Below are 144,179 nucleotides of genomic sequence, written 5' to 3' on the forward strand. Positions count from 1 at the left end.
TATTTTTTTCAAATTATGTCATCATCGTTTGCAAGAGCTTTCTCGAGAACACCTGTAACCTTGCCAGATTGCGTAATCTTACAGGAAATTGGTATTTGTTGTATGGAACCTTACACATTTTCTTTTGATAAAACACCCTTTTTCCCTTTTTAAACAGACCTGTTCTATCAAATTGCAGAAAAATTCCTGTTTTATTATGAATTTACAGAATGATTCTGTTATTGCTTTCTACAAGATCTTCCTTTTTCTGTAAGATCAGGTTTTTTAACGGTGTGACTGCTGACTTCATCTTTCCTCGTCAATTTTTCAATAGCAGTGAAATATAATTGGCCGTGTGGACAGACCGGGCATTGTGAACAGTCAAACATACATGTATACGATTGGGAAGACTTTCTTTAGCATCGCATTGTCTATATATTTACACACATATTTCCCTTTTGAAAATAATCCATACACAATCTATATATCTCAGTCACAACTGATCTTTCAAACATCATTCTCATAAATTTTAACACTTGTGTATAGTCACCAACCATTTATCAATGACATCATTATCCTCATCCTCCTCCTCATCATCATCCTCCTCATCATCAACATCATCATCATCATCTTCATCATCATCGTCACTATCACCATCATCATCATCATCTTCATCATCATCGTCACTATCACCATCATTATCATCATCATCACCATCATCATTATCGTCGTCATCATCACCATCATCATCATCATTATCAACATCATCATCATCATTATCAGCATCATCATTATCATCACCATCGCTTTATCACAATATTACTTTCTTCTTTGCTGGTTTATATTTTTGATAATAAAATAAAATTGAAAATCACCAGTGTCATATCAATTAGACCTCAAAAAATCATTTGTAAGGTCCGTCATGGTCATTGCCCATTCATTACTGTAAAAAAAAACGCAAAAAGGAGAGCAATTTGGATATAAGTCTAGAAGTGCATGAACATGACCATCTCTCCCCTTGCCTCGTCTTTAGTGGCTCTATGAATTGAAGGACGGGCGAGCGTTGGTGGCGGTTGTGACGTCAGCCCTGCGATAGCAAATCAAATAATTCATATTTTAAACCTTCGAAATATAGATGCATGTCGAGCGCAAGAGTTTTGAATCCCAAAACAGACATAAAACTAAGCCTAAATCTCCTTTTTCATTTCATGGTGTCATTCTTGAAGCTTCTAAAACAAAATGAACCTCAACATTGTTTCTAGATAAAAAGGCATTTATTCAATCTTCATAAAGGTTATGAAAGATATACAGAATCAAAAGGGTAATAAAAAGTTTCATATTCTGAATACACAATACATGTACTTGACATAGAATTTACGTCACATCTAAGTAGATTGATTTGAAATGCACGTCGAATTAAAACATATAGAGTTTCTATTAATTGCATAAAAAATTTAGTGAGGTATATGAACATTTGTAGATAAACGTGTGGAATGATAACCCGAATACATGATATGCACGAATTCAAATAGGAAACAGTAAGTGACATGGATAATGCTGATGAGATGCTCTAGACTAAAATTAAATATAAATTGATTCTAAATATATTTTATAAGAATGACGAATAAGCGATACATTTTAGTCTCACCTTGTCCCTCTATTTCAAATTGATCTTTTCCCATTTCTTCTCTCCCTATATAATTTCATATCAACTGGAAATTTAATAATAATAAGGATAATAATTGGATTTTTATAGCGCTTTTTCCAGAGGCTACAAAGCGCTTCAAAGAGAATATAGAATACCTTCTCTTGGAAAGCCATCGCCATCGAGTCAAGCAGCCTCGTTTTTTAATTAGTAGTACTGATTATTGACATTGTATGACTGTACGATCATATTACAGATCTATCTCACATAGTGAATAATAATATACACAGATATCACGAGTTGAGAAAGTATAAATAACCAATGTGCTAATCAGATACAAGTATTCCAATATAATACTAAAATGCTTAAGGTACACCAACGGAACCGAGTACGAATTGATCGATGCTACAACTTTTTGAAATAACGTTATAATAATAATAATAAAGGATTTGTATAGCGCACGTATCCACCTTGCTAGGTGCGCAAGGCGCTCCTATAGACCAATTTCACAACGTGAGAGGGCAGCAGACTGGTCGCCATGCTGCGGTGGGCGAATCAACTTTTATAGTACACAAGTCAATAGGGTATTTGGTACATTCGTTCGATTTTTTTTTTATTTTGGACCAATTGAGCAGATTTCTTGTAAGATTCACAATGAGCATTAATCGGAGAAGTTCAGGTCGCAGCTGTGCTGTGTTCAATTGCCACAACAATTGGAGAAAGCTTCAGGATTGGAAGCAAAGTGAATGTGAAATTCACTCGCCTTGGACTCATGAAGCCTGTTTGTGTGTGAAGCCGTACTCCCTGCATAAGTTATTATGATAGCAACTCCTGCTGGAATGGTAACTACCATGGCAAAAGTGAGAATTCTGCTTCCTGATTGGCTTTTATAATAAAAGTTGCCATTCCAGCAAGAGTTGCTATCATAACTTTTTTATGAAATGGGCATTCTCACTGTTACCATGGTAGTTAACATTCCGACAGGAGTTGCTATCATAACAACTTTTTATGAAACAGGGCCCTGGCCCTCTCTTCCCCTTCCTCCCTGTTTTATTCTCTTGCCTTGCCCCCTCCTTTTGGATACTTATAGGCCTGCATAAAATGTGGTGGTGGTGGTTTTTTTGTGGGGGGAGGACGGGGGGATTTATTTGATCATGCTTAGATGGAAATATCAGTCCCTCTCCCTCTCTGTATTACACTATCCCTCTCTCTCTCTCCCTCTCACTATCCCCTTCTCTGTATTACACTACACCTCTCTCTCCCTCTCTCACACACTCTCTCGCTAGCCCCCCCCCCCCCTCTCTCACTACCCCCCCTTTCTCACTATTCCCCTCTCCCCTCTCACTATCCCCCTCCTCTCACACATACTCTCTCCCCCCTCTCCCAACTCTCATCCTCTCTCTCTCCCTCTATGTATCGTTCACTCTCCTGCTACTCTAACACAATTTACTAGCAACAAGAAGTGAGCTCCCTGATGAAAACCAACAGCGATTCTTGGTCATCATCAACTCACTTTTACTGACAAAACTAAGGGGAAAAAATAGCCAAAGTGCAAAAAATCATCATACCTTCATCGGTCAGATATGGCCATTGTCTTACATCGTCTACCCAGGTGTCCATGCTTTATTTTATTGATTTATGATGAAGTTAATGACACAATATCAGAGCTTATCTGTAATCTTTCATTGAATTTGTACACAGAGCCAATCGCGGTCAGCGCACTTGCCCACCGCAGCAATGGCGTCGCCGATAGAGGGCCAAATACATAAACCGGCCGTGAAATTGGTCTATATTACCCCGGCTAAGCTCCAGAAGTCTTCCGATTCTGGTGCGCAAAGCTTTTTGAGGAATTACTTCCTGCCGGTACCCATTTACTTCACCTGGGTCGAGTGCAGCACAGTGTGGATAAATTTCTTGCTGAAGGAAAACAGGCCATGGCTAGGATTCGAACCCAGGACCCTCTGTTTGAAAGGCGAGTCAGAACCACTAGACCACGACGTGCCTACGATGCCTTTGATCGGTCTTGATAAGGATTTGCTAGTGTGACCGTAACATGAGGACAAAGATATATCATAAAAGAATAGTAAAAAAAAACCTACCAAAACTTTGTTAGTTAAAATTGGTAATGGACAGAGGAGGTGATGAGTGCGAATTTCGGGGTTTCAGCTAATAAATGGGACCAAATTATCAAATATCTGGAAAAAGTAGTTGAAATGAGGTGTTTTATTACAGTAATTGAAGGAAACGCTGTATGATTGAAAAAAATTATATAGTCAAATTTTTTTTGACGTTCTGATGGAACGAGCGAGGGCAAATATCTAATTAGTGTCCATCCCGACCCCAATGGCGATTAAGTATGACAATGAACGAGTTATACTCCGACTTCTTCAGTGTCGGGCTTAAACCTACATGTCCTTAAATTCATTTTAAGTAAAATTGTCCTAGATTCCAAAAAAGTTCATAATCATCTTACTAAATACACTTTAAATAAAATCGCAAACAAATTTGAAAAGATAAATAAATCGATAGTTCATAATTATTTATGTGGTAAAGGTTCGTCTCGGTCATCAAGCCCGCCCTCTAGGTTTGACCTTGAAGAAGAAGCCGATCGAGAGCCGACACCCTGTGTCATGGGGGCTCGACTCGCTTCGGACAACCCGGAAGTACTTCTTGATTGCCTCATCCCGTATCCATGACGTCCGGGTTGTGGCAGATCTAACCCCGTGTCTTTGGTTGTCTTCGGGGTCTCGTAGTGCCTGATGAGGGATGGGACAAGTCTGGAGCTGGATTTGGGGGCAGGGGAGGGAGCCGAGTCGGTCTGGGTGCTCGCAGACGCTGTAGACTTTAGTAGGTCTGTTGACGTGCTTACTGACGCTGTAGAACTTATTGATGCGGTTGAGGTGCTTGCATATGCTGTAAAATGTCTGATGTCAGTGAATGTGCCTGCGGACGCTGTGATATTTGTCGCATCAGTCGATGTGCCTGTTGATGTTGTAGGATTTACTGGGTTTGTCGACGTGCTCGCTGTCGCTGTAATCTTGATTGTCGCTTCAAGGGCACGCACTAGTTCTTCCATTAGGGGATCAAGTTGTCCGAAAGCTGGAACGAATTCCTGGGCATTATCAAGTTAAAGAAAAGGGGGCGAATAGAAAATGTTGAGCGTGGGGGCGTTTGAGAATAAAAGCCTAGTCTGAGGATGATTTTTGTTGTAAACTATTATGCATGTATATTCATCGCGAAGACCAGTTTGGCAGTAGGATCTTGACCTGGCCGTTAAAACTTATTCAATCTGGATTGGTAAGCTTGATTGATTATAGTTGATCAGAGTTGATCTTAGTTAGAAAATTGACAACAGGCAACACAATAAGGCGAGTATATTTCAAACCTACATGTAGGCACACTTTACACGACTTGTTGCCAACAAAATTTTAGTCTATTCTAAGCCTCCCGCTAGGAATGAAATGCGATTCAAATCCAAATCGTTATTACGTCAGCATCGGCTGAGACTTGAAACACGATTCGAATTTGACTACAATCACAAGGCTTGCAGCAAAAATAAAAATAGTATTCCTAACATGTCGCCAATTACAAATGTACTTATTAGAATTGTCATATTCAATGCATCATGTGATTTGGTAAAATATCGTGTCAAATTCTGATCATGTATTGTTTTACGTGCCTCAAACATTTTATTGAAACCAACTCTAAAACAACCAAATTGCTTACATTTCTAAAAAAAACAACATCATACATCGGTCGGTATAGAGTCGCTTCCACTGGTATCTTAATTGGTAGGCCAACGACTAAAATTTTGTGGATACGAACCTTGTATTTTTTGACAAAATTACATCTCTCGTTGACGCCGAATCTATATTTGGAAACCATCCCATCAATCTCCAATGTTTTATCAAAAACTTTGTGTGCCTCTTCACTCTGTCCATAAATCATTACACTCTGGTCCTTTCCCCTGTCGATGGATTCTTCCATTTGCAATAGCTTGGCTGTTACATCAAATCTAGAGAAAGAAAAATAGTGACCTTATACCTTGGTTACATTTGCTCTACGGCGGCCGTACGGCGAGTTGAAAACAGCCCTTTTAACATTTGTTTGTACAAGCTGCATATAGGTGGTCTGAATAAAAATTAATAAAACGGCTGTTTTTGACTCGCCGTACGGCCGCCTCGGCGCGCCGTAGAGCAAATGTGACCAAGGTCTTACTAAGTATTGTATCTATCAAAAACCTATGTACCATGAGACCATATATATGTATATTATGTTGTTGAAATACAACGTTACACCCTAATCTATCAAAAATGTTATTTCTTAAAGAGAATACAGAAGTAATTGTTTCATGTTTCAGTTTGAAATACAAAATATCTGTGTAATGAAATTTAGTAAATTTGGTCATCTTTTAAAGACACCCCTGCTGAGGACTCTACGCGCAGGAGAATATCAAGTGTGTGAGCCTTACAGGGGTTTTCAAACCCCTTTACAAGAGCGTGAACCTTCCAACTTTCGGCTTTCAAAACCTCTCCGCGGCCCTGCCTTAAAGAAGAAGTTCACCCTGACGGAAAGTTTGTTGTAAATACAGCAGAAAAGTGATAACAAATCTTGGTGAAGGTTTGAGAAAAATCCTAGAAAGATTAACAAAGTTGACATAATTCTCAATTTCTTATTTGTGACGTTATATACGAGAAAATGCCCCATATGTTATGTGATATAAAATTCATATATTTATTTACTGGTTCGTGGTATTTTTTTTCTTTTTAGGAGCAGGTGTAAAATTATATTTCTATTGATATACTGAAGGTACAATAAAAACATTTTCAATTTTCTGAGAAATTTTGACTTGTTTTACCATACGATATTTTAAGAAAGCTACTCGCATAATTATGACGTCACAAGTCAAATAATTACAATTATGATATCTTTTTTCTTTTTTATGTTCTGCAAACCTTCTGCCATATCTTTGTCTTTTTTCTTTTGTCAAAAAGAACATTTTGTCAGGGTGAACTCCCCCTTTAAAGGGGTATTATGCTGACCTGAGTGCAGCTACGTCATTCCTAAGGTCCCGGATGTCCATAGGTCCTATTCCACCTGTGGCGCTCTGTTCGTCGGTAAGTCTCCTGGCAACATACCGTTCCATCAATTGTTTGATCACCCTCTGAAAATTTTGAAGCCATCAAAATAATTAGATCAAGCTGACTGGCATTTCTTTGTCAAATTATTACATGTCTCATATCATTTCTTTTAAGAATATATATGTATGGTTTGTACATCTATTTTCGTACTGAGCAAAAATATTAGCAGATGCCTATGATGTTGTTATGTATAAATTAAAATCAATTCTCATCTTCAAGAAAAGAAATCAGCTCAAATTCACGAAAAATCACATTCTTTCGCATAGTCCCCGTGGCCAAAAATGTCAGAACATAGAACTGAAAAGGATTCATTTGTTTTGAAAGCGCTATCCGGCCTTTTCCTTTTATAGACCAATTTCACTGCCGGTTTATGTATTTGGCCCTCTATCGGCGACGCCATTGCTGCGGTGGGCAAGTGCGCTGACCGCGATTGGCTCTGTGTACAAATTCAATGAAAGATTACAGACAAGCTCTGATATTGTGTCATTAACTTCATCATAAATCAATAAAATAAAGCATGGACACCTGGGTAGACGATGTAAGACAATGGCCATATCTGACCGATGAAGGTATGATGAATTTTTGCACTTTGGCTACTTTTTCCCCTTAGTTTTGTCAGTAAAAGTGAGTTGTGTTAGAGTAGCGGGAGAGTGAACGAGAGAGAGAGGATGAGAGGGGGGAGAGAGTATGTGTGAGAGGGGAATAGTGAGAAAGGGGGGTAGTGAGAGAGAGAGAGGGGGGGGGGGGGGGGGCTAGCGAGAGAGTGTGTGAGAGAGGGAGAGAGAGGGATAGTGTAATACAGAGGAGGGGATAGTGAGAGGGAAAGAGAGGGAGGGATAGTGTGAGAGGGAGAGAGAGAGAGAGAGGGACTGATATTTCCATCTAAGCATGATCAAATAAATCCCCCCTCCCTCCCCCCACAAAAAACCACCACCACCATATTTTATGCAGGCCTATAAGTATCCAAAAGGAGGGGGCAAGGCAAGAGAATAAAACAGAGAGGAAGGAGAAAGGAGGAAGGGGAAGAGAGGGCCAGGGCCCTGTTTCATAAAAAGTTGTTATGATAGCAACTCCTGCTGGAATGTTAACTACCATGGTAACAGTGAGAATGCCCATTTCATAAAAAAAGTTATGATAGCAACTCTTGCTGGAATGGCAACTTTTATTATAAAAGCCAATCAGGAAGCAGAATTCTCACTTTTGCCATGGTAGTTACCATTCCAGCAGGAGTTGCTATCATAGCAACTCTTTATGAAACAGGGCCTTGAATGGCTTTTTTGGGTGAAAGTTGTCATTCCAGCAAGAGTTATTGTAACAGCTCTTTATGAAATGGGGTCCAGATCCAACAACATAATGCTTTTTTCATCTAAGTAAATCTACCTATGGGCCATCCACCCCCCACTCTCTCTCTCTCTCTCACACACACACACACACCTATGCAGGGAGTACGGCTTCACACACAAACAGGCTTCATGAGTCCAAGGCGAGTGAATTTCACATTCACTTTGCTTCCAATCCTGAAGCTTTCTCCAATTGTTGTGGCAATTGAACACAGCACAGCTGCGACCTGAACTTCTCCGATTAATGCTCATTGTGAATCTTACAAGAAATCTGCTCAATTGGTCCAAAAAAAAAAAAAATCGAACGAATGTACCAAAAACCCTATTGACTTGTGTACTATAAAAGTTGATTCGCCCACCGCAGCATGGCGACCAGTCTGCTGCCCTCTCACGTTGTGAAATTGGTCTATAAGACTGGAGGTGGTGAAATCCAAAGAATGTACGCCCCTTAAAATTATATTATACATTATTGGCACTTTCGCCACTTTAAGGATATTTAAATATCACCGTAAAATATTCTTCTTTGAATGAGTTTGTTTGCTTCCATGCTTCTCTAAAATAAAGTTAATTTACCAATTACATCAGACAGTTTATTCTTTCTCCCCCACATATCATTCTTATACAAAAGGCCCTTATTCTGGAGTCGGGTTTAACTTAAACTCAGGTTTAACGTTGTGGTTTAAGTATGGGAGGCCAAAAGTATCAAAATTTTTATTAAGTTGTATGTTTTTTTTATGTTTACTGTGCTCTTTCCTGATTCATCGATGGTGAAGAGAATCATCTATTTATACTTCCTACACAATTATGAATGAATCGAAAGCCGAATGAGCTGAAGCATGATATCTCTACCGTTAGTGATTATGTAACAATCGGCTGTCCATACTTAAACCATAACTTTAAACCTGAGTTACCCGACTTCAGAATACGGGCCAAAGTCTCCGCTCATCATCCGATGTACTCTTGCTCCAAAACACTGATGGGGAACAGGGGCGGATCCAGGATTTTGAAATAGGGGGGGCGCCAGCGGCGAGGGAGCGAAGCGACCGAGCGGGGGAGGGTGTATACCCCCCTCCCACGGCAAGGACTTTTTCAAAAATCATGTCCAAAAGTCGTATTTTGAGAGCACCTTTAGAAGAAAAATGCACACTTAAAATCACTGTAACTTCATGAATAAAAGACACATACTGACTCATTTAGGAGCTGGTTTCCAGTCACACACCGTATAAGCGGTCATTCAAAACATACATTTGGCTAAGGCTCTTCACTTGCTTGCATCGTGTGACTGAAACGTCAAATTTAAATGATACGAAACTGAGACTTGTAATCGATAAGTTCCGAATAATCCATTCTGTTTATTGTCATTTGTGTATTTACATTGTGTGTTTCAAACGAGAATTGTTTAGTCGTATGGCAACATGCGTAAAATTTGGTTTTTTTTCCCCCAAAATGCACAGTAAATTGTTATATTTCGGGGGAGGTCGTCCCCCCCTAGATTTTTAAAACTATTTTTTTTTTCGATTTTGCTGGCAATTTTTTTTAAAGATATATTGTAATCAGCAAACCTATAGATTATCAAACATTAAAAATGGGGTAAGGGGGGGGGGGTTAATGTCACAATTTCTACTTTTTAACAATACACAATGTGTCCTCGGGACGTTTTTCCCCAGCACGAAAGTATTTTTATTCTCCCCCCCAACCCCCACCCCCCCGTCACATAAAATCTTCGCTCCTTACGCTGACATATAGCTGCCTATACACAGCAAACGCGGAGTGGGGTCGACTGGTGATTGAGAATATACAATTTTGCTCCTTGATAATTCGTTGGAATGATTGCTTCGGCGAAACTTAGTTGGGGCGCCCTGGATAATATGCCTCTGAATCTACCAGAAAGTGTAAAAGTTAGTTTACATTAAATACAAATATGTCTGACCTATACATTTCAGTGAAAACGCGTACATGACCAAGGCAGAATGATAATGCTGCGCACGTGGCGCCCGATATAGGGCTTCATTTTTTAGTGAAGAATAATCTCGGGGATATACATTATCATTCGCATCGTTGACACTTTCTCTCGCATTCTGTTACTTACAATTTACATGTATTTGCCATAAAGACGGACAAACGCATGTTACAAAAAACACAAAATTTCGGGAAAAAATGATGTCAAATCCAACATCTTCACACTGGTCACTGCACTGCAACTCCCGATTACAAGTGGTGCAACTTTCCAACCAATCGACTTGCGCGCCCTGGAATTCCGGAATTTACATATTGCAATACAGTATGACAGAGGTGCATTTGTGCGAACACAAAGGCCATGAGCGTAAGTTAAAATATAGTTTTGACTAGATCTAGCCCTTGAAATTGACTACATTGTACCAATCCAGTAAATATAACCATCAAAAAAAAAAAAAAAAAAATCCGGCGAAAATAGGGGGGGGGGGGGGGGCGCGCCCGGGGCGCCCCCCTCTGGATCCGCCACTGGGGAATATTGCCTTCTATGTTAAAAAGGACCAAAAATATAGAAACAACTGCCTATACAATTTAGCCGAATCTCATCGACAGAAACATTCGCAAAAGTATATATTTATTTTCTTCCTCTCCTATTAAAAAATAACAATACAAAATAATAGTGTGTTGTTCTCAGGGAAATTCAAATCTCAATAATTTGTCTGTTTCTATTTAATTTCAATCATTGTCCATGTGAATTTTTTCTTGAAGCGCCATAAGCGTCGATCGAAAAGTTAACCTGTTGGTTATGTAAGCAGGCACCAATATTATTATTATTATTTCTTTTATTAGCACTATCATTATCATTTTCATCATTATTATCAGTATCATCATGATTATCATTGTTATTATTTTCATCATTATCATTGCTATTGTTATCACTATAATTATCATAATTATTATTATCATTATATTACCATTATTATTATTATCATCATACTTATCATTATTATTGAGGTTATTAAGATATTGAAAGTCAACTTATCTCACCTGGTAGTCATCATGTTGTACTGAACGATATACTTGTTCATCCTAGAATTTAAATTAAGAAATAATTAATTGAATGTGTTGTCATGGAATTGAATTTAATTTCTTTGAGGAAAACAAATCAAAGCCAGTCGAATTAAATATCATTTGCACAGAAGAATTATAGGCTTGGATAAACAGTCATATGGTTTTTTGAAAAGTAAACATTTTGAAGCCCTATCCTGCCTCTACCCCCCCCCCAAAAAAGAGAAAAAATCACCCCATTGCATGAACATACAAGGTTTTCCTTGTTAATTTATCAATAATGCATGATCATTTAAAGTTCCATTCAGAAGTTGGAGGGGGGGGATATTATCTCTCTCCCTCTCTCTAAATTATCATTTAAAGTTCGATTCAGAAGTTGGAGGGGGGGAATTATCTCCCCCCCTCTCTAAATTAGCAATGTAGGACAAAATGTCATCTAAAAGTATAATACTTAAAGTAAACTTTCAGTTTTGGGGATTTTTCTTTTTTTAATGATGCTGAGAAAAGAGTAGGCCCACTTCATAGGCCACGCAATTTCATTAGCATCACCATATAAAATGCAGTTTCCTCAAAGATATCATGGATTCATTCTTGGATGTGCATAAATATGTTACATATCAAAGAATATCCTTATTACGTCTTCTGTATGCTGAATCTCCGTATCATTGCCATTCTTGGAGGAACAACACAAGGTGCAGTGGTGAAAGAAATCTCCCATATCCGGTATAAGATTGAAGGGAGGAGGGACAGTAAACATATCATCCATAAAAGACATCCATAATGCAGTGCGCGAGTACTTCCACTCTACGTCCGCGTTTTCCTGCAAAATTAAACAAAAACTGAATATTGGCATGGATAACTGTGAGCACAGCTATGAAAATTGAAAACAAGAATTCCCGAGGCCTGGGAACGATTTATAAAATTGATACTTCCAAGGGGGAAAAAGTAAAAATAGAAAATACAAAACGTTTGAAAAGCAAGAAGAAAGGGTTTGTTTACTAAAAATATAATGCGATCCTTTTGCTGGAAGAATCTTGCGAGCAAAAAAAGAAAACACTTCTCTCTAAGGAGATATATGCGTTTCTCGGAGCAGACACAAAATCTACATACAAACAGTGGTTTTGTATGTGGACGCTACACCTACCGAACCATCTACTAGATGCTATATATATATTTTTTTAAACAAGTGCACACCTAGCTACCAATAATGCATATAGCATTTACATTTATTGGAAGCAGGATAAAAGAGCATTGTAGATAAACTGCCTTGCTCACGGGTATAGGTGCCGCGGCCGGGGATCGAACCCCGGACTTTCCATGAATAGTCAGGCGCCTTAGACCACTCGGCCACGGCACCACTGTTGGAGGATAGGCGATTGCATTAAGCTTTGAATAAAAGTCATTGAGGCACTGTAGGACACCCAGTTTAAGGCTTGTTAGTATAGCTTTGGTAAAGGGTCAATAATGTGATCGATAATCGAATATCATCTAATATGACAGTCTTACTGAAGCGTAGAGACTGTTAGATATTTTTTCCAACTGCACTTCTCTGAGAAAATTTCAAATATTCAAATCTTGGATATATAGCGCCCTCTCTCGGCGATGCTTGTTTTAAATTTAAACAATGGTGAAAAGTAAGATCCACTTCTTTTCTGCATGCAAAGATTGACGAGTCAGACTCCGTCCATATCTCAAGTAGATCGTGGATTTTAAAAACTAAACAACACGGACTTTGCATTTTGACAATGGACAGTGGGATCCACTATAATGATAATAATATACATAGACAAGGCTATATATTAAAAAACGGATCGTTTTGACTTGTTTTTGAATGACTTCCCGATCCAGACTCTGTCCACATTTTGAGTAGATCGTGGCTAAACATGGAATTTGTTAGGAAATGGACAACTAGGACACACTAGCGTACCTAGCAAAGGGAGGGGAGGGGGCGTATCCCTGCCACCCCCCTGACGAGTCACTACTGATCCCTGGCCCTGCTCCTTTCAACTTGAAGACCATTTGTTGTCATTTTTTGGGCAGAGGCAATCACCCCCCCCCCGTGGAAAATCCTAGGTGCGCCACTGCTAGGACATATCATATCCCTACTGTAGGGTGGTTAGTCTTGTATTTCCGGTTGCATGAAATTGGTTCCGGCGACAATTGATCCCTGCACATTCCACACCCCAACGGAATGGCCAACTTCAACCCTGGATTTAACACTGTACCTTATCCTAAACCTAAAATAAAACCCATTTTGCAACACTATAACCCCATATCTAGAGGAGATAAAACCAGGTGGGTGTTTAATAAAGCTGTTCGTAAGTTAAAGGTCAAGTCCACCCCCCAAAAAAACTTGAATTGAATAAAAAGAGAAAAATTCAACAAGCAAAACACTGAAAATTTCATCAAAATCGGATGTAAAATAAGAAAGTTATGGCATTTTAAACTTTCGCTTCATTTCACAAAACAATTATATGCACATCTCGGTCTGTATGCAAATGAGGAACTGATGACATCACTCACTATTTCTTTTGTATTTTATTTTATGAAATATGAAATATTTTTATTTTCTCTTCATTGTCATGTGAAATGAACTTCATTCCTCCATGAACACGTGGAATTCCATTATTCTAACATTTTGTGCTTCAGGCAAAGAGGTCCTAATCGTCAAATTCGTAAAAATTGAAATATTATATAATTCAAACAATAAAAAACAAAAGAAAAAGTGAGTGAGTGACATCATCGACTCAGTCATTTGGATGTAACTGGGTCGTTCACATTACTATTTTGTTAAAAATAAGCAAAACTTCGAAATGTCATAACTTTCTTATTTTATATCTGATTTTGATGAAATTTTCAGCAATGTCCTTGTCTGATTTTTCTCTTTTGATTCAAATCAACATTTTTCTGAGGTGGACTTGACCTTTAAGAGCGACTTTAAGAACGACTGGTGATCCTTTCCTACGCTCTGAATAATCACCAATGTACATCTAATGGTCAATGTCATTTACCACAAGGATCACCAGTCGTTCATAAAGTCGCTCTTAACTTACGAACAGCTTTATGAAACGGTCCCAAGGACCAAATGTCGTGTCACCCTTTTTACCAACGTTGCTTACCTCGATAGCGTTATAGACGTTACTCATAACAGCAATCAGTGCATTGAGCAGTACGAGCACGGCTAAGAGATGGAATAAAACATACATGACGACACCGGCGATCTGTTGAACCTGTTGATTGGCTGGTAGGTTGAGAATGTCAATGCCAATAAGACCAAACAATGACCAAAAGAGTGTGATGGTTGCATCAATAATGCTGTAAATAAAATAGAGGGGGCGTTGGCCATCAATAAAGAAGGAACATCATTATAGCTCGATTAAATGAATTGTGTAAGTGCACATAAATGAAGTACAACTGTAGAATTATCATCCTTTTTATTTCTTCTTCTGCTTTCATAGACAGATTTTATGCAAAATCAAAATCTTTTTTTTTTCATCATCATCATTACTTGAATATTGACGATATGAACCATACAAATATTAGCGATTTTCTTGAACGCGGTCACACTTTTGTAAAAATGAAATTTGAAAAAATCATATTGGGATCGTCAAATCGCCATACCCCCCGTCCTGGTGGCAGCGCCCCTGAAGGTTGTGTAATGTAATATCGTGAAAATAATAGCTCCCATCATCAACCAACCTGTTAAAATGGACTTTGAGATCGGAGCAATCACCACGCCGGAATTCGCAGCTGAGTTCCCGCGACCCCTGGACCGTGTTGCTATAGATGAATGTCATCCCGCTGGAGAACGCGACGAAGACGCCGACGAGGATGACGTAGAAATGGGAGGTGTTGACGATCATGTCTCCGAGCGAGATCTGGAACGCGCCAACGAGGTCGTTGGCGGTCAGGTAAGGCAAGACGCGGAGGAAAGCGAGGACGCTCACCAGAGCTAAGATGGGTTTCGAAAGGACAGTCACTTCATTCTGCTCCCGTTCGACAAACGGTTTTATATCAGCTTCCATTTGAATCTGTTGGTGACGTAAAAGCAACAAATACAATTTGATAATGACGGCAATGGCAATGATAAATATGATTTGTATTTTTCATTATTATTAATATCATATTCATCATCAATATTATTACCATTATTATTGTTGTTATTGTTATATCTTTACCATGGCTATCAATACTATTATTACCATCATTACAAATCTATTATAAAAAAAATCATTAACGCAGCAAATTATTGTGAACCTGATAGAGCAGTACAGTCTAATCTATTCCTGTCAAGATTCATATCAATCAAATATTGACCCAGTAATGATTTCAGCAAATCAAACCCCTGTATTTGAGTGACCTAAGACCTGATGACCAATGACCCATAACCTAATTGAACATACCTCATAGACCTGGAGAGCTTCGAGTATACACTGGAACATGAGGAGAGAGACGATCAGGAGATCGCGGTAGTGGGTGAAGTTGAAGAAGAACTTGTGTCCATCCACAACCAGGTATGACAGAGTCTTATATGCGATACCTGCAGGCGAGAGTTTCACAGAGATCTGAGTGTGACGTAAGCGTCGTACTGAAATTCCCAATTGCGTACGGTGCAGAAGACATGACTTTATTGGTCAGACCATGCATGCCAGGAGGACGCACTCTACTGCGGAACCATCAATTAGATTGCCTGTTACATAATCGTGTTCGCGTCGGCATTATAAGTGCGATTCTAAGTCAAACGTCTTTGTGAAGCACCCTCAGATGTAACAGACAACTATGATAGTCAGTAGCGATAGAGATAATTCCAATTATGAAGTCATGAAATTAAATGTATTTAATTATATTACAACATTAGGTTGTTCATTAAAACAGGGGTGATGAGATTTTTTGTGTTGCGGAGGGTCATCCAACTCGTTTGCTGTCCTCTCAGGCCCCTTATTCCATAAGCAACGTTAAAGATCGGTCCAGACGCAAATAATCATTTCTGATTGATACACGTCTGACAAAACTCAAACACACACACACACTTAGTTCTGAAGGGTATGAACTAAGATTCTGGTTCAAAACACCGAATTTTTTTTTAAACCATTTTTATTTTAAATCCAAAAGGAGCCGCGGGGGAGGCGGGTCTGGGGCTAGTCTTGACTGATACTACTCACCCAACGCAAATGCAACAAGTAAACCGATTTCAAATATTTCGACTGAGATATCTTGAGGCCCACCAAAGAAGGTTTTGGCTGTGATAATGGCTAGTAGAGTAATGTCAGATCCTAGCTGCATCATAAACTTGACATACCTGTGGTATAAACGATTATAAGGAGGGAATTAAATATAACAACAATACAGTAACAATTAACTGCTACACTACTATTATGCTACTACTACTACTACTACTACTACTGCTGCTGCTGCTGCTGCTGCTGCTGCTACTACTACTACTACTACTACTACTACTACTACTACTACTACTACTACTACTACTACTACTACTACTACTACTACTACTACTATATACTACTACTACTACTACTACTACTACTACTACTACTACTACTACTACTACTACTACTACTACTAGTATACTACTACTACTAATAATAATAATACTATTACTACTACTTCTAATAATACACTGCTGCTACTACTACTGCTAGTAATATTAATACAATCACTGCTGTTGCTACAACTAGTACTACTACTACTAATACTAATACTACTAATAGTGATATAATCACTGCTGCTACTACTATTACTACTACTGCTGGTGCTGCCGCTGTTACTGTTGTTGCTACTACTACTACTACTAATGCTACTACTACTACTACTACTACTACTATTACTACTGTACTACTACTACTGCTGCTGCTGCTGTTACTACTACTACTACTACTACGACTGTTACTACATAACATTTTTTTTTATTTTGCTTAATTTTACAACAGTTGTATGCACATCCTGGTCTGTATGCAAACGAGGTGACTGATGACGTCACCCACTCACTATTCTTTTCGTATTTGATTGCATGAAATGACATTATTTTCGACTCATTGCCATGTGAAAGAAAATTATATTCCTCTCTGAACATATGGCAGCGTATGGAATTACCATCCTTTAACCCGTTAGGGTTTAGTAAAGTTAATCCTTAATGGCACATTTGTAAAACTTGAAAAATTGTATAACTCAAACAATAAAAAAAAATGGTGAGCGAGGGATATCATCGACTCTCATTTGCAATTATTTGACTTGCTCATATTTTTGTGAAAAATAAGCGAAACTTGATCCGATATTCTTTTGAAAATTTAAACTTTATGCCTGTCGGATTTTTCTCTACTAGTACAAATCAACAATTTTTGTGGTGAACTTGACCTTTAGTCACAATAATGAAGCAACCAAAACTGAGGTGTAAATGATTAATACTTCAAAGTAATTGAATTACTTTGGTGATAAAAAATATGATGGAAAAATAACAAATAACTAAAAGACCGTACATGGATACAGAGAAAGCTTGAAAACAAGCATCTTGTCAGGGGAGAGGGGGATGGGGTTCAAAGAAACTTACGGTGTACGAATAAACTTCCTGAGTCTGCCTTTCACCCCCACCTTGTACAATATGCTCAGGAGAGGATAACATAATATAACTCCCAGAAGGAGAAGTAGCTGCATGACTGACGACCAGTCTCCTATGCCAACCAACTGACGACGGAATTGAGTTGATGTCGCCTGTTGGCAGTTGGGCTCTGCAACGAACTGGTGTGGCAAAGAGGGGAGAAAGGAACAGGTTCATTAAGACAATGATAACTCACACCTATATGGGTACTACACTGTAAAGACTGTGGTGTTAAAACTTACAACAATTGGTGTTAATAGAGGACCACACCCTGAGGTGTTAAAATTACACCTTAGAGATTAAACATAACACCAAAGAGTGTAAATGTAACAACAAAAGGTGTTGTAATAACACCTATAGGTGTAAAACTAACACCACCAATTTAACACCGGTGTAAAATAACTAGTGTGGTCCTCCATGTACACCGGTTAACACCACAGTTTTGCTGTGTATTAATTCTGTTGTCTGAATTTCAAATAATTATGTTTGGTGGGAAGTTCAAGTTCAAGCTTTACCAGGATTGAGCTGAATTTGAAGTAATCTTAAAAAGTAAAATGATACTTTGATCTCCAAAGTAAATTTACGCTATTTATATACATATATTTAAAAAAAATCTTGTTTCAATTTTGCTTGAATTGTAATTGCTTCTAGCAGTCGAGATGCTGACGTGGCACAAGAACTTAAGGGATAAGACCTAACACAATGTCCAAAAAATCACACACAGACAGGTTCAATAAGACAATGATAACTCACACCTCTATGTGTACTAGTCATTCTGTTGTCTGAATTTCAGATAATTCTGTTTTGTTGGAAGGTTGACTTCAATCATTACCAGAATTAAGTTAAATTTGAAGTAATTACCCGGTATACAAAGAAAAATGATACGCTGATCTCCAACTTAATTTAAGGCCTGGTCACACCGCCCGAGCGTCGTTGGAGCGGTCGTGGAGCGGTAGGGAAAGAGGGTCGAATTTCGCTCACAAAATTGGGGGGAAAAAAAATCGAAAAAAAAAAAAAAAAAAATCAAAATCGAAAATGGTGAACGGTAGCGAGTGGTGATGATTTTTTCTGTCCACTCCAACAACGCTCGGGCGGTGTGACCAGGCCTTTAGGCTATTTAGTTAATCATAACTGGACAATATGCTTCCCGCATTGAGTAAAATACTGCCCCAAATTGGTTGGACACATAACTACCCTGGTGTTGTGTAAAGTTTTACCCAATATTCTTTTAAGCGTTCTTCTTAGTTAAAAAAAAAAAAAACAATAACCCAATTTTTCTTGATCTCAAATCCAATATCTTGAAACCGCAAATTTTTGCATGAGAGTCACCAGGGTTTTCTCGAAATTAGCCGAAACATCGCTGTTAGTGTCATACCTACCGAGTGGGTGTTTCATTAAGCTGTTTGTTAGTAACACGAGCGACTTTACGAACGACTAGCAATCTTCTCATGGGCGCCAAATGAACATCAATTAATATTCGATATATGATTTACCACGAGAATCGGTCACTAATACTTCGTAAATTCGCTCGTAACATATAAACAACCCGTTTCATATAGATAATAGCTACATGAAAACCCTGCAGGTCGGTGTGACCTCCACTCCATTTTACCGAAAACAAATTAAAAAAAAAACACGACAGGGAAACAAAAATAGGCAGGCATTCTCTGATTCAACTTACCCTTTTTTGTTTATATTTGATTGCACGGGAAATCTTAGGTAGGACAGTGGTACTAGCAGTTTTCTTTTTCGCCCTGTCTGGAGCCTTCTCAGAATATTTCAATATAGTGAGGATCTAGATTATAAAAATGACAAGTGCTGTTAATATAGAATGAGAATACAAATTTTATCGATTGATATTTTCTTTGAAATCATCAATGTCGCAAGGATCCGATTGTGTCGCGTTGCAATATACGTAATGTATCGTGTTAGCAAACCGTAATAATCTCCACTCTCCACTCCTCTATGTTGTTTGTCATCTAAATTTCAAATAAATCCGTTTGTGAAAGATTAATGATGATCATTACCATAATTCAGTATTGAATACTTTGGATAATTTATGTCAAAGGTCAAAGTATCGCGTATGAAATGCGATCGAAACATAAGACATAATATCAAAATATGACTTCTGTTTTGCTTTCAGAAAAACCGCATAAAAGACGAATTCCGTAATTATAAAATATAAACATCCATAATATTTTTCATAATCATCAATTATCTCCTCGTCGCTATTATGCAGTTTATAAAAATGAAAAAACACCCTTGTCCTTCTTTATCCAAGTACTAACTTTTCAATTAAACGACTTCGAAGACAAATTTTCAAAAGAAACGTCGATTAATATCCATGACATACAGGGTAACAAGGTGTTTTTTTTTACACAGGAGTAAGTTAATTGATGATGAAATAATTTGCCTTATCATCCTGCTTGAACACTTTTCCCTGAGGAGTTACTTTATTTTGAGTGGATGCGTCTTGGTCTATTGGTTCTGACTCTTGCCTATCAAACAGAGGGTCGTGTGTTCGAATCCTAGCCATGGCGTGATTTCCTTCAGCAAGGAATGTATCCACACTGTGCTGCACTCGACCCAGGTGAATGGGTACCCGGCAGGAATAATTCCTTGAATGATCGAGCGCCTAGGCAGCCCAGCTAAAGCAGAGGTAGTAAGGCAGGGCCCACTGGAAGAACAGTTTTCGGAGCTGAAGTGGCTATGCGTAAATATACCGCTATTATCATTATTACCTCGATCTTTTCAATACAGTATGTGTATTATCATGATAATATATCAAGCTAGTTTTTTGTTTCATTTGTACCTCGTCTGTATTCCTTGCCTCTGCAATGAGATCGGCGGCGAGTTGTTCCATTTTTCTTCCCATCTCTTGAAAGACTAATTTATGTTCCACCTTGTTTGTTATTGAGTAAACAAAAAATAAAAGCAAGAACGACATTATTTCCATATAAAACAATACACATAATCATACGTTAGCATTGTTATTTTTTTTATTAGAAACTAACAGAATTTGGTTGTTACCGATTGCACGTCCTTTTCGCCTGATTTTTTTTATTTATCATTCTTGCTCCAAAATTACCACACAAACACAAACCCCCATACCCCACATCCGCGCGCGCACACACCCACCTCGACGTAACTGATTTTCTCGAGCGTCTTCGCCAGCTGGAAAGCTTTGTCGATGGGGTCGTTGTAGGCCTGAGTCACATACGCAGGGGTGGCAAGGGCGCTGTACTTTTCAACCAGACCAATCGACTGAAGAAGGCTGTCGATCGTCCCTGCGCCAGAACCACCGCCGTCATCGAACTTGGACTCAGGGATACGAGCACCGACATCGAGAAGTCTCTGTATAGTCATGGAAAAATAATGATTTCAGTAACAGTAAGCCTAGATAGTTTACAGACTACATTAATGTTAAAATCCAGCATCTTGCTTCAATAAGAAATATGTTCGGAAATCATTCATGATTTGAGAAACTTGCTCTTGCGCCTTGCTATGTCATAGCCTTCAACTTTCACATGTAAATGATATTTGATAATGACTTAAATACTAGCTCGATCTATATCACCAAAAAGTTGTAGAACAAGTTTATGTATGTATGATCACTAAGTTTGCCTCAAGCTCATGTAGGCGAGGAAAAAGGATTGCATTCAACAGGCATTGATCTGCGATCAATAATAGGGGGAAAAATATGATTTAAACAATACAGTTACATGTATAGTTATTATGTAAGAAGTATTAAGGATATATCAATGTCTAGTTAAAAAGAATAATAGAGGTACACGCAATAGACGCGATTTTACTTACTTTCACTATGGCGTAATTATTCTTTTGAGCAGCTCTCATGATGGGAGTTAGGAGTGGATGAAAGTCACTGCCCTCACAGTGGCAATTAATGATGCGATCCCTGTCCTCTTCCGGCTGTCATGGCAACATGATGATGTAAAGATGTAAGAAGAGAAATTATGAAAAAAAAAATAATTAAAAGGAACGACTACCTTGGCTGTGCAAATAGCATATTTCATGAAAGGGATTTGGATATGAAGCCTGAATTACGGGCCATTGGCTTGTGTACTCATACTGCTATTTTTTTTCTGGTAGTCTTGTCTTAAGACCCGCTTGTTGATAAAAAGGGTTTCAGTCCGGGTCTGTGCCCGCAGACTAGATACGACCTTAGCTCAACGCTAATAATTACAGTTGTCACTTGCCACAGATGCGGATCAAAAGGGGGCAAAGGAGGCTACCCCTATCTCTCCATTTGGGGATTAACGGCGGTTTTACTCTTACCTGTCTTTTACGGAAAAAAATAGAGAGTAGTTACTTTAATTTTGTCCTTCCTTGTAGCTTCTAAGTTCAGACCACTCCCCTCAAGTATCGTATTGAGTTCAATAAGGTGGCAATGCCGCATTAAATGTCAAGTCCACCCCAGAAAAAATGTTGATTTGAATAGGAAATAATAGAAAAAAATCACACTTCCATAAAGCTGAAAATTTCATCAAACTTGGATGTAAAATAAGAAAGTTATGACACTTTCAAGTTTCGCTTATTGTTTTCACAAAATAGTTACATGTACAAATGAAGGATATGCAAATGAGACAGTTGCTTTGTTCCTCACTCACTGTTTCCCTTTTTATTGCTTGATTTATACAATATTTCATTTTTTATTTTTTACAAGTTTGACAACAAGGACCAATTTCCTTGAATCCATGTAGAATTAAACAATGTTGATTCCACGTGTTCAGGAAGGAATCAATCAATGTTTCACCTGACAATGAAGAGAAAATTAAATATTTCGTATTTCATATAATAAAATACAAAACAAATAGTGAATGGATGATGTCATCAGTCTCTTCATTTGCATATCGACCAGGATGTGCATAATTAAGCAAATCTTTAAAGGTCAAGTCCACCTCAGAAAAATGTTGATTTGAATCAATAGAGAAAAATCAGACAAGCACAATGCTGAAAAGTACATCAAAATCGGATGTAAAATAAGAAAGTTATTACATTTCAAAGTTCCGCTTATTTTCAACAAAATAGTTATATGAACGAGCCAGTTACATCCAAATGAGAGAGTCGATGATGTCACTCACTCACTATTTCTTTTGTTTTTTATTGTTTCTATTATACAATATTTCAATTTTTACGAATTTGACAATTAGGACCTCCTTGCCTGAAGCACAAAATGTTAAAATAATGGAATTCCACGTGTTCGGGGAAGTGAAGATTCATTTTACATGACAATGACGAGAAAATCAAAATATTTTATATTTCATATAATAAAATACAAAAGAAATAGTGAGTGAGTGATGTCATCAACTCTCTCATTTGGATGTAACTTGCTTGTTCATATAACTATTTTGTTGAAAATAAGCGAAACTTTAAAATACCATAACTTTCTTATTTTACATCCGAGTTTGATGAAATTTTGAGTGTTGTGCTTGTTGATTTTTTCTCTTTTTATTCAAATCAAGTTTTTGTTGGGGTGGACTTGTCCTTTAAAATGTCATTTTGTCATTTTGGGTGGACGAAACAAATTCGTCCACCCGCAAAATTTGACAAGCAAAAAAAAAGTCTTCAACCACAAATATAGGATTTCGTTCCAGAAAAAGAAATGACAAGCAAAAAAAAAGGTTTCAACCACAAGTACAGGATTTCGTTCCAGAAAAAAATGACAAGCAACAAGAAAAAAAGGTCTTCAAGCTCGTCAGGGGGGGGGGGGGTAGGAATGCGTCCTTTGCATGGGTTGTGACTCGTGGGGGAGGGCACACTGCCCCCTGTCCCCCCCCCCCTTCGTAGGTACGCCAGTGATAATGTTTTAAAATTTTGATGATTAACCGATATGGTGAGGAGGTTGGAAGGAAGAGGGCATCCATACTGGCTGCATGAATTTTCCGTCATTGCTAGAGTTGAGATTGCAATCATAACACATGCCTTATTGATGGTTATTTCCTGAATTTAAAAGTGATTGACATATCGATGTTTCTGAAGAAAATGACCTTGAAATGATTTACCCATTGCTAACGATTCATCAATCATGTCACATCTTCTCGCTACTTTAAAAAGGGAAAATTTTATTATGTTTTGGGGTGAAATCCGGAGGTTTCGTAAACATAATAACATTTATGCTACATGTTCAACCTACAGAACTAACATGATTATTCGACTTCAAATCCATGATATTTCTCTTTGAAGGCAAAGGACACAGACAATGATATTCAATACATGTGACCTTGGAGAATCACCACAAACCACAAAAATAAGTGTTTTTTTTTTACATTTTTAAATAATCAACTTTTATTCAGCGTTCGACGCACGACGTGACTTGAGCAAATAAAAACTTTCCAGGAGTAATCTGAAATCGGTTCTGGGAGGTGATGTATTAAATAATACCATTGTCTCTTTAAAGCATGAATAATGTGGTGTTTTGCAATTAGTAGAGCCGTGCAGAATAAAACCAAGGTGTTAAGGGAGTCATGAGGATTAGCTCATCGATAAGTATGGTCAACCATGCCAACTGTCAACGACCGCTTGTAAAGGTATTTGGAGAAGTATTAACAACAAAAAGAGCAATACTTGATTGATGATCGGCATTTAAACTATATTTGTTGTTTAGAAGAGAAATTATGATTCATATAGGTAAGGAAAATAAAGTTAAAATGTATAGGAAAGGGGAAGAGAAGGAGTGATTCGAGGACTTCTTCAACCGTAAGCACAAAAAAAAACTCATTTAGAACATTTTTAAGCTATTGGTACACTCTAAGTTACAGGGATTTAAAATAAATCCACATGGACTGTAGTTATAGGGACCAATCGAATTCCGGATTTAGTTTGAATCCTTAATATTAATTTCCAAATCTCGAAAGATTTAAATTAAAATCATTTGAGACTTAGATTTAAGTCTTTAGGATTAAAACTAAATCCAGAAATCGATTGGTCTCTAACTACAGTCCATCTGGACTTATTTTAAATCCCTGTAATTTAGAGTGTATTTTTTTACATGGTCAGCCTTGACACACACTATCGGCTCAGTCCCCGTTTCCACTTTCAAAACCGTTCCCCTACCCTGAGAGGGGGGGGGGGGGGGGAGAGGGGGGAAATGTGTTGCAAAAGACTTACCTTTTTCGTCGCATAATCGAGGATGCACTTGACTGCGTGTTCGAACTCTGTCTCTGCCGCCCGCAAAAGGGCGTCACCAACGTGTGCATCAATACGTAATAATTCAGTGAGGATAACTGCAGAAAATACAAGTACATCATACAGTTTATTAATTTGAAATATAAATAAAAACAATAATGAACGAAAGACAACTCCCGCGAATGGCTTGCGAAAATTGCGAACCTTTGAGCGTATATTTTACACTTTTTTGGTGCACAATTGGCGCATGAAATGCGAAAACGTACTTTAACATTTTGACATTCGTGTCCTTTGAAAACAATTATCCCTTGGAGATTGATCTACAGTTGTTTAACGATGGGTAGCAAAGTGTGACACAAACCTGTAACTGTGGCGATGCAATTGATCAACACACATGACATTCAAAATATCGATGACAGTCTCGAAACATGCTTAAAAAATTCTTATTTACTTGCCGTGAATATAATGCAAAGGAAAACCATTACATACAGTACTTCAGAAGAAGGGCATGAAGGGTATTACTGCATTGTTTGAAGAACAGGTCTATCATCAATAGTAATAATAATAATCATGATAATTGTGATGGATGAAGATTGTGATGAGGATGATAATGATAATTACAATATTAATAAGGAAAAGAAAAAAAAATAGTAAACAAGCAAATAAATAAATAGATAGATATATAGAAAGATGAATAAAAATAATAATACATAAATAAATAATTAAATATATAAACAAATTAATAAATGAATAAATAAAAATGGCTGTTACATTAAATATGACATGTACGAGTGCTTAAGCCATCTAGGCATATAACGTCCGATTTAGTTAGAATCCTATTCAAGTGCACGCATTGATGGGATTCATTGCTTATAATGATCATTCACATTAAAATATATAAAGGCCTGGTCACACCGCCCGAGCGTTGTCGGAGCGGTCGTGGAGCGGTAGGAAAAGAGGGTCGAATTTCGCTCACAAAATTGGGGAAAAATCGAAAAAAACAAAAATGGAAAAAAAAATCGAAATCGAAAATGGTGAACGGTAGAGAGCAGTGATGATTTTTTTTCTCTCCGCTCCACGACCGCTCCAACAACGCTTGGGCGGTGTGACCATGCCTTTAGCATTCTGTCTCTGTTTAATGACTTCTGTTATGCAATCTCCCATCAGTCTTTCAATTATATTTTTTTTCTAATTTGATTTATTGCTGTTATGTGCGCTATTTCGCATGACTTTGTAAACTAACTTCTCAATACCGCCCTTTCACACGGTAAAAAAAAAATCGTAATTTCAATGATGATTTCAGTGAAAAATAAGGCTAATGAATGATATTTAGCACGTGTAAAACCAAACTAGAACATAGGAATCACGAACGAAATGTACGAGTCATCAGTATAGATATGAAACTTATGGAAGTATAATTTCTATCGGATGCCACACCTATAAACCGTGATTAATGAGATAGACGTTAAATTGACAAAAAACATGTTTTAAGGGGGGGGGGGGGGTTCATGATATAGGTCATCAGTATACATAAACGGAAGGTAACAGTTGTATAGTAACGGGTACAACGTTTCTCGCATTAATTCCACCTTATAATTCGGGATTTACGAGATAGAAGTAAAAATGAAAGAAAGGGGAACAAAATTACCATCATTATTAAATGGGGACAGGTTAGTCGTCAGTACGTGTAAATGAAGCGTGATGATTGTACACAACGGGTGCTGTTTTCAACCTAATAAAGATAATGACGAACAGATATTACCTATATAAATTGCTTTAATCACGCAAAGTGGGAAGAGTTCCTGCTACGTATCCATCTCTACTGATTTTCGGTTCAATTCGCATCGGAGAACACGCGTTAGCCTTTCTCTAAACACTCCGCTTTTCTGAATGGATCCTGGAAAACCATGCCACCCACCCCCCCCCCCCCGAAAAACGGGAAAATTTGTGTCTTTCATTTCCCAGCTTGGTCCGTATAATTGAACTGAATATAATGGTTATAACGTTGAAAGGCAGTGCGTTTTATTTTGGTTATTATTAGCTCGAAATATGCAAAGTATTAAGTGCAAAGGTGTGACGGGATCTAGCGGGATACGAGTTAAACTGAATTTATTATCAATTCCCACTAACATGCATTCGTTTGTTCTCGCTTTAACAGTATATATTGTTTGGCAATAATAAAGCTGACAGAACAGCGACATGAAAATAGTTTGCGAATAATTCTATATGGAATATGATATTTCATATAAAATTATTTATAAACTGATAGCATCCTTTGTCAACTTTCATGTCTACACAAGCATGACAATTAGTTTTCATGTACTTTTGATTGTTTATGTTCGATTGATGCATAACTAATAATATTTCTTATTTAGTTTGCACTTTTGTTCATTACTCATCATACCTGAGATATCAAGCACTTCAGCCTTCGATACTTTACCATTCTCTTTCTAGTAGAAAGATGTGCAGAAGATGTCATTAAGGTCCTCTTCACACGTGAATCTTGATTCATAATCGTAATGGTGATTGCTATATTGTAATCGTGACTGTGATTAGCGTTCATGATTCTAACTATGTTTTAGTTTGGTTTCACACGTTCTAACAATTCGCCATTAGCCTTATTACTCACCGGAATCATCATTCAAAATACTTTTTACCGTGTGAAAGGACGGGTTAGTTCTTCAATTTGACGTGTTATTGCCGATCACAGCATTTGTAAAAATTAAACGCCATAAGATTTCAAAGTTTGCCAAGTAGATTGTGCAACATGCTATAATAGGCATTCAAAGTAGAAACGCTATAGAAATACCTTCATAAAGTATTCATTGAAGTGCTATTCTAGTTACCTGGTCTATTCAATTTATTCATCCTGTTATGTATGGCAGTAATGTCTACGTAATATTTGCTTTGAATTCTGCCTATCATGATGAAATAAATGAAAGGTAATTTGACCAAAATTGTCCACCAAATAACTTACGAACTGGTCTATTATGGAGAGAGTGTCATTTAATTTAGGAAGTCTTGCGTTGGATTGCAATAAAACCATTATGTTATTATGAAAGAGTCTTCATCATCTGTCCCTAAACCTGTGCTACGTAGACAAATTACAACAATGGTTTTTAGACATCAGTAACTTTAATGAAGTGCCTGCTAGCAAGGTAAGGTATCTTGAACAACAAATAAGAGATCCCCATTCTGCATTTAAAGATAAATTCCAGTTCTGGTAACGATCTCAAAATGACTTTTTACAGAATCTAATATAATGACCACCTAAGTGTCTGTTTGTATGAATAAAAAATGTGTGCCAAAGGATTCTGGAAGAAATTGTGTAATTGCTGAGAAATAAGCAAAATAAGCGCGGATTCAGTCACTTCCGTCGGGTCTTTATTCCCGCAATAATAATATGCTGTCCCACGCATGCCACGTGTGCCTATCTGTGTTCGATCTTCAGTGTGATCATTTTTCAGCGTAGATTTCAAGATTTCACAAAGTTCAGTTTATGAAACTGTACCAGATCTCGGTCCTCGATGATATACTGACAATTAGGCCTGGTTTTACAGACTTTCTCATGAAATCAGTGTTTACTGCAACTACTGGCATCTCTCTTTAAAGAAATGTCAGTACAAACTAGAATTCAATAGTGAAGAGTTTTTCCTTATACTTAATCAATATTTTGATAGATAACCAGCGAGAATATGAATGTGTAATTTATATTCAGAAGATTATAATGAAGATATATTGCAATGATATCGAATCAGAAAATAAAATCTATCCAAAGATTTAGTTATGGTGGAAAAAATGAGAAAGTAATAATTCGTAATGCATATATAATCATCATTGGAAACCTTTACAATTAAATCTGGCAAAGTTAACATGCACAACTGTAAAATAAATATTCGATGCGATCCGCGCGCTGAAAATATTGGAGATTTTTTTCTCTCTCTCTTTTGCCTCCCTCCCTTTTGGGATCGAAACCCCTGATATTGTAATTTCATATGGTGGTATTTTGATAAGGAATTTCAGTAGGTCCTACATGATAGTACAGGGGAATTAATCTCATTATCACACTAACATCGGAATGGTTTCTAACGTCTGGGAATGGGGAACGTGGTTAAAATGAGGGAAAACTGGTGAAAAGTACAATTTACGTTCTCATGACTATTGTATACAATCATCGTCATAAGTATCATGAAAGGCAGCTGGGCAAGATATATCGGCCTCAACGTAGCTCTCCTTGTCATGTTTTTTTTTCGACAAAAGCGATGAATATAGTATAACATGCACAATCCGACTTGCATGATAACGTATTTCGCCATGTCGACATTCAACTTTTAACAAGTCAACTTTGACAAATAAAACAAAATCCCACCAAGTCGATGTATGATGGGGAGTAATTCGACATGAAAGAATATCTCTCCATCACCATCGACATTGATCAAGTACATGACACGTTAAAACATCTGTTTAGAAAGGGCAATTTTTACATTTTTTAAAAAAACCCATTTCATGTTACGCAAGATTCAAATAACGCTCAGTATTCACCCATCGACTAGCCTTGCTCCATAATGGTACGAGGACAGGGCTCTTTCGTAAGAATCCATACCTTTCAATTTGTGTCCTTCCCTTCAACTTTCAATTGATTTCAATGCAATAGGCCCTGTATCCTCAAATATAAAAAAAACATAACAAAATCTCGATCTGATGCTTAATCCTTGAATAGAGCGTTTGTTTGCTAGACTCCCGCTCAAATATATTACCACAGACCTGTAAAAAGTGTAACACCTTAACTCCGAAAACCATCGTATTAAGGGAGGAATGGATGTCGACGACGACGGCGGCGGCGAATCGTAGCTCTTTATCATATATATATATATATATATATATATATATATATATATCTATATAAAACGAATTACGAAAAAACATGTTAACTTAATTGAATTGAAATTAACCAAAGTGGCTACAGGATCCCCCACAAAAAAGAAAAAATAATAATAACACAACTAAAAAACTGACAAATATTATGGTAACCAAGAAGAAGAGTTCTAAATACCGTAATGCACACCCATAGGGTGATCGGTGGGACATTTTTTGTCTGTACATCAAATTTATTATATAGAAGGGAAAATATGTTTGCAGACAGTGCCATTATTAAAAAAAAGCGCTTGAAGCTTTTGGGAAAAGGGTAGAAAATATCTCAAATTATACCTATGTGGTTTCTTTTGTGATTTGCTTTGCTCGATTCACCTAAACGAACTTTAAAAGCCTTAAGAATTTTTTCAATGATACTTTGGATGCATATAACAAATGCAAACATATCAATAATAGAAAGATCTGTAACGCATGCCTTACATCTTAGTACATCATTGCCACCGTCTGATAGTTGAACGGCGAATCACACACATAGAAATAATGGAAGCCAGTGGACCATCGAAAATGTGTATTATTGTGTTCTATATAAGCATTATAGCACAGTATAAAAGAGGTGTTTTTTAATAAAAAGGGGAAATATTACAAAGTGGTATACAAGAAGCACTAAAATCATAAACAGACATCACTGCCTCTGTAATGTGCTGTAAGATACAATATTGAAAATAAGCAAAGCGCTCATCGCCCACCTCTCCCCCCCTCTCTCACACAGTTCACAGTTTTTACCAGAGTCTTCTCAGGTAAAAAGTTTTATGACACAGGCCCCAGGGGAAGTAATCACACTATCGCACAAATATCCGAGTGGTTTCTAATGTCTGGGAATGGGGAAAGTTGTTAAAATGAAGGAAACCTGGTGAAAAGTACAATTTAGGTTCTCGTGACTAATGTATACAATCATCATCATAAGAATCATGACAGACAGCTGGGCAAGATACATCGGCCTCAGCGTAGCTCTCCTTGTCATGTTTTTTTTTCGACCAAAGTGATATTATAGTATAACATCATAACATGCACAATCCGACTTGCATGATAGCGTATCTCGCCATGACGACATTCAACTTTGACAAATAAAACAAAATCCCACCAAGTCGATGTATGATGGGGAATAATTCGAAATGAAAGAATATCTTTCCATCACCATCGACATTGATCAAGTAAATGACACGTTAAAACATCTGTTTAGAAAGGGCTATTTTTAACATCTTTTTTTAAAACCAATTTCATGTTACGCAAGATTCAATTAACGCACAGTATTACCCATCGACTAGCCTTGCTCCATAATGGTACGAGGACAGTCTGAACTCTTTCGCACGAATACACACCTTTCATTTTTTCCCTTCCATTCTACTTTCAATTGATTTCAATGCAATAGGCCCTGTATCCTCAAATATTAAAAAAAGAAAACATATAACAAATTCCAGATCCGCAGCTAGATCCTTGAATAGAGTGTTTGTTTGCTACACTTCTGCTCAAATATACATTAATCTAAAGTGATAAACCACAGACCCGTAAAAAGTGTATCACCTTAAATCCGAAAACCATCGTATTTAGGGGGAATGGATGTCGTCGACGACGACGGCGGCGGCGAATCGTAGCTCTTTATCATATAAAAAAATTAACAGAAACGAATTTTCAAAAAACATGTTAATTTAATTGAATTAAAATTAACCAAAGTGGCTACAGAATCCCCCACAAAAACATAAAAAATAATAATAACACCACTTAAAAACTGACAAATATAATGGTAACCAAGAAGAACGTGAGTTGTAAATACCGTAATGCGCACCCATAGGGTGATCGGTGAGACATTTTTGTCTGTACTTCAAATTTATTATATAGAAGGGAAAATATGTTTGCAGATAGTGCCATTATTAAAAAAGCGCTTGAAGCTTTTGGGAAAAGGGTAGAAGATAACTTAAATAATACCTATGTGGTTTCTTTTGTGATTTGCTTTGCTCGATTCACCTAAACGAACTTTAAAAGCCTTAAGAATTTTTTTCAATGATACTTTGGATGCACATAACAAATGCAAACATATCAATAATAGAAAAATCTATAAGCATGCCTTACATGATAGTACATCATTGCCATCGTCTGATAGTTGAACGGCGAGGTACACACATATAAAGAATGGAAGGCAGTGGACCATCAAAAATTTGTATTATTGTGTTCTATATAAGCATTATAGCACAGTATAAAAAAGGTGTTTTTTTAATAAAAAGGGGAAATATTACTTAGTGGTATACAGGAAGCATTAAAATCATAAACAGACATCACTGCCTCTGTAATGTGCTGGAAGATACAATATTGAAAATAAACACAGCGATCATCCCCCTCTCTCTCTCTCTCACACACACACACACACAAATGTGCATTTGCGTATAATAATATGCACATATCACTTTCTCTCGCTCTTTCTCCCTGTCCTCTCTCGTTCACTCTTTCTATGTTTGCATCTCCCTCCATCTCCCTGGTTTGTTTTTATGACCTCACTCATGAGCAGGAGTATTCAAAAAATCCAGGTGAGAAAATCATACAGATTTATCATAGAGCATGCCCAAGGACTTAGCGATGATAGCAACTCCAATTAAGTATCAGAGTAGATGAAACTAACGTGTGAAAAGGTCCTTGCATTCAAAGTCCAACTTAATTCCTATTGCTAAATGTAATATACCGTTTGTAGCCTCATATCATATTATATATGTATATATATATATATATATATATATATATATATATATATATATATATATATATATATATACATATATACATATAAAACGTGATGAAAAGGTGATGAGCCTGACCCCACCACTTTCAACACCTTTGTCTGTTAGGAGTTAGTAATTGATATAATGAAACGTTTAGGATGATCAAATAAGAGAAGAGGATTCCACCCCCTCCCCAGAGCAATGCCAGGGCAATTTAAAGTTAGAGTTATTTACTAGTCATGGCGCGCATCATGGTAGTGTTTGACCAAAAGCTGAAGGCAATACAAAACCTATACCTCTGATCTCCAAACTCCTTGTTACCAATAATTATGGTGATTATAAAGCAAAATAGTTAATCTACAGAGTGATGGTTATATCTATGGTAATATCAACAACAAAAAATTCATCAAGTTATGCATTTGTGGTATTTTACAGGGTGGCATATATCACCAACTTAGTGGTCTTCCATGTGGCTCTGTTAACAAAAGAAAGAATAACAAACAGTATCATTGATAATAATAGGCAAGTGAAAACAAGATATAATACATAATAGAAATACACAATTTGTATAGGCACAAACATGTTATAAGAAAAATCAGTGGTATCCTTGGGCCTTTTGTTCATTTATAATAAACTTTGACAATTTGACTCAAATAAACTAACAAAAATAAATTAGAACGAAAAGAAAATCACCAAGTATCAAAAGTGGGAGAATGGTTACCTGTCAACACCGATACCAACAATTCCTATATAATATTTACATTTTTCACCACATTTTGATTGCTCACAAGACCGCTGAGAAATGATATATTGACATGTACCATAACTAAAAAAAGAGGCCTAGTAGTTTTCTTTAAATTTACATATGCTATATATCCTAGGAATTTATTTACACCTCATCTGCAGATACCATAGATTTCAGCTCGTATTTACAACTTTGCAAAATAGATGACATTTTAATACAACTTTCAAGTTGGTTTTATACTGGCATGACTGTAGTTTCTAAAAAGGAAGGACTATGCTTGTACGAATCTGTCCTGAATGTGGGTTTTCGCAATGTATCCTTTACAGCATGTCTTGTCACAGTCATCAGTAGCGAGGTGACATGTTGTAAACACTTCTTTCAGTTTGTTAGGGCCATGTCATGCATTGATTTATACAACATCACTGCATGTTATGGTCATATTAGAAACTAATATAGACGAAAATCATGATAGCAGCGATAGGGATTGGTGATAATTGAGAAAATGGGGAAAGGAATCCATAGTAAAGTGGTAAAGAAAAAAAAATACCTTGGTTGATTTCAATACTCGGCGGTACCGAACGAAAACAATACCGTTTAATAAAATAATGCAATTTTTATTTACAAATCACTGGCCAGTTGAGAAATGAAAGGAGCGGACTGAAAAGACGGTGGCCTCTATCCTCACTCGGAAATATCTTCACAAAACCAGACAATTGAGAAAATGGGGAAAGGAATCCATAGTAAAGTGGTAAAGAAAAAAAAATACCTTGGTTGATTTCAATACTCGGCGGTACCGAACGAAAACAATACCGTTTAATAAAATAATGCAATTTTTATTTACAAATCACTGGCCAGTTGAGAAATGAAAGGAGCGGACTGAAAAGACGGTGGCCTCTATCCTCACTCGGAAATATCTTCACAAAACCAGACAATTGAGAAAATGGGGAAAGGAATCCATAGTAAAGTGGTAAAGAAAAAAAAATACCTTGGTTGATTTCAATACTCGGCGGTACCGAACGAAAACAATACCGTTTAATAAAATAATGCAATTTTTATTTACAAATCACTGGCCAGTTGAGAAATGAAAGGAGCGGACTGAAAAGACGGTGGCCTCTATCCTCACTCGGAAATATCTTCACAAAACCAGACATCGACCTTGTCCCCGTGGTACTCTTCGCAAATAGGTAACAAAGGAAAAACAGGTTTTCGGGGCGTTCACAAGAGACGTGTTTGTTCTGATATTATATAAAGGTGTACAATACTTGAATATTAAACGCATCAAGGTATTATACGCAGAGACGATTAGGTGTGAGAAAGATTTTGATTTCAGTCGGTCTTCATGATACTACACTGTCAAAACTCTTCTTGGAATGAATTTGCTTCTTTGAAATCAAATTATTTTACTATTAACATCCGTCGGTTTATTCTTTCTTCCCCACATATCATTCTGATACACAAAGTCTCCGCTCATCATCTGATGTACTCTTGCTCCAAAACACTGATGGGGAATCATGCTTTCTACACTGTAAAACTGTGGTGTTTAAACTGACACCAATTGGTGTTAATAGAGGACCACACCCTGATGTGTTAAAATTACACCCTAGAGATTAAACATAACACCAAAGAGTGTAAATGTAACAATAAAAAGGTGTTGTAATAACACCTTTAGGTGTAAAACTAACACCACCAATTTAACACCAGTGTAAATAACTGGTGTGGTCATCTATGTACACCGCTTAACACCACAGTTTTTGCTGTGTAGCATACCCAATTTTATTTACTTCCAAAGAAATATGTATATACTGTATAATAAGTAAACAAGCATATGACTAAACGAATAAACAAATAATCAATCTGAAAAATAAAAACTCTCCAATTATTTACCTTTACGGTAAGAGTATCCAAAGTCATTGTACATGGGATTATTTCTGTTTAATAACTTGCCGATATCTTTTTCATTGTTAATACCTAATTATTGTATGCCCTTCTGCGCACTTAAATGCATTCACTTTTATGCATTCATAACTGTGCTGGTGGTTGCAAAGATTATGCATAATAATGAATCCCTCATAAACATTAATGGAGGAAATATCTAAACAATGAATGAGTTAATGATCTAGCAAAGTGACAGGATTATGTAATAACAACGGGTCACGCTTGGCAATGGGATTTCAGCAACAAAACGGTTTGTCCATGCTACGCTCTAAGAAAATGAAATAATGAAAAGTTGGAGGAGTGCCAGCCTTTTTTAAATGTTCCACTTACTTCTTAAAATGGTTTGACCAACACTTAAATCATTGGATTCATCTTAAAGTTTATGTCTGGTCGAATATAATATTGTTAATAGGTTGTCTCTCCCCCAGCCTTTCAATTGTTGACTTAAGATTTCACTTTGTAAAGTGTAGAGGCTGGATATCGCTCAAATTTATCAATATCTGTGAAAAGGGGTTTGATAAAAATGTTAGTAAAAAATGATTGAATCAATTCAATGTGTTATGTCAAAGAAGTGGTGGTTACCTTTACGCCTATATCGTGCTCAAAAACACATAACTTCAATTCATTCCACCGTGATCTATGCAATCAGGCATTCATAATTTTATTTTTGTTATTATTCTCGCTTTTTTATCTACAAAGCAAAGACGAATGATAAACAACCAAGTCTGAGAGAAGAGAAGTATTTCGAAATTGAGAGCTGTAATTTTTGTTAATTTTACCAGTATTAGAACCTTCATATCATAATTGATTAAGAATAGGCATCACAAGTACTTTTTTCATTTCGAAAAATTGACACCAAAGAGGAACGGTAAATAGACGAGTTCGTAGTTACTTCATGGACAATTTTGGTCAAATGACCTTTAATTTCTTCCATCATGACAGGCAGATTTCAAAGCAAGATATTACGTAAGCTTGCCTTACATAGCAGGATGAAGACAATGAATAGACCAGGTGACTAGAATAGCATAAAAATGAATTCCTACTTTGAATGCATATCTTAGCATGTTGCACAATATACTTTGCAAACTGTGAAATACCCGTCGTTCGTGGAAGCATTGTTGTTTTTTTTTAATGTAAATGAAAACAATTTAAAAGAATATATGAATAATCAAGACATCAAAGTTGGTGCTTATCTCATTAGGTTTTAAATCACCATGTCACTTTATTACAAATGACCTTCTTCTGATCATGCGTAGAATCTTTTGATCATGCGCAGAAAGGAACTACGAACTGGCTTATTGCCAATTCGTCCACTGCCAACTCGTCTACTCACCACTATTATTCTACCTTTATTAAAGGTCTACCTTTATTTCGTTTAATGCCATTCCGTCCATCAACATTTCGTTTAACAACCATTTGGTCCGATCATGACTTCATCTAATCACCAGTTGATCTACGACCATTTCGTCTCATAACCAGTTGGTCTAAAACTCGTTTTACTTTAATTAATTTTACCAAAATAATCAAGACGTACATTCTATTTGAATGAAAAAAAATAAATTTTCCGCGATATTTATGTAATTATTTGCTTTATTATGTGGCTCCTTTTTTCGCTCGAAATTAATTTGCGCTTGAATAATCAATTTTGTCCTTATTCCCATACGCCCTTAAATGACGAGTCACCGATGCCCCGGATGCGTCGTGTTTGAAGCCGCTTCCAACGTTCAGCAGGAGCCGCCTTCACGAGTGCGAATTTGAAGCCGAATTGAGATCATTATTCCCCCTGATACATATGGCCCAAGGCCTGCAATTGTGTGTACACTCAAGTCGGCTTCAATTATTTGAAAATTCACCATTTTTAGCCCCCACTGAGGCAGTATTTATTCCTGCTGTATAAAACGCCAAATTTCCTTTTCTTGAAACCCCTTTCAGAGGAAAGACTAGGCTTTCCTCTTTCAGCTACATGTAATGAATTGTTACCACCTTAAGGGGACTGTAGAAGAAACACCTCTTACAAATTCATCGAATTTATTGGAAAATTTGCCATTTTGTAGCTCCCGTTGGGACAAAAAGGGCGTTTCTGGTAGTTAGTAGAGCCACGTCTTCATATCAAGCTGATAGAGGAAAGCCTACTATTTCCTCTCCAAGTGGTTTTAAGGCAGTAAAAGTGGCAGACCTACAGTATATGTATTAGAAACGTCTTTTTGCCTCAATCTTGTCAATGGGTGCTCCAAAATGATTAGTATTCCAATGAATAGGCAATAATGCCAAAAAAAAATGGTTGGGGTGATTTCGACTGCCAATGAAAGGGGGTATACTTTCATTTGCCAGCACTTCTTATGTAGTTGATAGAGCAAAACATATTCTTTCCTCCCCAAATAGTTTAAGGCAGTAAAAGTGGCAGAAACGCATTGCTGCTTCAATGGGGTTCAAAATGGTGAATTTTCCAGTAAAAAGGTAATAAAGCTAAAGGGGTGGGGCGATTCCGACAGTTCACCCCCCCCCCCCCCGGAGCGGATAGGCTCTTATTTGCAAGCACTTCTTTACATGTAAAAAAAAAATATTTCCTTTCCAAGTAGTTTCAAGGCTGTAAAATTAGTAGAACTATATATTATAAATGACATTTTTTCTTGATGGGGGCGACAAAATGGTGAATTGTCCAACAAATAGGCAATAATGCAAAAGGGGTGGAGTGATTTCAACACCCCCTGAAGGGGGTAGGCTTTTATTTTTCAGCACTCCTCTATGAAGCTGATAGTGCAAAACCTGAAGTATTTAAGGCAGTAAAGGTAGCATAACTCTATATCACAACGCTTTTGTGCCTCAACAGAGGCTCCAAAACGAAGAATTTTCCAATAGATATATGCAAAGGTGGGTGATTTCGACAGTCCCTTGAAGGGGGTAGGCTCCGATGGGTTAGCTCTTTTTTATATGAAGCTGATAGAGCAAAGCTTACTATTTCCTTTTCAATTGGTTTTAAGAAAAACAATTCTTTACCCTAATTAAGAAGCACCTTTTTGCCTCAATCGGGGGTCCAAAATGGTGAATTTTCGAATAAAAAGGCAATATACGTAAATAAAGGGGGGGGGGGCGACTTCGACAGCTCCGAGAGGGAAAGGGTCTGATGTATCAGTGCTTCTTTATTTTTAGCTGGTAGAACGAACTCTACTCTTAAAGTGGTTTCAAATCACTCAAATGGGGTGTACCATAAAGCACAAATGCTTTTTTTTGCCTCAATGTGGGGTCCAAAATGGTGAATTTTAAAATAAATTGGCAATATGATGATATAAGCAAAATGAGTTGGTGACTTCAACCCCCCCCCCCTTCAGTAAGAGGTACGCTTCGATGTGTCGCTTCTTTTAAAATCTGGTCGAACAAACTCTACTCTTTCATCTCCAAGTGGTTCAAAGCAATTAATGTGGATGTATACCCGGTTGCTCCAAAATAGTAATGTCCAATAATTAGGCAATATACAACATATGGCAAAAGGGTGTGACTTCAACAGCATCCCCCCCCCCGAGAGGGATGTGTCTCGACGTGCCAGCATTTGTTTTACGTAGCTGATAGAGAAAAGCCTATTTTCAAATTTCAAAGTGCTCAAAGCATACTAATCCTTAAAAATTATCTGGGTGTTTCACAAAGATTTAGATATGACTTATGTGGTGTTGCAAGAAACTTGCCATCAATTGCAAGTCAATTTTTGGTCCCTAAATCAATCATATTTCTTGCAGATAATTGCAAATTAGTGATTGATTGCTAATCTGCTCCTTGAAACAAGAAGTTTAATCTGATTTGCTACAGTTAACGTTGAGCTATCAGTTGTAAAATTGCGACATAATATTTTCAATTGATCGCAAATATTTTCTAGCAACAACCCCTTAGAGACGCACTTAAATGCCGTCGCGCACATGATATGCAACGCGCATTCTCATTTATCAATGCGCAGTAGTGCGCGTCCTCTTGGCATAATCCGACCAATGAAGTTATTCTTTTTAGATCGCAGGCAACTAGGAATTTAAGTGCGACTCTGATCCATGCTTAAATCTCTGTGAAACATACCCCTGATACTTACCTACATAACCTTCCATAATAGCAATCTGCATTGCTGTATATCCGGATTCATTCCGATCGTTGACGTCAAATCCAAGTTCATTACGATTCGCCAACAGCACCTTCAGAGTTGCCACATCACCGTTCTCCGCTGCCTGGAAAAACGCATCCTTACCGCCGAGTTCTTCGGTGCCGCCAGCCGGTTGTTCAACAAGTTCGGTTCCTTCTTTCATGTCATCCATAGTCTATCACCCTTCTAAGGACTAGGTGTCGAGTCAACAACTACACATTAATCGTTTATTACAGGATCACCCGAATGATTAGAGCAACAAAACCACACTGTCTAACATGGGAAATTACCAAAATAGTATGAATGTGGAAAATTATATAGAGATGTTGCCAGTTTCAGGAACAATGGGAGCATTCCGACTCTTATAGGTTCACCGACGATCCGATCGAATAGATGAATAGGAAGGACTGTCTGATCTTATGTTGGGCTCGTGGGTGAATGCACTCAAGCGCTGCAACAAACCAGCAAACCTCATCGATGCAGCGAATGCCAAAGCGGTACTTTGAACATCGAGCTCGGGAGAGAGATGGCGTTCTACCGTATTAGAGTATGCACCTAAGCTTAAGTCATCGCCTTTTCCAGTACGATTCTTGTAGCGATTACTTCAACAATACTTGTAGGAATCAAGTTTCGGGGCGTGTAAACTCCTTTTGATGTAGGTTAGATATATCGGGGTTTTGGAGACGCTTGATCCTGAAAATGTCAAAACCAAAGAAAAATAGTAAAAGGGTGCAATACGAAATTATCTTCTAATTGATATTTCAAAGTCCCTCAAAATTTTATCTCAAAATTGCAATTTCGTTTGGAAAATGTCAGAATGTCCACTCTCTCTCTCAGCTCTTCAGATTTTTTTTGCCTTAGGCATGTTTTGACACTTGAAAAATTATTAGCTCATGATTTGAAAAGCCAATAAATTGGGCTTTTCAAATTGATGATTGATTGCTAGCCTTTGTGATATGAGGGCCTTGGACTAGTACAATGCGATCAACATCATGCTAATAATAAAGTGGCATGTTGCAAATATCCATGCGTGAAGCGTTTTTTGGGGTAGCTCAAATCATTGTGTTTGTCCTTTTGTTGAAAACCATTTTTTTTCCTCCATGTCTGGTGGCATTTCAATCCTGACGAGATTTAATAGATAAATTAAAACTCTCGAATGTGACAAAATAATAAATATTCACAGACATGTTAGAAATGCTAAAGTATAATCTAAAACGCTTCAAGTTGTACATTAACAGTACATAAGAATTGCAAGTAATTATCATTTGCTTTCTTTAAGCGCTTAGGACGCAATTTGTCATAAGTGCTTAACAAATGATCATTTCGATTATTATCTTAAAAGCAATACAATCGAGTTTTTTCATGCACCTTTCCCAAAAGCGCAAAGTAGGTAGTCAGGGTTAATTGTCAATTCGACTATTTCCAGCTCGTCCACTCATCAAATGGTCTACCCTCATTTAGTATGAGCTATTTCGTCCATCAACGTTTCGTCTATCAACCATTTGGTCTAATCATCAATTCGTTTAATCACCAGTTCGTCTATTGCCATTTTGTATCATAGATAATACCTATTTGGGTACCTACAATGGATGTAATAATACCCATTTTATTTTTATTCATTTTGCACAATCATGATTCAATTTTCCAAAGGCGCTCGATCACACAAAACATACAAACTCACACACATACACACACATATGCCTATATAAATGTGTACGAATACAAGTATACACACACACACACACATATATATATATATGTGTGTGTGTGTGTAAAGTTATACATGTACAACAGCTTTTGGCAACTCTTTTTTATTTAAATATTGTAAAGAAATGGATGAAGAGAACAATGGTAGGCGTAGCTTAAATCAAGGTTCCCCAGAGCTATCTACCCTTTGGAAAAATTGGTGATGCCGAAAAAATGTCTCTGCCGGGAATCGAACCCGGGCCCCCAGCTTTGAACGCCGGTGCCTTAACCACAAGACCACAGAGACGGTTAGCAGCTAATGCGAGCCCGATCCGATTGACTGTCAGATAGACAGATTTTCGACACTATACCAATTATATATTCCTTTGTCGGGTGAAGGTGAGTTTTGAACAATGACAAGCCGCCATGCCTCAGCTGGATCAAAGCTATTGCTTCGATACAGTACACATATGGGAGAAGAAATACAAATGTGTAAAGTTATACATGTACAACAGCTTTTGGCAACTCTTTTTTATTTAAATATTGTAAAGAAATGGATGAAGAGAACAATGGTAGGCGTGGCTTAAATCAAGGTTCCCCAGAGCTATCTACCCTTTGGAAAAATTGGTGATGCCGAAAAAATGTCTCTGCCGGGAATCGAACCCGGGCCCCCAGCTTTGAACGCCGGTGCCTTAACCACTAGACCACAGAGACGGTTAGCAGCTAGGGCGAGCCCGATCCGATTGACCGTCAGATAGACAGATTTTCGACACTATACCAATTATATATTCCTTTGTCGGGTGAAGGTGAGTTTTGAACAATGACAAGCCGCCATGCCTCAGCTGGATCAAAGCTATTGCTTCGATACAGTACACATATGGGAGAAGAAATACAAATGTGTAAAGTTATACATGTACAACAGCTTTTGGCAACTCTTTTTTATTTAAATATTGTAAAGAAATGGATGAAGAGAACAATGGTAGGCGTGGCTTAAATCAAGGTTCCCCAGAGCTATCTACCCTTTGGAAAAATTGGTGATGCCGAAAAATGTCTCTGCCGGGAATCGAACCCGGGCCCCCAGCTTTGAACGCCGGTGCCTTAACCACTAGACCACAGAGACGGTTGGTAGCTAGGGCGAGCCCGATCCGATTGACGGTCAGATAGACAGATTTTCGACACTATACCAATTATATATTCCTTTGTCGAGTGAAGGTGAGTTTTGAACAATGACATATATATACATATCTCACCAGCAGATTAATATGAGCGCGAAGCGCGAGCTGAAAATTTTGATATTTCGATCTGAAAAAAATTGAGTTTAATGGACGTTTTTAATAAAGAACAAGATATATATATATCCAACAAAAGATTATTTCAAATCGAAGTGGGAGTTCTTTTGAGGTTTAGAACTGAGAATGGGAACATATTTACCTTGGTAATCATGGAAAGTATGGGTTTTTTTATACAGAAATTATGCGAGCGCGAAGCGCGAGCTGAAATTTTTTGATATTCCAATCTCAAAAGTGGACATTTTGAGCACGATTTTAGACGAAGAGCGAGTTGTGTATCTCAATCTCGCTTGCTGATTTCTGTGTAACATTACAATCTTATTGTATTTTTAGCACATGCGGAATTATTGGTGGGGGGTGCAAAATTATATGTTTGTATGTTTATATGTATTGAGCCAACTGGTTATCAGACGAAATGACGAAATGTCAATTAGATCATGTGGATAGTGGACGAACTGACGGTAGACTAAATGATAGTAAACTAGTTGGTAATTAGACAAATTGGCATTAGACCAAGTGAATACAAACCGTAGTGAGCGTCAATTAATACGTTACGGACCAGTGATGGAAGAGCGAGAGAGAGCCAACAATGTAAAGAACGGACCCCGTCTTACAAAGAGTTGCGATTTATCCGATCAACCTCAACTGAAATCCATAAAGTTTTTTTTTCTTTCTATGCTAATTGTGCACAATATCCTTTGTAAAGAAATAAAAATAAGCACTCTGAGTTGTCACGAAAATGATAAGTGTATGAATATACATCATATCTAGAATATGTTAAAAAGACATGCATAACAGATTTTGAAGTTGCTGGCTTGCCGGAGTTGTGTTTGATCGGATCAATCCTAACTCTTTGTAAGACGGGCCCAAGAACATCAAATCAGGGTGACCAGACGTCCCGTATTTCCCGGGATTGACCCGTATTTTGCTCCTTTGTCCCGGCGTCCCGACAAACCCTTCCCGGGACGCCTATTTGTCCCGTATTTCATTTAGTGAAATCTGGTCACCCTGCATCAAACTCATCACATAAGTTCTGATCAGTATCACAAAACGTGTTATTGAGGGGGTATCAAGGGGTGGATGATGCCTCATTTCACATTTCTCCTATGTATTTGTTCATACTGGCCCGTATTCTGAAGTCAGGTTAAACTTAGACCACGGTCTAACTCTGTGCTAAAGTTATGGGAAGCCAAAACTTTAATAAACATGGTTAAGTTGTATTTGTCCTATGTTTACCGTGCTCTTTTCTTATTCATCGATGGTGAAGACAATCATCTATTTATACTCCCTAGAGAATTGTGAATGATTTGAAAGGCAAATGAGCTGAAATATGATATCTCTACTGTTAGTGATTTATGTGATAACCGGCTATCCATACTTAAACCACACCTTTAAACCCGAGTTCAAGTTGAACCCGACTTTAGAATACGGGTAATTATGTTTGTTTACAATAAGTACAGAATATAGCAATAATATTCAGGGATTTAACAGATGACTCAATTACTTGTTATTCATGTAAAATTGCCACTGGGGCCATTCACTTTTTCAAGGAACTTTATTCCTAGTATCTATACATGTATATCTAAAGTCCTACATGTTGGTTTAAAAAAAAACCAATATTTATCAAGGACTATTTAACGAAATACAAATGAAGATCAAGCCAAAATTAACAATATACAAAATTAATAATTGAAGCAGAATAACAAGTTGTTGGGGTTCTTTGCTATCAAATTAACACAAATTCAGATATTTGATGTTTACACGAACCGCAAGCAAACCAACCAAAAACCGTTGGTCAACCGATTCACTATAATATTCAAGGCCTAATGAAAAAAGACGAATTCGTCGGCGTTTTGCATGAAATGGCATTGACAAAAAGCATCGATTCACGGACTATTAAATACAACAGCAAAATAGAACTGAAAATTACGTGATAAACAAATAATATTAATAATGATAATAATAAGCACACCAAGTCAGCATTTATTTTGCGCCTTCCATTAAACTATTCCGAGGCGAAGACGGATACTTTTACGGGGGAAAAAGATGTCTGCTTGTGTGGATGCATGGTCAGATCCAATTCCAAAAGAATACCCCCCTCCAAAAATGAATAGATAGAAATAAATGATAAAATGAATATAAGAAGAATAAAAAATCAAAACATAAATAAAAGGAAATAGTCATTTAATAATAATGATATATATTAGCGTGAAGGGTTATAACTTGTTATGATAATAATATAATAAATGTCTATATTAATACATAAAAGAACACCCGTTGCAGTCAAAGGCAGAATTGCAAATACAAGGTAAAAGAAGACATATAAATTGACAAAAAACGCAAATATACAAACAAGGGATATACTATATATGAATAAAAATACATATGAAACAGCCAGTCAATACACAATAAAGAGTCAATACACAGAGCCTGTCAGTACACAATAAACGCAAAAATGTTGGGGCCCAGTGGATTAGTCTTCGGAGTTTGAAACAGAGGGTCGTGGGTTCTAATCCCAGCCATGGCGTAATTTCCTTCAGCAATAAACTGATCCTCAATGTGCTGCACTCAACCCAGGTGAGGTAAATGGGAAGTAATTCCTTAAAAAAGCTGTGTGCGCTATGAACGCCTAGCTTAGCCAGGTAATATAGGAGCGCCTTGAGCACCTAACAAGGGATATGTGCGCAATATAAATACCCTATATTAGAGAGTGACCTCCATTCGACCTTGCAAAGGCAACAAGAAAAATAAATGAGTTGCGATATTGAATTAGGGTGATCAAAAAACAGTAAGAACAACAGGGGAAAAGAAATGCAGAACAACAAATCGGCATAATCATTGGGTAGCATTGCAGATTATTAGATAATAAAGAAAAGAAAAGTAGAGATTGCATGACTTTAGTTTGATTTTATTTTACCATATATTAACCCACATCATTCAATTTCATTTTAAACCTGTGCAATATCAATATACAAACAAACAATTTCAAAATAAAGCATTCTTGTATAATAATATTCAATTTTAATAACTTTCAAGTAATATCATACTTCCTAGATTGCATTGTTATTCCCAGTGAATACACTTTTATTTCTCATTAATAATCCTTTCAAACAGTACTACATTATTCATGCATGTAACTATTTTATTTACTATTTATTTCTCGAACAAAGTGTTTAATTTATTAGTTATTTTATCTTGTACATATATTGTAACCATTGCAATTCAGTCTTTGGACTGCGGGAATGGATAATTTTAATAAAATCCTTCAATAATGATAATAAAAGCGACAAATTGGTGTGATCGAACAAAGGTCACTTAACAAGGTCAAATGGAGCAGTAAAACATACAATAGATTGTTGGACATGCATGAAAGTTTTAACAAAAGTACAAGTCTGTCCAAGCAACAAGCCGACCCGAACGAAAATAGAACCGAAATAAGCATATCACTTTACAATTTGATTCTCCATCTATTCAAATCAACCACAGACGGCAAAATGAAACTGTTAAGAGTTTACCTCCATTTTTCGACCGATTCTTGGACGTGATTTACCGTACAGAGACTGTGGCTATCACTTATATCAGATTGACTTGAGATAGGTTGCAGTACCCTTTGAAGATTACAGCAGATGATGATGATGATTGACAATCTTACAATTGTCGTTTAAAAGGCCAGGAAAAATCAAAGATTTTAAACCTTCTCAGTGTGTGTGCGTGAAATGAGTACCATGTTTAGGAAACAGTGAGGATCCATTGACCTTGAAGTCTTGTTGTTTATAAAATCCGAAGGAGAACTTCTAGTTTATCGCACTTTCCTACATTTGAATTTGAATACTGAACATAATATCCATTATTCACTATTTTTTTGTACTAAACAATATTAGCTGAGAAAAAATGCCTACTTAACCGCATTCCAACATCTTGTTAAGCTTAGACTTTGTTATTTTTAACAATGGTTGGACCACTCCCTTCTTCAGGCTCGATGAACACTAGACAAACGGTAGCTGTAACATGCCAAGTGATCAAAGAACTCCTACAGGATGAGGAATTCCTTAAAGACCCGGTCCCACTGCACTAACGGATGAAGTGAGGATGTGGATCAGAAAAATGTCATGCCATCCGTTGGAAAACGCAATGCGTCCGTCGTGTACATGTACACATTGTATACGTGCTTCATACGCTCTATCCATCGAGTATCCCTCCACTGTGATTTCACCCGCGCCGTGTGCGATGTAAATCCGCAACGCACACGACCAACAAACGTTCCATGTCCGTTCTCTTCCGTTAAACGTCCGCTATATATTCTCTGCGTCCCCTTGGCTTTCTCGCAACTCACATCCAATGCAGCTGACAGCTGAAAGAGGCAGGAAAGGTAAGGTACATGGAACGCATAATGAGTTGCACGGAACTATAGAAAGGATGTGAGCGTATCTCGCAAATAAAGTATTCAAAACCACCGGTAACCCCTTCGTAGCTGTCGTCCACTTCTATCCATTTTCATCGGGTAGGTTTCCGATGAACATCAATTTAACATCTACGATAAAAACATAATCATTTCCCACGTCCGCTCTTTTCTGTTATGTTTTCGCATTTTTGGGGGCTACTTTTGTCCATTTCTGGAGCGGATGAAAACGGATGGAGCCACACCGAAATTTCACTCGTCCACTGTGTCCTTAACGAATACCTTTTGTGTCCGTTGGCCAGAGCGGGACCAGACCTTAAAGGCATGGTCACACCGCCCGAGCGTTGTTGGAGCGGTCGTGGAGCGGAGAGAAAAAAAATCATCACCGCTCGCTACCGTTTACCATTTTCAATTTCGATTGGTGTTTTCGATTTCTTATTTTTTCCCCAATTTTGAGAGCGAAATTCGACCCTCCTTCCCTACCGCTCCACGACCGCTCCAACAACGCTCTGGCGGTGTGACCAGGCCTTAAGATTCTTGATTCCGCTGTCAGAAGAGCTGTTGCAAAAAAATAATAATTGAGCGCTTGGACGAAATTCAGAGCTCCATCTACGATTTGCAAAATAAAAATGGATTCCGGGCCAAGAAAAAAGAGATTCGGTATCTAAACAAAACATTAACGCATCACGAAATCGAAATGCTTGATCGCAGGGGGTAACAATGGCACAATATTTCCGTATTCCAGAGGAAAATGAAATAAATAGTGAAAATACCGATAACTTTAGTGTCTGACATTTGCCTGTCTAAATAAGGAGTACCGATTGACATAATGAAGGACATCGATCATTAACGATAGACCACATCGACCAGGGTCCAAGTCAACGAATAATCCATTGCAACCAAGCCCAATTATCGTCAAATTATCAGGAAAAGGGGAAAAATTCTGAAAAAACAAAGAAAACTTCTGAAGGGATCGAGTACCACCATCGTTGAAGATCTTACTGCAAGAAATAAGATACGGTTTAAGAAAACGAGAAGACGGAACAGATGTAGAGAGTTGGTCATCCGATGGTCGCATCATCGTCCTGTAACCAGCCCAAGAAGGGAAGACCATGACTATGCAGATTACCTTCGGAGAAGACCTGGCTAAACTATAAATAAAACAAACAGAATGTATACAAATTAAAATAAGATACATGTATGAAGCACATCATTCATATTCAATTTCAAGTGAATCATAGACATGGATAACGAACTTGTTTTTTTTTTCAGATGAGATCCATTGCATGCTCATTTGTCGCAAGAGGGAGACATTTCTCGTATGCAGTCTTGATCATTAAAGGTCAAGTCCACCTCAGAAAAATGTAGATTTGAACCAATAGAGAAAAATCAGACAAGCACAATGGCGAAAATTTAATCAAAATCGGATGTAAAATAAGAAAGTTATGACTTTTCAAAGTTTTGGTTATTTTTAACAAAATATTTATACGAAAAAGCCTGTTACATCCAAATGAGAGAGTCGATGATGCCACTCACTCACTTTTCTTTTGTTTTTTTAGTGTTTGAATTATTCAATATTTCATTTTTTACGAATTTGACGATTGGGACCTCCTTGCCTAGCACAAAATGTTAAAATAATGGATGTTCAGGGAGGATTGAAACTTCATTTCACATGACAATGACGAGAAAATGAAAATATTTCATATTTTATATAATAAAATACAAAAGAAATAGTGAGTGAGTGATGTCATCAGTTCCTCACTTGCATACCAACCGAGATGTGCATGTAACTGTTTTGTGAAATGAAGCGAAACTTTAAAATACCATAACTTTCTTATTTTACATCCGATTTTGATGAAATTTTCAGTGATATGCTTATTAAATTTTTCTCTTTTTATTCAAATCGAGTTTTTGTTGGGGTGGACTTGTCCTTTAAGTGTTTTTTTTTCATTGTAAAACATAGCTAACATCAAGATGGATTGTTTGCCCACGAAATGTATACACATATTGTATTTCCTAACTCCATGCACAGCTTTATCTGAATATAACGCCATCGAAATGGAAAGACCAAGAACATTATTAAAGCACACTGTAAAAAAATATTGGGTAGAATTTTAACCAGCACGAGGGTATTTATGTGTCTAACGATTTTGGGGGCGGTATTTTACCCAATGGGAAAGCATATTGTCCAGTAAGGTTAGAGAATACGCAGCAATTGCTTTAGAATGGGCAAAAATTTCATCACAATCGATAAATAAAAATGCCCAATGTTGGTTGGACATATGATCACCCTCATGGCGCATTTTTACCCAATATTTTTAGAGCGCATGCAAGGAAGGATACTTAATTTGGTTCATCAATTTGGTCGTCATGAAGCCTTTTGTAGTATTTCGCTTTCTCATCGGGGGTGCGTTTCATCAACATTTTCGTCCGATATTTGGTCAGATCTGGCAACTTATCTCGACTTTGATTGGCTGAGAAGCACTGTAGCCATGGTAATTGTGTAATAAAACGCCCAACAGGTTCCTTTCATGAAACGATCCCCAGTATATCTGCGTCCTATAAACAGTGTGAGATTTTTAATGACTTTTTAAAGGTCCATCCTAAGCTTGATAATATGTAACTTCTCAAAATTGATCAACAATGAATAACCCAATTAATGAAGAAGAAACTTAGCGAGAGCTTAAGAGGTAAGGAGAAATACAAATGAACACGATTTGAGTCGCAGGAGAGGTGCACGCTATACGATCTTTGTGAAACTCCAAGTGGTTCTCCCCCCCCAAAAAATGTGACAAAGAAACTATTCTATTTTGTTTTATAGTCAACTTTACAACTTCAAAATTTTGACAGTAATATGGACAAAGAGAATTACTTCTTCTAGAGGCGGCAGACAATCGGGCTCGGACAAAGATTGCGGAGGAGCACCTTTTGTCTGCCAAATAATAGGTGCTCCTCCAATTTCAGTGTATGAGCCGGACGTTCCGCCGCCTCTGACTTCTTCTGAAAAGCTAATTTTCTCAATTTCGCTTTTTATATATATAAAAAACGTTTTTCCCCTTTTTTTCCAGCGAACCTTCCTTGGCGATAAGATGGTTTCGGTATGGCTGATCACTGTGCGACAGACCAAGGAGGTGAAAGGTGATCATTCTAATCAATCGAAGGAATCGCTACACTCTAAAAAAAGGGTTTACCCAATATTGGCATAAAAGGGAACATGCATGTTGGTTGGGTAAACGGATACCGAATGTTTTGTGAATATTACGCAAAATTGCGTTGAAATAGCCCAGTATGGGGTAAAAAAAGAAAGAATACCCAGCAAACAAGCATCAGCAAGTTCCCTTTCTGCCCAATATTGGGTAAAACGTTTTATTAACTGTTCTTAGAGTGTAACCTTTATGGTGACGATGTATATATAGTGATGAATAATTAGCCAATCATTAAGTTGTTATTGTCATCACTTTTTGTCATAAATGACAGGCATCGTCAATGAGTTAGCAGCTTAGCAAGTGATTTTCACTCAGAATTCCTAGCAAAGTGAGTTTCCTTCAGAAGTGTTTCATGAAATTCATTGACAAATTATGCGTAGAATAGGTTAAAAGATGCCATTTTCTGCCAAAAAGGGTCAACGCGTTCTCTTGACTGACCAGGGGCCCGTTGCAGAAAGAGTTGCGTTTAAACGCAAGTCAAAAAAATCAATCGCAAGTCCCAAATGCGCGCTGTTGATTGGTTGAAAATCAAGTTGCGCATGATTTTTGGAGTTGCGATTGATTGCAACTCTTTCTGCAACGGGCCCCTGGGATAGATTAACATGTAGAGTAAGCTCAAATCCACGAGGATTAGACCTGTCCCAGACCAAGTGTAAAAGTGGTATATCCCTGACAAGTCTCATCAAAATGTTAATTGGGGTTGCACAGAAAAGGGCGACATCGCGGTCGAAGCTTATATAAAATCATTCCGGTTGTAATCTGCTGAGTATCCAATTAAATTTCCTTCAAAATATTAAACCGACACAAGGTAAGCCCCTATCAGGTTTGCATCCAGGATTTTCCAAAGGTTGGTCACATTTTTTTGAGAAAAAATTGACAAACCCCCCCCCCCCCTCCTCTTAAACAAAAGAAGGAAGTTTTTTATTCAATAATGAAGGATATTTCGTCCACGAGAAAAAAAAATGACAAGGGAACAAAGTCTTCATTTTCAAAAGGGGGGCACACTTCTGTTTTACCGGTATTTTCACATTATAAATTCTAGTTTTGCTTCTCAAGGGGTGGAGGGGGGCACGGGTCAGCTGCCCCCCCCCCCTCCCCCGGATCCGCCAGTGGCCCCTACGACCATGCTAAATACAAGAAGTTACAATTTAGAACAGATTAAGAGCCACACACCTTTGAAAAACATGTCAATAAATGAGCATAAATTTGTCAAAGTGCTTTTAAAGTGCCTGAGTAAGTTGTAAGTGCATCTAGTCTAATTCAGTTCAAATCATGACTTGAAAAAAAAAATGGACACATAAGCACATTGCTTTATGTTTCAACGTCCAATTGAATCCAAGTAAAGAGTCATAATTGATTGATATAAAGAAGGCAATCAACAAAATCAGACTATAAAATATTTTTACTATCTCTCCCGATTTTTTTTGAGGAGAAGGTAATTAAATTTTTTGTCATTTTGACAGTCTATTCATTCAATATTCCATCGTTGGATATTCCGTGTATAATCTACAAATCAGATGTACTATGCTAATTTCGCCCATTAGTGTTCAATCGCCAAAAATAAAAAATGAAAACCACACACACAATATGGATCTGGTTATGACTTTGACGTACCGAGCTGAAACTGGATATAAAGTGAGTGGAAAAAATTCTGCAAGCACATTTCGGTATCAATTCGATAATGAAATTACGAGCTATTCTGTCACTATAATTTGAATGTCTGAACTTAGTTTGCAATGGAACCTTGGCACTTCCGCATCTATGAAGGCTATCACGTGGCACTTCTGGTTTGCCTTCTTGTTTCATCTGCATCCTCGTCGGCTTGGATAAACCACTCCTTGTGCCTGGAGACCTGTAGCTGTGTCGGGCAAACCAGAGTCGAATGCAGCAACCGTTATCTCAAGTCCGTTCCCGCTGGTATTCCTTTGACAACAGAATATCTCATCCTGTCTCGTAACCTGATCACCACTATACAAGATGACGATTTCTTTCCATTACCAGTCCTTACTGTCCTGCGCCTAACGGCGAATTTCATCTCGGCTATCCAGCCTCAAGCTTTCACTAGACTTCCTAAATTGTCGACTCTCCACGTTGATGAGAATGGTCTGATCGACATGTTCTCTATACCCCCAATCCGTATCATCAACCTTGCATTCAATTTTATTCAGAGGGTGAATTGCTACAGTCAACAGACATTCGACTTTGCTGGCGACCGTGAATCCCTGATAAACCTTTCAAACAACTTCATAGTAGGATTCTTGAACCTGTCACTTCCGGTTAACATCATTGCCGCCGTATCATCAAATATTCGGGTTTTTGACATTCACCAAATACAGTCGGTACATCTGATCACTTTAATTGACTTCCGTGACAATGGTATCAGGACCCTTCCTGATCTGCGGAACGTGACAAAGCTTCAGAAACTCTTTCTAGCAGGTAACCCAATACACGTTGTGCAGATTTCACACTGGCCCCAGGGCACCACACTATTGCAGATACATCTGGAGAAAGGGACACATTTCAACCAAAGCTCTTCCAGCAGAATAACTGATCTATACATAAGTGGTATGGGAATTAGCCATTTACAGGATATTATAGGCTTCGGAGTGCACTTCATTGAGGTTATAGTCATTTCAAAGTCTTTGGTAAGCAGTATCAGTAACCTCCCAACACTTCCAAAATTGAGGAGCCTTACTGTCAAACACTCTGAACTGATTGGAGTCATAACCTTCAGCACCTGTTCGTATCCAAAGCTTAGTGTCATAGACTTTCGAAACAACAGTATCACCGAATTCGTTCTTCAAGGGAACGTGAGTGACGATTGGTGCGATTCTGTTAGGAAGTTGTACCTAGATGAGAATCAGATCGATAACGCAAGATTTCTTAAGAACATTTCAAGTCTACATTACCTAAGCCTATCCGAAAACAATATTTTTGCTGTCAATTGGACCGCGATAAATGAAAATAAAGAATTAGCTATACTCTACATGTCTGGAAATCGCATTAGTACTGTTGATGACGTGATCAAGTTGGATTATCTCACGATCCTTGATATATCTGATAATCAAGTAGCATTCATTGTGCCTGGCGCCTTTGTCGGTTGTCCGAATCTCTCTATCCTCAAACTGAATCACAACAAACTCACAACAATCCCTGACGTCACCTTCTGGTATAAACTACGGCGTCTTGAGCTACAGTTCAACGAAATTGAAATAGTGGAGTTTATACACACAGACTTTCAAAATAGACCTTTGTTTTTCAACATCAGTTCGAATGTAATAGGACATCGAGCAGATGAAGCAATTAGGATTCATAATGTAGCTGAAATCGTTTTACAGAACAACCAAATAATATCTCTGGATCAGTTAAACATTAGTTCTGTTCGGCGGTTGATTAAACTGGACCTCAGTCATAATCTATTAACAAACATTGCTTCTCCGGATTGGATTGGGATCAAATTGGATCAGTTTTTAGTCAACTATAACCGACTGCGTAATATATCTCTTCCTACAAGAACCCAAGTATTCAGATGTTCCCACAATTCCATCATGCAATTTCATGGAAATTCAAATTGCGGAAGTGACGTCACGTTTTGTCAGACAGAGTGTGAGTTAAGAGAGGTAGACGCTGGGTGGAATATGATCCTTTCTATAGACGAGAATGCTTTTCAGAACTGCAATCGCTTAGTGAAAGTAAACCTTGAAGGAAACCCCTTGAAACACCTTTCCTCAAGAATTATAGGTAGTCTCGACACAATCTCACTCTCGCATACTACGATAGGAAGGGAGTATATACAAATACCAAACTGCAGCAATGTGTCTGGGGCTTTTGAAATGAACAATGTGACAATGTTTCAACAGCTGCCTGGCGTGCCTTGGCATTTTGAATTCAAATCCCTCAAATTCTCGCTTCGACTTTGCTGCAATGCACTAGCGATTCTGCCTAACATTGACGCCCCTTTACTCAGGAACCTTGACCTAAGCCATAACCGAATCTCCACACTTTCCGGAAACCCTTTTGGGAAATTGCCACGGATGAAGATCATTGATCTGCAGGGTAATTCTATTGACATCGTGCCTCGGCATACATTTACTTCATGTTATGTTGCAGATGAAATCAATCTTCAGGACAACCAGATAAGCTTCATAGGACAATCAGCTTTCATCAATCGCAGTAGCCTGACAATCCGGCTTGGTGGGAATCGCCTGGTGTACTTGGATTCATCAGCGCTTCCTCTACTGTCCAAAAGGATCCACCTAGATCCAAACCCCTGGGACTGCAACTGCAATTTGAGAAACCTTCAGAGATGGCTTTTGCGGTCTGGTGTCGACGGAGTACATTGTATGTCTCCTTCTAGTTACAATGGAAGGATGCTCGTTGGTTTGTTCAACATGGAACACGACTTATGTGAAAACTGGTCCCCCGCCTCAGGTGTAACTAACCCCCCAAATGAATTCGAAATTACATCTAAACCGTACGCCAGTCAGTCATCACCTACAAGCCCGAAGTCTTGTTTCATCACATTAATAGCATGGGGCAACACTCAAATGTTTTCTTTTCTGTTTTACTTCATCCTTTATTAATGAATAATGAATGAATGTAACACAAATACGCAAATACACAAATCTTCGTTTACATGTACCATCTTCATAGATATCTGGAGCAGCCTTGATTTACTACAGAAACGTTCAATGTGTAAATTATGTATTATAACAGCAATCCCGTTTTCTTCGTCATTTTTGTTACTCTTATTTGAAGGATGTCCAATAACCAATCTGTACAGAAATGTCGTACTTCTAACTCTAATAAACCTATGATGGGCTTACATTTGGAATATCGTTTCTTTGAAATGAAATCCGTCCTAGATCTGTCGGAATTTAAAAGATTTATTAATAAATGGCTGTTAACACCATTGCCATATCATTTAATCCGTTGGAATTCAATGTTGTTGATCTTGTATTTTTCATGGATTTATATTTACCAAATGTTCTACATTACACTTGTAAGAGGTTTTTGCTTTGCAGCTATACCTTTCACGCTTTTATTTCTGGTATCTGTATTTTTTTGTTTTTTATATATTTTATTTCTGCATATGGCCATTTATTAAGGTATTGCAATATTTATTGAGCGTCATTATCAATACATAGTTTAATAGCAAAACGCTGCAAATGGTCGCATAGCAACCACATGTAAAGGCTTATCCCAAATGTGACACAATAATACTAAAACATATTGGTGTGTGTGTGTGTGTGTGGGTGGGTGTGGGCGTATCTGCGTATTATGAATAGACCTTATACATTTGCGTCATCGTGCCATTTCAAAGGTTATTTTCACTGCTGTTGCCTTGCGTGCCTTGGTGATGTGCAGCTGGCACATCTCTGACAACTACATTCACGCTATTCCCATATCCTCTGAAGGAGGGCGCTTTGAGATCATGACGTCACATGCATAAGGTCCTTGTGAAAAAATGAATAAAGAGACACATAAACCATCATGAAATAAACAAAAGAGGTCAAAATTAATGAATAAAGAACGTGAATTTATAGTCATGTTAAAGAAATGGATAACTGGCTCATAAAAATTCTTGTAAATCAACAATATAGTTTGAAACTTTTAACCAATCGGTATTCCTTGCTTCTCTCTGAGTGTTTGTAGATACTTAAAAGCAGGTCTAATCATTCTAATGCACTGAACATTGTCCTTCATACTTTCTCTTAGAACATAGTGAGTGACCTTCTTAAAAAATGTGGTCCCATCCAGACATTTGTCTTTCAGTGCTTTGATCATTTTTTCTAACGTCCTGACGTCTTTGTCCATTCTTTCCTGACCGTACGCCTTTATTTTTGTCCACAGGGTTCGGTTAAAATGTTCATAAAGAAGGGCATCGCCATGGTTCCATTCGGAAAGTCGTTCAAACGTTCTCTTGGACATTTTTTCCTCTTCTGAATTCGTTCTTACTCTGGATGAGAAGTAGGTCATATCGCTCAAATCCCAACACATTAACTCTCTCAAGAGGACTAAGGATTCCAAAAGATACTCTGCAATTAGGACTAAATCGAAGTCATCCTCCAAAGTAGCAATTTTATTCCGAATGACGCACTCATCGGCCATTTCCGGTTTTTGCATTCCTAGGTCATACAGCGTCGGGTTGAGTGCAGTGTGGTGAGGTTTAGCTATCTCTCTTCGATAATATGTCTGTGGATTGTCCGCAAACTCTTTCAAGGTAACATTGAAGTTGCGTTGGAATCCATAGTAGGCATACATACTTTCAAACTGGGTAGAGGGATGCCGGATGATGGTCACATATGCTGCGTTCTTGTACATGATCTCGGCCATTTCTATGGTGAAAGAACAAACGAAAATGTATTTCATGAAATATTTCATTTGCTAATAGATATCTGTCCGCAGGCGCCTTGCCTCTGTTTTATTTTATTTCATGCATTAGATCAAAATAGGTACACTCAACTGATAAAAAATATAAAACAGGCAGCTTTTTTTTCAAAATCTAATGCTCGGTATTAGCTTTACCTTCTTCTAAAGTTTCAGTTGGAAAAGAGAGGATTTTAAACATGATATCCTTTCGGATATCATGTTTAAAAACCTGATTTATTAGATGAAAATGAAAACTACGATGAAGAAATTTTGGTTTTTGGCTAGAAATATGTACAATTATTTACCATTTATTCGAAAGCAATATTTTCATTTTTTTCATAATTACCTTTCATAATTTTTTTTAAATTATTGAATTAGAAGGATAAAGGCAAAGATGTCAAAACGCATAGTACATATCGAGCTGTAGAATATGAATGTACCATAATTGTGTGCATTAATGACAAACAGAAACGTAGAGAGTCGTATATATAGTTTACATATTTTAAAAGATCTGAAAATATGGAATTGTAATGGTGACATAGACGGTAATTAGCAAGAGATAAGGCAAAAAAATAATAATAATAATAATACATTTTTATAGCGCCCTTTCTAATACAAGATACAAAGCGCATTAAAATTAGTATGAGGACAGTGGGTGAGCAAAGCAAGATGGCCGGAATCATAAAAGGGATTTTGAATCCGCCCGAGTAATTCAGCGTGTATATTAAAGTGACTGGTTAACATTGGTTTGACTTTTAAAAAATCTGAGCTAAAAGGTCACACTTATCACCTGTGTCTGTGATATGTTGTAAAAAGGAAGCCCAGAAAAAAATTGCGTTCGAAAATAATTTTTTAGTGCTTCAAAAATTGAAATATTAAGTGACCGGAAACACCATCTTAATTTTATCCCATACACTTTTGTGTAGTATTTAGGCGTCTATAAGACACCTATTTACAAAATCGGGGTTTGCCTTGTAGTTTTAGCTTTTCATTCTCAATAATGGTTGTTGTCAGGCTTAATTAGTTCTAATACATGCAATTGTACACATGTTTCATCTTGGTTCGAAATTTTTTAAATCGGCTGCTCACAAAGTTAAACAATACCTTTAAGGACATGATGGGAAAAAAGTGTCCAGTATAAATGCGAGATTTCGCCACCTTGACAGAGCGCTATCAGAATTGACGTTTTTATATAAGTTGCCGCAATTCAATCATCCTTCAGTTTATGTAAATATGAAAACAGAAATAGTTGATTTGTTATATTTCAAACAATGGGATGATGATGTAACCTAATAGCAAGAAACGTCCATTTAGCGCACTTGTGATAGGAGCAAGTATTTATTATTGGACGCATTCTCAACATACGCGATGAAATAGCATACTCAAAGCAGAGGCATCTACCTAACCAAGGTTTCAAAGCACGAATTTCCAACACCAACTTTGCGAAATCGGACCAATAGCTTCGACACTGTTTCCGTTATAAGAAATACGTTTTTTATGATGTACTTTTGTTGCGTCTTTTTCATAAAACCAATAGACGAAGACATTTAATTTTGGTTGATTGCATATGATTGTAGGGATAAAATAATTTGTTTCATAATCTACCATCTCTCATGACAGATCATGAAGCCTTGGTGTACCATTGTTGATTCATTCTCGGATGCATTCGATTTGTATTGTGTCGTAGCGTTGAAAGAAAGTGATTGTAGTCAGTGTATTCCTCTGGACTTTTCGCATTCATTACGGGGGAAAGTCCGGGAAACTTTTGACGACGCACCAATGCCTTTGAAAGTGCAAGTTCAGCATTGTCATAGCATGACTATGGCTGACATATTTGCAATTGTTCGTCCGCGGCAAATATTCGGATGATCTGCTCTCCCATTCCACCAACTATCGACAAGAGCCTTATAGCTCTCTATTGTGATTTTAATTGCATTTCCAAAGGAATCGATGCGTTATAGAGAGTTTCCCCGTAGTAAATGCGAGAACTCTTTAGTATCTACTCACCGGGACGGTTGTATCTTGCATGATTGGCAAGCACGTTGTATTTTCCTGACGGCGACTTGACAGGATGCGTCCGGTTGAACAATGAGGGAGTCCCAAGATGTACACCTCTTTTTGGTAGGGCAAACGTCAGCCCATGAGCATCACCATAGCGATAATTGATATTCTGTAATGTAGAGCTCCCGGTCTTGTGGGTTTTAAGGTACATTATATTTTCTCGAGGGACGCATCTACTTTCATCACGCTTCTCCTGTTCAAAAGGGCTCATGGTTTCTGCGTTCGCCATCCCACCTAGTTTTCCTCTTTCAAATTCACCGACGCTGCTAGGTAGGGGGCTCGTATTGGTACTGAAGAAGAACTCATAACTGGTTCTTGTTCGGTTAGAAGCTCCTGCAACTACATGTTCAGCTGAATAGGCCAGACTCACTGTGATGTTGTCAAGGTATCGAAGAGAACCTCGTGCGGTCTGACTGTAAAGAAAATTAATAAGGCGTTAAAACCCGCATTTTGCTATCTAATCAAAAGGTGTGTACCTCAAAATTTGAAATTCATTGTAAGCTGAAATGGAAGATACATCTAAAGACAGTACTTGTTGGAAAACTATGATCGACTCAAACATTCGCAGCCAGAACTTCAAATTTAAGAATTGTTGGTCCCTGACTTAATTCAGTTCGTTTTTCTTTTCGATGGGGAGGGTGGAGGTCTTGTCTTCCACTTTTCATGTATAAAAGGGAGACCAACGGGTTTTAAAAGATGCTTAGAAAACGTAACATGGCCGTGCGGTCACGGATTGTTTTACTTTTATTTTATTCATTTGTTTTGTTTTTTGGACGGTGGCGGGGTCGGTTACCCCTCCCCCATACGTTTTAGGTTGAAGAAAAAAGTCATATGTCCAACAATATCGCTGAAGTACAAACCACTTACCCTTGATTTGCTGAATATGCTGTGAATCTTGCTTCGCCATTGTCATCACTATGTCTTAGAAGAATAAACTTTGTCGGTATGTTTGAAGCGAGGAACAGCATCATCGATACGACTCCTCCTAATACACTAATACTCGCAAACCTCCTGACTGCGTTCATCGCATCAAACCTGAATACAAATGACCACGAATAAGCGAAAATGAAGAGAATTTTTAGCATGGTCAATAAAAATTGCGTGTATATTTATCTTTCTAGAAGCGCCACGAGCAGCGAAAGTGTCCTTAGCGCTATATAAGTAGCCATTACTACTACTACTACTACTACTACTACTACTACTACTACTACTACTACTACTACTACTACTACTACTCCTACTCCTACTCCTACTACTACTACTACTACTACTACTACTACTTCTACTATTATTATTACTACTACTATACTACTACAACAACAAAAACGAAAAATAATGATCATGATTCCATTTAAAAAAATGATATGATAGCAGATCTTGATAAAATACCAACTACTATTGGAATTAGAGCCAATCAGGAAACAAAACATTCACAGTTGTCATGGTAGTTGACATTCTAGTGAGGGTCGCTATCATATCAACTTATTGTGACATGGAGCCAAGATCATACAATTAATACATGATACATATGAACGTTTCCAGGGCCCTTTAAGAAGCAAAACTTGGGGGTATGCCCGTACTACACATGGTATTCAAATAAAGCTGCCGAGTCATAAAGACTTATAAAAAATAGGACCTTCTGCCTTCTTGCTTGGCGCTCAGCATTTAGACCGAAGAAGGGTAATAATAACATATTATGTTATGCAGGGCCCGCTTGTAGAGCAGTCTTATGATTGAAGTGGCTACGCTGGGTAAATAAAACGTTATTATTATCATTATTATTATAAAGCTAATCAAATGTACACACACGCATACACACACCCTTACAGACACACACACACCACAAACACATTATATTGAACTTACCTATTAAATTATGCAATGATAACGTCTCGTGTCAGATATAATGTTAAACACATAATAATCTCCATACTACCATGAGAGTACGTCTGCCGAGACCTGCTACAGAGCTATTCTACACATGGAAGACACGATTACTGTGTTAATCGGTATTGATCTTGCATCAAGGTGCGATATAGTCCAGGATAGGCCCCATAGGAAATTGACCAAACCTTGTTTTTTTATATATACAATATTTTTTGATGGTTTCTTGTCAATTCGAGGGTGCTGATTACGAATCTGAATGATGCCATTCGTGTAACCTTGAGCATTTTCCGCAAATTGGCAAAATCCAATATGGCCGCCAAAATATGCAAATTACTCATGAAATTCATAAAATTGTCCGCACATTGGCTGTGAAATGCATGAAATTGTGTGGCAGGAGTGAAATACAATCTTAAAAAATAATTTTTGACAAAATATTTATCTTCCTGATATTCAAAATGGCCGCCATAGGCCATTGTATACACTATTATGTACAATATGAATAGGGAAAACTAATTTTTACAAAAATGAGCACTAAATTGCAAAAATCGCGATGTATGAACGAAGTAATATATGCAAATCATCATTACTAATGAGATATATTACTTATTATGTCAAATATGGGAATATTGCTGTATTTCGATATCTAAAATAGCCGCCACTGGCCCAAAGAGTATTATGTACAATGGCAATGGCCGGGGCAAAAAAATGAGAAGATTGAGCATTAAAATGCATATTATTAAGATAAACGAGTGGAATACTGACTAAAAACATAGTTGTAAATATGCCATTTATGTGGTAAATGCTGTATTTTGAAATTCAAAATGGCCGCCATAGCCCCTATCTTCATCATGTACAATGCGAATAGAGAAACATAAAATGCATGTAATTGTGATCTATGAGTAAAATATTGTCTGACAACATGTTTTATAGCAAGACATATCATTTCTTTTGTCATGCATGAGATAAATACTGTATTATGAAATTCAAAATGGCCCCTATAGGCCCTAACAGTATTATCTACAATGTGAATTGGGACATATAATTTTGTACGAATTTGGATTTGCTTGACTATGACATCCATATAATCCTGTTGTATGAGTAAAACGTTGTTTGAAAACATTTTTTTTAATCATCGCATTTCTTCTTTCATATAAGTGATAAATACTGTATTTTGACATTCAAAATAACCTCTACAAGCCCTAACTAAATTATGTAACATGCGAACAGGGAAACTAATTTTCACAAGAGTGAGAATCATAAAATGCATATAACTGTGATGTATGGGTAAAGATATTGTCTTAAACATTATTTCTAACTAAATACATCACATATGGGTCGTGGACATGGTGGAGGTAATAAATGGTGTACTTTGAAATCCAAAATGGCTGCCATAGGTCCTAAAAGTATTGTGTACATTGTAACATGGGACATATAATTTTGACAGAATTTGGCTTTGCTTGACTCTAAATATTGCATATAATTGTGAATTGTGATGTAAAGGTAAATAATTGTCTAAAACCATGGTTTCTAACTAGATATATCATAATGTTGTGTAATTAAGGTGATAAATGCTGCATTTTTAAATTGAAAATGGCCACCATAGGCACTTATCGTATAATATACATTTTGGGTGGAGACAAATCATGTTCACAAAAAGGGCATATGGCAGCCATTTTGAATGTTGAAATACAGTATTTATCACCTAAAGTACATAAGATATGATATATTTTGTTATAAATAATGTTTTCAGACAACGTTCCACTCATACATCACCATTTGACCAAGCAAAGCCAAATTCTGTTCAAATGATTTGTTCCCATTCATATTGTGTATAATACCGTAATGGACTGTAGCGGCCATTTTAACTTAAAAATAACCGTATTTATCACCTAACTGGCAGAATAGATGATATATTTTAATAGAAATTATGCTTTCAGACAATATTTTACTCATAGATCACTATTACGTGCATTTATGGTGCTCACTCCTGTGAATATTGGTTTCCCACTTTGCATTGCACATAATACGGTTAATGTCGATGGCGGCCATTTTGAAAGTCGAAATACAATATTTAACACAAACTTAAAACCTGAATGATATATTTCGTAAGAAAATAAGTTTTTAGACAGTATCCAATTAATTTATCACATATATATGCATTTTAGCGCTCACTCTTGTGATTTCTTTTCTCCCATTTCTCATTTCTGTATAATACTTTTAGGGCCTTTGGCAGCCATTTTGAATATCAGAATACAAAATTCACCACGTACATGGCATATTAGTAATATATTCCGTTAATAATTATGTTTATAGTCAGTATTCCAACTGTTTAATCTTCATAATAAGCATTTTAGTGATCACCCTTGAGAATTTTTTGGCCCCCATTGCCATTGTACGCAATACTGTTTGGGCCAGTGGCGGCTATTTTAGATATCAAAATACTGCAATTTTCCCATATATGACATTACAAATGCTATATCTCGTTAGTAATGGTGATTTGCATATATTACTTCATTCATACATCGCGATTTTTTGCAGTTTAGTGCTCATTTTTGTGAAAATTAGTTTTCCCTATTCATATTGTACATGATAGTGTATACAATGGCCTATGGCGGCCATTTTGAATATCAGGAAAATATTTTTTTGTCAAAAATTATTTTTTAAGATTGTATTTCACTCCTGCCACACAATTTCACGCATTTCACAGCCAATGTGCGGACAATTTTATGATTTTCATGGGTAATTTGCATATTTTGGCGGCCATATTGGATTTTGCCAATTTGCGGAAAATGCTCAAGGTTACACGAGTGGCATCATTCAGATTCGTAATCAGCACCCTCGAATTGACAAGAAACCATCAAAAAATATTGTATATATAAAAAAACAAGGTTATGCCTCTTCTATCCTGGACTAATATCGATCTTTTCCGGGGTTCGAGTCGAGCCGCCGTGGCCTGATAAAACATTTTGAAAATCCGGGGTTCGATCCCGGGCCACGGTACCTACACCATGTGACCAACGTATTTAATCGATTGTGTTCTTTTATCTTACATGTATATCAAAATAAAATAATGAAAATGCTATGAGCATTCTTGCTTTTTTTTGTGATATATGCATTCTTGATTTTAACAAGGCGTCATGCATTATTGAAAAACTGAAAAAGGGGTCATACATGTATCTTGCATCATAATGAAAATGCGGATTTTCCAAAAGGGAGGGGGCAATTTACCGACGAAAATTTGTCGAGCACATCGAAGCTCATTTCGTTTGCGGATAATTAGACAAGCAAAAAATGTCACTTTCAAGGGGGACATACTTTGTTAAATCGCTATTTCTCAAATTACAAAGTTTGATTATGGTTTAAAGGGAGGGGGGGGGGCACCGGCGGATCAGCCATTATGCATGAATTAAGTGTAAGAGTCATGCTCAGTGCTGACTCGCATCTAATATGTGTAACGCACAAGCTTATCGATTTACACCGTACAGATGTATTGACACTATTGACCCTGTTGAAATGTAATCAATTCTCATATTGTTCCTAATGTTGCCTTTAAGTATTACAAATTGATTGCAGTGCAAATTTATGGCAATTCAAAAAAAATCTTGCTTGCATTTACCCTCCATGCCTGTGACCCATATATTTGTTAGGGAGGTAAAAATAACATTTATGTGAAGAGAAAGAGGTATTTTACACACAATTATGCTTTTCCCTTATTATTTTTCGAAGATTTTCCCCTCAACGACAATACGCTCATTTTGTATTAATTTTACACTTCTCGTTTTCCCCTTATTTTTGAAGTTCAGTTCATCTCATTTAAAGGTCATGTCCATCCCAGAAAAATGATGATTTGAATAAATAGAGGAAAAAAAACAAACATAACAGTGAAAAATTCATCAATATCGGACGTGAAATAAAAATATTGTGACTTTTGAAGTTTCGCCTATTTTTTCACAAAACAGTAATATACACAACTCAATGACATGCAAATGGGTCAGTCGATGTTGTCCATCACCAACTCTTTTTTTTTGTTTGAATTATACAATATTTCATTTTTTACATATTCGACAATAAGAACCAACTTGACTGAACCATATAGTATTAAACAATGCTAATTCCACATGTTTAGGGAGGAATTGATTGTTGTTTCCCTTGACAACGAGGAGAAACTAAAAGATTCAATATTTCATATTATAAAATACAAATGAATTAGTGAGTGAGTGATATCATCGGTCCCCTCATTTGCATAACAACCATGATGTGCATATAACTGTTTTGTGAAATTAAGCGAAACTTTAAAATGTGGTAACTTTCTTATTTTACACCCGAATTCGATGAAATTTTCAGTGTTATGCTAGTTGGATTTTTCTCTTTTTATCGAAATCAACTTTTTGATTGGGTGGACTTGTCCTTTAAGAAACTGTGTGTATAGATATATAACATACCTTGAAATACTCGACCTTGTGATTTTCACGCTGCATATAGGATTGAATTGAAAAGAAATCTGATAGTCATTTGTTATAAATCTGCGTATTTTTTTCTTCATTTGCCCTCTTTAAAGGGGAAGTTCACCCTGACAAATAGTTTATTGTAAAAATAGCAGAAAAAATAATTAAAAAATATTGCCGAAGGTTTGAGAAAAAAATCATTAAATAATTAAAAAGTTATTAGAATTTCAATTATTTGATTTGTGACGTCATATGCGAGCACATGGTAAAAATCAAATAAATGTCATTTTCTCAGAAAATTGAAAATGGTTTTTACTGTATCTTTTGTATATCTATAGACAAATAATTTCACACCCGATCATGAGTAGAAAACAAAATTAAGTCATCATGAAATTCACGCATTTTATATTACATAACACATGGGGCAGCTGCTCGTCTATGACGTCACAAATCCAAAACTTTGAACTTTCTTACTTCTTAACGGATTTTCCTGATACAGGTAATATTTGAGAGATTGACATAAAAAGTACATTGTCTTGCACATGGAGATATATACGTAGGATAAATATGGATGTTTGAGCGGTAAGCAACATGATAAACATAAAGAGCAAAATAAACATACGGCAATAAGGGGCAAAGAAATCCTAATAATCAATCAAATATAGTCAAGTGATCAGGATACTAAGCATATACTGAACTGTATGGGGGTAAAAAGACGTAGCTATAAAACTATATAAAGTGGCTTGTTGGGGCGGGTGAGACTGCAAGAAATGAGTCGAAAAGGTATGTACAGGGTTCAATAATTGTCAAAGATATTTATGCATATGTATGTATATATTCAAGATGTATATATAATTATTACACAGGATCAGATAATGATAAAAGAAGTGGTTACCTATCATTCCAGTGTCTGGGAGTGTGTCGGCTAGGTGTGCAGGTAAGAGGAAAAGTGAAGTGAAGTGCATGTGTGTGCGTGCGTGTGTGTGCGTGTGTAGGGGGCATGTAATGGGTCAATGGATCTAATTATCAACATTGATTCCGTTTGGGGCGAGGGTACGTAGAGTGGTGATCCAATATGATTCTCGGTGCAAGATGATTTAACGGTATTTATTGTCTATGTGTTCTATGGCCATGATTGAAACATCGTTTATAGAGTGATCAGGGAGGTTAAAGTGGAGGACATAGGGGATGATTTTAGTGTTGTGATTGGTGGTTGGGTTGTAGATCACTCTATAAACGATGTTCCAACAAAGTTTATTTCCACGTGTTCTCCAAAATTTCGACGTAAACCTCACGTCTCTGTCAGGGATACAAAGCTTTGTATCCCTGACGAGGACCAGTGACGTAACAGGCGGGGAAGGGGGCAAGCTGCCCCCCTAGCGGATTTCACCGGGGAAAAGAGCGGGAAAAGGAGAAAAGGGAGGGAGAAAGAAATGGAAAGGGAAGGAAAGCGGGAAAAGGAAGGAAAGCGGGAAAAGGAACGAAAGAGAACATCTGAGAAAGAACAAATCATTTCAAAATAAGCCTATGTAATGCAATAGCATGATGAGAAATAAATTAAGAAATGACAAAGAGGCAAACAATAGCGGAAAACGAAGATAGAATGAGTCAAAAGCTAAATTGGAAAACAAAGAAAAGGGACAACTAAAAAAAAAACACGCTTAATAACACGACCGGGTTGCCGAGGATTGAAAATAAACTACCGGCCCCAGACCCCACGCAGTAGGGATTCTTCATCTATAACCTTAAAATTGGTCTATAACGCCCCCCCCCTGTAGGGACCCTTCCTACATTAAGCTTTACATTCACTCACTGGCGTACAGGCGCGGGGGGGGGGATCTTGGTTCCACACACAAGAGGAAATAAAAGAAATTATAGGAGACAACGTATGATAATAATAATAATATAGGATATTTATATTGCGCACATATCAACCTTGTTAGGTGCTCAAGGCGCTCCTATATTACCCGGCTAAGCTAGGCGTTCATAGCGCACACAGTTTCTCAAGGAATTACTTCCTACCGGTACCCATTTAGTGCAGCACATTGTGGATCAGTTTCTTGCTGAAGGAAATTACGCCATGGGATTCGAACCCACGACCCTCTGTTTCAAAGTCCGAAGACTAATCCACTGGGCCACAATGCTCCACGAATGAAATGACTGGAAAGAAGTAACTGCGTTATTTGCTGAATAAAATAAAAAATCTGTCAAATAATTAGAATTTGATTTCAATAGGCAATTTTTTTCCAGCTTGCTTTGCTCATCGGCAATATTTGTTATAACTTTTCCACATTGCAATGTTTTACCCCCTCAAAATTTTTAATTCATTACGCAAGTGGGTTATATAAATGTGTTGTGAAAAAGCTATATTCTGCATACACCTGCGATTTGATTAAGAATAGCGGAAATCTGCAAGGTGTAAATGGCTTTGATATTAAAAAGTTCCGGGGCTCCGCCGGGGACCCCAACCGCATAGCACTTCCTGTATATGTATGTGGAAGGATTGGGCCATGGCCCAAAAAGTTCTACAATCAAGAACCCCCCCCAAAAAAAAAAAGAGGAAAGAAAAGCAAAGGAAAGGTGTAGGGTATGATTTTATTTACTGAATATAATGTCGAAAAAACAATATCTCAAAGTTAGATTCTAATGAAAAGGTGATTTTGATTCTCGCTCTCTTCGTTCGCTCGGGAGTTACATTAAGCAGCTTTTTAGCACATGCGCCCCTCTTTTTTTGGTACTCTTCACGATACCGCCGCAAAGAATCCTCTTGACAGACCACAAAAACAGAACGGAAAAAGAGAAGAGTGAAATACATTGTTCTTTGGATATCATGTCAAAATCTATCACAAAATTGGATTTCTGTATTAAAAATTGTCAAAAATTTTGCTCGACCGCTTCGCTCGCATTTTTTTAAACAGATAAATTGTGCCCGATACGCAATATCTGGCCCTCTCAAAATCGTCGCCTCATTACACCATTACACCTGTTCATACCATGATATGACCGGGAAACTTTTTGTTCTTGCACACCGGCCACCGACCCCTGTTCACGTCCGCTGACGAGGACGTGAGGTTTGCGTCAAAAATTTTGAGATAACCTGGAAACTAAATTTGTTGGAACTGCAATACATTACATCTTTGTCTCTTTTATCTCATTGTCAACTATCATTTAAAAAGATAAATTACCCCCAAAATGAATGATCTATTGAGACACATGAAATATTAGAAAACACAAATAATTCTATATCTGAAAATTGATAATTTATTTTCGTATGGAGGACAAGTAATAAAAATGGCGCATTTGGACAATATCTGACCAGCCACCCAACGAAGCAACAATAAGTCGCCAGGGAAGGTTTTCTCTCAATAGCCAAAACAGTAATTAGTTCGCTCTTCAGGATGCAATTATTAAAATGATCAAAAAGTAAGCTGAAGAAATGATAAATTCCTCTTCTTTAGTTGAAGCTGTGAATGTAAGACAGGATCAAAGAGTTGCTTTGACACAGTTTTTTTATTACAGGTTGGAAGTGTCTACTCAGTGTGCAAAACTCATGCGTGTCACCTAAAAATTAAAACCTCGCTTATTTTAAGACCATGTTGGATTTCTTGTGCAAACTCGTTGGGATATTACTGATCAATCAACATAAGTTATATATCTTTTTTAAAGCTTGTGAGGTGCATCTTCAAGCTCATTAAGAATCTTAGATTAATTTAGGACGACTCATTGGTTGTTTTGGGGTTGCTGGTCATATACAATTTCAGACGTCTCATCCGACCGGTATCCTTTGTTTCTTTTTTAGTGATTCTAGATACTGAATGGCCGGTCGGATCATTTTAACGCACTCGATATTGTCCCTCATACTTTGGCGTAAAACATAACGGCTAACCAATGCAGAGACACTCATTTCAGCTTTGGTCCCATCCAGGCATTTTTCTGTTAGTGCTTTGTTCATTTTATCTAACGTCCTGACGTCTCTGTCCATTTTTTCCTGACCGTACGCCTTTATCTTCGTCCACAGGGTTTGGTTAAAGTGTTCATAGAGGAGGGCATCCCCGTGGTTCCACTTGTAAAGTTGGTCAAACGTCCTCTTGGACATTTTATCCACTTGTGATTTCGTTCGTGCATTGGCTGAGAAAAACGTCACATCGCTCAAATCCCAGCACATTAACTCCTTCAAGAGAACCAACGATTCTAAAAGATGCTCTGCAACGAGGACTAAATCGAAATCATTCTCCAAGGTAGCAATTTTATTCCGAATGGCGCCATCATTGTTCATCTGCAGTTTGGACATTCCTAGGTCATAAAGCGTTGGGTTAAGGGCACTATGTGATGGAGTAGTACTCTGTCTTGGAAAATAATTCAGTGGTTTGTCCGCAAATCCTTCAAGGTCCACCTTGAAGGTACCTTTGAATCCATAGTAGGCATACATACTTTCAAACTGGGTGGAGGGATGTCTGATGATGGTCACATACGCCGCGTTCTTGTACATGATCTCGGCCATTTCTACGGTGAAAGAGGGTAATAATAAAAAATTAAGCAATGCTTTGTTTATGTTCTAAAATGCATATTTCTATCATTTTTTCCGTCATTCTTTATTCAATGCTATGAGTCGAAGTTTTAATTTTATTATTGACGTCAGAAACTTCAGCAGCAGCAGGAGTTGTAGAAGCAGTTCAGAAAATATTCATGTAGGTACGATTTAAAATAGGAGCAACTAAGCACTAGTGGAGGTAAAATTAGCATGGCATTGTCAAAGAAATTGGAAATAAATTAAAATGAATTAATCACAGAGCAAGCACAAAGATTTTTTAAACGTTGTTTAAACGTTTTATGAACGTTTATTTAGTTATATGACGTCTTAACATTTTTTTTGTTTGCTGGAATAGCGGATTTGTTCAATCTTGGTAAGTGATCTGACGAAAAATCGCAAATAATTATATCGCTTGTCTAGGGTTCAGAACAAAGCTATTTTGATTACCCTGTACTCGACAAAGACTTCTTGGTTGTTGATGACGTGTTTTCTATGTTCTTAAATTTGTTCTTCGTCGCTGTTACAATATCTCCTTACCATGCTTACGGTATACTCACCGTGGCGATTATATCTTGCATGATTCGCAAGCATGTTGTATTTTCCTGTTGGTGACGGGATGGGAAACGTCCTTTTGAACAATGAGGGCGTCCCAAGGTATACACCTGCTTTTGGTAGGGCAAACGTCAGCCCATGAGCATCGCCATAGCGATAAATAATATTCTGTAGTGTAGAGCTCCCGGTCTTGTGGGTTTTAAGGTACATCATGTTCTTTCGAGGGATGCAGTTAGTTTCATCATGCATCTCAGGTCCGCTTGAGTTGTCCCCATGTCTACCCAAAGAGGGATTCGGTGTGTCCAAGATCGTCATCCCACCATGTGGGTCTTCTCCAATGAACTGTTTGCTTTTTCCGAATCTATCGACGATCCCATGTTGGTTGCTCGTGTTCGTACTAGATGGGGAGTCGGAATGTGTTATTTTTGCAGTAGATGTTCCAGTTTCATCTTCACCTGAATGGCCCTGGCTCGCTGTTGTGTTGGCAAGGTGTCCAAGAGAGCCTTGTGTGATCCGACTGTAGGGAGAAAGAAAATCAAACCCCATTATATCTTTGGTAAATCTACAGATAGTTCATGTTTGATATTTGTCACCATTGTTCCCCCGACCGGGGGGGGGGGGGGGCAATCGGTAAGGAACTAATTAAATCAATCAGTAGAAGGGTGATATTTTTTTGTCACCGTATAAAATCAAGGCCCAAAGTTAGTGTAAGAATGAGGGATAGACTAAATTGAGGATTAGACACCATTCTGAAAAAAAGGAGAGCGTATAAACCAAGAAAGAAAATTGATATGTTTTACGTGAAAAATGAAAGGCCGAGACGATTGACTGGAAAAAGACTAAGGGCCGTTTTCACACGTGAATCTTGAATCATCATTGTAATGATGAATAATATTGTAATCGTGACTTTGATTAGCGTTCGTGATTCTAATTATCTAATTTGGTTCCACACGTGCTAGATATTCAACATTAGCCTTATTTTTCACTGTAATCATTCAAATTACGATTTTTTCCGTGTGAAAGGATGGAAAGTCGACATTACCCTAAATCTAAGTTGAAGTAGATTTTATGCTGTTCTGTAGTTTTGGTACTGTCTTAAAGTAACTGATTGTCTACATGTATTCAAAGCACCTTTTTCAAGCAAAAAATGAAATAAGATAAAAATAAAATTGAATTACCGAAAGAGGAAGCTAAACATAAACGCCAATTGGGTATAATTTTATCGATCTGAAAATCAGTTTGAACAAAATCAAGTTATATATAAACAACAAAGTGTTTACATGTATAACTTGTTTCCTTTTAATGTGGTAATTGGTCCTGGTAAAGTTTTGTAATAGCTCAGAAATGTACAAAACATTCATGTCGGATATTTATATATTGTTTGAATGACAATGGTATAGCCTAAATCTCAAATTAAATAGAAGGTTCTAACCGGGAAGTCAAGGCTGGTACTTCCGACTCACAAGGCCGCTTGAGAAAGCATTATTCCATAGACTATGAACACTTTACTCATACAGAGGCTAATGACGGCACAATATCGCCTTGAGACCGGCCTCGACTAGTATCATAGTCTAGTAAAGACGTTGTTTAAGATTTTCAAAACGCTGATCACTGTTGAGCCTTACAATAGTTGTTTCACAATCTAAACAACTACGTTTAATTAATTGACAATTATATACTACTATTACTACAAATAGTCAAAGGCCCATATAGTAAGCAGCGTTCTATTAAAATTCAAAGGACAAGTCCACCCCAACATAAAGTTGATTTGAATAAAAAGAGAGAAATCCAACAAGCACAACACTGAAAATTCATCAAAATCGGATATAAAATAAGAAAGTTATGACATTTTAACGGTTCGCTTAATTTCACAACAGGCTATGCACATCCTGGCTGGTATGCAAATGAGGAGACTATGACGTCATCCACTCACTATTTCTTTTGTATTTTATTATGTGAAGTATGAAATATTCTAATATTATCTTCATTGTCAAGTGATACACTAATCAATTCCTCCCTGAACATGTGCAATTAGCATTGTTTCATACTACATAGTTCAGTCAAGTTGGTCCTTATTGTCAAATCTATAAAAAAAAAATGAAATATTGTATAATTCAAGCAATAAAAAGGAATAGTGGGTGATGGACATCATCGACTGAGTCACCTCCTTATGCAAATCACTGTTTTTTGAAAAATAAGCGAAACCAACTTTCTTATTGTACATCCGGTTTTGATGAAATTTTCAGCACTATGCTAGTTTGATTTTTCTGTATTTATTCAAGTCAGCATTTTCCTGGGGTGGACTTGACCTTCGTATAGCTTTTTGCTACGTAACTTCTTGGTTCTTACGCGTGTCATCCTCATGATATCCACTGTGATGGTGATTCCTAAAGATACTTACAATGTGTGTGCTGAAGGTATTATAATTTTCCCGCTATTATCCTCCGTTATAGGCTTGAATGTTGTCGGACTTTTTAAGACCAGAAGTAACAACATAGATGCTATTCCTCCCAATGTGACAAGGCCTGCGAATCGTCTGACTGATTTCATCGTAGAAAACCTGGGTAAGTATGACGAGAAATTTAAATACATGAAAGACATGAAGTCGAATGGTTCATTTGTCTTCAATATTTATGGCAATAGCATTATGATTACCGGGCCCGTCGTACATGCCGTAAAAGTTGTACATGTATTTGTAATGTACTTTATTTAAACACGGCTTAAAACACTGCTTTCAGCTAAAAGCTGTTAAACAACGCAACATAAAAATGGACATGAGTACACAAATAAAACCACAAAAATATAATACAAACAAACATGGAAATAATGCAGAAATTAACAATAGCAAAATTGAAGTGTACAAAAACAGTGAAAAGTAAAGAAATTAATTGTATACAAAGTACTTTTAGTTCAAAATTAATAAAGAAAAGAGTGAGGGTGAGTAAATAAATACATCTTTGGGGTTGATCAGAGGGAGAAGGGATAATAAATTTAAGAAAGTGATATGAGACGTGCAAGAAAAGAAAATGAAGAGCTTGATTCCAGAAAGTGACTAAATCTAATTTGACAAAATTTTACATAAGGAATAAATTCCGGCCAGGTACCTATTTACCTCACCTGTGTCGAGTGCAGCACAATGTGGATACATTTATTGCCGAAGGAAATTACGTCATGGCGGGATTTCGAACCCACGACCCTCTGTTTCAAAGTCCGAAGACGAGTCCACTGGGCCACAATGCTCCACACATGGATAAAGTACACTGAAGTAAAAGTGAGCAAAGCATAACTGACTGAGGTAAATAGAAAATACTGAAAATAATAGATCAATTCGATTAACAGCTTCTTGTGTGCAAAAAGCACCTAAATCTGTCTGATGTGAACAAATTCAATTGAACATTAAAACAGCCCAAGTCCAATCTATGGCGAAATTTGAGTTAAATATGGTCAATTGTTCCTTATACAATAACTCATCTTAATATGTGTAAATGATAATCCAAAATCATCTCAGAAAAATCTGGTATGAGTGTCAGACAGCCCAAGTCCAAGCCTAGTGCTTTTCTTACATTCATATCAATGCACCCTCTCATCCATCAATTCTATTATTTACTATAGAATGTACACTTAAATTTGTTCTATGACGCTCTCTGAAGACTTTTGGCCAAATACAATTTATATTCCCAAATCTAAAAAAATATTCTCTTTTTTCGATTTACTCGAAATGACATCCTATGGACTTGGGTCTTTTTTCATATGCAAATTCTCAATAGTACCTAGAAAATTCTCTAAAGTGCGACAATACATCAGACGGTGGGCTGTACTGTTTCCAGACGAAGAAGGAGTAATCAAGTTTATAAGAAATTAATGCAAACGATAAATTTGAAACCAATATTCGTCAGATGTTTATGTCGTATCGGGTTGCTATTCGTGTAACGTCAGTCCGTGATCGATGTTCAGTATATATTTTAAGCTCATTATCGAGTATATTGATGTAAGACCTGTAATAAGAAACAAATCAAATAGCAAAAGCTTTGGAAAAAACGTGACGATTAAAAAAAAGTATATATATATATATATATATATATATATATATATATATATAAATATTTATTTATAACATCTTAAAATTAAAAAGTGTAAAAACTCACCAATTGGTCGTTGTTTTCTTTCCTTCTGGGCCTTTTACACACCCTATAACATTCTCCTCAAGTAATACTTGGTGTTGGAAGGTCAAAGTTAAAGATCTGCGAAGTAATTTTTTTATGGCATGCTATAGGCGGATAAAGACTGGTGGATGAGACCAATTTAATGTTGCATGCAGGGGAAATGCGAGTTAAAAAGTTTGTATTTCCTTAACCACTTGATAGTACACTAAATATAACAACACAGGTCCCGTTGGCAATACAGCTAAGACAGTACTCATGCATAGGCAGTGAATGACTACTTAATTATGCACCCGTAGATTATTGGTACGTCTTATGGGAAAGGCCGGAGGGACAATCGATATTTACTTTAGGTAGTGTCTCGCACGCATTGTCAATACATTACTTATTGATTAATGCCAATGATCTTTGGATGCCTACTTCGAGTACTTACGTAAGGGCATACTGGACCTGGAAGAGTTGAAGTTTAGTCTGCAAATACAGACTCCTAATTGACACTTATAATGAATTATGTCAGCGCTCGTATTGATGTAGCCAGCATTTGCATTATTCATTTCATTTATTGTAAATAAATTTACCGATTGGGCCCAAAATATTGGGGGAATAGATAAGTCAACGCAAATGGTTAACGCTAATTTCTTTAATTGCCCGCCCCCCCCCCAGCTCCCTTTCAACGAAGTCCTAGATCAGTGTCTGTGACTAGGGTATATTTCACTATTAAAGGTCAAGTCCACCCCAGAAAAATGTTGATTTACATCAATAGATAAAAATCAAACAAGAATAACGTTTTAAATCTTATTAAAATTGGATGTAAAATAAGAAAGTTATGACATTTTAAAATTTCGCTTATATTTCACAAAACAGTTAAATGCACAACTCAGCAACACGCAAATGAGAGAGTCGATGATGTCCTCCACTCACTATTTCTTTTGTTTTTTATTGTTTGAATTATAAAATATTTCCATTTTTACAGATTTGACAATAAGGACCAGTTTTACTGAACCATAAAATGTTAGAATAATTGTAATTCCCCATGTTCATGGAGGAAGAAAAATCACCTTCCAATGAGGAGAAAATTAAGATATTTCATACTTCATATAATAGAATACAAAAGAAATAGTGAGTGACGTCATCAGTCCCATCGTTCGCAAACCGATCAGGATGTGCATTTAGCAGTTTTGTGAAATTTAACAAAATATTTAATTTCATAACTTTACTATTTTACATCCGATTTTATTGAAATTTTCAGTGTTATGCTTGTTGGATTTTTCTCTATTTGTTCAAATCAACTTTTTTGGGGGTGGACTTGTCCTTTAAACACAAAAGTGTTTAGAAGTGGCCGCGCTTGTAGAATGAGTGAGCATTGTCCGTTTTAAGCTCGCAGAAATCGGTTTGCGCAGAAACGCCAATTTTTGCGCTGTGTCAAGGAAAAAAGAGCGAAAACTAACTGACCTTGCGGAATGCTTATCATTTTGCATTTTTGACTAATTGAAATAAACAGATAAATTCAAACAATGCTACCCAAATTAACACTTCAACCCTAGTTAAGCACAAACTTTAACAATTTTTTTGTGCAAGCCTGATCTGAGGACATAACTGAATGTAAATTAAAGTTTATTTCTGACATTTTCAGCATTTTCTCACCACGTTTTTATTTTTAAGTGGGTTTACATTTCAAATTTTATTTAATACTTATTTTTTCACACTTTTCTTAAGCTTGACATTGCAACCTGCAACAAAACAAAACAGAGTAATAATGCGCCCACTCTCGTAAGCCTTGAGTTACCTTCCTGGTCGAGGACTTCAGGGAATGGAACTACTAGGTACAAGGTACTAGCAAAACAAAAATCAAGCCTGAGCAAATTCATGGAAACCACAGCACCGTGTACAACAGATATCATCACGATGACCTCGGTGTGTGGGGAGGGGGAGGAGGGAGGGATGCAACGGCACTTTATGACGTATTTCGGACAAGGAATGAACTTAATAAGTAAAAAGATATCTTGAAATCAATCTTTCTATAGCTAAAGTCCACGTGTTTTTCATTACTATCGTATACTTTTATTCATATACCTATTTCCAAGTTACGCGCAAATAATTTTTTCACGAACTTTTGAAAGTAAGTGGTGCTCACTCAAGCGGAAAGATTTTTCGACAATTTTAACGCCATTTCCTTTAATATATCTGTACCAATGTTTAAATGTGGAAAAAAGCTTCAGAAAATCAAATATATAATTCTATAGGATTATTTCCAAGTGTATACTTTTTATATGTATTGTAGTGTATAATCATTTTGATTATAGTCCTCTTGTTCGCTTGGTTTCTCAAAGCACTAAAGGATGAGTTTCTAGATGAATGGAGCGATCACGTCACTAAAAACTCTTTCTTTGTATTAGAGGCTATCGGAATTATTTCCTAAGCTTTCAAAATTACTACAAAAAACAACAGCTCTTGAAGCTAGGTAACCATTCGTTAAATATTAATCGTTAATATATTTTTTTATTCATATTCCTGAACAAATACAGCATCAATGCATTTCGCTGTGGGGGGGGGGGGGTCAACTCACAGGTTCATTTAGCAAAAATGACACTTTTTCACTCTTTAGAAAGATCCCATTGACAACAAGTGTAGGGGAATAGGCGGGGTAAGTTGTGACAGTTTTTTGCTTTTTGCATGTTAGAATTGATATGATTAATAATCCTGTCGAAATAACTACCTTGCCTTGAAATTTAATTCTTCTGAAATATTTTCCACCTATATATAACTTTCTATCCCCACACTGAAAGTCATCGTGACCTTTGAAAAAAAACGATGTCAAATGGCTCAACTTGCCCCATATATGGGGTAAGTTTGAGCCACCTTCTGGGGTAAGTTGAGCCACAAAAACTATGTACTAATTGTATGGGGGAAGAACCAGCATGTCAATTTTTTGTTTAAAGACTTTTCACTTGCTAATTCTCTATATATACTAACATCCTGTAAAAGGAAAAGAGCAGTCATGTAAATTTGCTCCTTTCAGCCTGCATTTCAATCGATTTTTATGGTTTGTTTGTTTTTAAGATACATTACCATAGGAATTACCATGGCTCAACTTGCCCCATGCTGTTTGGCTCAACTTACCCCAGTCCGAACTTAGTGCGATAATTTTATATCCACACATTTATTATGCATCCATCATATAAAAGACTATGACAAGAATGAAGATCCATACCTGGACTAATAATGTTGTTATCATGTCTTTATTATATTGAAAGACGTGTGTGTTTATAAAGCACTTATCTATTTCACACTCTTTTTTACTTTTTTGGCTGAAATTCATATTTTTCCCTCTAAAAAAATACTTTTTGTTTCAAAGTTGGAAACAATGTGGTGGGGTTAGGGGTTATGCTATGGGTCATCAATACATGACACCACCACAATGTCTGACTCATTCATTATTGGCCTGGGGCTGGTGGCTCAACTTGCCCCTATGCTCAACTTACCCCGCCTTCCCCTACATATTCTCATATTGCCTATATACGCTACACACATTGTAACAGTATTCCAATGTACGATTGCGCGTTGTGTGTGGATGCTTGAGGGTATGTGTGTGTGCTACCACTTACAATATGACTACAGGCCTATGCTGCAGACACACACATGATGATAAATATTTCGTTATTGAATTGACTTAATTATTTTGATCAAACTGTGTTTTTTAGATTTGTATTTTGTTGGATATGAAATGAAATAAATGAAATGAAAATGAAATTGAAATGTCTTCTTAAGCATGTTAAGCCGGTAGGCATGTCATTAAAAATAAACTTAAAACATTATTTTGGTGGTCTGGGGTCCATAACACAAAGCTTTATAGCAATGACTATGGAATATTTGTTAACGATTGATTGCATTGACTACAATGTACAATCAATCGTACCAGTCCATCGTACGTATGTCAAGCCGTTTTACAATGTCATCATATTTCTTCGATTTCTTTATATAAAACATTCGCTTTTTGATATAAAGAATTACCATCGCTTTACTACACAATGCCATTTCTTGAATATTGTCATATCAGGGACAGGAGCTCAAAGTTGAATTAAGAAGGGGTGAGTTTCCATAAATATGGGTTCCACACACAATATATAGTATATATCAGTTGTTCAATCAGATAGCATGTCACAAAAATCTTCTGCCTTCTCGATATTTTGCTTTGAAAGTCTATGAAATTAGCCACCTGTCAGAGCCCGAGAGACGAGTCCACAGAAAAATCACTCTGAGTGTGACGTCACCGGAGGGAACTTAGTGTAAGAAGTGCCGCACGGGTGTAATACAGAAATGCTATGCAGGGAGAGAAAGATGATTTTACATTTTTTTTTCAAACCAACTCAAATCACACAAATAGGAATCATATGTACAAATCTTTACTTTACCTGTATAAAGAACAGTATGAATAACTATCATGAACTCTTAAATCATGATAAAAGATTGCAAACAGTGAGTTATTGAATGATATTTTCATTATTTCTCTTTTATTTTATCACGATGTTCCATCAAGTGAGTAGCTGGAAAGTAATTCCGGCGGCTAGCTAGCTCAGCTCTGCGCGCGCTGCATGCCTATAATTATGCTATAACAATACACACAACACACAGGGCCCATGCACTGAGTGTACTGCACTGTAGTGGGGTAGTGGTCTGGTATGTCGGCCCCAGTCCGTTCCCATATATGTTTAGTATATATCTCAATGGTCGACCCGCAGTTCACGACCATGCAGCAATCCCCTGACGTATTTTTCTTCTTTCCTTTTGTCTTTGACTCCATTTTTATATCCTCTGGATGATTTCCACTCATGGCTCATTTCATAGAACAATCTTGAATCAAACGTACTATTCTTCTCGACCTTCCGAGTTTTTTTTTTATATTTAATTACGCTAGAGGTCACCGTCACACATACAAATGCAATTCGCAAGTGAGTTTAAGAAAGCAAGAAAGGTATGCGGTCCGGCAGCTCGACAGCTAGCTGCACCGGAGCGGGTGGCCGGTCGGCACAAAGCAATTCCGCAACCAACTGTGTTTTTTTGCAAGAGCCGCGTCACACGCGGATAAATATCTCATGATAACACGTCTGCTACGTTATCGACTGGTGAGAAGATCTTGGTCAAATTTCATATTATTCGCCTTGAAATTATTCCTTTAGGGTCTATGGTATCATTCTGAGGGAATTTACATATTTGGAATAATAGTATGGCCATGAATATACTTTTAATAATTTCCTCTTAGCAAGTTCTCCGGCTCGCAGATACAACTTAAACTGCAGTTTATTCAATTGTTTCGCCACGGACACAGTCCGGAACGAAAAGAAGGCATTAAAATCGTCTAAAATTGCTACAAAGAAGAACAGTTTTAACAATGTAGGGACATATTATTGACTATATGTCTTATGATAATTATTACTTCCTTTTAATACCGTTCACATAAAATCAATAGCGATAAAATGAAGTTTTGACACAAAAGTAAATATGAAAGCGTACGTGCATAGTACACAAAACAGCACTGCCTTGTTTACTACGATACCCCCGGTTACGTCACAGTCAAAGAACACCCGTCTCGGTAGGCATTGCAGGAGCGAACTCAGGGAAAATGGGGAGGGATAAATCGTTCAAATTAAATATTTGGAAAAAAGAAAATGGGGGTCGAATCACCTCTTAGTGTTTGGTTGGTTGTAATGTTGCTATTAATGTAACTATCTCAATATTTTGAATCGTCTTCTTAATTCAACTTTAAGAAAATACCCTTCCTGATATGACAATCACAGCAACTTCATCAACAATACAGAACAGAAAACACGGAAATTGAGACAATAATTCATAGAATTACATTGAGACTCCTTTTATTACACAAAAGCGCCCTCATGCGCTGACAAGAATCGCACATGTACATGACAATGTCGAGAAATAGGATTAAATGTTAAAACGACTTGACATACGTACGATTAATTGTTAACCTTTGTGTGACGAGAGCCAGGAGTCGGTTATGCCAGTGAGACAGTAAAATTAGCAGAATACCACTTTTCTTTTACTAATTTTACAGCAATTACACAACTTCTTTCATAAATATTCGGCACATATCCCGGGGGGGGGGGGGCACTCGACCAAAAAAGTGGTAGGGGTGTGCCGCGGGCGAGACAAAAAACGGGGGCCTTGGAGCGGGCTTATTGTAAAAAGGAGGGTCCTCGGAAAGGGCTTCAGAACTACAATTTTGCGAAAACGGGGGTCCTTGGAACGGATCGCCAGCGTGTGAGTACGTGCGTATGCACCCCTATGGAACGGGCATGCGTGCATGATGCAGCTAGCGCGGCCTCCGCCGGGTGCGCTCGCACAGAGAAGATGGTCGGACAGCGCTCGGCGCCCGCTTTTCACCAAAATTGCAGCAGTTCAATGCGACCGGAACGGCGCGCCGTGTCAATTGTGTTCTTTTATCTTATATTCAAATAAATGAGAAAGCTACAAGTATTCTTGTTGTTGTTTTTTATGCTATATGCATTCTTGAAAAAAGGGGCTTTATGCATTCTCGAAAACATGAAAAAGGGGCATTTTTTATACATTGCTCATTTATCTTGCATTATAGTACATGCACATGCATTAAGAGGATTTTCCAAAAGGGAGGGGGCACATTTTACCGAGGAAAATTTGACGAGCAAAAAAAAGAAGAAAAAAGATTTCACCTAAAATTGAAGGTCATTTCGTTCGCAAGAATTAGACAAGCGAAAAAAAAAAGTTTTCACTTTCAAGGGGGACACACTTTGGTAAAATCGGTATTTCTCAAATTACACATTTTGATTATGGTTCTCAAAGGGATCCGTCATTGTGCATAATGGATGCTTGCGTGTACACCTGTCTGAATTAAAAAAATAATAAATCCTGTTCGTTTTGACAAAGGTGTTTCACAAAGTCTTAAGTGTGAGTTACAGTCATGCTCAGTGCTGACGCGCACATATTACATGTATATGTAACGCACAAGCTTATTGATTTACGCCATACAGATGCGTTGTATTGACACTATTGACCCTGTTAAAATGCCATCAATTCTCATATTGTTCCTAATGTTGTCTTAAAGCATCAGGGCCTCTTTGTAAATCAGTTCTATAACTGAAGAGGCTACCCTGCGTAAATAAAACTGAAATAAATAAATAGATATGAATTGTAATGCGAATTGATGGCAAATTCAAAAATAATCTTGCTTGCAATTGACCCATATTTGTTTGGATGGTAAACATAACATTGAGGTAAAGAGAAAGAGGTATTTTACACACAATTATGCTTTTCCCTAATATAATCATTTTTAGAATATTTTACCGTCATAGACAGTATGCTCATATTAGATCCATTTACACTTCTCCCCCCCCCCTGTAATTTTGGAGGTTCAGTCCATCTCATTTAAGAAACTGGACGCATAGTTTTTTTTTTTTTTTTTTTTTTTTTTTTTTTTATTTGTATGTTCTCATTTACATCGTCACTGTACATAGAACAAAAATAAAAAATCAACATCATGATATACATTAGAATTCAACATAAAAAAAACATTTTATAAATATAGCAAGAAAGAATTTTAAATACATGTTCAATAGTAAGCAAACATAATGCCTAAATTGACTATTCAATTTTTGTTTTGCATTTTTTCCAAAAAATACTTCTTTTTATATTTGCTCTCCATTTTATTTCTTCTATGAATATTTCAAATATTTCTTTAAAATTTGATTTTCTTTTTTGTTGAAAAATTGTATAAGAAGCTAAATTGAGTAATACATTAAAGAAAGATATAACGTTTTGTCCATTACCACCATGTCTACCAATCACAATGTCTTTATAACTTATATCCACATTTTTAATATTCAGATTGATGGTAACACAAAAGTTACTGAATTTTAACCAAAAGAGTCTAGAATAATGGCAATCATAAAATAAGTGATAATAGTTGTCAATAGTTTTACATTTAAGACAAAGTGGAGATTCTGCCAATTTAAATCGAAACAAATATTCATTTGACATCAAAAGTTTATACAAAAATTTAAAGTTGAATTCAGCTAAACGAAATTCTTCAATGAAAGTAACTTTTTCTTTCCAGATATTGTTCCAAATCAGATTTTCTTTGAAATAAAGTGACCAATATTGCTCAACATTTGGGGTTATAAACTTTTTATCCACAAGATAATTGTATAATAATTTAGAAAGTTTAAAAGATAAATGTTTACTTTGTTTTATATGTATGACAGGATCATGATCCTTCAATTGAAAGTAGCTAACAATTGAATGATTTAAGCAATGTTTTTCTTTAACCAAAATGTTTTTCCATTTTTCTGGTATACAACTCCAAATTAATTTCGATTCACATAAATAATTTCCTTTTTTCTTTAATTTTGCATGAATACGCAATATATCCAATAGTCCATCGCTGTTAATAATATCTCCAATAACAAGAATGTCTGAGCATACCCAATGCTTCCAAAACAAACATTTATTCTTATACAAAATGTTTTTATTACCCCATAACAATTGTTGCCTAATATCTTCACCTGTATTTTCAAAAGAGGGTTTATTATTACACATTTTCCAAGCAATTATACATTGACGATAAAATAATGGAAGTTGTTTCATTTCAGGCATTTGACATTCTTTTTCAAAAGACATTTTAAGAACAAGTGAATTCGGTCCAAAGTAATTGAGGTGTAGTTCAGGAAGGAACTTCCATCTAAAATTGTGATCCTTGTTTTCAAATAGATTGTTTAGCCAAACTGTTTTTAGGGCGTTACATTGTGAGACAAAATCAGGCATATTTATTCCTCCTTTTTCAGTTCTACCAATCATTGTTTTTCTTTTTATTTTATCTCGCCCTTTCCAAATAAACTTAAATATAATTTGTTCAACTTTTTTATTAATGTGATCAAGCATGGGAAATACAGTCATTAAATAGGTTATATTTGAAAGAATTAAAGATTTTAATACAGTAACTTTTCCGAAAAATGTTAAATACCGGCATTTCCACAATAATACTTGGTTTTCAATTTTTGTAACTTTTTCTTTCCAAGTTTTTTCATAAGCATCAAACATATTTTTACTAAAATACACCCCTAGAGTTTTTATAAACACACTTTTCCAATCAATATTTTGAAAAAAATTGCAATTAAAATTTCCAAAGCTAAAACCTGAGCTTTTCGAAACATTTAACGATGGTCCAGCAACTTTGCAAAAGGTTTGGACTCTTTCCATTACTTTTTTTAAAGACAGTTCATCCGCTACAAATACTGTGGTGTCATCAGCAAATTGACTTATCTTGATCTCAACTGAATTATTTACATTATTCGTCAAAGTAATACCTTTAATGTTATTATTCTTATTCAAATCAATTGACAAAAATTCTACAACTACTAAAAATAACAGGGCAGACACTGGACAACCTTGTCTCACTCCTCTAGTTAGAGGGAAATAAACTGACTGCCAATTTAAATTCATTATACAACTTTCTGCATCAGCATATAAGGCTTTTATATAACTTATGAATTTATTACCGAAATTAAATTTTTCAAGGGCTCTATAAAGAAAATTCCTATCAACTTTATCAAAGGCCTTTTCTAGGTCCAAAAATAAAATAGCCCCCGATTTTTCATGTTTTGTCATATAATTTATCACATCATCAATAAGTCTTATACTGTTTCCAATAAAACGGCCTTTTAAGTAGGCATTTTGATCGAACGAAATACATGATCTTAATACTGGTTTCAATCTCTCTGCCAAAACTGATGCCAATATTTTGTAATCAGTGTTTAAAAGACTGATAGGCCTCCAGTTGGATAGTAAATCTTTTCGTCCCTTTTTATGCAAAAGTGTAATAACAGCTCTATTTTGACTAACTGATAAATTCCCAACTGATAACGAATGGTTAAATAAATTTAACAAAATAGTTTTTAAATGATCCCAAAAGCATTTGTAAAATTCAAACGTTAAACCATCTGGACCTGGACTTTTACCAAGTTTTGAATTTTGGATAGCTTTATTACATTCATGAATTGTCAGTGTGCTATCACACATTAATTTTTGTTTTTCGTTTAATGAATTTTCTATGTGAATATTTTCAAAATAATCATTAATATCCTTACTATCTATATTTTCCGATTTTGAAAAAAGTTCTGAGAAATATTCCACCTCAGCAGTCAAGATATCGTTTTGACTTGTGAAAACTTTACCATTGTGTTCCACTTTAAACAAATTCTTCTGTTGATAATTTCTTTTTTCAAGACCTAGAAAAAATTTGTTATTACGTTCCCCCTCTTCATACCACTTGATTTTGGATCTTACTAAAGCTCCATGAACTTTATAATCATAAAGATTATTTAGTTCTCTTCGTATTTCTTTAATTTCTTGATTCTGTTTCGTAGATATAATTTTCTGCTTGGTAAGATAATCAAGTCTTTGTTGTAAATATACTTGTTTACATTTTATATTGTTAGATTTATCTATACAAAAATATATTGATTTTTGTTTGACATCTTTTTTGAATAAATCCCAAAGTAATCTTATATCAGCTACTTGATTATTAATATTTTCCCCAAAGTCTTTTATTAAAGCAATAATTATTTTTTTGTATTCAGAGTCTTGTAACAAAGAGTTATTGAGTTTCCATAGACCTTTGCCCTTTCTAAATTTGTTGAATTCAATTTTTATAAGAACTGGATTATGATCTGATAAAAATCTCCCTATTATATTGCAGCTGATAGTATTATTCTTAAGTCTATCAGAAACTAAGAAAAAATCTATTCTAGTCTCAATAGGAGACTGTCGTATTAGTTGATGAGTAAATTCAATAGAGTTGGGATGTTTGAGTCTCCAGATATCAACGAAATCTCTTAACTCAGACTGTTCTCGTAGGTACTTTGCATCTGAAAAATCTTTCAAAATCCCTCCTCTTTTGTCAGATGTATAGTTTAAAACAGTATTGAAATCGCCACCAAAAATTACACAATCACTAGGAAGGATATTGTCATCTAAGAAGGCAAAACAAGACTTGAAAAAAATCCTTCTACTTGTCAAAATATTCGGAGCATAAATATTAAGTAGCCATAGCGACTCACCACCATATAATATGTTAACAGCATTTGATCGACCTTCATGGAAGGATATATGATTAAGAACTTCAACTGAGTGACAATTTATTAGAATACTAGTACCACAACTGTTAGAAGTTCCAACAGAGTGGTAGGACTGACCTTTCCAATCAAATTTATCATGAACCTGAATGATTTCTTTTGTAAAATGAGTTTCTTGAAGAAAAAGAATTTGAATTTTATTATCTTTTGCCCATTTATAAAGTTTTAGTCTCTTTTTCCTTTCTCTTAATCCTTGACAATTAATTGTCAAGATACTTAATTCCATCGTTTTAATGTTTCTTAAGCTGTGTTATATGCATCTTCATATTCTTCTTCGGAACTTAGTCGAATAGATTCTTCTTTCTCTGGCGTGTTTTTAGAATGCCTTCTTTTTCTCTTTTTCTTCTGTTTTACTCGATGTTGATTCTCGTTACTGCGGGCCCGCGCTTGTTTGATGACTTCGTCAAGCGTTATTTGTTTGACAGTGCCTGACCTTTCACCAACGAGACTACTGGTGCGTGTGTATGGTAATTCTTCTGTCGATCTTTGCGGAGTTGCTACCTGTACATCACAAATATCTTCGCTGGCATATTTGGAAGCGGGAGCCATCTGCGCATTGCGTGCATTCACGACCACATGATCACTGTCGTCTGGTTGGGAAGAACCTTCCGTAAAGGCAGCACACCGGGGGTCGCCTCTCTTATGCCCTGGAAGGGAGCAATCGTAACATGTAATCTGATTCTCTCGACACTCGCGAGCGTAATGACCCTCTTTCAAACATTTGTTACATCTGATGTTTTCTTTCATGTTGTTTCTGTCACTCGATTCCTTTTGCTCTTTATGGTAGATTTTTGCACGAAATCCTACGATTTCAACCATATTGGGTAACGGAGCCAACGGTAATTCCATGAAGATAAACCTCCTCCCCGTTTTGAAACGAGTAAGCTTTCCGTCAGAATCTCTCGCACACTCATATTTCACTTCAGTTACTGGTTTTAGTCCTCTTTTTATGAAAGTAGACTTTGTGTCACTGTTGGCAACAGACAGTGGTACATCACTAAGGAATACTTTAGTGTTAGGCTTCTCACTAGTGTGAAGGTATGGGTTAGTGTATATAAGATCTATCTGCTGACTTCTGATGGATAAACCAGTGACAAGTATTTATTGTCTAGACTTCTTATCAAGTGGATAGATACGCCATAGATTCCTGATTCTCTGAGCTCCATCAATAGTGGAATCACCACAAACTCTCTCTGCAGCAAGACACACTTCATAAACATAAACTTCATTCACACCATCTAATAAGTCACTGTTTTTAAAGAAAACAGGCAAAACTCTAGGTGTAGTACCCCCGGTTTTTGGTTGGGCGTTCACATTAGCCATAATAAGCCGGGTAACTAGATACAGTGTCCAAAGAGTATCGCAGCCGTGAACTCCCGGGTGTATCAATCAAGAGAACCCGTTTAATTTAAAACTCACAGCAATCTCACCACTAAGTGTCTTTTCTAACGTAGAAATGGTCTAAAAAATCTGCTAAAGGCTGATATCCAGACAATCAGGATTTAAAGTTCCATATAGTTCGAAAAAAGTATCACTGATGTAAGAAAACTCACCAAACTCCAAGAAGAAATAAGACGGCTATTCGGAACCGTGGCGTCCGTCACAGTCGGCCATCTTAAAAAAATTAACATACCTTGAATTACTCGGGCTTGTGATTTTCACGCTGCATATAGCATTGAATTGAAAATATATATTGCAAAACAGTGAAAAATTTGATGTTATCACGAAAAGTCATGTGTTATTGATCAACGTGTTTTCTTTTTCATTTGCCCTCTTTAAGATGGAGGCTGTGCGTTTCATATCGTCATCAGTGCATTTGGAAGGAGTACATCCTCTCGTAAAATATATCTCTATGATATACCCGCAGTAGCGCGTCCTCTTTGTATGATTTGACCGATGTGGTGAGGCCTTTTATGCAGCAGGAAACTGGACATTTAAAGAACAAGTCCACCCCGACAAAAACTTGATTTGAATAAAAAGAGAAAAATTCAACAAGCATAACACTTACACTGAAAATTTCATCAAAATCGAACGTAAAATAAGAAAGTTATGGCATTTTAAAGTTTCGCTTCATTTCACAAAACAGTTATATGCACATCTCGGTCTGTATGCAAATGAGGAACTGATGACATCACTCACTGACTATTTCTTTTGTATTTTATTATATGAAATATGAAATGTTAATATTTTCCCTTCATTGTCATTTGAAATGAAGTTTCATTCCTCCCTGAACACGTGGAATTCCATTATTTTTACATTTTGTGCTTCAGGCAAGGAGGTCCTAATCGTCAAATTCGTAAAAATTGAATTATTGTATAATTCAAACAATAAAAAACAAAAGAAATAGTGAGTGAGTTACATCATTGACTCTCTCATTTAGATGTAACTGGCTCGTTCATATAACTATTTTGTTGAAAATAAGCGAAACTTTGAAATGTCATAACTTTCTGATTTTACATCCGGTTTTGATGAAATTTTCAGCATTGTGCTTGTCTGATTTTTCTCTATTGATTCAAATCAACATTTTTTCTGAGGTGGACTGGACATTTAAGTTCTACTCTTAGTCCTACTTAGAGATTGAACATAACACCAAAGAGTGTACATGTTACAACCAAGGGTGTTGTAATAACACCTATAGGTGTAAAAATAACACCACCAATTCAAAACCGGTGTAAAATAACTAGTGTGGTCCTCTATGCACACCGGTTAACACCACAGTTTTTGCTGTTTTTTGTGGCAACCAGTCAGTATGCACATGTATTTAAAATAATTAATAGTTTGTTAGCTTTTTTATTTCTTCTTCCTTTATTCTTTTCTTTTATCCCTTTCTTTATTTTTTATTATGTTTATATGAGCTGCTTTTACACAGTTTCATCCGCGGTCTGTGGGAACAACAACCGCTGCATAGTTAATTGTTAGTTAATTGTTAGTGTTTAGCACTAACAATTACAACCGCTGCATAGTTAATTGTTAGTTAATTGTTAGTGTTTAGCACTAACAATTACAGTTATATAAAATACTTTCACTTCTGCACCACATATACTCAATCATCTACTTTTGCCGTTTGGATGTTCTCTCCTATTTTTGTCTACACTTTTCTGCACACATTTGTCTATGCACATTATTCCTCTCACTTCCCTGCTTACACTAGGACTATTAACATTCCTTTATCTTGATGACCTCGTCGATATTGTTTTATTTCTCTCGCTCTGTCTCTCTACACATGTGTGTTCATGGACCTACTACTCTAGTCCATGGTGTGTCCTAGAAGCTGTAGTCTTCCGCATCAGGCGTATTTCTTGTGTTTTTGAAGAGCATCAGATTGAATTGTATATGCACTTGCTTATATAGCGCTTTATATCAGAAGTCTCTAAACTCTTCAGTAATGCAGCAGAACTACCCTGGCTTTAGCAGAGCAGCTGTTACGTGTTCAGCGTTCCAAGGAATAAATTCCTGCCAGCTTGGTTACCCATTTACCTCACCTGGGTTGAGTGCAGCACACTGAATGTGGATAAATTTCTTGCTAATACAAAAAATGCATTTATACCAGCTACAATTCTCACTTTTGGACATGGAAGATGCAGGCGTATACTATACAAGTGCTTCATGGACCCTCCAGGACATTATTTACTTTTGTTGAGTCAATGAATAAGATGTAGGCCTAGACTCGTTTGTGTGAGTGGGGAGTGGGGAGGGTTGTAAGGGGGTGTGTGTGTGGGTGGCTCATATTTATGTCATGAATTTTGTTTTCTATTATTTGTTAATTTCATTTTTATGTTCTTTCCATGTCTCATCTGGTTTTGAATATGTTACTATCAAATCGTTTAAGCGCGTAAAATACTTTCGCTCTCGGATTTTATATTATCATAATTCCGTGGCCACCTTTCAAACAGCAATATATCAGGAACATAATCAAGCCTTTTTTCGTGTTTTATTGTCTGGCGACGTTGAAACAAATACTGGTCCAAACAATAAATTCCCTTGTGGTCATTGCGAGAAACCCGTTAAAAATAACCAAAATGGACTGTTGTGTACCACTTGTCAAAATTGGTATCACACTAAATGTCTCGAGATCTCTTTAAATGAATATACTAGGCTGTATCAAAACCCAAATGAGAATTGGATATGTTTAACCTGTTCATTGCCGCCATTTTGTGACTCAATTTTTACACAATCCTTGATTGATGTTCAACCCACCTCAACAGTTAATGCACCTCCTATCCCTGAATTTAACACACCTACTGGAATTGATAAGGCTATTTTATACAAATCATTTAATGATATATTTAAAGCAAAAGGGTTGCATTTCGTTCATTTAAATATCAGATCCATTTTACATAAAATTCCTGAACTACGCGTCCTTCTCTATGAAAGTAGAATTTCTGTAATTGCAATTACAGAAACATGGTTGAATTCGTCCATAAATAATGAAGAAATTATATTGATGGTTATTCTATATTAAGACGAGATCGTGCAGGCGACCATGGTGGTGGGGTCTGCCTTTATATTAAAAATGATATTGCATTTAATCTAAGAGAAGATCTTACACCTGATGGTATTGAATCATTGTGGATCGACATTCTATTACCACATACAAAGCCTATTACTTTAGGTGTAGTCTACAGACCCCCCAGAGACAATCACTTTATTGATTCTCTCCATGATATATTGGACATATTAACAAAAGATGATGAGGTTATTCTTTTAGGGGACATGAATATTTGTCTATTACAACAATCAGCACTGACCAAAAGATACAAGAATATTTTGAATTTATATGGTTTGAGCCAACTTATAACAAAACCCACCCGAACTACACCTACCACTTCTTCATTAATAGACCATGTAATTTGTAGTAAAGAAGAAAATATTTGTCAAAGTGGTGTCTTTGAAATTGGCTTAAGTGATCACTTTTTAACGTATTGTTCAAGGAAACTTATCAGGCCTGTATTTGGGCAGCATAGAACTATAAGCATTCGATGTATGAAAAACTATTGTGAAAATGATTTTAATTTCGTTTTATCTCAAATCAATTGGTCTGTTATATTTGAATGTAATGAAGTGAATATTGCTTGGTCACACTTCCAAAAGTATTTTCATGTCAGTAGTTGATAAGTGTGCACCTTTAAAACAAGTAAGAATTAAGCAAAGAACAGAAAGATGGATGACCAGTGAAATTATTGGTTTGATAAGACAACGAAATATAGCTTTCAGGAAAATGAAAAAAGATATTGGTAATTTAGAACTCGAAAGGAAATTTAAACTATTGCGAAATGTGGTACAAAGGAAAGTGAGGAAAGCTAAAGACGAATTTTTCCAAAATCAAATTGAAGACAATAAACATGATTCTAGGAAATTATGGAAAAATCTCAAAGAGTTAGGTGTAAAAAACAAACAAAAAAATATTCAGAAAAGTGTTATTAATATTAAAGGGGAACTATGTCATGATAATCTAAAGATAGCCAACGAATTTAACAATTATTTCACAACAGTGGCCGATAAATTAGCTTGTGAGCTCCCCATTACGGACAGAAGTGAGTTTGGGGCCGACAGTCCTAATTTAAAAAAACTTTACGACAATAAAGGTATACAAAAAGGCTGTTTTAATTTTTCTCCTGTCACAGAAAAGTTTGTATTAAATGAATTATCCAAGTTGAAAATATCAAAAAGTACCGGACTTGACTTGGTTCCTGCTAGATTTTTAAAGGATGGTGCAAAAAACGTCTTTATTCCTTTAACTTACATTATTAACCTATCTATTTCAACTTGTACCTTCCCTGATGAAATGAAAATCGCTAAAGTCACACCATTACACAAAAAGAAAGACAAAACTCATGTTGGGAATTATAGACCTATTAGTGTGTTAAGCATAGTGTCGAAAATTTTGGAGAAATGCGTGTATTCTCAAATTGAGAAATACTTTAAAGAATACAAAATCATTTATGAATTTCAGTCTGGTTTTAGGAATGGTTATTCTACTGAAACATGTTCAATTCACCTGTTGGATTTTGTTAGGAATGAAATTTCCGAAGGCCGTAATGTTGGAATGGTTCTTCTTGACTTACAAAAAGCATTCGATACGGTTAATCATGAAATACTCTTAAAGAAATTAGAAGTGATGGGTTTGAATTTAGCATGTTTAAATTGGTTTAGGTCTTACTTGACAAATCGCCGCCAAGTGGTATCCATGCAAAATGTACTCTCATATTCTATGCATATAAAGTGTGGAGTTCCTCAGGGGAGCATATTAGGTCCCATTCTTTTTATGTGCTATATCAATGATATGTGTATTTGTGTTAATGAAAGTAAATTACTTTTATATGCAGACGACAGTGTTTTACTCTATTCTGATACAAGTCCTAAGCTGATCGGTGAAAAACTTAGCTTAGAATTATCAAATTGTGTTAAATGGATGACAGATAATAAGCTTAGCTTACATGTTGGTAAGACCGAAAGTATTTTGTTTTGTTCGCGGGCTAGGTCTAAGCATACAGATGATTTCAATATATACTATAACAATCAATTAATTAAGAGACAGAATTCCGTGAAGTATTTAGGCCTGATATTAAATAGTGATCTCTCATGTACATCTATGGTTGACTCTATTGTCAAAAAAGCAAATGCTCGCTTGAAATTTCTATACCGGTATCAAAATTGCATGAATACGAAATCCAGACGCATTTTAAGCTTTTCATTAATACAGTGTTTATTTGATTATGCAAATGCAGCATGGTACTGCAGTCTTGGAAAGGTTGATCAAAAAAAGTTTAGAATTATTCAAAATAAGATTATTAGATTTATTACTTGCTTACACCCAAGAACACATGTTGGGAAGAATGAAATCGAAAAAGCTGGCCTTCTTCGCATAGACTTGAGGTCGCAACAACTTATACTTCACCATGTTCATAAAATTTTCTATTCAAACGAATATCATTACATCTCAAAAAACTTTACACGGTCATCTAATATTCACGGGCATGAAACAAGAAATAGTCTGTTTAACTTTGTTGTACCTATGAGGAAAGGTCAAATTGGCAACACATTTTATTATAATGGTATACATTTTTGGAATTCCCTCCCTAATCATGTTAAATCGGTTAAGACTTTTACACAATTTAAAAGAGTATTGAAACAACACTTAAAAAATGTCCCCACTCTGTAATGTTAAATATTCTTTCTAATTTCATGTGTATCATGTAGTCTTATATATAACTATTTAGTTATGATTTATTTTAATAATCAACTTGTTTTACATTTTATCATCATCTTTTGTTGTTTGCGTGAAAGTTTGATGTCAAACTTATTTGTACTTTTTCATATCTTAGGTTTTACGATTCATGAATCTTGTATTAGTACGATGCATTTAGCGCTATTTAAAAACTGATTATAGTATAATTTTCATATGTAACCTAGAAGTAATGATCGTTTACCCCGGGTCGTTTACTCAACCTGTTTTACAATTATTTTAATCATATTTTGCGTAAATGGTTTTCATGGCAAACTTATTTGTTTTTGTCTTTTTATATATTAAGTTTTACAATTCTTCGTGTAATTTTAGTGGTCTAGACTTAATTGATGTAGTTTGTATAGATTTCTATAGGTGTTTTTCATATATGTACATTGTTGTCAATTACTGATGTAAGGACCCCATTGGAAATAAGCCACCTCGGCTTTCATGGGCAGTCCTGTCAAGGTATACACTACTGTTCATATTTTCATGTACTTGTTCACAGTTACCTGACAAATAAAATCAATCAATCAATCAAAGCATAAAAGTTTTGATATTCCATGGATATCGACCTGAAAATGAAATATTCTAAGCACCTCCTGTCATCATAAAAGAGCGTATATTAAAACAATTTTCCAAAATCTCGATTGTACATCGGACCCTGCCAGACTGTGACAACTGAAATGTAACATTTTTTTAATCTCATAATAGTTGGAGCTGACTGGATATTGTTTCTGGATAACGTAGCGGGATAATTGTAGCCCCCCCCCCCTCGACGAAGATACATGTTGATTGTAAGTACATAAATTATGTAGTGTGTATTTTAGTTTTGTCAGACGTGTATCAATTAGATATGATTATTTACGTCTGGGACCGAACTTTAGCGTCATCATCCGAAAGACGTGACCAGGGCTCGAACCTCGAACCTCTGCATCAATATGTAACTTCCCCACATAGCTTGGATTGCAGGCGCACGCCACAACGCCCAGAGTTTTGGCGTGCATTGCACGTAAAGTATGCAGATTGATTTGGATTCCGCTATCCAGTAAATAATATATGTATATAGATTATATACATACATACATACATATATATATATATATATATATATATATATATATATATATATATATATATATATATATATATATATATATACTGTATATATATATATATATATATATATATATATATATATATATATATATATATATATACATATATATATAAATATATAGATAGTTCACAATGATATAAAAGAGACAAAGAGGTAATGCATGGCAGTTCCAACAAAATTTATTTCCAAATATTCTCCAAAATTTTGACGCTAACCTTACGTCTTCGTCATGTTCGTCGGGGATACAAAGCTTTGTACCCTGACGAGGACTTGAGGTTTGCGTCGAAAATTTTGTGAAATCCTGAATAGAGTTTGTTGGAACTGCAATACATTACCTCTTTGTCTCTTTAATCTCATTGTCAACTATCCTTAAATGGTAAATTACCCCAAAAAATGAATGAACTAATGAGACACGTAAAATATTAGAAAACACAAATAATTTTATATTTGAACATAATGTGAAGGATAATAAAAACGGCACATTTAGGCAATATCTGACCAGTTACCCAACAAAGCAACTATATATACAAAGCAGAGGGTCGTGGATTCGAATCCCAGCCATGGCGTAATTTCCTTTAGCAAGAAACTGATCCACAATGTGCTGCACTCAGGACGGAAGATGGCGCTGTGAAGCACATAACGTAATTTGCAACTGGTGAAAAAGACCGAGGAATTTTAACGAGATGAAGAGGATCTTAAAAAATCAAAATGTATATAAGTATCTAGAAAAGATTGAAGACGAATCAGAAGCCATAAAAGAAGTAAGAAACAAAGAAGGACAACAAAATATGGAAACAGAGCCCGTTGTCGACCATGCCGGGTCGCGTGCTGAAGAACTAGACACCCGCGAGGAGCCGAGCCTGAGGCGCGGACCGGGGAGAGAGTCCGGCGCTCCGCCGGAGGATGGACATGTTGAGAAAAAACGTCGAACGAACGGGCATGACAGCGAGGCAGGTAACCCGAATGATATGAAAGAAATGCTTCTTACGATCATCACCAAAGTAGATTGTACCAATAATAAAGTTGACAAGATGAATGTGAACTTAGATCTGGCCCTTCAGAAAATTAATGAAAATAGAAAAGACATTGACAAACTGAAAGAAAAGGAACAACACACTGATTTTGAGCTGAAGGAAATGAAGGACAGAGTTAGAGAGCTTGAGAAAGAGAATGCAAGAATGAAGGGTCAATTTGTTGATCTTGCAGCCAGAGAAATGAGATGCACTGCTGTATTCTTTGGCTTTCCTGAAGGCTGTGAGAAAGGCAATTGTGAGAAGCTGATTCAGGCCTTTGGAGAGTCTCATTTGGATCTACGAGGGCAGGATTTATGCATAGAGAGGGCACACCGTTCAGGTCAGCGATCTGAAAGAGGGGCTCCCCGCCCGATTATGGTGGCATTCAATAGGTATACCACAAGAAGCTCTGTACTTGCAAGTGCTTGAAAACTACTAAATGACAAGCCATTCGTCTACGAGGGGAAGGGGAACCCCATATTCATTGATGAAATGCTGCCGAAGGAGATAAGAGACCAGCGAAAGAAGATGTCGCATACCCGACAGAAGCTGAAGAAAGAGCATGGAAAGGCCTACTTCAAGTATCCGGCTAGGCTGTTTTATCGGGACAAACAAACACAGAAGGAAGAAGAGTATAAACAAGACTGAGAATGCATTGACAGATTCGGCATTGACAGTAAAAATTTACACAACATTGGAAAAAAAGCAAGGGAAAAAAAGAAACAATGAAAGTTCTAATATAGTGAATCCTATTTAAAGACAAATGCTGATAAGCATATAGGCTTATAAGATCATTTTGTTCACCACGCAAAGCGTCACTCCAAGCATGAAGCAAGTGGTTGGGAAAGCCGCAATCATTCTGTTTTTTTGTTTGCCGTTATATTGTAATTGTTTGTGTTTTTTAGTGGGACCATCGTCTGATTTTTTCAAACAATGGATTTAAAATTAATGACGCATAATGTAAATGGATTAGGGGATTTCAAGACTAGAAAACGATACTTCAATTTCTTATCGAAATTAAAAAAGGACATAATTTTGCTACAAGAAACACATTCCACAGAAAAGGATGAGATATGGTGGAGGAATCAAATTAGATCAGACATAATATTTAGTCATGGTACATCAATGAGCAGAGGAGTTTGTATGATTTTGAGGAGAACACCAGATATTAAACTTCTCGACTCGATTAAAGATAAAGTAGGTCGCTTTTTATGCATCAAAGTTGAAGTACGAAAGGAAATATATATCATTGTTAATGTATATGCACCCAATAATGAAAAGGAACATGTGGAATATTTTACTGATCTTTATTTGAAATTACAAGAATTTAATGATGAAGGACACAAATGCATAATAGGAGGAGACTTTAACTTTATACAGGACTTGGATATGGATAGAGAAGGTGGTAGTATGAGAACAGTGTGGAAACGTTCATGTACAACAATAGAAAAACTGAAAGAATGCTTTTGTCTTATTGATATTTGGAGAACAAGAAACCAAACAACAAAGAGGTTTACATGGAGGAGACTTAATCCATATATTCAGTCAAGACTGGACTTCTGGTTGGTCACAGACGCTCTGCGGTCTGTTGTCGTAGAAAATGATATGTACCCATGTGTCTTATCTGATCATGATTATGTTACCTTGCAACTCCATATTGAAAAACAAAAAATGGGACCCTCATATTGGAAATTTAACAACAGCTTACTAAGGAATGAGGAATTTGTTACAGCTCTCAGTGACAGCCTCCCATCTTGGGTTGATGAATGTGAACAAAAACATGATAAGAAAATGTTGTGGGATTGGCTGAAATACAGAATTAGAAAATTTACCATCCCATACTCAAAGAAGAAAAAAGGTGAAAAGGAAAAACAAAGACAAGAACTAGAGGAGGAATTGAAAAATATATGTGAAAGTATTGAAATGGAAGGAAATGGCTTAGATGAAGAAGTTGTAGATAGAAAGAAATACATTGAAGAGGAATTACATAAATTGTATGATTATTTTGCAGAAGGGGCAATTTTGAGATCGAGATGCAATTGGTATGAGAAGGGGGAAAAAGCAACAAATATTTTCTTTCATTGGAGAAAAGCCAGGCTGAAAATACATCTATTGATGTATTAGATACGAATGAAGGGACTTTCAGAAAACAACCAGACATTCAAAGATTTATCAAGGAATATTTCACTGATTTTTTTAAAAACAGAGATATAGTAGATGAAGAGATCTCTAACAATTATATTTGTCATAGTAATCTGGAGAAAATAACAGAATCAGAAAAGGTTTCATGTGAAGGTTTAATCTCATGTAATGAAGCAAAAGAAGAACTGGTTAAAATGGCTAAAAATAAAACACCGGGAAATGATGGCCTAACAGTGGAGTTTTATGAAACATTCTGGCCCCTGGTCTCAAAATATATGATAGACTCTTTCAATGCAGCTTACAAAGACCAGTCTATGTCAGTTTCACAAAGACAAGGGGTGATAAAATTGATCCCAAAGCCCAATAAAGAAAGATCCTTATTGAGTAACTGGAGACCAATTACTTTGATAAATGTTGATGCAAAAATCCTTTCCAAATGCTTAGCCAAAAGAATTTCTAAAGTAATAGGAAACCTGATTAACTGTCAACAGACAGCATTTATAAAAGGTAGAAACATTGGTGAAGGAATTCGATTAATATCAGACTTAATGTTTTATGCAGAAAATGAAGACTTTCAAGGCATAATTATGGCGTTAGATCTTACCAAGGCATTTGACTCATTAAGCCACTCATTTATTTTTCAATGTCTGGAAGCTTATAATTTTGGGCCTTCGATTATCCAATGGGTAAAAACTGTTTATAATGATATCAATAGCTCTGTTCTCGTAAATGGATTTACTACAGGCTATTTCAAAGTAAGTAGAGGAGTAAGACAAGGGGACCCTCTTGCGCCCTTATTATTTATTTTGGGATTAGAGGTTTATTTGAATAGAGTTAGAAATAATGACAGTATAAAGGGTTTTGAAGTGGAAGGAAAGGTAATAAAATATACTGCTTATGCAGATGACATTACATGTTTCTGTAAAGACCGTCACTCCCTACAACATGTATTTTTAGAGTTTGAGGAATTTTCTAAAATATCTGGTTTATGTATCAATAAATCAAAAACTGAAGGCATGTGGATTGGTAAGAATCGTCATCTAGGTGAAAAGGACAGTGTTATCTTATGGCCAGAGAAAGGAATTAAAGTTTTAGGCATCTTCTTTTCATATGATACAGAAGAAGCAAGGAAAAGGAATTTTGAAACCAGAGTTAAAGAGATGAGAATTGTACTAAATAAATGGAAAAACAGAGGACTTACCTTGATTGGCAAAACACAGATATTGAAATACTTTATAATGTCCAAAGTAATTTATTTATTATCCAACATCTCATTACCCATTGCTTTTGTTAAAGAAGTTGAGAAGCTCATGTTTTCATTTTTGTGGAATGGCCCAGATAAAATCGCACATACTACTATGTTTGCTGATTATGCAGAAGGGGGACTAAAATTCCCAAACATTCAATGTATGATCAACACTCAGCTAGTGAAATGGGTCCAGCGATATTTCTTTAGATCAAATCATAGTTGGATAACCTTGTGTGAATATTTTGTAAAGTCATATGGTGGAAAATTTATATTTGTCAGTAATTATGCAATGGAGAAACTACCAAAAACTAAGGATATCCCTCCATTTTATATTGCTTTATTAAAAGCGTGGTTAAAGACGGATATCTATTTGGACTTGGTTACTAATGATACAAGCCAGGTTAGCATACTGAGACAAGGTGTATGGAATAACAAATGCATATTGATAAATAACAAGTCAATGTACTGCAGTGCCCTTCATGAAGCAGGGCTATTTAATACTTATCAATTATTTAACAGTGATGGAAATTTTTTACATTTTGAGTATTGGAATGGAAAAGGTGTTAAAAATAATTATTTTCTACAATACATGGCAATAATCGAGTCAGTGAAGAAAGAATGGAAATGTGAATTCCATCCCCTAATATTACAAATGTTTTGGGATAAAAATAATGAATATCAGTTACAACAAGAAAAAGTGACTTCTGCATTATGTAATGTGAAATCCAAAGCAATTTACAAGAACCTTTTATCTGGGTTGATAACCAGACCAGTTAGTGAACAATTATTTTCTACAACCTTTAATATTCAAGATGATGACTGGTCTCAAATCTACACCCTTCCGTTCAAGTGCACAATAGAAGCAAAAATGAGAGTTTTTCAATTCAAATTAATTCATAATATACTGTATACTAATCATAGATTGTTTAAGATGAAAGTGGTCGACTCAGAAACTTGCACGTTCTGTCACTCAAATTTAGAGACACCTGTTCATTTGTTTTATGACTGTGATGTTATTTATAATCTTCGACGGGAATTTATCTATAAGATTGGCAAGAGCTTTAATACTAAGTTTGAAGATTTTACTAAGAAAAGAATGATATTTGGATTCATTATGGACTGGAAAGGCCCCCACAAAATGCTACTAAAGCATTTGGTACTAATGTTCAAAAGATATGTTTACGTAGAAAAGTGTAAAAACACACAACCATGTATAAGAGGGCTAATATCTTTTATTTCTAATATTAAACTGATTGAACTTAACATTGCAAAACAGAGGCATATTGAAGGATTGCACTATAAAAAATGGACCCCTGTTGAAAAAATCTTTTGATTATACCATTGATATACAGATAATGTTATTTGTTACCCACTTTTCATGTACAACTGTGATGTATGTTTTTGTATCGTTTTGTTTGTGAGTGTATCCTATACCATTGTAAATGTGATTGATATTATGATTATTGTTGTACATACCGATTGTTTGATCAATAAAAAGTTTAAAAGAAAAAAAAATTTGCTGCACTCAACCCAGGTGAGGTAAATGGGTACCGGTAGGAAGTAATTCCTTAAAAAGCTGTGTGCGCTATGAACGCCTAGCTTAGCCGGGTAATATAGGAGCGCCTTGAGCACCTAACAAGGTGGATATGTGCGCAATATAAATACCCTATATTATTATTATATCGCCAGGGAAGGCTTTCTGTCAATAGCCAAAACAGTAATTAGTTTGTCCTTTAGAATGCAATTATTAACATTATCAAAAAGTAAGCTGACGAAATGATAAATTCCTCTTTTTTAGCTGAAGTTGTAAATAAAAGACAAGATCAAAGAGTTGCTTTAACACAATTTTTGAGCACAGGTTGGAAGTTTCATAGAAATTACTCAGAGTGCAAAACTCATGCGTGTCACCTAGAAATTAAGACCTCGCTTTTTTTAAAGACCATGTTGGATTTCTTGTGCATTGTATAAAAAAACTGGTTGGGATATTACTGATCAATTAGGAAAAGTAATATATCTTTTTAAAGCTTGTGGGATGCATCTTCAAGCTCATTAAGAATCTTAGATTCATTTAGGGCGACTCATTGATGGTTAGGGGGTTGCTGGTCATAATTTCAGACGTCTCACCCAGCCGATATCCTTTGTTTCTTTTTTAGTGATTCTAGATACTGAATGGCCGGTCGAATCATTCTAACGCACTCAATATTGTCCTTCATACTTTGGCGTAAAACATAACGACGAATTAATGCATAGGCCATCGTTTCAGTTTTGGTCCCATCAAGACATTTTTCTGTTAGTGCTTTGTTCATTTTATCTAACAATCTGACGTCTCTATCCATTCTTTCCTGGCCATACGCCTTTATCTTCGTCCACAGGGTTTGGTTAAAGTGTTCATACAGAAGGGCATCACCGTGGTTCCACTTGTAAAGTTGGTCAAACGTTCTCTTGGACATTTTATCCACATGTGATTTCGTTCGTGCATTGGCTGAGAAAAACGTCACATCGCTCAAATCCCAGCACATTAACTCCTTCAAGAGAACTAACGATTCCAAAAGGTGCTCTGCAACGAGGACTAAATCGAAATCATTCTCCAAGGTAGCAATTTTATTCCGAATGGCGCCATCATTGTTCATCTGCAGTTTGGACATTCCTAGGTCATAAAGTGTTGGGTTAAGGGCACTATGTGAAGGAATAGTACTCTGTCTTCGGTAATAATTCTGTGGTTTGTCCGCAAACCCTTCAAGGTCCACCTTGAAGGTACCTTTGAATCCATAGTAGGCATACATACTTTCAAACTGGGTGGAGGGATGCCGGATGATGGTCACATACGCTGCGTCCTTGTACATGATATCGGCCATTTCTATGGTGAAAGAGGTGAATAATAAAATATTAATAATTGTTCAAGAATTGTGAAAAGATAAAGGGCTACTTTGTGTTATCTTCTAATATACACTGCCAAATACAGAATGGCATTATTTTCATTAATTCCGTTATGCTTTATTCAATGCTATGAGTCGAAATTTTATTTTATTATTGACGTCAAAACTTCAGCAGCAGCAGCAGGAGTTGTAGAAGCAGTTCTGAAAATATCCATATAGATACAATATAAAATAGGAGCTTCTTAGCACAAGAGAAGGTAAAATTATCATAAGTATTGTTAAAGGAGTAAAAAATACATTAAAATAGAAGTAATTAAAGAGCAAACACAAAGCTTTTTTTTCAACGTTGTTCAATGTCCCATGAACTTTTATTTAGTAATAAAACGTTTTGATAACTTTTTTGCGTTTGCTGTAATAGCGGATTCGTTTCCACGCAGAACAAACTAAAACAGCAGTTCAATCTAGGTTCCTGATCTGACGAAAAATCGCAAATGATTATGTCGTTGTCCAGAGTTCAGGACGAAATTGCTATTTTGATTCCCCAGTACTCGAGAAAGACTTCTTGGTTGTTTATCGTCACAAATGGCATTTTGATCGCATATTTTCTGTTGTTGCATTCTGCGTCGCGATAACAAAAACTCCCTATGGTGTACTCACCTTGACGGTTATATCTTGCATGATTAGCAAGCATGTTGTATTTTCCTGTTGGTGACGGGATGGGAAACGTCCTTCTGAACAATGAGGGCGTCCCAAGGTATACACCTGCTTTTGGTAGGGCAAACTTCAGCCCATGAGCATCACCATAGCGATAAATGATATTCTGTAATGTAGAGCTCCCGGTCTTGTGAGTTTTAAGGTACATCATGTTCTTTCGAGGGATGCATCTAGTTTCATTACGCCTCTCTGGCCCGCTTGAGTTGTCCCCATGTCTACCCAAAGAGGGATTCGGTGTGTCCAAGATCGTCATCCCACCATGTGGGTCTTTTCCAATGATCTGTTGGTCTTTTCCAAATCTATCGACGATCCCATGTTGGTTGCTCGTGTTCGTACTAGATGGAGAGTTAGAATGTGTTATTTTTACAGTTGAGGTTCTGTTTTCATCTTCACTTGAATGGCCCTGGCTTGCTGTGGCGTTGGCAAGGTGTCGAAGAGAGCCAGGTGCGATCCGACTGTAGGGAAAAAAAAAAAAATCAAAACCCTTTTATATTTTGGTAAATCTAAAGATAGTTCATGTTTGATGTTTGTCACACTGGTCCCCCCCGGGGGCAATCGGTAAGGAATTAATTAAATCAATCAGCAGAAGGGTGGTTTTTAGGACATTTTTTTGTCACAGTATAAAAATAGGGCCCGAAGTTAATGTAAGAATGAGGGATAGACTGAATTGAGGATTAGACACAATTCTGAAAAAAAATAGGAGAGCGATAAACCAAGAAAGAAAATTAATGTTTTACGTGAAACGTGAACGGGCGAGACGAATGATCGGAAAAAAAACTTAGGGCCTTTTCACACGTGAATATTGAATCATCACTGCAATGATGATTATTATTGTAATCGTGACTTTGATTAGCGTTCGTGATTCTAATCATGTTCAATCGTGACTGTGATTAGCATTCGTGATTCAAATCATGATCTAATTTGGTTCAACACGTGCTAGATATTCGTCATTAGCTTTATTTTTCACTGGAATCATCATTCAAATTACGATTTTTTTCCATGTGAAGGGGATGAAAGTCGACATCGCCCTAAATTTCAGTTGAAGTAGATTGTATGCTATTCTGTGGTTTTGGGTGCTGTCTTAAAGTAACTTAATGTCTACATGTGTAGACAACCACCTTTATCAAGCAAAAAGAAAAAATAAATAACAGAATTGAATTACCGAAAGAGGAAGCTAAACATAAACGCCACTTGGGTATATTATCGATCTGAAAATCAGTTTGAACAAGATCAAGTTATATAACACCGAAGTGTTAACATGTACATTTTTTCCGTTTAATGTGGTAAATGGTCCTGGTAGAAATTGTGTAATTGCTCAGAAATGTACAAAACATTCATTTCATTTGAGCCCATATGAATCTGTTTCCCCCAATTTGTCAAGCTAACATCACCTTAAAATTCGCGGTTTCCAACCGTGCGCACAGATGATATGCGCGCACAGATGATAGGGCGGGTGAACACGCAGAGCTAGAAAGGCGAAGAGTTGGGCGGACGCTTCCATTAAAACAAAAAGGGGTGTTTTGTCCTGTGTAAACAATACTGATTATGGACGGGACAAGCAAGTGTATGAAGTGTCACTGTCACAGTACAGACACATTCTTTCACAAGCACCGTAACTTCGTAAGTGCTCCCGGCCCAGACTAGACGGATACTCAACACTCGTATTTGCCGTTGGTACAGTCTACTGACCGTTCAGCTGCACAGGCCACGGCACAAGAACAAAATTAATACGTGTGAATACTTCCAACTAAAAGAAGTGCACGTTATTCACATGCGATATTATTTCATACTGTTCGTTCTACAGAGGTTATTTTTCATGTCTGTAATATTCAAATTAAAAATTAAGAGAAAAAGTGACCCCCTAATTTGCACAAACAGAATGGCTGCCAAATTGACTATTAATAATCTTACTTCTACAATATTCTTTTATAATATTCGCTTTCACCGATATGGATACTGCAAAATGCTGCATACATAACAATGTACCATTCAGGAAAATTTGTTATTTCTATTTGCTGCTAAGTAAATATGCAAATATATGCATATTTTGCAAAAATGTGCTCTAATTTGATAATTACACGTAAGAAATAGTATTCTGGGAACAAATAGCATTTGTATCATTATGATAAATGTTTGGCCCTTAAATATAATAGCTAAGTCAATTTTTATATGTATTTTATTATCCGTTGTAATTTTTTCATGTTCTTGTATTTCTTTCCCATTTCCTTTTTATATGTTTGATATGAGATCTTTAAAAAAACTAATATCAATGGCAGACAAATATGAAGCTTCAATCATTGAATCATTTGATAAACTTCTTTTGCCATAACTGTTAATTGTACTCAGGAACAAATACACACACATGCATCCACACCCACACCTGTATATAGAAAGGAACATACTTGCAAGGGATATTATACACGCCCGATATAAAACACATCGTTGCTGATCCTATAATCATGACAATTACCAATTTCATTGAACCCGTAAGAAAAGAAGGGTTATGAAATTACAAAACCTGTAATCACGCTGAAATTAAATTTCTTGAAACAATTATATTAAAATTATCCTTTATAATTAGGTAAAAGACCCAATAATCAATTAAACGTAGTTTATCAATCGGATAGAAGTATCAGTAGCAAAATTATATCTTTGATGCGGCTCCATCAGAATGGCAATCATGACAATTAACAAAAAACAATTTGGAATAAAGGCAAAGGGTCTGTATTACCGGATCACTTACTCATTTTTTGGTCATTAACGATTTATTTTTTTCCCCTGAGTCAACCATCTAAGTAATAACTGAAAACCACAGCTTCTATCCAATCCTTGCCATTGAAGATTCTTTGCCGAACGATACTAAAAAAAGGAGAGGAAATGATAAAAAATAAGGGGCTAAACACAGATTAGCTCCATGGTAAAAACATAGGCAAAACAAGAAGGTTTCCAGTCCAGTCCCTGCCCAATGCAAAACAAATTCTTACACTGCGTCCTATGGTTGCAAAGTGCTAGGGATGCCTGATGAAGGTAAACCAGAATGGATACAGTTTTCAAAAGTCCAGTCTAAAGGTTATCTGGTCATGGATAATATTTTCCGCACCACCTCATGTAAGACAATATCTGATCTCAGCAATTCTGCGAAGCTGGTAATATGCAGATTGGCAGACATGCGCTGTGTGTTTCTTCATGCTCACTGTTCTATCAAAGACTACGCTACGATATCTAGCCTTGCATACTGGAGATATACAGCGTTCTCACCTATCAAGACTGGAGTTGTAGTCATAATATTTACGCATATGAAGATGACAGAACAAGATGCTTCTTAATCGTTAAGCTCCAGAAGTTGACCTTCATCCAACATCGAATCCTCAATGGCAGCACCAACAACAGCAGCTGCACGAACTTCTGTATCTTTAACGTTTGGATAAAAAATGAGGTATACAGCTGGATGTCATCAGCATATAAGTGTATACCAAGACCATGTTGCCACATTATAAAGCCAAGAAGAGCGATGTACAGCTTGAAGAACAAGGGACCAAGGACAGACTCCCAATGAACTCCATAGAAAAGGGAAGTCACAGGAGACTGCATGCCAGTGATGAATACAGCTTTTCCTCTGTTGGCAAGGTAAAGAGAAAGCCATTGTAGTGCAGAATCATCAATTCCAAAACAGACTGTCAGTCTCCCAAGAACAATGACATGTTGAGTGGTTTCAAAACTGGTTGACAAGTCAAACATAACTTAGGCAACTGCTTTCTTCATAGAAAGAGATCTACTGGCTTTACAATCGACGAAATTCTCGACCTAGACTTTAATGGTGATTCTCAGACTCGCATGCAGCCTATCAGAGCTGGGTAAGCTAGTGAATGCTGTTGGGTTTAATACCAATCAAAAGAAGTGGATTAATAATAACCTACAGGAACACCAAACATGTCAGGAACCCACCATCCTCTGAAAGGTATCTTCGTTATCAATTAGAAATAGTCTATCTTACGAAGATATGAAGATGTGTGAATATTAGAAGTTCGATAAATGGCCAAGGGGACATTACACAATTCACTGCGGTATTGAAAGGTGCACTCCGAGCATTTCAACACCTGAAATCAGATCTGGTCAGACAGCAGATTCTCTCTCAAGACAAAAGTTTAGGTTTTTTCTATGGATCTGTGACATGAGAATCGGACATGAGAATCGGACATATCTCAAGAAAACAAACACGATGACTTCGATACGAACTGCCTCCGCAGAAAACTCGTACTAAATTGATTTGAGTTCAACAATTATTAGAGATCACTTTTATAATATGAGGCTGCCCTATCAATCAAGCCATCCAATGGAACACCAGCTCGATGATAACTGACACTGATCATTCAACACCCTGAAAGTAAAGGTGTATATCAAGCTGGGGGAGCTTGGTGCCTCTAAGTTGGATGAAGCGGCAATCATTGGCAGGACAGGTGCAGCACTGCATCGGAAAAGATATATTATGGAGATGCACATGTAATCAGTTAATGAAGTCCAATTATCATAATTTGTTATTAAAAGTACATGCAGTGAATTCGTTGTGGAACTTAAGAACACCACAGTCTTGCTTTTAAAACATGGAAAGCGGTCTAATTTATAGGCAAATGAGATATTAGATGGTTAATAAATATGTAGGTTCAGTTCTGAGAATTTTCTTATTTTCAAAATTGGGACAATTTGACAAGCATAATGGAGAATACACAAGACATCTCATTTCAGCAGACTGTTTTCACTTCATTTTGCTAAAGAAAAACACACTAAATATATTATATATATATATATATATATATATATATATATATATATATATATATATACATATATATATATATATATATATATATATATATATATATATATATATATATAGTGTAAAGAAATGGATGAAGAGAACAATGGTAGGCGCAGCTTAAATCAAGGTTCCCCAGAGCTATCTACCCTTTAAAAAAAAAATTAGTGATGCCGAAAAAATGTCTCTGCCGGGAATCGAACCCGGGCCCCCAAGCTTTAAACGCCGGTGCCTTAACCACTATACCACAGAGACGGGTTAGTGACTAGGCGACCCTGATCAAATTGACCGTCAGATAGAGAGATTTTCGACACCATACCAATTATAATTTCCTTTGTCAGGTGAAATTGGGTTTTGAACAATGACAAGCCGCCATGCGTCAGCTGGATCAAAGCTATTGCTTTGATACAAAGCTAGTGCTTTGATACAGTACACGTATGGGAGAAAGTATACAAATGTGTGTGAAGCTATACATGTACAACAGCTTTGGCAACCCTCTTATTTTAAATATTGTGTAAAGAAATGGATGAAAAGAACAATGGTAGGTGTAGCTTAAATCAAGGTTCCCCAGAGCTATCTACGCCTTGGAATAATTAGTGATGCCGAAAAAATGTCTCTGCCGGGAATCGAACCCGGGCCCCCAGCTTTGAACGCCGGTACCTTAACCACTAGACCACAGAGACTTGTTAGTGGCTAGGAGACCCTGACCCTATTGACCGTCATTTAGACAGATTTTTGATACCATACCAATTTTAATAAATAAATATATATATATATATATATATATATATATATATATATATATATACATGTCAGCATGTGTGATCAGATTCTGTTGGTCAGGGAACATAACTACCTAAAATGATAATAAGTGCGACTGATTGACTATTAGGTGTTAAGATTTACAGAACTGTCATTATTCAAATCTAATAATCCATCATCTAAAATTGTAAATATGAATGAATTGAGTGATATCATAATTAAAAAAAACATTTTATAATCAAAATTTAAGCAATTAATAGTGACATTCACTTGAATACAGATAGGTTGGATCGTTGGATCACCAGGGGGGGGGGGGTTTAATGGGAAGGCCCTCCCTGCAAGAATTTACCTTTGTATGCAGATGTGAGTGCGGGAGTCGGTGCATCTGTTAATGCCCATGGATATATAGGAATACAAACATGTAAAAATCATTTAAACTAATTATTGTCTTCCATTGATAATCTATACTTTGACAGATCCCATAACAAAACATGCACGAAACAAAAGGTACAAAATACAAAGAAATACACAAGGAATTCAAAACAATGCAATTCATTAATATTCACTTGATATTATATTCTAATGAAGGGCCGTACAATAATTTATAATGAAGGAAATACTATTTGTACCATTTGTACACGTATGTATGCAGGATTTTGCAGTATTCATATCTGTGAAAGCGAATCTAATTAAAGAACATTATCGAAATTTTATTCTGAACTGTCATTTTGGCAGGTATTTTGTTTATGCAAATTAGGTAGTCAAAACATGAGAAATTAGCTTGGGCACCGATCCTATCAGATTCAGCATACATCTATTTGAATTAAATAAAATAGTACGGTTTCCAACTTTTACCCCGAAATGCTTCTTAAAGTTTATACAAGCCTCTATTTCCGGAATGGCTCTAGTCTAAAATGATCGTCTGCTACCGTTTGAAGTAACATTCAGATGAAAAACCGCTAAGTAAGAAAAACAAGCAAATTTTAACAATGTTGCGCACAAAAAGGGGACAATAGAGCAAAATGTTATTTTAGAAATATGAAATTTGACGAAATTTATTTATTTCAAAATCAATTTAAAAATATATTTTGGGGATTAGAAAATGTTGGGGATTTTAGATCTGGTGCTGTTAAAAGCGATTTTCATACACAATATTATGTTATCGACATAGTAAGCGACTAATACACGATTTGTCCCTTAGGCGTAATGTTCTAATAATTGTGAGTTTGGGCGGCACTGACGGGTGATCGCTTAACTGAACCATGAAATTCATATGGACCTTTGTTCCAAACAGTGATAATGTACATGCGTGCATTTCTTTGTTGGTAATCTTCACTCTGTTTTTTCGATTAGATTTCATTTTTTTTTCTCACAGAGCAAGATTTAAAGAAACAAACCCCATCTGTATCTCCCATGATTTGGTGAAATTTTAAAATGAAGTCAACGTTTGTTACAAGTATATTACTTCGTATTGAATTTTATAAGGAGTTCAATTCTAATTTACATAATTAGTCAATCGATATAAATTTGGAAAGATTGTAACGTAAGAGTTACAGTCCGATACCACAACCTTAAGCATGTCCCATTTAATTGTCGTAAACAAGGGGGAGGGGTGGCTGTGTTATTGTTTGAATGACAATAGTGTGGCCTAAATCTCAAATTAAATAGAAGGTTCTAACCAGGGAAGTCAAGGCTGGTACTTCCGACTCACAAGGCCACTTGAGAAAGCAATATTCCGTAGACTATGAACACTTTACTCATGCAGAGGCGAATGACGGCACAATATCGCCTTGAGACCGGCCTCGACTAGTATCATAGTAAAGACGCTGTTTAAAGTTTTTAAAACGCTGATCACTGTTGAGCTTTAAAAAAGTTGTTCCACAATTTAAACAACTACGTTTAATTAATTGACAATTAGATATCAGACGATGCGGTTTAACCCTAAATAGACTGGGCTATTTCGACGCCTAAGAAGACGGGGGGGGGGGCTGGCTCAGCCCCCCACCCTTATGATCTCGGCCGTCGATTACGCGATCGCGACGAAAATTGGCCCACGCGTTACCCATGGCATTGTCTACAAACTATAACATCAAATTCTGCAAAAAATCTCAAGTCTCATTACGGTCAACCTGATCCAATTGACCGTCAGATAGACAGATTTTCGACACCATACCAATTATTATTTCCTTTGTCCGGTGAAGTTGGGTTTTGAACAATGCCAAGCCGCCATGCCTCAGCTGGATCAAAGCTATTGCTTTGATACGAAGCTAGTGCTTTGATACAAAGCTAGTGCTTTGATACAAAGCTAGTGCTTTGATACAGTACACGTATGGGAGAAAGTATACAAATGTGTGTGAAGCTATATATGTACAACAGCTTTGGCAACTCTTTTATTTCAAATATTGTGTAAAGAAATGGATGAAGAGAGCAATAGTAGGCGTAGCTTAAATCAAGGTTCCCCAGAGCTATCTACCCTTTGGAAAAATTAGTGATGCCGAAAAAAATGTCTCTGCCGGGAATCGAACCCGGGCCCCCAGCTTTGAACGCCGGTGCCTTAACCACTAGACCACAGACACGGGTTAGTGGCTAGGCGACCCTGATCCAATTGACCGTCAGATAGACAGATTTTCGACACCATACCAATTATAAGATATATATATACACATGTCGGCATGTATGTGTGATGAGATTCTGTTGGTCGGGGAATATAATCACCCAAAATGATATTAAATGTGACTGATTGACTATAATGTGTTAAAATTTACAAAACTGTCATTATTCAAATCTAATAATCCATCATCTAAAATTGTAAATATGAATGAATTGAGTGATATCATATTTAAAAAAAAAACATTTTATAATCAAAATTTAAGCAATTAATAGTGACATTCGCTTCAATACAGATAGGTTGGATCGCTGGATCACCGGGGGGGGGGGGGGGGTTAATGGGAAGGCCCTCCCTGCAAGAATTTACCTTTGTTTGCAGATGTGAGTGTGGGAGTCGGTGCATCTGTTAATGCCCATGGATATATACGAATACAAACATGTAAAAATCGTTGAAACTAATTATTGTCTGCCATTGATAATCAATATTTTGACAGATCCCATAACAAAATGTGCACGAAACAAAAGGTACAAAATACAAAAAAAATACACAAGGAATTCAAAACAATTAAATACATTAATATTCACTGTGATATTATATTCTAAGGGCCGTACAATCATTTATAATGATGCAAATACTATTTGTAGCATTTGTACACGTATGTATGCAGGATTTTGCAGTATTCATGTCTGTGAAAGCGAATATAATCAAAGAACATTATCGAAATAATATTCTGAACTGTCATTTTGGCAGGTATTTTGTTTATGCAAATTAGGTAGTCAAAACATGAGAAATTAGCTTGGGAACCGATCCTATCAGATTCAGCATACATCTATTTGAATGAAGTAAAGTAGTACGGTGTCCAACTTTTACCCCGAAATGCTTCTTAAAGTTTATACAAGCCTCTTTTTCCAGAATGGCTCTAGTCTAAAATGATCGTCTGCTACCGTTTGAAGTAACATTCAGATGAAAAACCGCTAAGTAAGAAAAACAAGCAAATTTCAACAATGTTGCGCACAAAAGGGGAAAATAGAGCAAAATATTATTTATTTCAAAATCAATATAAAAATGTATTTTGGGGATAAGAAAATGTTGGGGATTTTAGATCTGGTGCTGTTAAAAGCGATTTTCATACACAATATTATGTTATCGACATAGTAAGCGACTAATACACGATTTGTCCCATAGGCGTAATGTTCTAATAATTGTGAGTTTGGGCGGCACTGACGGGTGATCGCTTAACTGAACCATGAAATTCATATGGACCTTTGTTCCAAACAGTGATAATGTACATGCGTGCATTTCTTTGTTGGTAATCTTCACTCTGTTTTTTCGATTAGATTTCATTTTTTTTTCTCACAGAGCAAGATTTAAAGAAACAAACCCCATCTGTATCTCCCATGATTTGGTGAAATTTTAAAATGAAGTCAACGTTTGTTACAAGTATATTACTTCGTATTGAATTTTATAAGGAGTTCAATTCTAATTTACATAATTAGTCAATCGATATAAATTTGGAAAGATTGTAACGTAAGAGTTACAGTCCGATACCACAACCTTAAGCATGTCCCATTTAATTGTCGTAAACAAGGGGAGGGGTGGCTGTGTTATTGTTTGAATGACAATAGTGTGGCCTAAATCTCAAATTTATTAGAAGGTTCTAACCAGGGAAGTCAAGGCTGGTCCGTAGTCGATCCTACTTCCGACTCACAAGGCCGCTTGAGAAAGCATTAAAGTTTTAAAACGCTGATCACTGTTGAGCTTTAAAAAGTTGTTCCACAATTTAAACAACTACGTTTAATTAATTGACAATTAGATATCAGACGATGCGGTTTAACCCTAAATAGACTGGGCTATTTCGACGCCTAAGAAGACTGGGGGGGGGCTGATTCAGCCCCCCCCCCCCTTGTGATCTCGGCCGTCGATCACGCGATCGCGACGAAAATTGGCCCACGCATTATCTACAAAACTATAACATCAAATTCTGCAAAAAATCTCAAGTCTCATTAATTATGCTAGTTTATGCGTAAAATCATAAGTTTGCTCTAATTAATAAAATAATGCCCCTGAAATGCCAACTTTTGTTTCACATACTCTAGATAGGCATCTGATCAAATTGATTTAAAAAAAATCAAAATCACATTTATTTTCTTATGTATTTTAATGTTTTCTAATTTCTTATGTATTTCTCTGTTTTTCGACTTTTTGTTTTTTATTGTTTTTTCAATGGAAATTGTCGGGGACTTTATTTTGACCATAAAAAAGATAAGATTAATTGATTTTAAGCAGTAAAAGGAAATATAATGATACATTTATGAATTTTGGCTAAGAACACTATTTGCATTGGATTTGTACACAAATTCACGTTTTTGAGTAATTTTGGGTCTGCATGCACTTACGAAATGTTGCGTAATTTTGGTACCGCGTACCCGGGGGTCACAATTTTGGTCTCAAAAGTTGCGCGAGACTTAAAGTAAAAAGTCAGCGAGCGACACTGTCAAAAAAATTCGCGCGGCGGATTTATCGCGAAAAATGTTGAGGGGGGGCTGAATCAGCCCCCATCCCCAGTCTTTTTAGGGTTAACTTTTGAAACACTTATCGCAACTGTTTAAACAAAAATACTGAATGGTCCATATAGTAAACGTGAGCGCCCTCTGCTCACGTTTGAGAGACATGGGGAATACAATTTTTTGTACTCCTGAGACGCTCTCGAAATGCACCTCGAGCGGGCTTGTAAGGATAACGTACTAATACAGGGCAGGAGATGTGGTCTTGCACGATTTCCTGAGAACTTTTCTTTTCTCTCTTTCCTTTAATTTTCTAACTGATATAGATTCAACAAAGAAATTTTTCTGTTTCGAAAAAAAGTAAAGCAAATTTACAAGACAACACTAGACAAAACTGACTAGTTTGCCCATTCAAAATAACAACAACAACAACAACAGTTGTATTAAAAGTTAAATAGTAATTCCTTGTTCCTCATGATATCCACTGTAATGGTGATTCCTAAAGATACTTACAGTGTGTGTGCTGAAGGTGTTTTAATTTTCCCGCCATTATCCTCCGCTACAGGTTTGAATGTTGTCGGACCTTTTAAGACCAGAAGTACCACCACAGATGCTATTATTCCTAATGTGACAAGGCCTGCGAATCTTCTGACTGACTTCATCGTAGAAGACCTGGGTAAGTATGACGAAAATATTTAAACACATGAAAGACATTAAGTCGATTAGCTCATTTCTCTTCAAAACTTATGGCACTGGCATTATGATTACCAGGCCAATCGTACATGTCGTAAGTTAGTTGGATTTGTACACTGTAAAAACTGTGGTGTGGTCCTCTATGTACACCGGTTAACACCACAGTTTTTGCTGTGTATTGTACTTATTTGAACACGGTTTAAAACCATGCTTTCAGCTAAAAGCGGTTTTCATCAAGACCGTGAACAATGCAAAACAAAAATGAACATGAGCACCCCCCCCCCGAAAATTTAATACAACCAGACAAGGAAATTATGCATAATTATCAATAGCACATCAGAAGCAAGCAAAAAATTAAAGTAAAGAAATTAATTGTATACAAAGTAATCTTAATTCAAAATTTATGACAAAAAGAATGAGGATAAGTTAAATCTTTGGAGGTGGTCAGAGAGAGAGAGGGGGGGGGGGGGGTGGGTTTAAGGAAGTGATGGGAATGATGTGAGATGTGCAAGATAAGAAAATTAAAGGTAAATTCCAGTTCTGGTAACGATCTGAAAATGACTTTTTACAGAATCTAATGTAATGACTACCCAAGAGTTTGTTTGTATGAATAAAAAAATATGTGCCAAAGTATTATGGAAGAAATTGTGTAATTGCTCAGAAATAAGCAAAATAAGCGCGGATTCGGTCACTTCCGTCGGGTCTTTATCCCAGCAATAATACTGTCCCACGTGTGCCTATCTGTGTTGTTGATCTTCAGTGTGAACATTTGCAGCGTAGATTTCAAGATTTCACAAAGTTTAGTTTATGTATCTGTACCAGATCTAGATCCCCGATGATATCCTGACAATTAAGCCTGGTTTTACAGACTTTCTCATGAAATCAGTGATTACTGCAACTACTGGCAGTTCTCTTTAAGAGCTTGATTCAAGAAAGTGGCTAAATCTAATTTGATCAAAATTGATTTTTTTAAAATAAATGTATGTATCCTACACGTAAGAATCAAATGTACCAAATCGCAGTTAAAATAATGAGAAAGTTGTTAAAAATGATTATTATTATTATTTACTATAATTATTATCATTATCATCCGTGTTTTCATCATTATTATTATTATGAACATTACTTTGATTACTGCTACTTTTTATACCACCAAATCCATTATCCACTGATAATGTTTCGATTGACTTTTTGTTTCAAAGCCGAGCGGTATTTATAGGTAATTTATTCCCAAATACAGCTTGTATGAAAAGGAAATTAGTTGATTCAGTCTTAAACGATCTACATAATAATAATAATAATAATAATAATAATTCCGAGAGTCAAAAGGGGCCTAAGCTTTCGATCCTAGCAGAATCTTCTTCGGAAGCAAAATGACAAACATATAAAGTGGAACAACCATAATATAGACCACAGACATTCAACAGCAACACTAGAAACAAGGAGACAAAAGGGGCATTAGTGAGAAGAGACGACTAATCAGGTTAATGAAGGGGATGAACGAAAAGGAGTATGCAGACACAAAGAGAAGTTAGTGTAAGTAAGGCCAAAGAAAGACCTCAAGCCGAGAGGGATTAAGATATGAGGCAGGCAACATCAAACAGGATCTGGAACAAAACAGTGATAGAGGGTGTGAGGAAGAGATGAATGACAAGAGAATTAGTGAGAGGTGGGTCAAACAGGTAACAAAGAAAGGCATAATAAACTGGTAAACTGGTGCATAATAGTGGGGAAAAAGGGAAAGAATGTAGAACAACTGATAATGTGCAAAAGACATAAGTATGTATGATAGAGCATTAAACAAACTAAGAGAAGAAAGTAAGTGTAAAATTAAATCTGTAAGTATAAAATTATATAAATATATCCAAAAAGGAAAAATATATAAATGCAAATTGTGTAACTGATATTGTAATCCGCTGGGTGTGAGGGGAAAAAAACAGAAGACTATACAGAAAAAAAACCTGTATATATGGAAGGGAAGCAAATAGCCTAAAAGGGTAAAAGCAAATAAAGAAACTGATGCTGTATCAGAAAGGGGGTGTATGAAGAAAAAAAACATAGTAAACATGAAAATAAGCAAATGAATAAGTTGTAAATCTAAGAGATGAAGGGAAGGAAAAAAATATATATTATGATAATTATATCACCTGGTTAAGAGAGGGAAAATTGGAGCTGAGCTTAATAAGAGATATGGGAGGAAAATAGAGGCAAAAACTATGATGTAACTAATCTAAAAGAGCTGAGGGCGGAAAAATATGTGTGTACAAATGGAAAGTGGATAAGAAGGAAAGATCAGTCGTTCCCCTCTTTGATGTTCAGGCCATTAGGTTGGATGGTGCGAAGTCGTCTCATCCAGAACTTCTCTCTGCTAGTACGGACTGAGTCAGGACAGGTACCTAACGATTCGATGCCCTGTAGCATCATGTCAGTGATAGAGTGGTTGGGAAGGTTAAAATGGCGACCAACTGGAGTGTCCAGCTTTGCTGTGTTGACGGTTGATCTGTGCCCGTAGAATCGTTTCTTAAGTGTGATATTGGTTTCCCCTACGTATTGTACCCTACAAACTCTGCAAGTGATGAGATATACAACATTAGTGGTAGTGCATGTGATGCTGCCCTTGGTTCGGTGAGAAAGGCTGGTAGAGTTGCTGGTGAGAGTGTCGCCCTCGTGAATGTGTATTTCACATATAATACACCTGTTGCTGGTGCATTTCAAGGTGCCATGCTGTATGGAATAATAATTCCAACATACTTATATAGCGTATATTACTGCCAAATGCGTCTCTATTCGCTGAATTGGATATCATTACCCTGGCTTTTGCCCCGCAGCCTTTTACATAAGAAATAAATTCCGGACAGGTACCCATTTACCTCACCTGGGTCGAGTGCAGCACAATATGGATAACTTTATTGCCGAAGGAAATTACGCCACGGCTGGGATTCGAACCCACGACCCTCTTTTTCAAAGTCCGGAGACGAGACCACTGGGCCTCAATGCTCCACACATGGATAAAGTACACTGAAGTAAACATGGTAAAAGCGAGCAAAGCATAACTGACTGAGGTAAATAGAAAACACTGAAAATAATACAGTAATTTGATTTACAGCTTCTTGTGTGCAAAAAGCATTTAAATTGGTCTGATGTGAACAAATTTAATTGAATATTAAAACGGCCCAAGTCCAATCAATGGCGAAATTGAGGTAAATATGGTCAATTGATCCTTGTAAAATATCTTATCTTGTGTGTAAATGATAATCTGAAATCACCTCAGAAAAAATTGGTATGAGCATAAGACAGGCCCAAGTCCAAGAATAGTGCTTTTCTTACATTCATACACTGTAAAAACTGCGGTGTTAAAACTGACACCAATGGGTGTTAATAGAGGACCACTCCCCGAGGTGTTAAAATTGCAACCTAGAGATTAAACATAACACCAAAGAGTGTAAATGTAACAACAAAAGGTGTTGTAATAACACCTATAGGTGTAAAACTAACACCACCAATTTAACACCGGTGTAAATAACTGGTGTGGTCCTCTATGTACACCTTAGTCCATCAGACAAAAGGCCCCCTCCAGAAGTAGCGTAAATATTAATGTTTTTACACTAAAGTGTACACTTGAATTTGTTTTTTGATGTTCTCTGAAGTCTTTTGGCCAAATAAACTTTAATTGTAAAATATATATATACATATATATATATATATATATATATATATTTATATATATATATATTAATATATATTAAAGAGGCACCGTAGCTCAGTCGGTTAGAGCGCATGTTTCGGATAAGAAACCGCTCATGCCGAAACGCGTCTAACAAAAAAATCTGATGCTATAGCCATGATAGCGTTGTGTGTTATCGTGCCTTACCACTGTATTCAGTGCAGGTGTGAATGCAGTTAAAACCAATACACTATTCGTCAAAGAGTAGGGTGTTCACCCGGTGTATTGCACCTGCCGGTCCTGGTAAGTCAAGTAAATCTTGACGTTCATATGACATAATAATCAATATAATGATTGTGGGCATTAACGGAAAGACAAGATATACAGCGCGTCCCCAAAAAAACTATACACTTTTGAAATGGCCGCCAAATAAAAAATCTAGCACTTTGGGGAAAAAGACTCTCATATATGGAAAGCCAATGAAGTCAACTTTCAAATGACACCAAAAAGTTGGAAAAATATTAATGCTTGAGCGAGCACTGCCCACTGAAACAAAGGGTATGAAAATTAGGGTGGGCTGGAATTAGCCTTCCAATTTATTTCAGTTGTTGAGAGGCAAATCATTTCGAACTTGCAAAGTTAAGGGCGTTGTGATAAATTAATGATCAACCTTGATCAATTTTGATAGCTTAAGCAAATTTTTTAAGTTATTAAATTGAACTTTTATGCATGAGTGAACACAAATTACACTTTTGGAGCAGCATTTCAGCTTTATCATTTGGATCTCTTTTGGGGCAGCATTTCAACTTTATCATGGCGATCTCAGCAATGTGTTCATGGGAGTCGGCCAGTCGGGAGAATAGGGGGTGAGATAGGGCTTAAGTGGGAGAAGTAGGTTGATGGAATAAGGGTCAACAGAACATTCAGCCCCGCCCCCTCCCTCTTTCCCACCCTCCTCCTGTTGAGAGACTGATGGCTATTTTTATGTACGCGTGAAGTCACAGAGCAGAATGTTGGTTTAATGATTAATTCTGAATTAGGGCATCAACTTTTTCCTATCAATCATTCAATCAACAATTTATCAGTAAATTAACTCATTCAATGTGCAATGTGATCAATAAAATTTTCCAATAAATTATTTCATTAATCATCATAATCATTAAATTTTTTTGGTAATCATTCAAACTGACCATCAGCCACCGGTCACTTGGCAGTTAAGTTTTGAAAAGGCTACAATCCAGGAGATGAGAGAGAGAGAGAGAGGGGGGGGGGGGCTGGAAAATGGAGGTGAAGAGGGGAGGGTACCTATGACTTTTAATTTGTAAAAGGACAAAAAGAAGAGGAATGCCCTTTTAACCAAGTCTTAGCATACCTCGCCCTCTTGCTTGTAACAGGTACATGTACCATCACATTACTCTGACTCTCATGAACACACTTCTGATGTCCACAAGATGAATATGCTACACTAAAATTGCAATTCCTGTTCACTCATGCAGTACATTTCAATTGAGTAATTCATGAAATTTGCCTATTAAAACCAAAACTTATCTCACTCATGAATAGCAGAACACCCTTAGCTTTGTAAGTTCCAAAGGACTAACCTCTCAAAAAACTGTATGGCTAATTCCTGCCCAGCCTAGCCAAGCTTAGTCTCCCAGGAGGAGAGAAGTGGGGGAGGGGGTAGAGATGGAGGGAGGGGTTGCTAAATGTTCTGTTGACCTTGAGCCCATCAACTTACCTCACCTACCTAAGTCATATTACCCCCTCTTCTCCTGACTGTCATGAACACATTGTTAAGATCCACATGATCCACATGATAAAGCTGCACTAAAAATTGCAATTCATGATCACTCATGCATTAAATTTCAATTTAATAACGTATGAAATTTTCACAAACAACAAACTGATAACATCTGATCTTTAACTCACCAAATAACCTTCAACTTTGCAAGTACCAAACAAAAAATCTGAAAGAAATTGGAAGGCTAATTCCAGCCCACCCTAATTTGCATACCCTCTGTTTCAGTGGGCAGTGCTCGCTCAAGCATGAATAATTTTCCAACTTTTTGATGTCAGTTGAAAGTTGACTCTATTGGCTTTCCATATCTATAAGTCTTTTCCCCCAAAGTGCTACATTGTTTATTTGGCAGCCATTTCAAAAGTGTATAGTTTTTTTTGGGACGCACTGTATATATATATATATATATATATCCTGTTTTTTCGACAATATATCAGACGGTGGCCTGTACGGTTTCCAGACGAAGACGAAGAAGAAGTAATTTAGTTTATAAGAGATTAATCCAAACGAATTTGAAACCAATATTTGTCAGATGTTTATGTCGTATCTGGTTGGTATTCGTTATTATGATTGACGTCAAGTTTATATTTTTAAGCTAAATATCGAGTATATTACTGTAGGACCTATAATAAGAAACGAATCAAATAGCAAAAGCTTTGGACAAACGTGACGAATAAAAGATGTAAATATACATGTTTATCTAAACGTAAAATTTAAAAAAATGTAATAACTCACCTATTTGTCGTTGTTGTCTTTCCTTTTGGGCCTTTTACACACCCTATAACATTCTCCTCAAGTAATACTTGGTGTTGGAAGGCCAAATTTGAAGATCTGCTAGGTAATTTTTTTTAATGGCAAGCTATTGGTGGATAAATGCTGATGGATGAGAGCAATTTAATGTTGCATGCTGGCGTACATACTGGAGAAATACGAGTTAAAATGTTTGTATTTCGCGGAGATTGCCTTCGCCAGGGTGTAAAACGGAAACGCGCCGGCCGGATGGCAAGCGCCCTTTTATAATGCTGTTTAATATTACCAATGCTGTAAACACATGACACCGATCATACGCCGGGTTGAAAATAGTTAACTCTATGTAAATAAAAAAATAAAAAATAAAAGTTCAATGCGCATAAATGTGGCATAATCTGATAATAACAAAGCTATTGATTTTTTTATTTAGCATTGTGAAAACAGTTATACGCACGCCGTCATAGAGGTGGGCTCATGATTTAATGTTCCTACCTTCTTTATCTGTTACATGAAATATAATTTATTTGTGAAGTTTTAGCTGATCGCCAATAGGGAGGAGCGCAAAAATAACTTCCTCTACATTTCCCTACGTAATCATGATAAAGGATAAATTATTTGAGCGCGAGCTGAGAAATTTTTATATTCCGATCTGAAAAGGGGGAAATTTAACAGGAAAAAAAGATCACACCTTTTCAATGATGCGAGCTCCAATTGCTATCCAGTGGCGTAGCTAGGATTTTTTCTCCCGGGGGGGGGCACTCGGGGGTCCTTGCTTTTTCAGGGGGGCACCGGCCATTTTTCCGGTGTGTGTGTATGTGTCCACAAGGGCGGATCCGACTTTCGCCAATAGGGGACGGGGCCCGAAATCATCTTCACCTATATCAGTCACTTCTTAGTTTTATTCTTATAAAACAACATAAACATAATATAATCTCATAAGCCTTATAAAAAGTGCGAGCGCAAAGCACGAGCCATTTTTTTTTACTTTAATGTATTTTTTCCTGAAAATTGAATTTTCTGGGCAATGTTATGTGTGATCCTGAACAAGATTCGTATGTACCCCCAAGCACAAACAGAAATTTGTATTAACTGTTCTAGCATTATCGAAAAGGGACCTGTTAAGGACTGCTTACAGCATTTCAATAATGCGAGCGCGAAGCGCGAGCAAAGTTTGTGACATTCCGACCTAAAAAAAGAAATTGTCATTCTAAGCACTTTTGTATTAATTAATGGGATAGGTAAATAACTAAACAATTGATGCGAGCGCGAAGCGCGAGAGGAAGAAAATTGAGATTTTAGACCTAAAAGCAGGACACTCTATTATTATTTTGTAAGTCATAAATAGGATATAGTCAATTGGGTATCATTAATAATACGATCGTGAAGCGTGAGCAGACAATTATTGATATTCTGATGCAAATAAAGAACATGCAGGCTATCGCGCATGTTTTATATTTAGACCTAAAATCTGGGCATTCTGAATACATTTGTTTAATGGAACACTATGGAATACACGTACATGTAGACAATATGAACTTGGCAAATCAAACAATGTGACCACGCAGCGTGAGCTTAAAATGCTGATATGTAGACCATAAAACGGACATTTTACAGAGCACTTAAAATTTGTAAATCAAAAAAAGAAATAATGAAAGCTCGATGTCCGAGCTAAAATTTGTTTTGCATATTGACTTCAAAACTTGCTCCACATCAGCCTATTCAGCAAGATATAAATCCCATCGAACAGGCAATTATGGCGCGAAGCGCCAGCAAAAATTGTGTATAGTAACATGAAAATATATATTTTTTTTAATTGCAAGACTTCCCCTCACATTATTTCATTCACTCGTCTTCCTCCTCTTGTTTTCCTCTTCATTTTTCTTCAGTCTTTCTTCTTTTCCTTTTTCTTTCTTCTTTCTCCCTTTTTTCTTTTCTTGTTTTTTTGCTCTGCCAATTTTTTTCGGGGGGGGGGCACGTGCCCCCCGGCCCCCCGTAGCTACGCCACTGGTGCTATCTAAAACTATTTGATATTCCGACCTACATGACCTAGGACAGACTATTCGTAGGAATTCATGACAGAGATATATATCTCATTAATTAATTGGCCTATTGAGAGTTCGATCTTTAATATATGTTCAGGCCTAAAATGGGACATTTTACATGTTTTAAGCACCTTTTGTAATCCTGAACCGGATAAAATAGTTGGGTAAAAAATAGCCGGTTTCCGGTCTATCATTACATTTTAAACATTAAAAAACATATAACCTAAAGTGTCTAGCGAATTAATTTTTACGTTTTCATTACAGATGACCATTAAGAACGTGATATTATTACGGCCATCTTTGAAGTTTTAGGGAAAAATATCTTTTTAAACAAAATACCAATATGATGTCAATATACATTACTCGATATTGCTCTAAAATGATACCAGTGTGCCTGTGACAAGAAATGTCTCTTGTTACAGGCACACTACCGAATCGCTTCTTGGACTTTACTTGTTGGAATATCAATGCCTTGCTATACCGTGTATACTGCCTTTACTTAATTGGTGATTTTTGGTGATTTTGGTGATTTTTTTTACCTGATTGCTAAGAAACCATGAATGCTTGTAAGCAAGCAACCAGAAGACCGACGGCTTAAGGTCCCCTCCCAAGGACCTGGTACTGAGGATTAATGCCTTAACAAAGGGCACTAGCGCACCAAGTGGGAATCGAACCCGGGTCACCGGAATACGAATCCCCCGCTCTACCGACTGAGCTATCGCGCCTCCAATTGCAATTCTCAATCTAGGGAAAACTGAACAATTGCAGGGCTCTTTGATCTGATTTTAAGCTCAGACACCAATGATGATATAATGTTTCGCTATGAACTTTTGAATAAGGTTGCATTGTACTGTTGATATTTATAAAACGTGGATTTAAAGGGGAATTCAACCCAAATAAAAACTTGCTTTTAGAGGAAAAAGAAAAATCATACAAGTTGATAGGTGAAAGTTTGAACAATATCGGACAAATAATAAGAAAGTTATGAATTTTTAAAAGTTGAGAATATTGGTAATCACTATACCTATGGAGATTTCAAATTGGCAACAAATGTGATGTCGGAGTGATGTAAGGCAAGGACTACTCTTTCATGTACTCCAATACATAAAATGACTAAAATTACATTTTTTCAAATGTTTTACTTCAAATTATATTTTTCTTTCATGAGGACATACAACAATATACTACCTAGGCTATATTAAGATTACGGCCCCATGGGAATCGGTATTTGGGAGAAAACCACAAATCACTGATAATAAAGTACACGGCCTATGGGAAAGTTGTCCATGCCTCTTGTTATAATTTACTTACCCAGTTGCCAATTTGAAATCTACATAGTCTTAGAGATCTCAATTTTCAAACAGCCATAACTTTTTTATTGCTTGTCCGATTTTTTTCAAACTTTCACCATTTTTTTAAATTTATTTTTCTCCTTTCAAACACAAAACATTATGACCAGGGCTGGATTCCCCTTTAATCGAATTGGTTTTCAAAATAATTGAGGACTTTGTTTACAACCACTTTATGTTTCTCAGAAAGAGTTATTTGATTGTGTTTTTTTTTCAAAAACTGTATTACACCGTTGGTTTTAAAGAGGATGATCATAACATGGAGTAGTTCCGTGATCATACCAAGCACTGTACACTACAGCGTGTCCCACAAACATGTTAATGGCACTTTAACTGAGTATAATGTGAAATTACTAAATCCTAGTGTATATAATTTATGTAATCATAAATAAGCATTTTGGCTTGAATTTCATGCGATACTGTTCGTTAAACAAAGAGAGATGGGCCTTCTTTCAGATTTCATGTGAAAACCTTTCAATCCAAGTTTCGTTATTGCGTTGAATCAAGTACGCAGACAATCACGTCTTCATTCACTATTTATCTATTTTGTTTATTTTTATTTTGTTATAGATTTTCGGCCCACAACTTGCGGGCCGATATTTAAATTTGAAAGGAAAACGAAGGTTTAAGAATATTGGCATGACAGCTTTAATCAAAAGTGATTAATCAAACATGAAGTTGACATTAAACCAATGGGATGCACGATTAGTGACTTGAGATTGATTTTTAGTTGTTTTTAAAAGCAACTCTTTCTGCAACAGGCACCTGGACTAGCATATGGAAGCTTAAAAGTGCCACCGAGATGTTGAGATAATTATCTCGGGAAGTCGACATCTTGATAGCAAAAGATAAGATGACGAGATCCTGGATCTCATCATGTCGACATCTTTTAGAAGAGATGATGAGATGAGAAGATCCTGGATCTCATCATGTCAACATCTTTTAGAAGAGATGATGAGATGACAAGATCCCGGATCTCATCATGTCAACATCTTTTAGAAGAGATGTTGAGATGACAAGATCCCGGATCTCATCATGTTGACATCTTTTAGAAGAGATGATGAGATGACAAGATCCTGGATCTCATCATGTTGACATCTTGTAGAAGAGATGATGAGATGACAAGATCCCGGATCTCATCATGTCAACATCTCTTCTACAAGATGTCAACATGATGAGATCCAGGATCTTGTCATCTCATCATCTCTTCTAAAAGATGTCAACATGATGAGATCCAGGATCTTGTCATCTTATATTTTGCTATCAAGATGTCGACTTCCCGAGATAATTATCTCAACATCTCGGTGGCACTTTTAAGCTTCCATACTAGCAATATGCAATCGAGAAAATTCTGTTAAAATATTCGATCCGAATGATGAAATATCTTTTAAGTCACTGGTTCTTGAGTTCAGAATCTTTCAATGAGCTGACGGTGCTTATTGTGCTGATTGTTCCCTCAGAATCCCGATATACAGGGGCCCAGGAACGGTTTTCAAAGTGTAGGGGCTGAGCCAAAATTGGGAGGGCTGACCATGCAAAAATCACAATCATATGGTCATTATTACGTTTTTGTACACGGTTTGAGAAAAAAGTGGGGGCAGCCCCTCTCACAGCCCAATCCAAGGGGGTGCTGCAAATGAAGAATAATACACGCAGCACCCCAGTCAAATCTTGGGGGTTCTTCAGCACCCCCGCCTTCCAGGACCATGCCCCCCCCCCCCGCTGTCTAAGGTCATGTGTAGTGCCCGAAAGGATTACATGGGACTGAAAATATCCCGATTTCAAAATAATTGGTTCCAAAGATATTCTGTACTATATTATAATTTTTTTCTATTTTAGTTAAGCAAGATAGGCGCCCTACTCAGGATTACAAAAAGATGTCGAATGAATATTCGACCCGAAGCTTCGCTCTGGCATGTTATCTTTTATAAATGAGATAAACAGCTTGCTATCTATTAAAAGACACGCTATTGTCAGGTTTGAAAATGCTTTTTTTTGCTTGCCCCTCGCGCTTGCATTATACGCATCAAGTTAATTATCAAAGAAATGTGATAGGATATCAAATTTTTAGCTCTCAGTCTTTCTCAATTTTAGCTCGCGCTTCACGCTGATATTTTTGTTTTGTGAGATAAACATACTTTTCTGCCATGAAAGATATATTAAAAATCAGATTGCGCTTTTGGAAAAAATATGTATTAAATGCCCCGTTTTCATGTCAGATAATTACAAATTTCTGAATAATTAGATACGTAACATGTTCATAATTACACCTACGTATTGTTTAATTTTCAGCTCTAAATTTAATGGCATGAATGACATGAAATACCAAAAGAGTAGGCAGTTAGAATTCACATTTTAATTCTTCTTTTTTTCAGATCTCATTTATTCACATGAATCGTCATGTTGGGAAATTCAGTCCTATGACGATCATGACAAACGAATCTAAAGGCTAATGACCAGAGCCCAGCACAGATATTGTAATATTGATTGAATCTATAATTTTCCCTGTGCACATACTCTATTAGCTGTCTTAAGCCCCTTTTACACCTTCACGGACGCAACACGGATCATCACGGATCTCAGTCCGTGATGATCCGGGGTGCCAAATTTGTATTTTTCTAGCATTCCCGGAGTGAGTACGGAGTTAACTAGTTATTAACACGGATATGTACGGAAAAGTACGGAGTCTACAAGGATAGGCAAGGTAGCAATAGGGATCCTGTTTGATATGCTCCGGGAGCCCACACGGAATACCCGGATGATCACGGATGTTACTGGGTCTTTACACGGACCTTCACGGTTGCTCACATTCTGTACTGGGATATATCTTGCTAGAATGAAGTTCCGTCCCTTTTTGCAACATCTGGAGCATGCTCGTGCTTGGTTATGAATACGGACTATTGTTCATGTACGCAAACAATACAAACATTTGACCCCGGATAAAGCCGGTATCAACAAGGATCACCCGGTTCTTACAAGGAGCCTCCCGGATGCATTCGGTAGCTACACGGATGTACAAGGAGGCTACAAGGATGAACACGGATGATTATCAGTCCGTGTACTCCGGGATGAAAAATTGAACATGTTCAATTTTTCTCCCGGACATGCCGGTATATCAAGGATGGCGACGGATGAGTAGCCTGAGTGTACACGGTAGTCCCGGACTGTACACGGATGACCCCGGATTGACAATCCGGGATGATCCGTGTTGCTTCCGTGAAGGTGTAAAAGGGGCTTAAGCGTTGACGTAGACCGCCTCACGGACCCCCCTCTCAAACCACCTAGGTTCTTTGTCTAGGATGAGCACGTCTTTATCTTTGAAGTTGTGTTTAGACGTGTTCAGGTGGGAGTATACGGCAGAATCGTATCCCGATGCGCCTGGTCTGCGATGTTGATACAAACGCTTTGAGAGGGGTTATTTGGTTTCTGTAATAATTAGCGTTGCAACCTGTCTCTTGGCACTGGATAGCATAGACAATGTTGTTTTTCTTGTCTTTGGGAACTTTATCCTTCGGGTGAACCAATTTCTGTCCAAGTGTGTGAGTCGGTTTGAAATACACTAGGATGCGGTAGGAAGACAGGATTCTTCGGATTTTCTCTGAAAGGCCACTGACGTAGGGGACAGAGACACCGAAGCGACGCCCCTGTTCGGTCGGTCGAGGAAGGTTGTTCTCACGTTGGCGTCGCGGGTGAAGGGCTTTCTCTATGCTCCACCCGTGGTAACCACACTTACGTAGAGCCTCTCGGAGATGTTTATGTTCCTTCTCCTTTGTTATCTCAGAAGAAGGAATGTATGAAGCTCTGTGGAACGATGTCTTCACTACTCCCAACCTGTGGATGAGCGGATGATGAGAGTCAAACAACAGGTATTGATCTCTGTGGGTGTCTTTTCTGAAGACTGACGAGCTCAGCGATCCGTCTTCCTCGATGGTAATGAGGCAATCCAAGAACACGAGTTGGTTGTCATGGACTCTTTCCACTGTGAACTTAATAGACGAGTCACAGTTGTTGATGTGATTAAAAACAGAATCAAGTTCTGTAGTCTTTATCTTAACACCCAAGTATCGTCCACGTATCTAAAACAGTGGGTAGGTGGGATGCCGGGGAAAGAACTCAGGGCAAATTTCTCAAAGTCTTCCATGTACAAATTGGCAAGAACTGGCGAAAGTGGAGATCCCATGGCACATCCATGCTTTTGCTTGTAGAAATTGCCGTTATAGGTGAAGTAAGTGGTCGAAAGACAGAGTTCTAAAAGTTGACAAAGTTGATCCGGGCTAAGTTTAGTTCTTGAGCTTAAATTGGGGTCGTCAATAAGGCGCTTGCGAACTGTTTCTACTGCCTTATTCGGAGGAACGCTAGTGAAAAGAGCGGACACATCAAAGGAAGCAATTCATCGTCTTAAACTTTGATGTCCCGTACCTTCTCAAGGAAGTCTTTAGAATTGAGTACGTTATGCTCCGATAAACCCACCAAAGGGTTGAGAACAGATGTAAGAAACTTGGCAATGTTATACGTGATACTGTTAATGCTACTCACAATAGGTATCAAAGGTATATCCTCCTTGTGGATCTTTGGTAGACCATAAAAGGCTGGAATGTCAGTGCCAGGATACAAACTAAAGTAAGTAGATTTGTCAATAAAGCCGCCTTTCTCCAACTGTTGTAGCACTTCAACGACTCTTTTCTTTAAGCTGGAAGAAGGAGCTCGCTTTACTTGTTCATAAGTAACACTATTATGTAACAATAGACCAACTTTGCTATCATAATCTGTCTTATTCAAAACCACTGTGCATCTCCCCTTGTCTGCAGGGAGGATAACTATATCCTTGTCCTTCGCCAAAGACAGAGCGGCTAGCCTTTCCTCTTTCGATAAATTGGGAGGTGGTAGTTTTGCATTCGAGAGAGTGGCCGTAACTTTCCCCCGAATTTCCTCGGCAAAATCTTGGTTGATACGATTGTTCTTGATCGCGGACTCGGTGGCTGTAATCATGGTAATGTAGTCAACGTACGGTATCCCCTCCGGGGCGACCGCGAAATTTAAACCGCAAGCTAACACAGATTTTTCGGGTTTGCTAAGCTGTTCGTCCAAAAGGTTTCTCACCCAAACTTCTCTCGGAATTGCAAACCTGTAATCCGAAAAATTCCTCGACGTCTCCAAGACAATAACATTGACGGTGCTTCGGCACCAATCGGCAACGACGAATTCCCGCCAGTTCAGAAGAGCTGAAGAAGCGTCCCGGATCGGACGTGAAACTGTCCTCTGCTTCAACAAGTAAGTCCAGATGAATAGATTTATTTCCATCGATATTTGACTTTCCTAGATGAATAAAAACATACATCAGTTCAATTTACTCATAGTTCATAGATATCACATTTGGCTTTTGATGAAAGTCCTGCAAAGAAGCATCTGAAATGATGTTTTATATTATTGTCTAGCTTCCGTGGTTGATAGACAGAATCTAGCGCAGTTGCTTATTTTTTTCGTAAGAAATGTCGAGTCATACTGTAAATTGGTATTACTGCCCTGTGATGTTTTATGTTTTTATTATAACAAATTGAAATATATCACAAAATTTACAAATGATTATTAGGTGATTTCAAATCTCATAAACCCAAGATGTGACCTGGATGTATCCTATCATGTATTTCTGGCCGTCTCATTTCTGGAAAAATAGCAATAACTGCATATAACCATTTAACCATGGTAGGTCGAAAATTGTGCCTTTAGAGTGAACGTTTCGGTGAAGAAAACAAAAACCTGACTCTCGGACTGCAGGGCATTAGGCCTACATCAAATCATTTCTATTCTCCCCAAAAGGGAATGTAAATTTTCATTTCACTTATGGTATGAATTAAAAGAAAACACACATACATAACACAAGCGATTCAAATTGCGATCAATATGACCAACCAGCCCAACCCAACCCCTCCTTAACGCAGTAACAAATTTCCAGTATATTCTTCAAACCTTAATTAAGAATCTCCTGTCATTTTAAAGTATAAAATAGATTCCAAACAATATTCACTAAAATTTGTTTTTAAATTTTCAGTAAATTGTGACTTATGATGAACAACGAACGAATAATGAAACTCTTCTTGAATAATATTCACTTTTTATTTCACAAAAATAATAAAGAATAGGTAGCATTCAATCAAATACAGCATCAATGCATTTCGGTATAGGGGGGGGGGGGAGGTCAGCTCACAGGGTCGTTGTCATTTAGCAAAAATGATACTTTTTTCACTCTTTAGAAAGATCCCATTGGCAACACGTGTTCGTCTGATTACATATTTGTGTATTCCCAATATACGCTACACACATTGTAACAGTATTCCAATGTACGATTGCGCGTTGTGTGTGGATGCTTGAGGGTACGTGTGTCTGCCCGGGGGGGGGGGGCACTTCCATTCACGAGTGGATACCATCGCGACCATGGGGTCTCGAAAAGCACCCTAAACACGTAATTTCCATATTTAAAAATGCACCCCTAAAAAGTATTGGCGTGTGAAACACTACCCCTAACAAGTATTGGAAACAAATCGATACTCTTGGCAATGATATTCCCTGAAATGAACCCCTAAACAAGTACAGGAATGTTTTATTGTTACGGGTCCTTCGGTCGTCGGCTTTACAGTAGTTTGGTTTAGTACGATCCCACCTTCTACACCTCGCGCAAATCGGACTCTAAACACGTATAGTGTTGGGGCAAAAAGAACATCCTTTATAAAACATTTTAATTTTGTTTTCTCATCCCCGCAAATTCGACCCTAAACACGTAATTTTCATATCGAAATAGATACCCTTTTTTCATTATTTTTGTGTTTTTGACACCCTTATCACGTTACGTACGTAACGTGCCCTATCGTGAAAAGGACATCCTTTTTACGTTTTTTTTTTGTCGCGCATGGTATCAACTCGTCAATGTAAGTGCCCCCCCCCCCCCGGGTGTCTGCTACCACTTACAATATGATTACAGGCCTATGCTGCAGACACACACACGATGATACATATTTTGTTATTGAATTGACTTAATTATTTTGATCAAACTGTGTTTTATTAGATTTGTATTTTGTTGGATATGAAATGAAATGAATGAAATAAAAGCCTGGTTATTGTCAGGAAAGAAATTTAATTATAGATTTTTTCAGTTAAAGTTTATAACATGTGTTCAACATTTTTTCTTCATCCAGGTTAGGGTTTTCTTGTAGACAAGTAGGTACATATGTTTTGAAGATTTTAAAAGCAAGCATTGGAAACGCTTGATACCCCCTCTCCCCCCTTGTACCAGGTTGATGTCATATTTTATTCTATGTAAGCATTTTCATACAAGTGTCATACATAGCAAAGAGTGCTCTAGCATTGATGAATGTAAGTGTATAGAATGCACAGGAAGTCTTTTCTTAATAGAATGTGTTGCTTGATGCACCCATCTGTCATTGCAATTCTTTGAATTACTTTATAGAAATTTTACAGTTAGTCCTAGTAACGGTAGGGTATATAAGGAAGTTAATTTGAGTAATTCAGGGAGAACCACCTAAGCCAGAATAGACTTCAGATGTTCGTGTAGGCAGTCTAAGTTAAAACTGAGGGACTACGTCGGTGACGAGATAACGACCCCAGCTGCAGCCAGTTCTCCACCGACATGAGTGGTCAAAAATCATGTCATCATTGGGGGCTCGATCCCGTCCACTAATTCTTTGAAGCCACATCTCTCTTATCCGGGTGCTACTCATCGAGGGGTAACACAGTCTGCGGAGGCCGAGTGGAAGAGACATCGCAACCTGCAGAGGCCAGGAACTGGACCGACCACCAGGGCCAAGTGGGGCGTGTCAGACTAGATAGGATGATGGGGGCTCACATCAACGATTACGGTTAAGTTAAGCTATATTTTGTTATCCATAATCCACATCTATATTTTCTTGTACAATCATTGTTAAAGAAATCACAAGAAAGGTTTGATTAAATCTTTCATAACTGTAATCCTCAGTTTTTACGTATTCCTTATTTGGTGTCAAGCAGCAGTAGATAAATAATAAAAAAGTCACTTCCCACGTGACACTTATGTTCTGATTACTTACTAGTACATATATAAATGATGCCCTGTCATACAATGTCATGTAAGGATAAAGGTTGCCTTTCTCTGCAAAGTATTTAAATTTAATAGACGGAATCAAACAAACAAAAATATCAAAAAATATCGGTGTCCCCCTTGCAGTTTAAAATTTCCCCTCATCAACGCTGGAAATAATATTTAGAAATTATTATCAAAAGAAAGCATCCCCCGTGGTGCATTGTTGTGAGCCCATGGCTTCATTGCTGTACGTTGGGGGTAATTAATGCGTCACTTTAAACAAAGAATGAATGCTAACGATTGTTTGTAGAGATGAGGATGTAACAAAATTGCAATTGGAGGTGCAATTTCAACAACGATTTGAGATTTAGAAAAAAATGTCAAAATTCTTCCTCAGTTTTCAACAAATTCTAGCAATGAATCTAAGGGTCAACCTCCTACTTTTACTATAACGAGGATGCACGATTAGGCCCTGTATTCGGAGAGAGGAAAAGATGAATCACATGTAATTGATTTTCTTTTACCAGAATTTATTGGAGTAAATCACCAAATCGGCAAAATGCAGTGTGTAATTTTATCAAAAATATGCTATATTATGTCCTTAACACAATGGTAAAATCGATGAAAATGACAACTTCGTGAAATGAAATGATACCACGTAGGTTAATCTATTATATATCTATTCAAACATTAGAATTTACAAAGTCACTGATAAAAAAACATATAATCACTGATATACGTATAGTAATGTCATAAATTGTCACTTATAATGCATTTCGTTCATTGTAAACTTGGGAAAAAAATATGAAAAGTTTTCTCGAGTTATATCAATTAGTTATTCCCTAGCTTTATCGTAGGCCTACAATGCACAGAGCAAGTAAGTCGTGTTAAAATTAAAGTAACATGCATTCATTTTTTATAAAACAAACCCATTCACTAAATTTCGCATTCTTCAAATACTGACATGTAAAGCAGACATGGAGTACATGGTATATAACAGCAAGGCAGTTTATTTTACTATTAAACAATTTTTACTTGTGTTTCGATTGACAATCTCAGTGCAACCCTTAACCACTGGCCACGTCGATAAACGTTTACAAAGAACACAAATACGAAAGCAACCACAGTTTATTTTTCTACAGAAAAATAAGCAATTATATCCATTACACAATACCCATCTCAAACAATATATGTATGGTAATATACTAACTCACAGAAAAGTAAACTAATTTGGTGAGAAATGACCCCCCCCCCCCTCATCCCCGCTTTCCGATAAACAGAATAAAGCATTAAAGATAAAAGGTATTTGTGGCAATATATCTACAAACACATTTGTAACACAACAAAAGGGGGAAGAGGACAATGACTTTTGCAGGTTTCATGGTAAAAGCAACGTTCAACAAAACGAAGTAAGAGAAAGCAAAACAAAAAATCCCCTTTTTCGAGTCATTGACATTCGTATAGGTTCTGAATGTGCAAACAAACTCATTTATAGGTGTACTCGCGCCCCCCCCCCCCCGGGGGGGGGGCACTTACATTGACGAGTGGATACCATGCGCGACCCAAAAAACACGTAAAAAGGATGTCTTTTTCACGATAGGGCACGTTACGTACGTAACGTGATAAGGGTGTCAAAAACACAAAAATAATGAAAAAAGGGTATCTATTTCGCTAGGAAAATTACGTGTTTAGGGTAGAATTTGCGGGGATGATAAAACAAAATTAAAATGTTTTATAAAGGATGTCCGATGTGTAAAATGTGGGGTCGTACTAAACCAAATAAGGTAAAGCCGACGACCGAAGGACCCGTAACAATAAAACATTCCTGTACTTGTTTAGGGGCTCATTTCAGGGAATATTTGCCAAGAGTATCGTTTTGTTTCCAGTACTTGTTAAGGGTAGGGTTTCACACGTCAATACTTGTTAAGGGGTGCATTTTCGGAATATAGAAATTACATGTTTAGGGTGCTTTTCGAGACCCCATGGTCGCGCATGGTATCCACTTGTGAATGGAAGTGCCCCCCCCCCCCGGACTCGCGCAAGGAATACGGGGAAGTCCATGCAGACGCACCCTCAGACACACCGACAATATACACAAAACATATACATCTTTTGTCTTTGACATGAGATCAAACTTACACCGCATTTTAAACCTTTGGTGTCTAAAGCCAAATCGCAAATCGTGCCCAACCAGGACAACTTTATTTATCATTCAACGAATTCTCCACTAAAATTATTGGGGGGAAATGCAGCAACGATTATTTTCTTCCTCATTGATAAGAATCAATCAGGAGACAGGGTCGTTAGGTCTAGTGGTTAGAGCATTGGACTCATAATCGCAAGGTTGTAAGTTCGATTCCCTAATCTGCCAATGTCTCCACTTTGATAAAAAAGACCCAAGAATAATATCTGTCGTCTATAAGGTCAGCCGCTATGACTGATTAACCTAGACGTAAAATGTTTCCTAGGTAATTGGTTATATACCAGCTTGGCGTTTACCATCAAAAATGCTATCCTGCCGAGTTCCTACAGTAGTTACCACAAACAGAAACAGAAACAGGCACAGCAAAGTTTTGATATGTTTGGCCTTCCATAGTTTGTGCACAGACTTAAACCATGCCTTAACAAGCGCGAAAAAAATCTAGGCAGTTGTCTTTTCTTTAGACATGTTAGACGGAATACTGTATTAGATTCCGAATGTTTGTAAAGATGAAACTGGAATTCTAATTCTTTTGACCACATCAGAAAATAATCCAAAAGTCTTCAAAAAAGAATAAATTATCTCATGTGCTTGCTCTTACATTTTAGTCAGATTTTTTTTATCTAACCACTTTACCTACTCCTTAATCAGAGAATATACATTCAGTTAAAAGAAACAACAAATTTTTCTTCACTATTTTAGACATATAGAGATACACAATTGCCTGTTTTAAAAGAAAGCTTTTTTCACACAATATATATTCTTACACTACAAAGTGATCATCGTTCACCGTCTTTCACACAATATGTATACAAAAATAAGGAAAGATAGTGGTGGGAATAAATCAACAATGATGAATCTTTCTGATTGAAATCATATTACGCATACCCTTAATCAAAGCATTCGAATGATTAATGCGCTTTAGTATCTTGCATTTATTTATCAAAGCTGCGTAACATTTTTTTGGCAACAAACGCTTTTATCACACATTGAAACATTGACACCATTCTCTTATGAAAAGCACATGTTATTATATCCGCTACTTAGGTACTACTACTGCTGCTACAACTTATCTTTCCGTCCTCATTGCCATCACATTTTAGGATAGGATGCGGTTAAAACTTGGATTACATCTAAGTGCAAATAAAGGAACTTAGTTTTATCACACTTTTGGTTAAATTTTAAACACTTTTTACACGGTTTAAGGTACATGTAGTTCTTAAAAACCTGTCATTAACTTATTAATGTCTACTCATGCTCAAATGGATGTAGAGATAAACGTTACCTGGAGGGGTACTGGTCTAATCATTTCATCAGTTATCAATTCATGCTTTTCATTACATTCTTTTTTTTCCATGAAAAAAAAAATCATCAAATTTCTTTGAATCAACCTATTTGTTTTTGTCTACACACAATGTACAATGACTTACATGACTTAGAATAATATCGATATTTTTGTTTGCTTGGTGCACGTCAATTCTGCATTTTGAACACGACTTGATGAATACAACAAATGAAACACATATCAAATCATACATCAAAGGTGGATTTTACATCGTTTACAGGTGAAACAGAACCAATCGATATCTAACAATAAAGATAATACACTTGCACGAGATTCCTATATTAAAATTTGGAATATTCTAGTATCATAATTTCATGGGCTAACTCGTAAAACCCCTCTCTAACAAGCTCATCATTTAGTGATCTTCTCTCTTTAAATGATATAGCCGAGGAATCATACTTTCTCATCCACTTATCCTCCCAGCGGACAATCATTTTGTTTATTTTTTTCCGGTCTTGTTCTTCATGATCAGGCTTAAGTTTCAGAATTCCAAGAAGATTCCGTATCTGAGTGTCATCAAGTCTACTGCAGATATCTTCAATGACATCTTCGTCGGGTGATACCTCTCGATAAAGACCTTTGTAAGTAAGAAACAATGAATTCAAGCAAATTATTAGCATCAGTGAAAGAAATAGCCAAAACAATTAGTTCCAGGGGATAAAGCCAAAGATGTGAGAATTATGTGGGGGTGTATTCGACATATGAAAAATAATTATAGAAGCAAAACTGGGTTCATCACATCTCAAATTCTGACACCTTTCAAAATTATAAGGCTGGATATTCAGCATTTTCAAGCTCCCTGATCATTGATCGACACCCATTAAGGAACGGACTTGAGGATAAAAATTGAATAAGAGCAATTAAGAATCAAGAAATATATTTTGCTTGATGGAAATTAAACAAAATTATTTAATCAATGCTGCAGGGAAGCCACACTAAACAACTTTGTCATTCAGATGCCTCCTTTTTTTATTCAAGAATATTATGTTGTTGAATTTTAAAGAAGAATAAATCCAGTCAATAAATCAAATTAATGGAGAAATCCATAGTTTATGGGTGTTGCAAGAGTTTTCAGTTCAGACCATTTATTTCTATTTACAATGACATAATGGCAATTCAAATTAATGCATTAGAATTGAGCAAAATAAAGTTAACCATATTAACAAACCTTTCAAAACATTGATGTGTTTCCCATTGAAACAAAACTTATGTTCCATTGCAAATCAAGCATGTTAATTTTATGGGATTCAGCAAAGCTAAATGTGACTTAGAACCTAGGTAACTTTTTGCATTTAAAAAAATTGCTCCTCCCTGATAAAAAGTCACTGAAAATTCTGAATGAAATACGAAGACTACCTGTCAGAACTTCATCAGCAAGATCACGACATTCAACAGCTTGTAGACCATCAACGATGTGCCGTCTGTAGTGATAAGGAACTGGTCTGATCTTCTTCTTCCAAGTCCTCAGCACCTCTAAACAGTCTATCTCACATTCTGCTCCAGAGTATCTCGAAAGTCCTTCAGGTTTCAAATCCAGTTTATCAATAAGAGATTTGAACTTTGCTTGGTGATGTTTGTTAAATTCTGAGGCAATTCTTGCAAGTTCACTAATACTCATCTCGTGATCTATAATGATATATTGAAAAGAATCAGTTCTTTATGAAATAGGCAAAACAACTTTGATGATTACTCTACTAACAAATATTAATACTATCAATGATCCCAAAAAAGATAATAATTGTGATAATAATAAGAACAATAAAACTAATAATATTTTTTTCTCATATAGCACTTAATGATTGTAACTGCTTTACATTAATATTGACATCGATGGCCGCACAAAATGTATGCATTTTTCCGATCCTGAGGAGCAGTGGTAGATCCATCCGACCCGTAATCCCCCCCCCCCATATTTTAATGTCAATATATCACTCATACACAGGTGCGCTTGTACAATTTTACGTGGGAAGAAAACCTTCATTCTAGTGACATCTCTTTTTTTTGCTTGCTTTTTTGTTGTGATTAGAACCCCCCCCCCCCTTGGAAAATCCTGCATCCTCCCCTCAATTGCAATACCTTGGTCACATTTGCTCTACGACGGCCGTACAGCGAGTCGAAAACAACCGTTTTAACATTATTTGTACCAACTACATATACGTGGTTTCAATTAAAATTAATAAAACGGCTGTTTTCGACTCGCCGTACGGACGCCGGAGAGCAAATGTGACCAAGGTATAAGCATACTACATAGGTTTTCGCATTCTACCAGGTACCCAATTAGCAAATGAGTGGAGAATGGCAAAGTGTAGATTGACGCCATGCCAAAGGATGCTCGGCCGCGGTGGAATTCGAACACACGACCCTCTGATTACAAGGTGAGAATCGTAACCGCTACACCACGGTACTTCCACTTTGCTTATCGGAATATGAGGCTAAGGTAAATGATTGCATATTCAATTTCTTTCATTATTTCAAAACACTACCCATGTTAGTAAACTGAAACAATACGTCCCCCACCCCATTTCATCATAATACCCTGGCGCAATCCCTGTATCAGTGATATCGTACCTAAGTATATAGATCTTGCAACATCGATATAACCCATTTTTGTGAGCTTTACACAGAAATCAAGACGATTGTAGCTTTCCGATTTGTTCGTCCCTTTGTAAATCTGAAACAGAAGATCCAACGATCCTTTTTCTAGTACAGGACACTGTCTCATGTACTTCGGGAGCGTCTTCTGGTTTATTCCAAGTGCTTCTATGACGGGGTAGACGTCCCTCATCAATATGTGAAAGGCTGCTCGTACAATCTCAACTTCATACACCTTTTCCCGTGGCGCCTTGTTTACGATGCATTCTATTGGAATCAATCAAATGTGCATAAATGATCTTTATTTGTCTAATACTCCCAACTCAATAATCGTACTTGAAATTAATTTCACTTTTTTTTTTACTAATTATTAGGATTTTATTTAGACTTATAATAAAATCACATCAATCTCAGGATTCGCCCTTATGGAACAAACACAGTGTTACCACAGTGTGTACCACAGTGTGTAACACAGTGTGTACCACAGTGTGTACCACAGTGTGTAACACAGTGTGTACCACAGTGTGTACCACAGTGTGTAACACAGTGTGTACCACAGTGTGTTCACAGCGTGTACCACATGTGTTTAATATATGATTTTGGGACGTGTGGTAACACTGTGTTTACAACACTGTGTAACACAGTGTTGTCACACAATCGCCACACAGTCCGAAAAACATATTAAACACACTGTGTACCACACGTTTATAACCACATAGTCCTTTACACTGTGGCATTCACCACATAGTCAACCACACTATGACATACACCACATAGTCCACCACACTATGACATACACCACATAGTCCACCACACTATGACATCAACCACATAGTCCACCACACTATGACATATACCACACAGTCCACCACACTATGACATATACCACAGAGTCCACCACACTATGACATGCACCACATAGTCCACCACACTATGACATATACCACATAGTCCACCACACTATGACATATACCACATAGTCCACCACACTATGACATATACCACAGAGTCCACCACACTATGACATATACCACAGAGTCCACCACACTATGACATACACCACATAGTCCACCACACTATGACATACACCACATAGTCCCCCACACTATGACATACACCACATAGTCCCCCACACTGAGGTGCTCATCTTACTGTGATGTCTACCACAGTCCACCACACGGACATTGACTACACAGTCCACCACACTGTGGTATGCATGTGCCACTAGCTCATTTACCACATGCAGTCCACTACATACCCATGCAGCACATACCATGTAGACCACTGCAACACAGGCCAACTGGAACGAAGCACAGTGTCCTGCAATCTTGACCACAAAAGTATACCATCATTGCCAATTAGTGCTGATCTCAATAGGAGTGGAAGCTAATAATAGCGTCACCAATTCAAATCAAATTTTAGAATATATCTTTCATCATTTTGCATACCCACTTGTAAAAAAAAAATCAACACTAAAAACTTCCATCCTCCTGATCACAACAAAATTGATTTGAGAATTTGTCTGTTGTCACTGGCTATAGGTACTTGGGTGGTTGTATCATGGTAGACACTGTGCTTTGGTCCCAATCTGAAGAGTAGGGAGAGCAATCTACAAGACACGAGAAAATATAATTAGAAATAAAAAATGAAAAAAATCATTTTGTTCAGTTTAATAAACAGTAATATAATAAAAGCAACATGAAAATAACTGGGTCATAAATACAAGCACTGTGAATACAAACATGAATTTTTCTCCTCGATTTTCACAAGTAAACATACGTTGTGGAATGAAATTGTTTGGGAAAACAAGCCTGGTATGAAATATTTCTTAAATGTAAACATATTAACGGGGTACTCCAGGCTGACATAATACAATTTTAACAAATAAAGTAAAAGGAGACAAATAAAATACTGCAAATTTCATCAAAATCTGACAAGGATGACAAAGTCATTACATTTTTAACTTTTGCATTACTAGGGCAAAACAGTGCTATGCATGTCTTCATGAATATGCAATGAGCAAGCTGATGATATCCCCATGTAATCTTTTGTATTTTATTTCAAAAAATTATATTTAGTCAAATTTTGTCACCAGATATAATAAAAAAATTGGATTGACAACTGATTTAGTTTGTAAGAAAATCATTGTGCCAACTTATTTTGTTACAAGGGAGACATGTCGTGTACACATGTAGGAAAATATGAAATGATCATGATTTTATTAAATAAAATAAGAAAAAGGAAGGTGGGACATGACATCATTAGTCAACCTATTGCACATTCATGACTTGCATATGACTATTTTCACAAAATAATGCTAAGCTTGAAATACTATAACTTCGCTATTTGCTATCAGATTTTCAGCGTTTTGCTCGGTGGATTTTACTATATTTATTTTGATATGATTATTTTCAGCCTGGAGTACCCCTTTAAGGTATCTAACATTTATGAGTCTATATTCTGACAAATTTATCGTTGATGTTGTTCTTTCATTCAAATGCAAGTATCTTCATTCGAAACAAGACTTGCAAGGTTACAAGTGATGAAAACACCGAACTAAAATAACCTGTTTAAAAGAAAAGGTTACTTGAAAAAAACAACAAGTGGAACGCCTCTGACAGTCTCGCCTGTGTCACGCAATTCAATATAGCAACAATGCTGACTTTGAATAAAAACAGTGATACTTGATTACCCTAATGTTCAAGTTTACTTTCAAAGTTATGAAGACATTTCCAAAATTATTACCAACATAGTCAAAGTTCTTTGACGCTAAATGACATTTGACCTTAATCATTTGACTAAAAACTAGTGCAAGACTATCAATGATACTTGATTACCCTTATATCCAAGTTTCATGAACCAGATCCATAAACTTTCAAAGTTATGACATTTAAAAAAATATCTCGAGCATGCATGGTCACAGTTCATTGACCCTAAGTGACCTTTGACCTTAATCATGTGACCTAAAACTCATGCAAGATGATAAGTGAAACTTAAATACTCATGTCCAATTTTCCTGAACTAGGTCGATAAAATTCCAAAGTTAAGATGACATCTCAAAAACTTTGGTTAAGATTTTGATAACCAAACATGGTCAAATTTTATTGACCATAAATGACCATTGGCCTTGACAATGTGACCTGAAACTCATTGTCAGTGGTACTTGATTACCCTTATGTTCAAGTTCATGAAATAGGATCATGATGATGACACTTAAAAAAATTAACAGTTCAGATTTCAGTGCTGTGACCTTTGACTTTGATCATGTGACCTGACAGGCTGACACTAATGTAAGATTATCAGCAACTTTTGTACAAGTTTCATAAAATAGGCCCTTATATTTTTAAAGTTATGACATAAAAAAAAATCAGACCCTAAATGACCTTGATCATGCAACCTGGACACTCATGCAAGATGGTCAGTGATACTTAGTTACACTTATGTCCAAGTTTCATGAACTAGGCCCATATACTTCCTAAGTTATGACGACATTTCAAAAACTTAACCTTAGTTAAGATTTCAATGTTGGCGACGACGCCGCCGTAGTCGGAAAAGCAACGCCTACACATGTAGTAAAGCAAATCCCTACCATCACAGAGAGTTGTGAAATTTCGAAACAGGAAGAAGTAACCAACATTTATTTTTCAAAAATAAGAACACTTTGCATATATTTTGCCTTTTCACACCTATAGACAAATATCAGAAAAATATGAACAAGAGCCAAAAAATGTCCACAAATCTCTTGCATGAAGTGCATATACTAGCGTCCATATAGCTGCATATAAGTATTCCTTTGTATTAGTTGGAACTTGGAAACAGTATCAAACGGAAGGTACATGGCAAGAAAATGATTTGTCATAGTATAAATATAAAAATATATCAATCTGAGTTTGATGAATAGCACAAGGTGATAAAGCAGGAGTTGGAATGTCATGATAAATTTTGAAAGCACACACTATATAAACCTGAGTTGGCTGTATTAGCAGACATGTCATAATACATGAAAGACATTTTCGTGTAATATACATGTATACCCATGATCAGAATAAAATGGGTTTTTTAATGACTTGTATGAGGCAATATTAAGGCTTATTTCCAAACAAAAAAAGGTATCACACTTAAACCTGCTTTTCTGCACGTCTTCGAGATGAACGGACATCTTTCAGCTTCTGGCCCATGCGTGCACGTACTTGGCCCATGGAAGTGCAGGGAAATTTGCTTGTTGTGTGTGCTGAATATAAGAAAATGAAAGGACACAAAAACTGGCTCAAAGTCTCAAACTTTTATCAAAGACTCTACATCATTTATAAATATTAATTAAAGCCAAGTCAAGTTCCGTCTGTTTGTGACTGTTGGTTACTCAGCTGCAGTGGAGTATCTAAGAGTCACAAACATAACAAAAAACCATGCATACCCATGAAACAGGATTATAATATTAGGGGCAGATAAGTTAAAGCAAGAAAATCAAGATTTCAGGCTCGGTAATCTTATTTCTATAGTCCTACTTGATTGAAAATATCTTATGAAATGACAAGGAAGTGACTTAAAGGAAATTAAGTTCTTAAACTGGTTGATTGTCTAAGCCTTTGACTCTAATTTCTAATTTCTTTGGTCCGCCGTTCTGGAAGAAATTGTACTGGTGACAGGCAGCATCGTTGTAAAATGTAAAATGACAAGACATTTGTGAAGATCAATCACTTACTTAAAAAATTAAAATGTTTTCTATGGTTACGTAGATTCAAATCAAAGTCGGTGTCCTTTTCCTCCTTTTTCTGTTCGTTTGTTTTTGTTTCCACATCAAAACTTATTTTCACGGTAGATTACCATTTGGAGAGACTGTGCTATTCTACATGTAGTACATGTAGTTTCTCTTTCAGGGAGATTCACCCTAACCCTCCGCCTTGAAATTATTGACGAGCTTGGTAATATGAGAAATTACAGAGCATCTTCCTATTTACAGTAATTGTGATATTCTGAATTCATTTGTAGATTCACGCAAAGACAATCATTCTTGGCAAAATACACAAGAAAATGTAAAAGCTATCAAAGGGGAAGTTCACCCTGATGAATAATTGGTTGTAATAAGAAGCAAAAAAAAATTGAGAAATATATCAGTGAAGGTTTGATAAATATCATTAAAGAACAGAGATTTTTTTAAATATGATTTTATGACATCACAGACGATATGAATTGCCCAAAATGCCATTTTTCAAAAATTGAAAGTGATTTCTTTATTTTTGCGGTGGATATATCATCAGACACATCATTTCATAGCCCCTTCTACTAGAATTTACCATAACGCAAATCTGTGTGTGAGACAGTGTTATTTGTGAATGTTGATATGCCAGGGCTAGCAATGAAAATTCATCCGTTTAGAGTGCCAATATCCTACAATGATATACCAAGAAAGTCAGAAAAAACTTTAACATTTAAAAAAATCGCCAATTTAATGAAAAAGCATGTCCGGAAAACAGAACTCTCATCTCATATAGATGTATGTCCTGAAAGAGCATCTACTCCATCATAATTTCAGATACCATTTTTATGTGGTATATGTTTAACCTTCGATAATTAAGAGGTATTCTTTGTTGTGATGTAAAATTCTATTTGCACCAAAAGCATGAATGCAATGCTCTGGAGAAGATACTCTTTCTGGACATATGAGAATTTTGTTTTCTGGTCATGATTTTTCATTTAATTTAATTGGCCACAGAATCTTGCCGTAAATAATAAACTTTTAAACTGACCTTCATGGTTCCGCTGGTCTTCAGTCTTTTTCTTCTTTAGAAGCTCTGCCATAGCAGATCTGTCAGCTTTCCCAACCTGCAACCAAAAATGGAAATAAAATATGAACACATATGGAATATGTTTAGAATTTTTAAAAATTAAAATTTAATTTAGCCCCCCCCCCCCCCCGCTCAACATTTTTCAAGACCATTCAGCTGCGATTTTTTGGGGTGACCGCGCCGCGCCACTCACATTTAAGTCTCGCATATCTTCTGAGTTCAAATTTGCGACACCTGGGTACGCGGTCATGTGCAAATCCAATGCAATTCTGTATCTAGACTAGGAATCCAGACAAAATTCATAAGTGTATCATTATTTTTAGTTTTTCTAATGAATTTTCTTTTATTGTAGTACCACCAATACTTTCCAATTCCATCAATTTTTTTTTCAAGTAGAAATTTAAGAGCAATTTTTTGAATCACCACTGGCAGCGATATCAAGTTATGTAGAAGTCATTTTTTTTGCAAATCACAGAATAAAGTCTGGCCTGCTTCAGGTAAACACTTATCACTTTGGACTAAATTTCCTGGCTAGTAGGATTCAAAATTTCCTGATCCATGCACGTCTTTAAAATTTAAGTTTAATGTAAAGTTTCAACGTACCCTCTTTCTCACATCTTTTTTGAGGTTGAAGCCTCATCCTCCATGTCCTCATCTGTGGCATCAGACTCATCCATAGCCTCATCTACTCTGGTTGCGGTGTTTAGGAACTCCTTCTCTTTCTTTAGTACATCAGCTTTTTTTCTGTAAGGGACAGGCACATTAAGGACAGACATAAATAATCAGAGTAATTTCAAAGAGCCATTTATGAAATGCATTGTAAAAATGGAGTTTTAGCATTATTAAATTTATTACTACAGAGTACAAACAAGTTATCAAATCAGAATTCAGACACCAGTTTTTAAGTTATAGACGTAAATAATTTTATTCTGTACACACAAACTATTTTGAGTTGTAGACATATTTTTCAGTAGATCTAAATAACATAATTATTATTTAAAAACTAGTAAGAATCTTTCACATCATTAAATTTGCCCCCAAATTTGTTAATTAGCCGATGTAATGCTAATCCAGTCTAGCCAGGAGGCTTCTAGAGAGTAAAAATCATTTACTAACGTAACTTATTCTCACACGAAACCAGGGCTTCTATTGTATACATGTGCATGTAGGCAGCCAAAACCTTAAACTTTTGCCCCCGAGATTTCTACTTTCTCTCTAAAAAGATCTAGCCTTAAATCATGTACCTGGGATACAACTTCATTTCCGACATTTCTATGCTATGGATTTTATTTTTAGACAAGAATTCATTAAAAAAATGACAAAAATATCATGAAAAGAAGAGACTTGCCCGATGTTTACACCGCCATCTTGTTTTCTATTGTTCTTCACCCACGATACGGACGCTTGAGTCGAGTAACGTGGGTGAGAGTAGCCAGGCGGCTTCTAGAGAGTAAAAATCATTTACTAACGTAAGGTTACTCTCATACGAAGCCAGGTCTTCCTTCTCATAGACGCGTGCGTCGGGTAACGTTGGCGAAGAACAATAGGAAGTAAGATCGGGCAAGTCTCTTCCGTCTTTTCACAATATTTCTCTCATTTTTTTGATGAATTCTTGTTAAAAAATAACGAGAGCGTAGAAATGTCGGAAATGAAGTTTTTTCAATATACATGATTTAGGGCTAGATCTTTTCTATTAAGGAAAGTAGAAATCTCGGGGGTGAAAGTTTCAGGTTTTGGCTTCCGTCGTGTGGGTCAATGAGAAGACCTGGCTTC

At 36.7% G+C, this 144,179-nt stretch overlaps 5 protein-coding genes across 5 annotated transcripts; 1 reads left to right on the forward strand and 4 right to left on the reverse strand.

Moving 5' to 3' along the window:
* Positions 1–3,559: 3,559 nt before the first annotated feature.
* On the reverse strand, positions 3,560–39,984 carry LOC121420485 (short transient receptor potential channel 4-like). The gene is made up of 16 exons (XM_041615138.1): positions 39,275–39,984; positions 24,865–24,980; positions 21,553–21,666; positions 20,875–21,090; positions 20,549–20,638; positions 19,418–19,531; positions 17,689–17,876; positions 16,289–16,425; positions 15,530–15,666; positions 14,826–15,157; positions 14,246–14,441; positions 11,764–11,946; positions 11,106–11,147; positions 6,667–6,788; positions 5,450–5,639; positions 3,560–4,736 (listed from the first exon to the last, which is right to left on the reverse strand). Exons 1-16 carry the CDS (start codon positions 39,492–39,494, stop codon positions 4,161–4,163), a joined length of 2,973 nt encoding a protein of 990 aa, XP_041471072.1. The 5' UTR covers positions 39,495–39,984; the 3' UTR covers positions 3,560–4,160.
* Positions 39,985–51,638: 11,654 nt separating this feature from the next.
* On the forward strand, positions 51,639–54,672 carry LOC121419723 (leucine-rich repeat-containing protein 4B-like). The gene is made up of 2 exons (XM_041614181.1): positions 51,639–52,712; positions 54,661–54,672. Exons 1-2 carry the CDS (start codon positions 51,639–51,641, stop codon positions 54,670–54,672), a joined length of 1,086 nt encoding a protein of 361 aa, XP_041470115.1.
* Positions 54,520–60,324, reverse strand: LOC121420869 (galactosylceramide sulfotransferase-like). The gene is made up of 4 exons (XM_041615484.1): positions 60,202–60,324; positions 59,203–59,370; positions 58,282–58,748; positions 54,520–56,240 (listed from the first exon to the last, which is right to left on the reverse strand). Exons 2-4 carry the CDS (start codon positions 59,358–59,360, stop codon positions 55,516–55,518), a joined length of 1,350 nt encoding a protein of 449 aa, XP_041471418.1. The 5' UTR covers positions 59,361–59,370; positions 60,202–60,324; the 3' UTR covers positions 54,520–55,515.
* A 7,615-nt stretch (positions 60,325–67,939) lies between these two features.
* Positions 67,940–74,224, reverse strand: LOC121420486 (galactosylceramide sulfotransferase-like). The gene is made up of 4 exons (XM_041615139.1): positions 73,896–74,224; positions 72,152–72,310; positions 69,756–70,267; positions 67,940–69,170 (listed from the first exon to the last, which is right to left on the reverse strand). The coding sequence occupies exons 2-4, from the start codon at positions 72,298–72,300 to the stop codon at positions 68,434–68,436; spliced, it is 1,398 nt and encodes a 465-aa protein (XP_041471073.1). The 5' UTR covers positions 72,301–72,310; positions 73,896–74,224; the 3' UTR covers positions 67,940–68,433.
* A 25,675-nt stretch (positions 74,225–99,899) lies between these two features.
* Positions 99,900–112,778, reverse strand: LOC121419724 (galactosylceramide sulfotransferase-like). Its single transcript, XM_041614182.1, has 3 exons — positions 112,630–112,778; positions 101,373–101,884; positions 99,900–100,696 (listed from the first exon to the last, which is right to left on the reverse strand). The coding sequence occupies exons 1-3, from the start codon at positions 112,776–112,778 to the stop codon at positions 99,960–99,962; spliced, it is 1,398 nt and encodes a 465-aa protein (XP_041470116.1). The 3' UTR covers positions 99,900–99,959.
* Between the last annotated feature and the right edge of the window lie 31,401 nt (positions 112,779–144,179).

The sequence above is a fragment of the Lytechinus variegatus genome, chromosome 8, assembly GCF_018143015.1.
Source record: "Lytechinus variegatus isolate NC3 chromosome 8, Lvar_3.0, whole genome shotgun sequence".
Taxonomy (NCBI): domain Eukaryota; kingdom Metazoa; phylum Echinodermata; class Echinoidea; order Temnopleuroida; family Toxopneustidae; genus Lytechinus; species Lytechinus variegatus.

Bases quoted from the DNA above. Each gene is read 5' to 3' on its own strand.
- LOC121420486 (XM_041615139.1), bottom strand. From the start codon at position 72,300: ATGAAATCAGTCAGACGATTCGCAGGCCTTGTCACATTGGGAGGAATA. The intron at 70,268-72,151 runs GTAAGTATCTTT...TTCTCCCTACAG, and splicing joins ATACCTTCAGCACACACATT to TCGGATCACACAAGGCTCTC. The intron at 69,171-69,755 runs GTGAGTATACCG...CTTTCACCGTAG, and splicing joins TGCAAGATATAATCGCCACG to AAATGGCCGAGATCATGTAC.
- LOC121419723 (XM_041614181.1), top strand. From the start codon at position 51,639: ATGGAACCTTGGCACTTCCGCATCTATGAAGGCTATCACGTGGCACTT.
- LOC121420869 (XM_041615484.1), bottom strand. From the start codon at position 59,360: ATGAACGCAGTCAGGAGGTTTGCGAGTATTAGTGTATTAGGAGGAGTC. The intron at 58,749-59,202 runs GTAAGTGGTTTG...TTTTCTTTACAG, and splicing joins GCATATTCAGCAAATCAAGG to TCAGACCGCACGAGGTTCTC. The intron at 56,241-58,281 runs GTGAGTAGATAC...CTTTCACCATAG, and splicing joins TGCAAGATACAACCGTCCCG to AAATGGCCGAGATCATGTAC.
- LOC121419724 (XM_041614182.1), bottom strand. From the start codon at position 112,778: ATGAAGTCAGTCAGAAGATTCGCAGGCCTTGTCACATTAGGAATAATA. The intron at 101,885-112,629 runs GTAAGTATCTTT...TTTTCCCTACAG, and splicing joins ACACCTTCAGCACACACACT to TCGGATCGCACCTGGCTCTC. The intron at 100,697-101,372 runs GTGAGTACACCA...CTTTCACCATAG, and splicing joins TGCAAGATATAACCGTCAAG to AAATGGCCGATATCATGTAC.
- LOC121420485 (XM_041615138.1), bottom strand. From the start codon at position 39,494: ATGGATGACATGAAAGAAGGAACCGAACTTGTTGAACAACCGGCTGGC. The intron at 20,639-20,874 runs GTGGGTGTGTGC...ATAACAAACAAG, and splicing joins AGAAAATCAGTTACGTCGAG to GTGGAACATAAATTAGTCTT. The intron at 16,426-17,688 runs GTAAGTTTCTTT...TTTATACCACAG, and splicing joins AGGAAGTTTATTCGTACACC to GTATGTCAAGTTTATGATGC.